Source organism: Crocuta crocuta, unplaced genomic scaffold (genome assembly GCF_008692635.1).
Source record: "Crocuta crocuta isolate KB4526 unplaced genomic scaffold, BGI_CrCroc_1.0 scaffold10, whole genome shotgun sequence".
Taxonomy (NCBI): domain Eukaryota; kingdom Metazoa; phylum Chordata; class Mammalia; order Carnivora; family Hyaenidae; genus Crocuta; species Crocuta crocuta.
The window spans coordinates 2,966,514-3,110,692 of record NW_027527551.1 but is presented as its reverse complement, the minus strand read 5'-3'; the positions used below and the strand labels follow the sequence as shown (position 1 = coordinate 3,110,692).

Here is a 144,179-nt window from a genome sequence, read left to right as displayed (position 1 = left end):
CCAACTTTCAACTGTCAAGCAATTCATTCAAGTTTTGTGTTTTTGTTTTTGTTTTGTTTTGTTTTTTTAACACAGCGTGGGCCCACCAGAACTGTTTTTCTCCATTGGACTCAAGGTCTTCAAATTTATATTCTCTGATTTCAAGGAAATTAATAAAGGTAAAGGAACACTTTTTTTTTTTTAATCTTTATTTTTGAGAGAAAGAGACAGAGTGAGCAGGGGAGGAACAGAGAGAGGGAGACACTGAATCTGAAGCAGGCTCCAACCTGTCAGCACAGAGCTCCATGCGGGACTTGACGTGGGGTTAGATGTAGGGCTGGAACTCACAAACCACGGGATTGTGACTTGAGCCGAAATCGAATGCTTAACTGACTGAGCCACCCAGGCACCCAGGTAAAGAAACACTTTTAAGTGGCATCAAATGGCAGGGGTGGGAGGGGAGCAGAGCAGCAGGGCATAAATTTAACCTTTTCAGAGAGTTGGTGATGTATGTCCCTTTGCAAGGCAGCTTGCACCTTTCTCTGCCCCCCTCTTTTTTAGAGTTTTCTGCTCACAACTTAAGCCCATTAGAACATTACCCCTACCATCCCTCGCTAATATTAGGAATCTGATTGTAGCATAAATTTATCTCTTCTTGAATGTAATTGTTTTAGTTTGTAGCTTCAGGCTGGTGCGACAATCTGGCTGTGCCATCTGCCAACCCACTGAAAGCCACGGTGGGTCTGACCGACCTAGCGGCCAGGGCAGACCCGCCCATCCCCTCCCTGCTCACCATTCCATTTATGTCTCTCCTAAATTACTCTCCTAAAGAGGATGACCCACCCACTGCATCCCAGAGGGAGTTGATGCGATTTCTTGGGCTACGAAAGGCCATATGTTTACTACACAAATAAATCATGTAAGGCTTTCGCTTGATTTCTCTCCCTGTGATGTCTACCTCTCTTAAGTTAGAATGAAAACATTTGGTGAATAAGTTTGCTTGTCTTAACCATACCTTGAATAAAGCCAATCAAAAACCTTCCAGTATTTCTAGAAGAAGGAGTCCAATTTTTGATCACTCTATATTCTACCTTACCTGTTCAGGTTTGCAGACTTAGAGTAAAAGGATACTTTAGTCTTGTTTTGTTTTAGTCATCCATAATCTCATTACCCAGAAACAGCCTTGTATAACATTTTTGGTGGATTTCCTTCATCTTTTTTTATTTTAACTTTTTTGACGTAGTAGTGATAACATAATTTGTAATCACCCTTTATACAGCTTGTTACCCTCCCCTTTTTTCACCTAATATTATATCGTGAGCGGTTTTCTCTTGTCAGTAAACTCTATAAACATTTTTGTTGTTTTATCATATATGTCAGCCTCTATTAACCATTCCTCTCTCCTGGAACATTGGGAAGATTTCTAAATTTTGGTCTTATAAATAATAAACATATTTGCATTTGTTATTACTGCATGAGAACAGACTCCTACAAGTAAAATATTACATCAAAGGGTATAAACACTTTTAAGACCCTTTGATGCATATTTCCAAAGTGTTCTCCAAAACGGTTATGCCTGCCAATTTACACTGTAACTAGCAGTAAATGAGAGCCTGCCTCAGGGAACTCTCACCAGCATTTAAAACCCTCGCTAATGTGACAGGTGATAATTTTTTATTTGCATTTCTTTGATTGCTATTGTGAGGTGTACTCACTTTTTTTTTTTTATCATGCTAAAAAATGCATAACATGAGATCTGCCCTCCACAGATTTTTTTTTAGAGTACTATATGGTATAGTTAACTCTAAACATAGTATTGTCCAGCAGCTCTGGCCAACTTTTTCATCTTGCATGACTGAAACTTTATACTCATTGGACAGCGACTCCTCATTTCTCTTCCCTCGCAGCCCCTGGCAACTACCATTACACTTTCTACTTCCGTTGAGTTTGACGATTTTAGATACCTCACATAAGTAGAATCGTGGCATTATTTCTCCTGTGCTGGCTTGGTTTTTAGCAAGCTGTCCTCAAGGTTTACCTATGACAAGGCGTATAATAGGATTTCCCTCTTGTTATGGCTGAGTAATTTTCATTTCATGTATACACTACAGTTTTTGTTTTTTTTTATAGGTTCATCTGCCAGTGGACATTTTGGTTGTCCTCACTACTTGACTACTGTGAATAATGTTGCAATGAACACTGAAGTGCAAATCTCTTTGGGGTCCTGATGTCGGCTATTTTGAGTAAATACCCAGAAGTTGAACTGCTAGGTCATATAGTTAGTTCTATTTTTAAATTTTTGAGGACACTCCTTTTGCTTTACATAAATGCAGCACCATTTTATATTCCCACAAGCAGGCACAAAGGTCCTGATTTCTCTAGATTCCTATCAACATTTGCTATTTCCTGGGTTGTTTTGTTTTGTTTATCGTGAACATCCTAAAGGGTGTGAGATATCTCATTGTGGTTTTGATCTGCATTTCTTTAATAATTGGTGATGGTGAACACTTTTTCATGTACCTGTTGTTTATCTTCGTTGGAGAAATATCTATTCAGTTCCTTTGCCCATTTTTAAATGGAGTTATTTCTTTTTTTTGCTATTGAATGATCTGAGTTTCTTATGTTTTTTGGATATTAACTCTTTATCAGATACATGGTTTGCAAATATTTTCTTCCATTCTATACATTGCATTTCCATACCGTTGGTTATTTCCTTTGCTGTGCAAAAGCTTTTTAGTTTGATGTCATCCATTTGTCTATTTTTGCTTTTGTTGCTGGTGCTTTTTGGTGTCAAATCCAAGAAATTATTGCCAAGACCAATATCACAAACATTTTCCCTTTGTTTTCTTCTAAGAATTTTACAATTTCAGATCTTATGTTCAAGTCTTTGATCAATTTACATTTATTTTTTTTTGGTATGGTATATGATAAGAGTCCAATTTCATTCTTTTACATGTGGATATTCACGTTTCCCAGCACCATTTATTGAAGGGACTCTCCTTTTCCATTGTATATTCTTAGCATGCTTGTTAAATGTAGGTTGATTGTATGCGTGTATGATTGTTTCCAGACTCTGTCACATTGGTCTATAAGTCTAGCTTTATGCCAGTACCCAACTGTTTTGATTACTGTAGCTTTGTAATATATTTTGAAATTAGGAAGTGTGAGACCTCCTATTTGTTCTTTTTAAGATTGTTTGGGTTTTTTGGGGTTCTCTGTGGTTCCATGAATTTTAAAATTGTTTTTTCTATTCTCTTCTATTAAAAAATTGAAATTTTGTTAGATTGTATTAACTCTGTAGGTTTTAGGTAGTATGAACATTTTAAGAACATGAAGTCTTCCAAACCATGAACAAGGGATGTCTTCCCATTTATTTGCGCCTTCTCTCATTTCCTTCATTGATGTTTTATAGTTCTTAGTGTAAAACTCTTGTTTTCTTGGTTTAGTCCTAAGTATTTTATTCTTTCTGATGATATTGTAAATGGCATTGTTTACTCAGCGACCTTGTCTGATAGATCATTGTTGGGGAATCAAAACACATCTATTTTTGGTATATTGATTTTGTGTCCTGCAACTTTACTGAATTCTTTTATTACCTCTAATGGCTTTTTTGGTAGAATTTTTAGGCATGTCTACATATAAGATTGTGTCATCTGTGAGCAAAGGTAATTTTACTTTTTTTCCCATAAGGATGGTTTTGATTTCTTTTTCTTGTCTAACTGCTCTGGCTAGAACTTGCAGTACTATATTGAATAGAGGAGGCAAGAATGGGCATCCTTGCCTTGTTCCTGATCTTAGAGGAAACACTTTCAGTTTCCCACCATTGAGTTTGATGTTAGCTGTAGGCTTTTCATACATGGTCTTTCTGATGTTGACACAATTTCCTTTTATTGCTGGCTTGAGGTTTTTTTTCTTTCTTTCTTTCTTTTTTTTTTTGTTTCGTTTTGTTTCAATCAAGAAAGTGTGTCAGATTTTGTCAAATGCTTTTTCTGCCATGTATTAGCAGCATCATGAGATTTCTATCCTTTGTTCTGCTAATATGTGTTGAGCCATCCTCATATACCAGGGATAAATCTCATGTGGTCATGGTGTATGATCCTTTTAATATGCTGTTGAACTTAGTTTGCTAGTATTTTGTTGAGAATTTCTTCATCTATATCCATCAGGGATACTGGCCTGTTTTTCTTTTTCTAGCTTTGTATCAGGGTAATACTGGCTTCATAAAATGAGTTTGGAAGTGTTTCCTCTTCTTCAGTTTTTTGAAGAGTTTGAGAAGAAGTGGTATTAATTCTTCTTTAAATGTTTAGTGGAATTGCTCTTTCCCAGGTTGCAAGATGGCAGGTGAAATGCTGAGAAGCTCAAGATTAAAGAGTAGAAACACCAGGGCACCTGGGTGGCTCAGTCGGTTAAGTGTCCAACTTCGGCTCAGGTCATGATCTCGTGATTCGTGTGTTCAAGCCCTGCATGGGGCTCTGTGCTGACAGCTAGGAGCCTGGAACCTGCTTCGGATTCTGTGTCTACATCTCTCTGCCTCTCCCCTGCTCGCGCTCTGTCTTTCTCCTCTCAAAAATAAAGAAGAAGAAGAAGAAGAAGAGGAGGAGGAGGAGGAGGAGGAGGAGGAGGAGGAGAAGAAGAAAACTGAAGCCCAGAAGGGTGATGCTGGTGGTAAGGTTAGGAAGGGTAACCTCAAGGGGCACCTGGGTGGCTCAGTCAGTTAAGCGTCTGACTTCTGTTCAGGTTATGATCTCAGTGTTCATGGGTTCAAGCCCCGCATCAGGCTCTGTGCTGATATCTCAGAGCCTGGAGTCTGCTTCAGATTCTGTGTCTCCTTCTCTCTCTGCTCCTCCCCCACTCACATTCTGTCTCTTCCTCAAAAATAAATAAACATTAAAAAAAATAAAAGGGTAACGTCAAGACTAAAACATCTATGAAGGGAAAGCCCTACTGCAGCAGAAATCCTGTCCTAGTCAGAGGAATTGGCAGATATCCCTGATCAGCTATGTATTCCAGAAAGGCCATGTGCATGAGGAAGTATTCAACAGCTAAATATAGGGTTGAAAAGAAAAAGAAGGGGAGGGTTCTTGCTACTGTCACAAAACTAGTTGGTAGCGACAAGAATGGGGGTACCAGGGTGGTTAAGTTTCACAGAATGCCTAGGTGTTATCCTGCTGAAGATGTGTCTCAAAAGCTGTTGAGCCAAGGCAAGAAACCTTTCAGTCAGCATGTGAGGAAGCTACGAGCTAGTATCACCCCTGGGACCATTCTGATCAACCTCATTGGGTGCCACCGGAGCAAGAGGGTGGTTTTCCTGCAGCAGCTGAGCAGTGGCTTGCTACTTGTGACCTGACCGCCAGCCTTCAATCGAGGTCCTCTGTGTAGAACACATTAGAAATTTGTCATTGGCACCTCCACCATTGAGATCAGCAGCATGAAAACTCCCCGACTATCTCACTGATGCTTGCTTCAAGAAGCAGCTGTGTAAACCCAGGCACCAGGAAGGTGAGATCTTCCCCACAGAGAAAGAGAAACATGAGATTATAGAGCACCATAAGGTTGATCAGAAAGCTGGGGACCCGCAAAGCTGTTCCTCAACTTCAGGGCTACCGCCAGTCCGTATTTTCTCTCACAAATGGAGTTCACTCTCACAAATTGGTGTTCTAGATTTCTTACAAAAACCTAATTAAATAACTGATAGACAGACAGACAGATAGATAGATAGGCAGATAGACAGATAGATAAATAAATAGTGGAAGTCACCAGTGAAGCCACTAACTCAATCTCCTTACTAGTCATAGGTCTGTTCAGATTTTCTATTTCTTCACAATTCAATCTTGGTAAGTTACATGCTTCTAGCAATTCATCTCTTTCTTTTAGGTTATCCTGTTGGTTGGTGTACAATTATTCTTCGTACTCTCATAATCCTTTTTATTTCTGAAGAAGTGGTAATAATGTCCTCTCTTTTATTTCTGATTTTATTTATTTCAGTCTCTTTTATGCTTAGCTAGTTTAGCTAAAGACTTGTCAATTTCACTGATGTTTTCCAAAACACAACTCTTAGTTTTGTTGATTTTTTCCCCATTCTCTATTTTTATTTCTGCTCTAATCTCTATTGCCTTTCTCCTGCTGACTGCCGGCTTAGTTTGTTCTTCTTTTTCTAGTTCATCGAGGTATAAAATTAGGTTGTTTATTTAAGATTCTATGTCTTTTGTAGTGTAGGCATTTATCATTATAAAGTTCCCTCGTAGTACTGTTTGCTGCATCCCATAAGTTTGGTATGGGGTACTTCTATTTTCATTTGTCTCAAGATACTTTGTAGCTTCCTTTCAATTTCTTCTTTGCTCCACTGATTATTCAAGAATATGTTGTTTAATTTCCAAATATTTGTGAATTCTTTAATTTTCTTTGCTATCAATTTCTAGATTAATTCCATTGTGGTCAGAAAAAAATATGAGTATGATTTCACTCTCCTTAAATTTGTTAACATTTGTTTTGTTATCTAACACGTGATCTATCCTGGAGAAAAATATACTTTCTGCTGTTGTTAGGTGGAGGTAGTCACTTTTTAAACAGACACACGCTTGGGTCATGTTGAGCATGTGGTCAATAAAATTTTAACTTTTTATCAGGTAAACTGCTTTTAAGCAGGACGTATCTCACCAGGACCTGTACAACTGAATTACTGAATCTAAGTGAAATATTAAATATTTATTTCTATCATATTTCTAATTCATTAGGTTTAGGCAATCATATGGGTCCTCTTTTCCCCTCATTCTTTAAAGGAGGCTTTAATTATTGTAATAAGTAATATATACAGGTAGTAAACAATTCAAATAATACAAAAGAGTGAAAAATGTTTTACTCCCATTTTCATCCTACCATTCTTCTCCCTAGTGGAAACCACTGTTATCAATTTCTTGTGTATCTTTCCATTGCTATTCCTTCTACATATTTGGGTAAATAATATTTAAGAAAACACACATAAATGGAGGCACACTAAACACACTCTTCTATACCCACCTCCTTCCACTTAACAAAGAGACCAGTAAAGGCCTCTTTAAGGAGGCCTTTGAGCAGATAGCTGAATTATGACAAGACAGAGTCATCTGTGCAAGATCTGTGGATGACCCGAGGGAACAATGCTGTTCCATCTAGAAGATACAGCAAGTTCAAATGCCCTAAGATAGAAATGAGCCTGGCCTATATTAGCAGCAGAATGAACTTCATGTTGTCTGAACTTACTCAATGAGCAGGCAAGTATCATAAAATAAGTTGGAGACATAGGTAGAAACCAGATGATCAGGATAATCATGTGAACATTTGATCTGCTTCTCTTTGATACTATAAATTACTAGAGAGTTGGAGATGGTTGCTGAAACAATAAAAACAAAATCACCTAACAATATTATCTATCTAGATATCACGAGACCATAAAATGCAAAATCAAGATACACACTTTAGAAGCTCCATGATAGATGATTAAAGAGTTCATTTTTCCATTCTTAGCCCAAGGTCAGAGTTATTGTGAACAGCGAAGTATAATTTTAACATTGAGATAGCCCTGGAAGAGAGCCTTCCTACTGTCAATCACCACCGAGACAGAGACACAAGGAAAAAGGTTAAACTGAGGCAGAAGAAAGGCATCCTAAACGAGTAAAGAAAGGCTAGTTTAGGAGACAAAGACCTCAGTTCCATATCACTTAATCCCTTTATTCCTATCTTACTTATCCCATCTGTTAAATAGGAATGATAATTTCCTGCCTATATATCTCACAAAGTTTTTAAGAAAAATCAGATGAGATAATGCATGTGACAGTAATTTGTGTGCTGCAGATAAAACATGTATTGAGTTGTCATTTTCTGAATAAAGCTACAGGAAGAATTTTGTGGGCCGGAGGAGTGAAAATATTAAATAAAAATGAATCAATAAATGTGTTAAAAAAAAAAACCTTCCTGTACTTGTTCTGTGGAGGCATGTAATAATAAGTCAATTTGATAAGTATTTACTTGGGACCTATTATTTTATGGCACCAAGATAGATAAAGCAAATGATAGACCTGCATGAAAGATAGCAGGAAACCGGGAGTCATAGGGCCTCACATTTTGGAAGTAAACACCTAATCCCAAAACAAGAGACAGAGGGAGGGTATGGGACTCTGGGTGGCACAGTCTGAACAGTCTGTGGCTTTCCTGCTAGTTGTGATTTGTTCCAGTGGTAGCAACTAGAACCTTAGAATCGAAGCAAGAAACGAATCCAAATGAGAATGCTCTCTACACTGTAAGTTGTTCTTACAGCAGCATGGCTATGAGGGAGTACTAAAAGATCGGCAGATATCAGAAAGCTAAATCTAAAATTTTGATCTAATGTTTTATCCCTTTCCAACTCGCTTATGAATGTCCATCCGACCTTGAATCACATGGATGCATTTGTTTTATTCTTCCCTTTTAATGATCTTTTAAATTCTGCCATTACAATTGCTTATGTCAAGTGATTGGATGTGTTTAGCTGCAGAATCAACACATGAGACAGAGTGACCTAATCTCCACTGCCACGTGCCAGTTCACATGAAAAATCCAAGGGCACCCTGCTACAGACAGCCCAGCACAGACGAGACTAATCCCCACAAGTCAACAACGAAAGTCGGAACAAGCACCAGATAACAGGTAGAAGTTATAACTATTTCCCTAAGCTAAATAAGGCAAAATGACATTTTCCATTCCTTTTGAAAGACTTTAAACCAAGGCTGCAGCTAATTCATGGTACAGGGGAAGTTAAACATGGTAAGACCCACAAAATCAAAAATATCAGTTCACAAAAATCCAGATGTCTGGTAAATTTAAGTTCCTATTAAGCTTTCTCTTTGCTTGGTCACCAGTTTTATGAGGGGTCTTTCTCCTCTTGTACTCAATCCTTAGGTTATGATTAGCTAAAGTCAATATGCAAAGATGTACAGTTCACCAAAAACAAGCCCTAAATACATAAAAGGGAAGCAAAGAGTCTGAACGGAACTAACCACATTTACTTCTTCTATGAAATAATGAAAATTTAATACATGCTAAGCATTTTATTAATTGTGTCCTCATCCATGTTCAGACCAACAGATGCTGAAAGCTAGTAAAAATAGAAAAACAAAAAACAACCCTTAAAAAATCAAATCCCTTGCCCTCTCCTCCTTCTCTAGGTATTTTAAAATTCATAATCTTTCTGGCATTTATCACAGACTCACCATATGTTTGCTACTATACATCATATTCAATACAGAATTTCCTTGCACTCTATAATCTTTTTATAATAAAATCATATGGAGTTTAAGTTGAAGTGTCGAGGGCCCTAAGCATAGTTTTTCATTCACAATTAGAGATTTTATTCAGCAACTTTTGAGGATAATGATATACCAGCTATTTATTACTGCAAAACAAAACACCCCAAAAGCCTCCCTTGGTCCCATCAGCTTAGGTTAAAGGGTGGGGGCCATGAAGTTCTAACACGGCTGCTATGGGAGCAAGTGAGGAGGCAGGATGTGAGCTGAGAAAACACCTCCCATTGTTTCCTGCAACTCTAATTCCAATGGAAAGAGAGCAGAAACATCTGAGTGTAAACAAAATGTTAAAGTATGAAGGAATTATATTTAGTACTACGTGTGGGATAAAAATGAGTAAGAACATAGCCAAAGAAGACACATTAAGCGAAGTAGGCAAGGAGTAGTGAAAGAGGCCAACTACATAAAAGGAAAGAAGGAAGTTCATCCCAGGTGAGATATCGGAAAGATTTGAAATACAGGATGAATAATTCAAACTTAAAAAAAATCTTGTTGAAGATTTTGAGACAGGAGGCGATGAGGTCAAAACAGCAGGAGAGATATTGACATTCAATCACTTAAAATAAGTGAATAGACAGTGAGTGTCTACTATGTGCCAGACCTTGGGCTGAGCCCTGGGATTGTTTGAGTGGTGTGGTTCTAGAGCATCTGAAGGGTATACCCTGCCTGGAGGGCTGCCAAAGGATTCTACTCTTGCATGTCATTACAGAGAGAATGATGGTAAAGTCAGGACAGCTCAATGACACACACACACACACACACACACACACACACACAGAAGCAAATTAGAAAGGAACATCACCTTTAGTCTAAAATTTTACTTTTCATTCTTTAGTTTTCTCCACCTATAATTAAAGATAAATATGGGTAATGTTATACTTCTACCATAGGGTCATGAGAAATGTAAAGCTCGATTTTATTTTAGAGTGTTAACAAAAAACCCAGCATCAAACAGGAACTTTGTGGCTGATCATCACACGGCCTTGAATAAGTCTCTACCTCTCTAAGCCTTAGTCTTGATGTAGGTAATAATAATCAATAACACAGACTAAGTGTTTATTATTGCCAAGCACAGTTGTACAGGCTTTATACAAATTAACATATTTAATCCTTACAATAATAACCAGATGAGGTAAATCATTATCCTTTATACAGACGAAGAAACTGAGGTATACAGAATTTAAGTGTCTTGACCACAGTTATACAGGTAGTAAGCAGCAGAACTGTGCTTTAGATTCAAAATATCTGGTTCCAGAATCCATGTGATATGCTATGGTGCCTTGTAATTACTTTTTAAATTAAAAAATATTTTAATTTATACTTCTTGGAAATATTGGCTGAATGTCCTTTTATATGTCCACAGTCATCAACAGTTGGTGTCATACATACACTTCTAGCATGTAGGACCATTTAACCAACTGGATATACTTCCTTGTCCTAAAGTGACCAAAAGCACAAGGTCAAAGATGCCTATTCATAACATACTGTGGGGAAGGATTAGGGGAAGGGGGACTCATAACTTGTCCTGGTCAACACTCCAGTAAGACCTTGGAGTTCTAAGCTATTTGCGGCCCCTAATACTCCCCCTTAGCTTGAAAGAGAGCTCTTTCTCTCCTGGTGGATGCCAGTTACTCCACGCTCGATCTTTGCTTACCACGACTACCTCGGCACCGCACATGTGTGCACACACGCGGATGCGCGCACAGACTCACACGCTCTCCGCTGAGGGTGGGCACTCTCCTCTCTATTACAGAAGGCTTGCAATCTTTCTCCCAGATCACTTCTGCCCTAGCTGCCAGAAGGACTACACCAGTCAGCTGGTAAGTTTGCCTGCATCAGCATAGGTGAGGGAGAGGTCCACACTTGTTGCTCTGGGAAAGCAGGCCAACATTAAAATGCTTTGCATGGCTGCTAACCCCCAATTTTCTCAAATTTCATTATTGAAAGGATCAATGTCAGTGTAATAAATATCATATTATCAAGTTTCACGGTCTAATGTAAGTTGGCAGCCCTTGGCCTTTTTACATAAACCTAGGATAAGATGATGTTGAAGTTTGGCCTTTTGAGTTACAAGAAACAGAGCCACTTACGATTCTCTAAGAAAAAAAAAAAGGAGGTTTTGCTGTCAGTCTCCACAGGGATTAAAAACAGAATTGGGGCAGCTCTAGGGTAGATCCTTCAGAAGATGCCTGATCTCTAATGTGTTATTGCTTTTCTCTTTCTCGTTTCCTCTGCCAACTCCTATTTGTTTCCACTTGGACTTTTGCAGAACACGTTGGAAATCACGTCTCTCCATGTTATAATGATTGAGCTTCTGCTCCTACTAATACTTCCTGAATTCCTTTTCTTGGCATTCCTTAGTTTACATTCCTGAGAGAGGGAATATGATTGCAGGTCAGCCTTAGGCTGGGTGGTCTCTCCTGGTCCTGTCAGCTGTGGTGATGAGGAAGAGTCAAATGATAGAGAACATGACTTGCCAACAGCTCTTGCTCTCTCCCTCTCTCAAGTAGAGTTTGCCTCACTAGAAGCAACTAGTTACCATAAACATACCAAATGTAGGTGGGATATTTGGGGCTGAATGGAAGCAAGCTCTTGGTAACAAGGCATTAAAATTATAATTTTATCTTCTTAAGCTTCAAGTGTCCCCAGCTTTTTCAATCCTTTCCCTAGAGTTTGATTTCCATTGTCTTCCACTTTAATTCAGGCCAAATGATCATTACAAATGAAACTGCCAGAAGGAACAAGAAATGTTCGAAGGATCTATCTTTGTTATTTGGGTTCTAACTTAGGACCTACAAGGCCAGGGTTCACAAAATTATCCTCTAAAGATAATTTGTGGGAGAAAAATAGAAGATTCAGAGATGAAGATGTATTTTAGCAATAAAAAGTGAAGTGGTATTAGGTACAAATAATGAGAATGAATTTTCATCATTTTTATTTTAAATGTTCTCATGACAGTTCATCTAAACAGTATCAGTTAATCTAAGCAGTATCTCCTTCGTCTAAAGACACATTTTCAGAGCAATTTTTGAAGGTTCTTGATCTAGATACATCCATCATTTTCTCTTGCCCACACCCCCTTTTGGAGAACTTTCCCTGCTAACAACCCTAAAGGAGTAGGACTCATCCCCTTGTCAGTTGGACCAAGAGTGGTCACGTGACTCAAGCTAAATTGTTCAAATTAACTCTCTTAGAAATTTTGGATATTGAAAGAGAGACCAAATCATCTACATTTTAGGCTCCAGAGCCATACAGTCAAATAGACTTCATAATAGAATTGATTCTTGGCCAAATTAAAAACATAGCTAAGTTCAAAGTTAAATGCAGCCGAGGTTATGGGAAAGCAGACCTCAAAAGGCCGTAGAAGAGGCTGATTTCCACAGGGAAGATGGAACTGATGTACAAAAGAAGTAAAGACAAGACTCTGAGAAAGACCCAGAAAACTGATCTTCCTGCAGACATCTGAGTTCTCACAAGTCTCCAGCTATATCATCAGATTCAAAGGATTTCATCAGACCCTTACAACAAAGTCCTCGTTACTTATACTAGCTCTAGTGTATTTCTTTTTCTTGTAATGAGAAGAAGATAATTGTGTCTTGTGTGCATGCTTTCAATCCGGAAGAAGACTGCATTTAATATGCCTCAAAAGACAAAAAGGGATGGCCTCTACCCCTTCAGGTGCTCTGTGAAAACAAAACAAAACAAAACAAAACAAAACAAAATGCAAACACCAAAGCATGGCTATCTTAAGTATTCGCAAAGGACAGCAGTTTCATCCAAAATGGGATTTGATGAGTAACTTCTGTGACTGAGATGGACCTCAATAGAAAAGCTTTTCCTAAAAGATGGATGACTCAGTCATTCTGCAAATTATATTGAGTGTCCACTATATGTGCTAAGTACTGCGAACAGTCTGGAGCCCTCAAGGAGATTAGGTGAGCTATAAATAAGGTTTCCAGCTGTACTACGAGTAAATCACAATTATTATATAACATACCTTAGTCCATTCTATGCTAAAGTGATTTCAAATGGAGAGCACTGAGGTGGAGAGTAGGGGGGTGGGGTTGCGCCACATGTAAAAAAAATCCAGCTCTTTCTTGCTTGAGTTTCTCTGGCAAGGGATTCCGAATTTAAACAAAGTCCTGTGAGCAAGTGTCTGAGAGTTCTGAACAAGTCAACAGACATCAATTAAAAATGTACTATGTGCCAGGCACTAACCAAACAGTAAGATGAAAAAGGCTTGGCTCCTTGTCAAAGAGCTTTTGTACTAGAAAGTGAACTAAAATAAATACATCCAAATGGATTTTATATCCTTTTATATGACATAAGAGAGATCATTCACTCATTAGCTTCCTGTTTGTTTTGATGCTTGAATGTTGTGTTAGTGAATTCTGTGTAAGAACTTTGTGACTTCTCCTTGATCTCTTGTCATTGGTTTAAATTCTAACCCATTAGGAACAGATGTGATTCCAAATAATGTCATTATAACTTGGTAACAGCATTATAGTTGAAACCCCTCAACTTGCTTTGTGGATAAAGCCGAGGATAGTCTGCTGAGTCCTAGACCTGGAAAACACAGTGTCAGTCTTTCAGTCATGATATATTTCATGCCATTTTTGTGGTCGAAGAAAAGGGCAAACAGTATAACCCTCTGAATCTACGAGTGCGTTAAAACATCAGCTGTCAGCACAGGAAGCAAGTCAAAAGAGAGCAATCTGGCACAAGAGCTGAAGCTGTCAGTCACATTAATAGAATAAAGTAGATGTACAACTATCTATGGATTCCAAAATCAAATTGCCTCTCTCTTCCATGGCAGCTCAAGAATCTCTCCTAGAATCACTTAAGGGCCCTGGCACAGTTAGGATTGGAGACTTGGAGGGTAGAAGCACAAGCCGAGAAAATATTTAGAAAGCATCTTGCATATCCACAGTTCTCCTCCTAAGTGCTTCATAATCATAATGTTATGGTTGAGTGCCTATCAAATTATAGCTAAAGACCAAGTAAAACACAGGCCTTTTCAGAGCACTTACTGCTCACTTAATGGTCTGATAGGGCAAAGGATAAATTCTTGAAAATGTCAGGTATTCAATAAGTCATATTCTTAGAGAAAAAAAAATCCTTCCAGAATTCAGGCTTATTATCTAAGATAGAAGTCATGGTTCATGTCCAGCAGGAATTTATAAAGATAAACACAAATGTGGCAGTATTGGTCCCCAAAGCTCCATAATCAAACTAAAAGATTTTTTGCTGCTCTGAATTGTTCAGCTGTGTCGTCCAAATGCCATTCCACTGAGAAGCAAAACACTCCATAGTGAATTTTTCAGCTAGGATTCAAATGCACCCCGACACCAAAACCTTTCAGAGGAGGTAGACTGTAGCTCTAGAAAGATGGAAAGAGCAGATACATTGAGTAAATCAAGTAATAAATCTGAATTCCTGGGCCACCATTTGCTGGCTCTGTGACTAGGGGCAGGTCACTTCACACCTCTGCACCTCCATTCACTCTTCTGTAAGATGGTGGTAGTAATACCTGCCTCACAGGGTTATTTTGAGAATTAAAAGGGGGTGATATGGGGGGCATAATACCTGGCAGGTGGTGAGGAATCCATAAATTCTTGGTCCCTATTCCCTAGCATGGCCTAGCAATAAATGTCAATTCACAGTTTGCTTTTCATTTTAATTCACTTATTTCTCCCACTGGGTTGGAGAGGGAGCACAGTTGAGTGGTAAGAGCAGGCAGCAAGGGGCACGGAGCCGCCGGGGCTCAAGGCCTGCTTTCACTGCTTTCTAGCTGTGTGACTCTGGGCTCGTAACTTAACCTCTTGGCAACCCACTTTCCACTGAGGATGAACTGAATTAATATAGACACTTGGAAAAATGTCTGGTACACAGTGAACCCTTTAAGATTTAGTTACTGTCATTATGACCATTGTTGTTAACTGTGTCCTGGATAAAACGTATATTCCTTCAAGGAGCTTATTCTGGCTCAATTTTTTTCCCTCTAGTCCTCAACTCATAGGTAACATGCATCTTAAACCACTGTGGCATTTTCTATTCTGATAGCAGATTGTATTTTTCCAAAGACAACTGCAAAAATAACTCCCATTTCATGTGCTCCCCTTGAATCTGGGTGAGCCTTTTACTGCTTTGGCCAAGAGACTGTGGTCAGAGTGATGGTATAGGTCCCGTCAGGTGATTCGGCTTCTGCTTTGTTTGCTGGAACATTTTTTTAAATATAGTTTGTCAAGTTGGTTTCCATATAACACCCAGTGCTCATTACAACAAGTGCCCTCCTCCATGCCCATCACCCATTTTCCCCTCTCCCCCAACCCCCATCAACCCTCAGTTTGTTTTCAGTATTTAAGAGTCTCTCATGGTTTGCCTCCTTCCTTCTTTGTAACTATTTTTCCCCTTCCCCTTCCCCATGGTCTTCTGTTAAGTTTCTCCTGATCCACATATGAGTGAAAACATATGGTATCTCTCCTTCTCTGCCTTATTTCACTTAGCATAACACCCTCGAGTTCCATCCATGTTGCTACACATGGCCAGATTTCATTCTTTCTCACTGCCAAGTAATAGTTCATTATATAGATAAACCACATCTTCTTGATCCATTCGTCCGTTGATGGACACTTAGGCTCTTCCCATGTTTTGGCTATTGTTGAGAGTGCTGCTGTGACCATTGGGGTACATGTGCCCCTATGCATCAGCACTCCTGTATCCCCTGGGTGAATCCCTAGCAGTGCTATTGCTGGGTCCTAGGGGAGTTCTAGTGTTAACTTTTTGAGGAACCTTCACACTGTTTTCCAGAGGGGCTGCACCAGTTTGCATTCCCACCAACAGTGTGGGAGGGTGCCCGTTTCTCCACAACCTTGACACTTGCATTTGAATCCCTGAGGCTGCCATGCTGAGAGGAAGCCAGACCAGATGCAGAGGACAGATACAGGGGCTCCGGTCAGTGCTCATCAAGGCATCTTAGCCCAGGTGCCAGATGCGGGAGCAAAGCCGCCCTGGAGGATCCCAGCCTCCAGCTTGTGCAGCACCCTCAAGTGTGAGGCCTTCTCAGCTGAGATCACGGAGCAGAGTCAACACATCCCTTTTGTGCCCTCTCTAAATTCCTGATCCACAGACTCTGTGGCCATAGTAAAAATGACTGTTGTTTTAAGCTGCTATATTTTCAGATAGTTTATTATGCAGTTATCTGGAACACTTTCTTTCAAGGAGAAAGTCCTATTATTTTAAACCTCTTCTGGAGTGAACATGTGAGAAAAATTATTTTTTGATGAATATAAAATATGGCCTTCTTCACAGTAATTTACGGGAGTAACTTGAAAATAGACATTTCGAATTATATGTATTTTTGTGGGTTGATGGGCAAGGCCTGGAACTGGCGTTTCTACATTATGGGTCAAAAAGGTTCGCGTGGTTTTCCTCCCCGAACACGTGTACGATTATTCTTCTAGAACTAAAGTTCACAAGAAGAAATTCCTTTTTTTTCACTGGAGTAACAAAATCTTTCTGGTGCTTCCTAACTCTGAACTAGAATCATTGAGAAACGTTCAAACAGCTGTATTCAATTATTGCTGAGCACGTTAACTAGAGAGTGGCCTCAGAATCAGGGTTATTCACAGCACCTTGTGAAAGTGGCAAAAGGGTCTCCATCAAATGTCACTGACTCACATGTCTGAACTGCTTGGTGCAGCACCACTGTGCGGAGACCAGTCTCCTATTTTAAAAGTTGTTACAACACACATAAGACACTCAAAGATAGGGTTTGTGCTGTGTTAAATAAGGACACAGAATCCCGTTTCTTCAAGGAAGCTTTCCTAGGAACAACCATCTGTCCCGTTGTGTGTGTGTGTGTGTGTGTGTGTGTGCGCGCGCGCGCCCGCACGCACGTGCTTGTGTGTCTTTCCTGAGCTATCCTGATTTCAAAACAGAAGTGCTAGTAAGAGCTGACCTGAAACATTTCCATGCTGCCAGCTTCTGCCCCTCAGTGTTTGAGAGAGGCTGTGTGCTGACAGCGAAGGACACAGGAGGCAAGGGTGCTGAGCAGTAACAGGTCTGTACCTGCCACATGGTCTGAAAATTCTCTCGTTTCATTTCTTAGGTCTCTGAGTCCTTCTTCCTTGTAAGAAGCTTCGTTTTGCCTGGCCCCCTCCCTACTTTCTACTGTGTAAATGGCTTTCCCCTGTAACCTCTGAGGCTGTTTCTGACATGAACTTTGCTATTAGAAACATCTGGATTTTATTTCTGGCTCCTCCACCTACTAGCTGTGTGACTTTGGGCAAGTTACTTAAGTTCTCTGGCCATCAATCTCTTAACCTTGAAAGTGGAGGCAATAAGGTACCTACCTTGCAAGATTCTTAAGAGGGTTCAAAAAATAATGCATCATGAGCATGTAGAACAGTGCTTAGAGCATAACTGAACATTCCCTCCATATTAGCTGTTACTTAGAATAAATGAATGTATATCACAAATATCAGAACAAAGAAGAACTTCAGAGTACATATCCCTCTTTTTTTTTTAAAGTTTATTTGTATATTTTGAGAGAGAGAGAGAACAGCATAGGAGAGGTAAGAGAGAATCCCAAGCACGCTTCACACTGTCAGTGCAGAGCCTGACGTGAGGCTCAAACTCACAAAACGTGAGATCATGACCTGAGCCGAAATCAAGAGTCAGAGGCTTAACCAACTGAGCCACCCAGGTGCCCCTGGATCCCTCTTTGTAAGATGTCCTTTGGATTTCCGTTGTTACAGGAATGCTAGGAATAGGCACAGCTTTCCAATAAAAGTCAAGTCAATAAAAGTACTCCCAGAGATTGCCTAAGAACCAGGTGATGGACTTTGCCAAGGTCAGGCCCCTACCTGGGTCACACATTATTAGTTGAAGAGGTGCAGCTTCCAGTAGGATTAGGCAGTGAGAATGGATGGACTAACAGAGAGCATCCTGGTACAGGCTCAGGAATCCAGATACCCCCTCACTTCTGTCCACCATAGCGAGGAACTCTCCTAACAGTCTGTTAGTTGCATGCACATATGACATCCTCCCCCCCCACCCCCCCATCCCAGGGGCTGGACACCTGATACCAAGGTGTGCTTGTTCTTCAGGGAAAACAGCGCATCTCATTTCACATTCATGTAACAGGCCAGACCTAAGACCTGGGTGGCACGAGTGTACCAAAGCAGCACGGAAGTGATTTTCTGGGCCCCACTCAGCAGTAACCACCATGGCCCTGGGAATAAAAGTAAGGCACATGAGGTCTTTCACTTCTCATTCTGTTTTTCTTCCCCTGAACCCCCTCCCTCAGTGCCAAGACAGGGTATCACAACCTCTATCAGGATCCTCAATGTCTCCCCCAGTGGTATGCCACTCTCATCTTCCCTCCCCCCAAAAAATCCCAAGCTCCAAGAGGCCCTCTCTCAGTCTATAGCAGAGCAACACTCATTGTTCTTTACATAAATTTGTTTTCTGGTTAGACTAATTCACGGTAAGCTATGAATGACCAAGAAGTCTTGGGACTCAGAAATTTAGGGCAGTAGGCTTGATTATGGTCCACCCCCCAAAAATATGTTCAGTTCCTAACCCCCCACTACTTGTATGTGTGACCTTATTTGGAAAGAGGGTCTTTGCAGATAAAAGTGAGAGAGCTGGAGATGAGATCCCCCTGGATTAACTGAATGAGCCCTGAATCAAATGATAAGGATCCTTAAAAGGAGGTAAGGAAAATGGGAGTCAGAGATTTGAGTGATGCAGCCACAAGCCAAAGAACCTGTGGATCCACCAGAAGCTGAAAGAAACAAGGTAAGACGGTCCCCTAGAGCCTTCCAAGGGAACGTGGCCTGCTGCCACCTTGATCTTTGACTTCTGGCCTTTAGAACTGTACATAAATACATTTCTGTTGTTCAAAGCTGCCCAGTTTGTGATCACTTTTTAATGGCAGCCCCCGGAAATGAGTATACCCAGTAACCCCACCCAACCACCACAATCCCGAGGCCCACTGAGCAGGGGGTTCTTTCTTGTAGGTGATTTCAAAGACTCTTCCCAGGGAGAGCAAAAAGACACCTGGGTTTACCTTGACAGATGAAGAACCTGAAGTTAAGGAAGGTTCAGTAACCTGCACTTGTCCCAGAGCTAGGACTCTGACAGTTGCGTCTGTGCCTTTCTACACGATCGGTTTCCAGACTGCTGTTGGTTTTATTTTGAAAAGGAAGCCTATGGTTCCAAATGCATTTATGATGGCAGAAACTTTTCACTGGTTCCTTCGACTTGCCTGGCTGTGCCACTGTGTCTGCAGAGCACAAGGCATCTGAGCCCTAGCGTTCACACTGCTGCTGACTCAGACAGAAGACGGGAGGAAGCAAGACTGCTGAAGCCACAAAAACATCATCTTTGTGGTTTTTCGCCTTCTCTTTCCATGCATGCTCCTTTGTCCAGGCTTGACCAATACTGTAGCCCGTCTCTAATTTGTGAGTGAGCCCTTGGGCAGCACTGTCCATTTCACTATTGTCATCTCTACACACATAGGTTTTTTTTAAAATTAAATGATATTATCAAAATTTTAGTCACAGTTCCCCATCCTCTCATTTACAACAGCAGTTACGCTTACAGTTGTACAGTTCAGCCTGTTTCAGAAATGTTTTCTTCCTGATGCATTTACTGGGATCTCCCTGACATTTTCCATAGTAATCAGTAGATGACATCAGCTCACACACTCATGACTTAACAGGGGGCTCCAGGCACCTAAACTATCAGCGGCAATGTATCGCTTTTGCCTTCTTGCGCTTGCCATTCTCATCTACCTTTCTTTGGAACTGCTCAAATGTTTCAGAATCTTTGTAAGGCTGAGAGGTGCTGAAATTGGCACATATTTATGGAGTGGCTCCCCTGTATCTTGTGCTGTATTCCAGTTGCTATAGAAATAAGCCAGAAAATCTAACTCTGGGTTCTCATGTCTCACATATTCAAATTTAGATGGACTGTGACATGGCTACAAAAAAAAATTATGCCACCTGAAAAATTATGCCAAATGAAACTAGGTTTGCGACAGAAACGCAAACCCGCAGCTTCATTTGGCTCTTTCAATGGACAAAGCCATCATGTAAAGACAGAAGTTATTTGTCTGCTCCCTTTTATTTTCTCTGGACTAGAGGTAGTTTTGTTTATAGTAAAAACTTAGTTCTGGGTATTCTAGCTGCTCTGAAACTTAATGGAGTAGGAGAGAAAGACAGGACAGAGAGGGTTACAAGAAAGTGAAACGGCACACTTTTCTAGTGCTTGAAATGACAAGCTACTTTTGTTTTCCTAATATTATATGACAGTAATAGAATTCACTTGGAGACTGGCCAAGACTGACTGCTAAGCCCAAGGAGGCATAGTACAGGTGAGGCTGTCGTCTGAAATGTGTACTAAGAGTCAAAGATGAAAAAAATAAATAAATAAGGAACCAAAACCAAGCACTGAGTGTTGAGAAATAGCTAGAATGCTCTATTTCTGATTGCTCTTCTTTTGAGCTAAGCTTTCTTAGTTTTTCTTGAAAAGAAATTGAAAATCAATCCAGTGTACACACCACTCTTTAGCTTTTGTTACTACATAGCATGCATTCAATTTAAAAGTGGTCTTGCTTAGAATAAAGCTATTAAGAAATGCTAAATGGGATGGGGTGTTGGGAGAGAGAAGAGAAACAGGGGAGCAAAAAAGTCTTAGATCCCCTAAAAGTTAAGTCTTTAAAATAGCCTTTTTTCTTTAAACCATCAGGACTAGGAAAACCTGCACTTGACAAAAACACTTAAATAAATCCTTTCTCAGTTGAATTATAAATCCCACGTTGCAATATTTGAAAAGAAAATTGATTTACATGAGGATATCGAGAAAGGACTTACACATATTTCTTCTACATGATTTACACTTTAGAATTTAAAATCACTTGGTTGATGGGTCCAGGTTTTTGACCATGAGTTCTATAACTCAACCAGAAGGGTGCTTAAATGTTACAATGTAAAGGAGTTCACTGACTGTTGAATGGGAGCTTGGAGATGTTAACTAAGGAGGTAGGGAGACTGTAACAGTTTCTTTGAAGAAGGAAGAGGGTCACATTGTGCAGCGGGAAGGACAGGACAGCTAAGAGTTTGAAAGGACAGTATGAGGAATTTAAATTGGTTGTTAAATAAAGATAAAGTTTCTTACAAGAAGCTGGAGTTGTTATTAAAAAGACCTTCAAATGACTGACGAAAGCCTTGCCCATAGTGGCAATCTTGGTTCTCCCAGGCATGTGAATCTATAAAATAGGGCAGCAGTGTTCTGTACAGAGGCAGTAAAAGATAGTGACTGTGTGCTTATACTTTGGAAGCAAATAGATGGGGGTTCAACTGTCACATCTACTACTTGACAGATGATTAAGCCAAGCAAGCTACTTAGCCTTGCTGAGTTTTAGTTTCTTCAACTGTAAAAGGGGGCCATTAATAAAGTGTGTACCACCTAGGAGTCCACTGAGAACTAAGTCAAGTAATGTGCAATCAGTACTAAGCCTCGTGTCTGGAATACAGCAAATATTTAATAAATATTGGCTATTATTGTTGCTACCATTATTATTACTTCAACAGAAGCAAGATAATAGGTGTGGTTTTTAAAATTTTAGATCTTGTGCCAGTAGGATATAGTAAACTAATGATTAGAACTAGTATCATTAAATAGTCTCTGTCCTGTCACTACTTCAAGTCCTTCACGAACTGCGAACAAATGTCTCCTAAAGCTGTCCGCACATTTCATGTCCAGGCTGACCTGTAGCCCCGTGCTACAATATTAACCTACACTTGCTGCATTCTACAACATTCCAGTGGGCCAACATCAGCTTGGGCTCCACATCACCAGGAACACACTACCTTTTCATCGCTAATTTGCAATTTGTCTCTGGTCTTAGGGCTTTCGAAATTGGATATGGCCAATTTCATTACTAGTGGTCTGTAGAGTCAATTTTAAAATCATTAATCTTTGTAAACTCAAAGGTGTGCCCATCAGCAAAGGTCCTTGCAGAGTTTTCATTTTTCTGAGCTACAGAGTGGATGGATATGCAGGCAAAATCCTTCTCATAGCAATGAGATCATAATGACTTAATTAACAGAGAAATGGTTATCTGCAGCAAGTGGCATACAATTCTTGCATTCTTACTGGATTTTTTTTTAACTTGCTGAAAATGAGTTGCTAGGAGTTATTAGAAGCATCCAGTAATGAAAGCTATGCATAAAAGCTCCAAGAAAAGCCAAGAAGAGATTAGGTGACACAGAACATTTGAAAAAAGAGGGGAGGGGTGTGTGGATATATCTTTGCCCAGTCCTTTAGGAAAAGGAAGAAAAAGTAAAAAATGTCTGTACCTTTGCTTACTTCCTTAGTTTTCGAATCCATGTATGGGATCAGAGAAAAGCCACACACTGTTTTTGTTTTCTTGTGTTTGCTTTTCTGTTTATTTACTTTGTTCTGGTTTTTATTTATTTATTTTGAGAGAGAAAGGAGTGCAAGCAAGGGAGAGGCAGAGAGAGAACTCCAAGCAGTCTCCACACTGTCAGCACAGAGCCCAATGCAAGGCTTGATCTCACTAACTAGGAGATCATGACCTGAGCCCAGATCAAGAGTGGGATGCTTAATGGACTGAGCCACCCAGGCGCCCCTGTTCTGGTTTTTAATCCCAGGTAAATATGATCCAATAAGAAAACATGTGCAATTACTGCCTGACTAAAAATGCAAGCAGGGGCACCTGGTGGCTCAGATGGCTAACCATGGACTTTGGCTCAAGTCATGATCTCAGAATTTGTGAGTTTGAGCCCTTTGTCGGTCTCTTGTGCTGACATCTCAGAGCTGGAGCCTGCTTCAGATTCTGCGACTCCCTCTCTCTCTCTGCTCCTCCCCCGCTCACTCTCTGTATGTCTGTCTGTCTCTCTCTCAAAAATAAATAAACATTAAGAAAAATTAAAAACAAGCAAGCAAATACACATAGAAACAAGATAAAATGAGTTTCCCAGTTCAAAAGCCACTGTAAGAACGGGGAGGATGTCCTGACATTTTCTTTGAGAAAATCAGCCCCCAGCAAATGAGCTTTTGGAGGTGTGGCTTCCCTACCACAGTAAAGGATGAACTGAGGTAGATAGAATAAAGGAAGCCACTAAACCCTAAAGGGCTAAGGTTAGGTCTCCTTTTCTCAGATACTTTCTGCAGAGTTCAGGGTTTGAGGGAGAACCACATTAACAAAGGAAACAGAGAACCCCTTCTCAAATCTGGGCAGGGGGCTCTTTAGCCAGCCTCAAGACAAAAACTTCACGGAGGAAACTCCCCTGCACATTAAACCAAAACCAAACAAACAACAACAACAACAAAAAAACCCCACTGCCATGATGAGAATAAAAATCTGCACAGTTACTTTACCTGTGAAAGACAAATAGGGGCTCCTCGTGAAAGAAAAGTCTTTCATAAAATTTGGTCATCATTATTTTCACAGCAGATGGGGCCAGAGTCAGCTCAGGCTTCCTGGCTTACAGGCACCAGCCAAATCTGCCACTAATTAGCAATGCACCACACTGCTAAATGGCCTTCTCCTTCCATTTGCAGCCAAAGCCACAGTGACCTGCAATACACCACCTGAGACCACGATTCAACAATCACTGCCTGGAGATCATCCTGCAGCGGCCACACCGACCATCACCGCGAGTGTGAGGGGTCACAAAAGAAGGCTTTGGTTTTTCCCTAGCATTCCATTTTAACTCCTCTGAAGGAAATTCCAGTTTCTCCAAAGATCATTGTCTGTGGAAATAAAGATATTTCTTGTCTCACTGCCTATTTTCCCCTAGTTAATATTTCATATGTCTCTTGCAGAAAGGAAATGCGAAGAATATTTTTTTCTCTTAAAAGAAGGGCAAGGGGAATCTTTTATTTATGTTTCTGTGCCTGGCTGTTAACTCTTAAGAGTGCATGTTTATTTATTTTGTAATTGTATGTATTTGTATGCATGTATGTATTTCATAATTGTATGTGATTGTATGTACGTATTTGTAATTGGTTTTACACCATTTGAAGGAGAGGATATCAGGTCAACCTTCTTGCCAGGCAAAACGAATGTGCGTGGCCTGCAGCAGCTGTCTGGCAATCTCGCCCTTGCCGTCTTGCTGGCTGCTGGTGCTGACCTACGATCTGTGGAAATTGGGGCCTTCAGGGTTTTATCTCAGCCACAGATCCCCCAGCCCCACCCTGTATCCTGGGGAGCCCATGGATAATGTAAACTTTTACATTTTTAAATCCCTTTATTAGATGCAACACCATTAAAAGAAACATTTCTGCAAATCCAGAAACCACACAAAGAGGTAGGGAGCTATTCTGGTCAGAGAAACACTTCAATTTTCGTGTGTGTGTGTGTGTGTATGTGTGTGTGTGAGAGAGAGAGGGAGAGAGATGACTGGGAAATTTTTATACTTCTACTTTATCTTCACAGCAGTGTCCAGCACTTTTTAGAAGGATTTTTTTTTTCTGCAACAGTACAAGTAAATAACTAATGATATGTTCCATGAGGATAATATGAGACTAAACATTATGTTAGCTCCCAAATTAAAATCCCTGACTCCTTCTATTTGGTTCTTGAGCTTAAAATCCTGCATTTCTAATAGGTTATATTTTTTAAGAGGAACAGATTGGTTATCTTCATCTCTGAAAACATGGAGACAAGCACCTCACAACATTATTACAGATTTGATCTGTCTTTATAGTTTTCAACCCACAAGAGCAACAGCAAGTATTTAAAATAACTCAGGTGGTAATAATAATAGTTAACATTTAGTGAGCACTTAATAGGGGTCTGAAATAATTCCAAGAACTTTACGCCCATTCTGTATTTCCCAAGACAATGCTGCATTGGATACTAGCACCATCCTCATGTTTGAGGTGGTAAAACTGAGGTCAGAGAGGACGTAGTAACTTGCACAAAGTCACACAGTGTAGGGCCATCTGATCCCAGCATCTGAGCTCATAACCATGGCTCTCGCCCGCCTGCCTTTGACAAAGGGCAAATGATTGTTACCCTGCAACTTTTTGAGAAAAAGCTTGCTTGGGATATGTTTGCCAAGCCCATTATAAGTAAATAAATAAAGGGCCGCCCTAGCATGCTGCAGCCTATCCCTTTCCACATGATGCAGGGGGACAGCCGTGGCCAGAGATGAGTCTCTTAGGGAGAACGGGTGTTTCTGTCTGCTGGAAACACTGAAATGCGCCTGAGGAGTTGCTTTTGAGACTTCACTGTTAGCCAAACTTTGTGGTAATTGTTTTGGTGACAAATACCCTGGGGTAAAATTTAGCAATCACAAAAACTGAAAAAAGAAATGTAGGCAGGCCAAGAGTTTGCAAGGAAAATCATGTGAACCTTAGTGTTCTTTATTCTTTTCTGTTCTTTACTCTTGCCTTCACACGAGGGATGCTTTAGCGTCACACTAAATCAAGAGGCATCACGAAGAAGGTAGGAAAAAGAGAGGATTGTTTTGACACCACAGACTTTGATTTCTATTTCCAGTACAAATTACTGTGAGAAAGACCCTGATTTGGCTAGCTGTTTTCACAGATGTGGGATTTCCCCAAGAATCTTCAGAAGCAACTTTCTTACTGTTTTCTCCTCCATGCTCAGAAAAATAAAGTCCCTGAAATGAGATAAAGGTCAGCCACCAACATAGACTTGTAATCTCTTTGCCATCTCCCCTCAGGCAGTTAAAAATTCCCTTCTTTATTGAAATGTTGTGCTCAGTAGAGGTATAAACAAATTGTAAGAGACCATTTATTTAACTGTCTGACAGCTTAACCAAATCCCCTCGTAGCCGGGCTTCCATTATAAGATTCCGTTCTCATATGCCACAGAGGGAAATTCATATTCATAGGAGAGAGTAATCTCCTGTGAAAACCTGTCACGTTGATGGTACATCCTGCGCAGTTACACTGTTCACGGGGTTGGTAGTGGTACAGCTACGTTACCATATTCATGCTGAGTATCTACCATCTCCTTCACCTTGGGAAATCCTGGCATTGAATAGAATCATAGAGCTGATCCTTTATGCAAACACTACCAGTGAATATGGGCTACTTAGCATAGATGCCTCCTCTTGCCATAAGGAGCATTAGTATTGGAAACACTGCTTTCTGCCAAGAACTCCGGAGTCATCCTGTCATGAACTATTAATTCAGAGATCAGTCTTCTTGTTGGCAGCTAACCACGAAACCCACAAAGTTGTGTTTAATTTGCTCTTGGAGGATAGACAGTTCTCTCCTTGGAACTGCACAAGAGCAGCGCCTAACCGTGGTGGCCCGGTATGCATCTGCACCCAGGCTTGTGAGCAGTACATACTTCTCATGGCTGCTAATGGCACGGCTGATCTGACCCAGGCAGCTTTACCTGAAAGCAAGGACAAGATAAACACAGCCGAGCGCACAGGCTCTTGGGGGAGATTTCGCTCTACTCTGCCAGCTCAGAGCTTTCTATTAACAAAAGTTAATATGGTCTTGCAACAGCCTGCTCGTTAGCACAGTAAAAGGATGTGCTGCTTTCTTGGCAACCAGAGAGTGTGTATAGTAGCCATGGCAAGAGTTGATGCCTACATTTTTCTTATGAGATGTACACATGTGGCCTGTGTCCTCAGCAATGACTCTTCTTTGGTCAATGGGCCAGTTTGGGGAGAAGAGCTACTTCTACTCACTCCTACTTCTGAAGAGCTGGACAGGGCTCCAGCCTGCCGTACAATAGAGCTTATCCTGAGGCCTAAACCAATCAACATACTGTATTTCTCCTGGCCACAGTAATTGGTACAGGAGACTGTATGTGACTTCCTGGATATTTGCTAATACTGGATGTACAAAGGCTTTGCTATTTCCTATTGTATTCAAACTTGGAAGGATGTCACCCTGAATTCTTCTGGAAGACACTTTATGACCAGAGAAGGCCTGTGAATACACCTGGTATGAAGGAAGCTAACGTGGACTAAGGAGAGTAATCAGTTTATGGTGACATCATGTAAGGCTAAATAAGCCACATCTGAAGCTGCTTTCCCCTGGACTCTCCAGTTTTTGTTCAAGTTTTTACATGTGCTGATTTAAGTTATGTTATTTATCATATATAGCTACAACAACAATAACTAATACAGCCTTACAAGTTACTTTACTTAAAAAATTCAAAGGATTAGGTGCTTGGGTAGCTCAGTCAGTTAAGCGTTCAACTCTTGATTTCAGCTCAGGTCATGATCTCTCCATTCGTGAATTCGAGTGGGGCCTGCTTAGGATTCTCTCTCTCCCTTTTTCTCTGTCACTACCCCACACTCTCTCTCTCTCTCTCTCTCACACACACACACAAACAAACAAACTTTAAAAAATTCAAAGGACAGGGGCGCCTGGGTGGCTCAGTCAATTAAGCATCTGGCTTCGGCTCAGGTCATGATCTCACGGTTTGTGGGTTCAAGCCCCGTGTCAAACAGCTCAGAGCCTGGAGCCTGTTTCAAATTCTGTGTCTGCCTCTCCCCTGCTCACACTCTGTCTCTCCCTGTCTCATTGTCAAAAATAAATAAAGATTAAGAAAAAAATTTTTTTAAAACAATTCAAAGGACAATTATCTAAGTACTGTATGTATTAGCATACTCAAATTTGCTCTTCACTAGAATTTTATCTATCTATATATATATATATACACACACACACAATGTGATATTACTTAGCCATAAAAGAGAATGAAAACTTGCCATTTGCAATGATGTGGATGGATCTACAGAGTATAATGGAAGTGAAATAAATCAGTCAGAGAAGGATAAATACCATAGTATTTCACTCATAGGTGGAATTTAAGAAACAAAACAAATGAGCAAAGGGAAAAAAAGAGAAAGAGAGGAAAATCAAGAAACCAAGTTCTCTCTTAACTACAGAGAACAAACTGATGATTAGCAGAGGGGAGGCGTGGGGAGATGGATGAAACAGGTGATGGGGATTAAGGATTGAACTTGTCGTGATGAGTACCGGGTGTTGTACAGAATTGTTGAATCACTATATTGTATACCTGAAACTAACATTACACTGTATATTAATTGGAATTTAAACAAAAGCTTAAAAAATATTTTGGGGACCATAACATACTTTAGTTTTGATTTATTTATTTTTTGAGACAGAGAGAGAGAGAGAGCATGAGTTGGGGAGAGGGGCTGAGGAGGTGACAGAGAGACAGAGGCAGAGAGAATCTTAAGGAGGCTCCATGCTCAGCACAGAGCCCAAGGACGGGCTCTATCCTATGACCCTGGAATCCTGACCTGAGCCGAAATCAAGAGTCAGAAGCTCAACCTACTGAGCCACCCAGGACCCCCAGGACCATAGCATTCTAAACACATTGTATCAAACTAATAGAGAATAATAATAAAAAGTGCTTTGCATTAGCAAGTGCTTTAGTTTACCAAGAGCTTTCAGAAACATGATCTCCGTTGACCCTAAGCAAAATATGGGCTATACAGGGCAATTTTTATTATACTATTTTACAGAAAACAGGTTTAGATGATATCATGTCAAAAGCATACAGGAGTAGAAACTGACCTTAGCGATCACTGGCATACCCTAGCACAATGCAGGTGCAGATACTCTATCTCCAAAAAGCCACGAGTCTTCCCTAAAATCACATAGCTAATCATGCAATTAATATTCTGGGGGGAAAACTTTTGAATTTCTTTGTAAGTTCATATGATGTATGCTACATCATATATATTATCTATAAATCCCTTACACATGGTGCTTGAAGTTTAGCTTTTTTGCTCAGAAAGAGAAGCCATGTCTCCCTCATAGAAAAGAAACATGAAATCTAGTTCACTGCATGTTTCTGAGCCCTGGAAATGGGACTGGGTCACATACTTGACAGAACAAACGTTCCCACTGTATCCACAACCATAACCAAGACCATAACACAGTGCCTTTACCTACTGCCCTAGTCATCCTATTACTTTGATATTATAAACCATTAAGGAGTAATGCTACTCTGCCCCAAATTCCTTGCTTGGTAAATGTGACCACGGTTATATTCTTAATGGTAAAGCCATAAATTGGTTCTTTACGGGCAGCAGGAGGCTCTCTGTCTGGAGGCCTACCATCAGTATGCAACTAAGAAAATACCACCCCTGATAACCTCATTCTTTACCATGGGTAAAGTTACTACTGGGTTATATCTCTGATATGAATTTAAAGGATCTGGATCACTAGAATCCTCCCACGTTTCCCCCAAAATATCTGTTTAAAAATTTGATGATAATTTCTTTGACTACTCAAATATACTTAATGAGGAAAATCCACGCATTCGATCTTTCAACAAATACTATGTGCCAGGCACTGTTCTAGGTGCTGGAATAAAGTTGTGAGCCAAACAAAACAGTGTCTGATTCAGTGGGACATTCATTCTAGTGAGGAAGACCATAAACAAGGTAAGTAAATAATATAGTTAGATAAAGTGTTGAGAGGGGACAAAGTGAAGCAGAAAAGGATAGGCTTTCCTGAAATGGTTATATTTGAATAAATAAGGAAGTGAGGGATCTGACCATAAGGCTGTCTGGGAGAGGAGCAATCCAGGTGGAAGGAACAGCAAATCCAAAGGCCTTGGGGAAGCAGCACGTCTCAGGCATGTCTGAGCAAGGAAACAGTGCGGCTTCACTGGGGTAACAGAGAGGGAGATCAGTAGAAAATGGGCTCCAGAGGTTAACAGGGCTTCCTTCATTGTGTAGACTTGGCTTTTCTTCTGGGTGAGATGGGAAGCTCTTGGAAGGTTTTAAGTGAGGAGTGTCATGATTAAGTTTTATGTTCTAATAGGATCACTGTGGCTAACGGAGTAAGGAGAATCTGCAGGGGGACAGGAGTAGAAGCAGGGACACTACTGCGATAGTGAGAGACAATGAGGAGCTGGACCAGTTCACCAGGAGGGTGAAGAGTGAATGCTGTATATACTCTGAAGGTAGAGCAGCAATGGCTGCAAGACCGTGTATAGAGTGTGTGAGAGAAGAAAGAGTCAAGGATGCCCTTGAGGTCTTTTGGCTGAAATAACTGGAAGACAGTAGCCCTAAACTGACTACAGGAGAAGTTGGCTTCAGGGAGAGTGACACATTAAGTGTGAGGTGCCAATTTGACCTCCTATTGGAGATGTCAAGTGGGCTTTTGTGAATTTAAGAGAAAGCTCTCGAGAGAAGATATGATTTGGGAGTCATCAGTACAGAGATACATTTAAAGCCATAAGACTGGAAACATTCCCCAAGAGAGCAAACATAATTCAAAAAGTAAACAATCCCACAGCTCAACTCTGGCAAAGTCAAAGATTTAGAGTCTGGAAAGATGAAGAAAAGCCTGACCAATCAGGATTATCTGTTTGTTATGTTATCAGGTAGGAGTAAAACCAGGAGAATCGGGAAGCCAAGAGAAGAAAGTGTTCCAAGGAAGAAAAGAGCATTCATTGACTTGGTCCAAGGCTCCTCATAGGTCAGTTAAGATGAGCTCTGAAATTTTACATTAGATTTAGCAATATTATAAGTCATTGGTGACCTTGAGCAAAGTCAGCAGAGGAATGGGATTTCAGATCTGCCTGGAGTGGGGATTCAGGGAGAGGGAGAGAGAGGTGATTGGAGGTTGCAAGAATAGATGCCTCTTTCAAGGGGCTTTACTCTAATGGAAAGGAGAAAAATGGGGTAATACTAAAAGAGGAAGAGGGGTCAGAGAGGGATATTCTTAAGGTGACAGGCATTACAGCATGTTTGCAGCTTGATGGGAAGGGTCCTGCAGAGATGGAAGACCTGATGGTGAAGAGAAAGAGGAGAGAATTGCTGGAGCAAACATCTTTGGGCAGGACTGAGGGACAGCATAGTTCCCAGCTGGGGACATTGGTCACAGGCAGGAGCAAGGCTTGGTCATCGCAGTGACCAGAGAGAAGGCAGAGACTCAGAGGCAGGTGAGTTCGTAGATATAAGGTAGAACCTTGTGACGGTTCTCTGATCACTCCCATTTTCTTGCTAAAGCAGTGTGTACTTCATGCAAAGAGGTTACCATTCCACGTTTTTACAAAGCTAAGGAATGTCAATGTCAAGAATTTTGTGAGTGGGAACCTAACAAGAGCTATGTTGCTATTACTAGTTTCGCACCTAACTTATCATACTCTGAAGAGTAGACGCCTCTACCACCCTAGGACTAGGCTTGTATTTCTAGAAACAAATTCCTGACATCTAGATTAAGTGGTTCTGAGGAAGTTGCTCGTACCTGATTCTATCACTCCTGAGAGAAGAGGCACCAAACCTTCCATTATCTTAATTTTACCAGTGCCTGCCTTTTCTCTCTTCTGCAAGGTTCCCCCACTCTGTCACATCTTTTCCGATGTCTAGGAGAGCATGGGTGGAGACAGTAGTAGTGACTAGCAGACCTAAAAGAGACTCTAGGAAATTCCTGGCAGGTGCCTGCCTCTCAGTGGTTTTCCTAGATTTATACTGGACTTGTTCCTGAACATTTTTCTCTGCTCAATAAAAGTAAAATAATCCCTNAAAAAAAAAAAAAAAGACATGCTTAAGTCTCTGAAAGAACACTCCCTACAATTCTGATGGACGTAATATATACACTCTTTCCTCAATTTAGAATTTGAGATTTTCGGTGTCTAAGATGGGCAGGGAAAGGAAAGGAAAGATTTGTTATCTCATCCAATTCTGACAGCTCTATGTGGTAGGTATCATTATCTCCACTTTATAGATGAGGTTCGAAGAGAGTAAGTAACTTGCCCAAAGCTACCCACTAGTTAGTAGAGGGCACAGGCTTGAACCCTGGACTCTCAGAGCTCAGGGCCATGTTCTTTTAATTATACTTTGTTCTACAATCAACTAGGGAAGGCAAATGCTGTACCAGTAAGTGACAAAGGATTTTCCTGCCCTTCCCCTAAGCTGGCTCTCTAGGCAGCCCAGAAACCTCCCCACTTCTGTTCTGGTTCTGTAGGGTCTATTCCACAAAGAACATTTTGTTATACCATGGGTATTCAGAACATTGCTTTCTGACAAGGTGACTTTTAATTTATCAGAGGTCTTTCTGGTTATGGAGATGCCCAAACTATTTGGTTACTGCTTTCTTAGCCAAAAAATAAGTAAGTAAACTTCTTAGTTTAGGCACTCAGCTGGAATGTGAATCTGCTTTTTTTGTCTTTGGGATTACTTACTTTCAAAAACAACTTCCATCTTACCCCATGGCTGTGTTGTTTTCCTGCTCTGCATTCTGTGTCCCAAATATACTTCTTCAGCATTCCAAGTGGACGTATCCTACTTGTTACAGATCAGCTTTTCCAAGCATGTGATCTACACTGGCCACTCTATTTTCTATTNTTACTGCTTTCTTAGCCAAAAAATAAGTAAGTAAACTTCTTAGTTTAGGCACTCAGCTGGAATGTGAATCTGCTTTTTTTGTCTTTGGGATTACTTACTTTCAAAAACAACTTCCATCTTACCCCATGGCTGTGTTGTTTTCCTGCTCTGCATTCTGTGTCCCAAATATACTTCTTCAGCATTCCAAGTGGACGTATCCTACTTGTTACAGATCAGCTTTTCCAAGCACGTGATCTACACTGGCCACTCTATTTTCTATTGAGGGTTCCCCACCCCTTTCATTAGCAATCTTTAGTGAGCAGATCGAGGCCAGGCTGTCCTGAATGAATTTTCCTAACTCCTCCACCATTCGCAGTAGATCTGCCTGCCACTCACCCTGTCCTCTGGTCTCTTATCTCACCATTTCCCTGGTCATCTTCTTACTTGTGTCCTTGATCTCACTTCCTCCCACCTCTTTGGTAATCTCCTCTCACATTTTCAAGTTCATGGTCAACCTAATGTCTAAGTATCTCCTCTTTTTAAAAAGTCTATTTTTTAAAGCTACCACTCCATTTCTTAAATTTTATTGCCAAACTTTTTGGAAGAGATGCCGAACTCAATACCTTTACTTCCTATTACTTCAACCCTTTCTAACCATTTTACCAAAATCTCTCATTTGGGATGTGGCTAGTGGGTTCCTAATCACCATGGCAAATGACATGCTCAAGGTCTTCATTTTTTTTGTCTTGAGAGAGAGGGGGAAAAGAGAGAGGAAAAAAAAGAGTGAGAGAGAGAGAGAGCGTGCACACACACACACACACACACACACACACACACAGAGCGGGGGATGGGCAGCGGGAAAGGAAGAGGGGGAGAGAGAATCTCAAGCAGGCTCAATCATTACTGTCAGCACAGGGCTCGAACTCACAAATCCTGAGATCATGACCGGAGCTGAAATAAAATGTCAATAGCTTAACGGACTGAGCCACCCAGCTGCCTCTCTAGGGTCTTCATTCTGCTGAGCATCTGCAAAGCGAAGGGTGTTGGCATCCATCAGGCCTGGGTACAAGTCCTAGCGCTGTCCCCTTTTAGCTTTGCTAGGAGCTTTAATATCATGCCTGGCACACAGTAAATAGTCTACAAATGTTTGTTGTTATTCTCCTCATAACTATTATTAGCTGTCTTTCCTTCGGAAATTCCTTCATCCCTTAGCTTCTCTGCCACTGACCTGCTGTTCTCTTCAACGTTCTGATGGTTTCCTCTAAGGCCCCTCACTGGCCTCTCTCCCTTCAGTGTAGGCAGTGGCCAAGCTTCTGCCTTTCCTCTTTTCCCTTTCCCGCTGTGTTCTTTCCCACAAGGATTTGACTCGTTCCCACATCCTGGCCTCTCCCCCGGGGAGAAGTCCATCACCAGACCCCAACAGTGACTGTTCACATTGGCTGGATGTCTCTCTGCTCTCCCCCTTCTAATGGAGGCTTGTCCTTAGTGCCACTTCCTTCTTGAAGCCTTCCATTGTCATCCATATTTGGCCAGAATTCAGCTCTTCCTTGGGAGCCCTCTCTTTACACGTGTTACTACTTTGAACCATAGTTGAGTGTGTGCATTTCTGACTCCCTCATTAGACCACAAGCTCCTTAGGGCAGGAACCATATTTTAATCCCCTTTTACCCTCACATGCTGAGTGTGGCAGGCTGAGCTCACTGGAATAGACAGGCAGAGCAAGTGGGGTCTGGTGAGTATTCAGATACCCAAGCACCTCTCAAACTTGACACCAAGTTATGGGTAGGCTCAGGAGAGGCAGGAAACATGACTGTTCAAGAGAAATTAAAAGAGCAAAGTATAAAGATTAATTAAGCAGAAGGGGCATGGGGGCTGAAGAATCCAAGAGAGTATGGAGAGAGAGAGAGAGATTTTATTGTTTCATATGTGTTCTTTAAATAGTAAAGTGAGACAGATGTCTTTAAATACAATTAGAAAATGTAGGGGTGCCTGGGTGGCTCAGTCAGATGGGTGTCCAACTTTTGCTCAGGTCATGATCTTGCAGTTGGTGGGTTCAAGCCCTGCACCAGGCTCTGTGCTGATAGCTCAGAGCCTGGAGCCTGCTGTGGATTCTTGTTTCCTTCTCTCTCTGCCCTTTCCCTCTTCATGCTCTGCTTCTCTCTCTCTAAAATAAACATTAAAAAAATTTAACAAAAGAAAGAAAATGTACCATAAGACATGCCTTTTGTTTTCTCGATGAAACACAGTAAATAAGATACACCGAACCATACTAACTCTAAGTATCTATTGAAAAAAATGTTAAACGACCATGTGAGAAATAGTGATAAATTTATCTAGAATACACATTTGCACCTCTTTGCTTTACTTGCCATGGTACCAAAGGGGGAAGGGGAAGCAAAACATTAAATTCACTTTTTATATCAGTTTTCCTGTCTTTCTCCCATTTCTTTTGGCATTAACAGTATAAGTTATAGGCAACTTAGTTGATATCCCAGTCTGCTTTCCTCATGTGATCGTTTAAATACAGGCCAGATGCTAATATAAACCCTACTTAGAAAAGACCCTCTCGACTCTTGAGAGCCCTCCTAGAATGTTCCATGGACAGTTTTAGAACTTTTATTTTTGAAAACTGGCATACAAAACATTTTCCACAACAGAAAAGAAACCGACGACATCTTAACTTGCAGCAGAAGGAAACACCCTCGGAAGACATCTCAATAACACATTTGGGTGATGGCAGATCACAAGACCCTTGGCTTCAGAGTCAAGATATCAGGTTTCAATCAAAAATATATAGACTGGATATGAATAAACCACAGTGAAAGCTCACGCTTCTCCACTGGCTGGGGATTCAGATGGGAGGATCAGTAACATTTGCAGATGACTTCAGAAAAACAAGGATTTCCATCTGCAGACAGATGAAGAGAAGGAGGAAATTTTCCTTGGATGCTTTGCCTGAAAAGCGCTAGAAACAAAACAGTCTATCACATCTTTCTAACAACATCAGCTGGTGCTCTCTTGCCAACAGCTCAATTGGTTTAAAATGTTAAACTTGGAGAGAACTGCACAGCCCATCTCAGAGGTCTGCAGGCTCACTCCCACTTAACAAAGTGGGGAAAATGAAGACAGGAACTTAAAGTGACATCCTAGCAGGCCCTTCTGTTCTGTTTTTGCACCCACATGCAGAAGACAGTACAATAAAGTAGCCATAAATGGCAACATGTTTTCAATCCTAAATATTCCATCCTTGCATCCAGACCTGCTCTCCACTCTGCTCTGCCCTGCTCTGCGCAACAGGGGCTACCCAGCACAGACTGCACCAATTAGGCTGGAGTAGGGCAACTCACTGGCAGGAGACTGGACAGGGAGAACAGAGCAAGGCCCGGGTATTTCCTGCCCCAGTCCCCGTCCCTGCCGGAATGCAATGCCTTGCTGCTTCACTACTAAAGGCCACAACTCCTGTTAGATGTCCTTTCCATGCAACCACTCCTTCTGGATTCTCCAAACCCCTTGTACCTTCAGGTCTAGGAGTGGCAAGAATTAGCAAGACTCTCTGTATTAAACACCCCTAAAGTCCCAGTTTGAGAGTACCATCTGCTTCCTGCTGAGTCCCTTACTGAAAGGTGGGCCAACAGTGATGGATTATTGGTGGCTTCCCCCAGGAGTGTTGTATCGATGCTTTGAAGACTTGCACGCAGATCACAATGAGTGCCGTGATTCTTTGTTGTTGTTGACCTTGGGCATGGCAGGAAGAGAAAAACTAGCAAAAATCCCATCTATTTCCTATCCTTAGATCTTTATCAGAGTGAATCATGACTGAGCCAGAAGTAACTTCATTCTAGAGTCTAGTCTTTGATCTTATAATTTAGTCAAGGCTTATTGATGGTTTTCATTTTCATGTTGCAGATATTCAAATGTTCATGCCAATATCAAGAAAGGGAATTATTTATAACTATGGTGATATTTTAAACTTTAAAATTATATTGTCCTTTAGAACTAACAGCCAGCAGATGAGACTTAAAAACAAAATTCCAGTTCGATTCACGTTTTATTCTACTATCTATCCTAGGTTCTGTGCTTTAGTTCTTCTCCGTAAGTCTTCCCCCTTATAGAGCAAGAAGATCCTAATTTCTTTAGTTCTCTTCATTTCCCACTTGAAGTTATTTAAGAAGGCAAGTGAGTCTTAGAAACTAGAGCAAGGAATAGGAGCACGCTGATCAAATTCTTTTAAGTTAAACTTGACTTGTTCATGTGTGTGCCTTAGTATGTCTTTTGGCAAAGTGAGAGATAATGAGAGTTAATGCCTCTGCACTTTAATGGACCAAGTCACACACAAAGCTGACAATGCCTCTGGGTTCAGGGTGATCCCAGAGGTACTACAAAAAGACTTCATTGTTATATATCATGTAGCACTGTGCCTTCTAACAGACAGGTACAGCAGAAGGTAGTGTCAAAAATAATTCTTTAATTTTAAAATACATTTGATTGTAAATGAAATAAGAGGAAATGTATTCATCTGTACATGAGACGTAAATACAGATTTTTTTTTAAAAGGCAATGTGTTCTTGAACTGTATCTTTCAGCCAATTTTTTGATGAGCTTATGGTCCTAACTGTCAAGACTCTGCTCAGATGATTTATTACTATTATTTTTAACACTGAAACACAATTTTTACTGCTTCTGAGACAGAACAGGGGTTTGGATCATGAATAAAGATCAGAACTGCAGAGCTAGGTGGATATGATCCATCTGCCTTTCCCATTCACTATACATCTATAATTCATTCATTCAAAAACATTTATTAATAAGTGTTTAACACAGTGTAGGTAGTATTATTGAGGTCTGGACACAAGCTGTTTGCAGCAGTTAGTTCTGGTGCTGGGGATAAGTAATAAAGAGAGACTTGCACTTACATTGGGCATTGAAAGATGAGTTCATCAGTTAGACAGGTGGGTGAAGAAGCAACACTAAGCAGAAAGAACAGCACGTGTAAATGTCCAGGAGGGGGAGAATGTCTGAAGTCATCAGGGGATAGAGACTGGGCCAGGTGGTCAAAAAGCCCTGTGTGCCATGCTAAGGAGCCTGGACTTTGTCCTAGGAACAAGGGGGAACCTTTAAAAGTTACCCAGGAAACGGGCATAATCACATTTGTATCTTTGAAAGGTTATGTTGATTGAAATTTGAATGGAAGAGAGGGGCTTGGAAACTAGATAGGAGGTCACTATAAAAGTCAGGGTCAGAGACAGTATGGGTTTGGATTAGGGATATAGCACTGGGAGGGAGAGAGAAGAGATGTATCTGATGTGTATTTTTTTATGTTTTTTAATTTATTTTTGAGAGTCGGAGACAGTGGGAGCAGGGGAGGGTCAGAGAGAGAGGGGGAGATACAGAATCCAAAGACAGGCTCCAGGCTCTGAGCTAGCTGTCAGCACAGAGCCTGACGTGGGGCTCGAATCCATGAACTGTGAGATCATGACTTGAGCCGACGTTGGACGCTTCACTGACTGAGCCACCCAGGTGCCCCTGATGCATATTTTAGAGGCAGAAATTAGTCTAGTACTTGGGTTTGCTGGCCAGTTGTGTGTGTGTGTAGGTGTATGTGGGAGGGAGTGAAGGAAAATGAAATGAGTCAGAGATGATTTTGAAGTTTCTAAGTAGTGAACCAGAAAAATATGCTTAATATGGAGGGAAAAGGAATTCAGTTGAGGGTATGCAGTTTGTGGTTGCTGGGGCCATCCAGGTAGAGATGGACAACTGACAGATGAAAGATGAGGTCAGAGCTCAGAAGCCAAGTCAGGGTTGAAGGTGTAGATTCTGGAAATCATTATTTCATCCACATTGATGTCATGGGGATGAATGAGATCACACAGAGAAAAGACACAGAATGAAAAGAAGAAAGGAGAAAGGGAACTAGGTACTTATCCAAGGGATACGGGGATGCTGTTTTGAAGGGGCACATGCACCCCAATGTTTCTAGCAGCAATTGACAACAGCCAAAGTATGGAAAGAGCCCAAATGTCCATCGATGGACGAATAGATAAAGAAGATGCGGTGTATATATATATACACATACACACTAGAGTTTACTACTCAGCAATCAAAAAGAATGAAATCTTGCCATCTGCAACTACATGGATGGAACTAGAGGGTATTATGCTAAGCAAAATTAGTCAGAGAAGACTATCCTATGACTTCACTCATATGAAGACTTTAAGATACAAAACAGATGAACATAAGGGAAGGGAAGCAAAAAATAATATAAAAGAGGGAGGGGACAAAACATAAAAGACTCTTAACTGTGAGCAAACAGGGTTAGTGGAGGGGTTATGGGCTAAATGGGTCAGGGGCATTAAGGAACCTACTCCTGAAATTACTGTTGCACTATATGCTACCTAACTTGGATGTAAATTAAAAAATACATAAATTACTTTTTAAAAAAGGAGAAAGGGAAAAATCAGAGCCCACTGGCCCATATGCTGTGCTATGTACGAGGATCTCTTGAATAAGGCTTTGCATCCCTGGACTTTGGAATTAGTGGCCTGGATCTCCTCTCCCTTTCTCCTTTGCCTTGGCCTCTTAGGGCATAGCTCTTTGTGCTCGGCTCTGGCTCCTGGAACCTGGCACTCCTTGGCTTTCTCTCTGACACAGGTCTCTGGCAGTGGCCTTGCTCCATGGAGCCTCAGCCTATGGCCTAGCACCCCCCTCTGCTTTCTTTGGAGCATACAATATCCTGGCCCAATTGGCACACTTACTTTTTCTTCTTCTAGTTTTGTCTCTAATATAACCCTGAGGTGGGGTTGGGGTGGTGGGTTTGGTAAGAGGAGAGCAAAGTAGATAAATGTGAAGGTGGAGGTACAGGAAGGGGTCCACTCCTGTGACATCCTTGGCTGAATCTGAATCCTCGCCCATGACACCATATCCATACCAAGATTCCCAGGCCCCTGAGAGCTGCCGACCCAAGAATTCTTAAGACCTCAGATCCATTTCCCAACTTCCTTATAGCTTCTGATAAAGTGTGTATTTAAACGGCCTCTGCTACATCAAAAATAAAACATTTCTACAAATTAAATACTTTCAGGATTCCTCGCCTTGTCTCTGAGTTTGCTCTTGAAATACTAATTAGCCAGCGAAATATGTGCTTTGTGTTTCCAAAAAAAGAAAAAGGGGAGACCTCTTTAAAAATAGCTAACTCTGGAGGGAAGCTGCAACTAAATGTCTGGGTAGTCCAACAACATTTAGCAAAAGCTAGCTCCCGTCCTCAAAAGATGGGAAGTGTTGCATGAGAAGTCTCTCTCATAGGGCAGGTGACAGAGAAAGGCTCTGGACTTTTATTTTTTAAAGTTTTATTAAAAAAATTTTTTTAGTGTTTATTTTTGAGAGGGAGAAAGACAGAGTGTGCGCAGGGGAAGGGCAGAAAGAGGAGACAGAATCTGACAGAATCTGACAGGCTCCAAGCCGTCAGTACAGAGCCCGATGTATGGCTCAAACTCACAAACTGTGAAATCATAACCTGACCCAAAGTTGGATGCTCAACCGACTGAGCGACCCAGGGTCCCCAGCACTGAACTTTTAGAACTAGAGACTGGATTCCATGAAATAGTCCTCAGTGCGGGAGGAGAAGCTCAGTCGAATGACTCTGAGCAATGCCTAGACCCCGAATTTCATAGGGTAAGCATGGCTGTACGTGCCGTTTTATCTGAGCTAACACTAAAGCTCTCCATCTCATCCTAATGGATGGCAAAGGTTGCTCTCTCTTTCCATTTGATGAATGACTGTGGCACCGCCACATTTGTCTTCTAACTGGCAGCAATTCTCAAGTTAGTGATAATGAGGGTCTTCCTAACCAGGAAGTCAAACGCTCTAGTGAATTAGTCGAAGGCCATTGCAGCTGCCCGGCTATTTCACATACAGTTTACAGCCAAAGGAGAATCCTGCTGGCCAGGGGCACACAGCAATAGGATTTAATGCAGTAGTATTTCCAGAGATAGCAATCTGTAAATAATAACCACAAAACCCCACCATCTTCTTTTCTTTATTAATGCATAGAATAACACCATACGGAGTGTGGAACTGAACAAAGCAAATAAAGTCAAATCTGCCTCCTCATTTGGAAGAACTCTAGAAAGTTGGAGTTGTTGCCCACCCCTCCCCCACCCCCCACTACATACCATTTGGGGGGAAAGTTCTGCAGCACCACCAGACAGTTGCATGGGTAGGTTAGTATCGTCTAGTGGCTATTTACAAATTAGGGTAGTGGATGGGGAATAACAACACATATTCAAAAAGAAAAGAAATACAGGTTTCAAGATGAGGAACCAGGTTACTAAGGAAGAATGTCAGGCATTTGATCCCAGAAGATAGAAAACACAATAAACCTAATAAAGCCGAAAGCCAAAATTATGGTTTTGTTCTATTAAATATCATGAGACTTTTAAGTCCATGACCTCCAAACCTGGAATATATTTCAAATAGGAATTAGAATTACCACTCACTGGCAGGAAAACACAGTTTCTAGGAGCAGTGATGCCTATGCCTGTATTTCTTACAGAATATTCACAGCAAACCAGTAGCTATACCAAAGATGGAGCCCTGATTCTACATAATAAACTTCAGGGACAAAGCAGCATAGATGGCCTCCTGCATCTCTTCGCCCCTCCATCTGCTTCACAGAATGGCTGAAGGATAAATGGGCTTACAGGTTCCGTTTTTTTAGCTTCACAATAGTTTTCACTACGAATCGGTGCCACAATTGTCATTTTCTTTAAATGTAAGAAGTTATAGGTGTATTTTTTCTTTTCACCAATTCATTCATTCATGCTTTGATTACTTAAGCTTTTTAAAAAATCCACAAATATATTAGGTACACTCTGCATGCTAAATACTGTGCTAGATGCTAAAGAGTCCAAAATGAAACCAGCAATACAAACACATGGTACCAGCCCTAAAAAACTGCATCTTTGTTTTCATTAATCCCTTCCCCCCAACTAATGTTTTTGTATTTCCTTTAAGCATGCAGGCAGTACACTACAGTGGTATCAGCAGTACCTCTGATTTATGTCACCAAAAGAAAACACAGATATATTCATAACATTTTTCAATTATTGCAGTCATCTTGACATATTGTTTACACGTACCACTTCTTCAAAATGATAGTAGTTATTTAGACCTACTGCTAAATATTATTACTTAATACTAGCAAAAAAAGCATACATTCTGCTTAGCACATTTGTTTTTAACATTTTAATGACTGTATTTTGATACGACTTGTTTCATTTGTAATCCCGTTCATTTTATGTTAAGTATTTAAAAACACGAAGAAAGGAGTTTATGGGCTTCAGCCATAAACTGCCAAATATATCCATGGACCAAAGAAAGGTCAAGAATCTCTGGTCCAGAGCATCATGGCTTTGGGACTGGTCAATAATTCACAGACTTCTGCTGGGCTAGACATGCTGAGAAGGATATGACCTATTCCAGGGACTCCATAAATAGGCGAGGACTAAAAGGAAATGGTTGACTGCAAAAGAAAGCAGAGTTTGTGCTTGTTTGGTTAGGAAGCCTCTGGCCTCCTTCCTGAAATAGTTGGCCTTTATAGATCCACTCCCTCACTCAAAATGTGCTCTGGGCTGGTTTCATTTACTGCTGTTGGGGAAATCGTACAGATGAGAATGAGCAGCCATGGTGATGATGGTGTAGACCGACCCCAGGGTAGGGCGGTCTTCAGATGAACATTTCTGAGCAGGCAGTTTAAATTGCTTGTGAAAATCAGTTATGATGAGAGGAATGTAAAGTGAATGGCCAAACTGCAGTATTGTCTCTGGGAAGATCTTCTCCATTCCTGAATCCAGATCCTGCATCTAGATGTGACCACAGGCTTTGTCCTTTCTCTGGAGTCACAGAGCCTCTCTCTATTTGTGGAAGCATTTCTTTTCTCAGCCTCCTATGGCTGAAAAGGACAAACGATGGAAATGGACATTCAGCCTTCCCGCTCATCCTCTCTCATTCTTTAGTTCTACATTCTTGTAGCTGTTCTTCGACGGCAAAGAACAAAAACTACTATGTTAATTTCCATCCATAAAAAGTAGATAAGAAGTAGATAAGAGTCTACTTTGGAAGGTCAAACCCTTGCAAATTCACTTCAAGAAATCTATCCTACCGAAATCTCACTCCTGTGCACAAAATTGTCCATTGACCATTGCCAATGATACTGAAAATTGATAACCACCTTAAAGTCTATCAAGAGGCAACTGGTTTAATTAATTATGGTTCACCCATACTTAAGGAGTACTTCCAAGTGGTTGAAAAGAATGTGCCAGTATGTACAGATAATCATACTACATTTCGCTGCAGTGAAAACAAGAATTGCAGAATAGTGCATACAGCAGGATTACACTTCTCTTTAAAGTATTTATGAAATCTTCACAGATGTTTGAAAGTGTCCAGATGAAGACCTAAAAGATGATCCCTGAACTTAGTGCTTATTGTGAAGGCTGAGAATGGAATTTGGTGGTTCAGAAAGGAGGAGGATGAGAGTGTCAAAGAGAAATTTTCACTCTTTACTGTAGTCTCTCCATATTGTTTGAAGTGCAGAACTGCTTTTGAGATTCCAAGTATCACTGAAAGAAAGATCGCATCAGCTCTCCTCACGTCTAATGGTAATCACCTGGTAATCGAATTAAAAAATTTCGTTAAGAAAACCATGCTGTATCAGAATCGTAGGGTACCCAAAATAACAATGTCTTAGACAAGCAAGGGCTCTAGTTCTTTAGAGGTAGACAGTGTAGGGCTAATTTCGTGGCTCTGATTCCCAGTAACTTCTCCCTCCTGTGTGTATGTGTGGGTAGACTCAGACCCACTATCTACATGTGTTTTCCTAAATCACTGGCCTCTATGTCCTAAAAGAGTGTAATACACAGTGAAAGACCACATTCTCTAACAGGAGAGAGTAATACACAGAAGACATCCCGAGGCACCCTGCTGCTGATTCTAGACCCTCTTCTCAGGGACTTTCCTTTTCTTCCTTCCCTCCACCTCCCTCGTCCTGCATTCCCTTTCCTCCTTCTCCCCACCTGCGCCCCTCTTTGCATACCCACGCAGGCACTGCTCACATCACAAGAGTTTGCTGATGCTGAGGTTGCTTTCGGGGCTGCTATATCCCATCATCAGAGAACAGGGGTCATAAATGAAGGCTTCTTGTCTGAGCAGCATTTGGAATCAGCTCTCAGAGAATGAAACAGAAAGATACAAAGGATGAAAGCTGCAGCCATTTGGCCAGCTACAGGATCTGCTCCTGGCTGCACCAGCCGCTGAGCTGGTTTACATGTGCGCATGCGTGTGCGCATTTGCGCATGCACATGCGTGTATGTATGTATGTTGTTTATGTGAAATTTTAGCTACTTCATCTCTCAACAGCGCTCTCTCAACCAAACCCCTGAAGTGTTTTATTACCAACACCTCTCATAACATTTTACTTTCTCTTTTCTCCCCCGCCTTTATTAAGATAGAATTGACATACGACCTTGTATTAGTTTCAGGTGTACAACACAATTATTTGACATACGTATGTATCGCAGTATGATTACCATAATGAGTTTAATTAACATCTATCGCCTCACATAGTCACATTTTTTTCCNGAGAGAGTAATACACAGAAGACATCCCGAGGCACCCTGCTGCTGATTCTAGACCCTCTTCTCAGGGACTTTCCTTTTCTTCCTTCCCTCCACCTCCCTCGTCCTGCATTCCCTTTCCTCCTTCTCCCCACCTGCGCCCCTCTTTGCATACCCACGCAGGCACTGCTCACATCACAAGAGTTTGCTGATGCTGAGGTTGCTTTCGGGGCTGCTATATCCCATCATCAGAGAACAGGGGTCATAAATGAAGGCTTCTTGTCTGAGCAGCATTTGGAATCAGCTCTCAGAGAATGAAACAGAAAGATACAAAGGATGAAAGCTGCAGCCATTTGGCCAGCTACAGGATCTGCTCCTGGCTGCACCAGCCGCTGAGCTGGTTTACATGTGCGCATGCGTGTGCGCATTTGCGCATGCACATGCGTGTATGTATGTATGTTGTTTATGTGAAATTTTAGCTACTTCATCTCTCAACAGCGCTCTCTCAACCAAACCCCTGAAGTGTTTTATTACCAACACCTCTCATAACATTTTACTTTCTCTTTTCTCCCCCGCCTTTATTAAGATAGAATTGACATACGACCTTGTATTAGTTTCAGGTGTACAACACAATTATTTGACATACGTATGTATCGCAGTATGATTACCATAATGAGTTTAATTAACATCTATCGCCTCACATAGTCACATTTTTTTCCTGTGATGAGAACTTTTTAAGATCTACTCTCTTAGCAACTTTCAAATATACAGTACATATTGTTAACTAGGGTCACCATTCCCCACCCATTCTGCACCTCCTGCCACTAGCAATCACCAATTTGTTCTCTGTATTTATGAGTTCAGCTGTTTTTATATTCCACCATAGGTCACATCATATAGTGTATGTCTTCCTCTGTCTGGCTTAATTTCACTTAGCATAATGCCCTCCAGGTTTGTCCATGTTGCTGCCAAAGCAGGATTTTCTTCTTTTTTATGGCTGAATAATATTCCACCATGCATGCGTGCGTGCGTGCGTGCAATGTCTTTATTCATCCATCAGTGAACACTTAGGTTCTTTCTATGTCTTGGCTATTGTGAATAATGCTGCAATAAACACATGGGTGCAGATATGTCTTTGAGATAGTGATTTACTTCCTTAGATATATATTCAGAAGTGGAGTTATTGGATTTTACTTTCTCTTGTTGTAGTTCTTTGTGCAACTGTTTCACCTCTCCCTGTAGACTACAAACTTCTTGAAGGTGGAGACTATTTTGATGCATTGATGTATCTTTGACATCTAGAAAAGTGCCTGACATAGACCAGAGCTGAAAGAATGAGTGCAGCAAACATTACTAAAATCTAAAGTAATGTACATGTGGCTAACCTCCAAAAAAAAGGCAGGTTGCAGCTGGACAAAGATATTGTGATGTCTTTTTGAATGAAAAAGAAAAAAAGGAAGAGGATTTTAAACAGGAGCAAAATGTGAAGAAATAAGGTCACATTCTGGCACATGCTTCCATTTCTTGCCTGGGGTCTTCTTTCATTACGAGAGTTGGTGCATTTCTCCTCCTTTCTCAAGCTTCTATTACACTGATGGTCTGTCCCAGGGCAGTAGTGTGTACTCTCTGGATCAGTGTGGCTTCCAATCATAGTGTAAACTCTTTCGAGGGGCACCTGGGTGGCTCAGTTGGTTAAGTGTCTGACTTCAGCTCAGGTCATGATCTCATGGTTCATGGGCTTGAGCCCCACATGAGGCTCTGTGCTGACAGCTCAGAGCCTGGAGCCTCCTTCTGATTCTGTGTCTCCCTCTCTCTCTGCCCCTCCCCTGCTCACGCTCTGTCTCTCTCTCCCCTCTTCACCCCCCTCTCAAAAATAGATAAACATTTAAACTTTTTCGAGTTGTATGTGCCTTATACTTCTGTATCTCTTTTCATACATAGTAGATGCCTGATAAATAAACTTTCCTTTGATGATTAAATCATCTCTTGATAAGTTAAATATAAATATGGTTAGAAAAAGATAAAGAGGAACATAGCAATGAACCCAGTCTTTGAAGATAACTCTTCCTTTCTTTTTTATTTTTCCAGAGCACCTACCACCCTCTAACATACTATATAATTTAACTTATTATATTTTGAGCCTGTCCATCTTTCTGCTAGAAACTGGAGTCTCACACATTGCTGGCGGGTGTGTAAACTGTAACAGCCACTTTGGAAAACTGTTTGGCAGTACCTACCAAGGTTACTAAAACTACATAATACTGATAATTCCACTCCTAAATATATATACACATGGGAAATGAGTGCATAAGTGAAACCAAGACAGATTTAAGAATTTTCTTGTCAGTTTTACTTATAAAAGCTGAAAATGGAAATAAACCAAATATCTGTCAACAGAATTCATAAATAAATACTGGCATATTCATGCAATGAAATATTACACAGCCATAAAAGGAACAAAATAGTGATGCATGCAACAACATGGGTGATTCTTACAGACTTTTTTTAGTAAAAGAAGCCAACTACAAAAGAGCAGCACAAAAGAATATATACTATATGATTTCATCTGTGTGAATTCAAGAGACAAAACTAGTCTATCATAATTGAAGTCAGAACAGTGTACTTCTGAGTGGGAGTGATTGCTAATTGGTAGAAGCATAAAAAACCTTTTGAAATGTGGAGAATGCTCTATTTCTTTATCTGGGTGGTGGTTACACTGGTGTATACACATGCAACCACACAAGCTATATCCTGAGTATTTGTGCACCTTTCTGCATATATGCTGTACTATTTTCTAAAAGTTAGGAAAAAGAACATAAGCTCCATAGGGCCTTGTTTCATGCAGGACCTGACCTGGAGGAGGTGCTCACTAGATAGTCATTGAATGAGCAAAGGCACGTTTGGCCTTGCATCCCTTTTAATCATACTTATTTCCATCCATGTTTTGTTTGATGCTCTTGGAGGAGTCATGTGAAGGAAGAGTATGTGAAAACCAAGGCTCAGAGAAATTAAGTAGCTTGCTGAAAATAAGCCAGCTAGTAAGCTTCCCAGGTCTGTGCTCTTAAACCACTGATCTACTGCTTCACATTCTGGTTTATGAAGAGATGGGTGACAAATATGGGAGTGTAGGCAAGACCGGGGAAGAGGAAGACCATATTCATGGCTCTTAAGTCATGTAGGTGATAGACAAGGCAGCCAGGGAAAGGAAAGGGTGAGCTTCCAGATTCAAAGGAGCTGCTGTTGGATGGAAACTGTCCTGTGAGAGTTCTCTGATCCTGGGGTCAGCGACAGTGGCCATAAGCACCATACACACACAGCGAGGGAATCTTTGCTGGGCCTAGAGCTTGCTGTCTTAGCACGGGAAGTCAAAAACACTGATTATCCTAGTGGGGGCCAGCCTTGCCCACACCTCACCTTGTGCCAAGGGGGACTGCAGTACAGATGATGAGAAAGCAAACAGGTTCTGAGCAACTGAGAAGAATTCAGAAATCTGTTTACTGGGCTCTCCTTCCTTTTACTTTTGCCCAGTTTCTTTTTCTAACACGACTTGAGTAAAATGAAGAGATCCCCTGCAGTTTGTAAGACACAGCAAGGGCTGTTGGGATTTTTGGATCTTGCAGTCCCAGGGACGTGCACTTGCCAATTCTGAGGATGGACTCTTGTGCCCCTGCAGTGTTCCTACACCCACTGGGACAGATCCAGATGGGAGAAGGAAGGGGCAGGTGTGAGCTCCTGGGGAGGTGTTCAGTAGAGAAGCCGTGGTATTCCCTGTTGGTCTCTGCCTGGGTTGGGTGACCACAGGCTCTGAGTATATGTGTTTTCTGTCTCAGAATCTAGAAGCTGCAGGTGGGAAAGAAGACAAATCAGAAGGTGTTCTCCTTGATGGATCATTTCCCCTCATGCTCCACATTCAGTTATTCACCAATTCCTATCAATGACACCCTCCAAAATGTATTTTGAATCTCCATTTCTCTGCACACCCACTTAAGTCTTTTTTTTTTTAATGTTTTTTTTTTTAATTTATTTCTAGGAGGAGAGAGAGAGAGAGAGAGAGACGGCGTGAGCAGGGGAGGGTCAGAGAGAGAGGGAGTCACAGACTGAAACAGGCTCCAGGCTCTGAGCTGGCAGTCAGCACAGAGCCCGACGCGGGGCCCGAACCCACGAACCGCGAGATCATGACCTAAGCGAAAGTCGGACGCTTAACCGACTAAGCCACCCAGGCGCCCCAGACCCACTTAAGTCTTAATCATCATTTCCCACCTAGATTATTGCAATGTTTTTGTAAGTGCTCTCTCCTTTCACCCTTACCTTCTCCTTCCACCCCAAATCCATAGACAACCAATGTGATGACTTCTCTTGTATCTAGAATAAAATCCAACCTCGTTACCAGGGCCCATAGGTCCCATCTGATGTGAGCCTGCCTGAGAAATTTTTTTAATGTTTATTTATTTATTTTGAGAGGGGATAGGGGCATGGAGATAGAGAGAGAGAATCCCAAGCAGGCTCCAGAGTACACCATCAATGCAGAGCCCAATGTGGGACTCAATCCAAAATCAAGCCAACTGGGCCACCCAGGCGTCTCCTGAGGAGTTTTTTACTTTATCTCATTCACTTCACTACTCTCACTCATTAGGCTGCAAAAATTCAGGTTACAAGAAAATAACAACTTGTGGGGCACAAGCATCTGACTCTTGATATTGGCTCAGGTCACCATCTCATGGTTTGTGAGTATGAGGCCCATGTCCGGCTCTGCAATGACAGCGCGGAACCTGCTTGGGATTCTGTCTCTGCCTGTTCCGCATGGACACTCTCTCTCTCAAAATAAATAAATAAAACTTAACAAAAATAATAGCTTGATTATAATTCATATATCATGTACCTCACCAATTTAAAGTACACAATTTAATGTTTTTTAGTAGAGTTATAGAATTGTGCAATCATCACCACAATCAAGTTTGTAATATTTTATCACCTCCTCTCCCCAAATCCTGTACCTACTAGCAATCACTCCCCATTTCCCCTCAACTTTCTCCAGCCTAAGGCAACTACTAGTCTACTTTCTGTCTTTCCAGATTTGTCTGGTCTTATTTTTAACTTTTGAACACACCAAGCTTTTTCCTCCATTAGGTCCTTGCATATGTGATTTCCTCTGCCTAGAAATCTCTCAGCCTACTCTTTAGGGTTCCACATTCTTTTCACCCCACATCTTGCATGGCTGGTTCCTCCACTTTCATGCATATAATGAAATGTAATCAATTCAGAACTTTCCAGAATACCCTATCAAAGACTAGGTTTCCAACATTTTCTGTTATCATACCTCCTTGTTTTCTTCTTAGCACCTCCAGTTGGTAATCATTGGTTTATTAACTTTTCATTCCCTTATCCTTTCCAACTTTTAAGCATAGCATAATGAGGGGGTGAATATAGTTCTTTTGTTCTCTGTTGTAGCTCTAGTCCCTACTAGAGAGCCTGGCACTCGAAGACCCTCAAAAAACATTGAAAGGAAAGAAAGAAGGAAGGGAGGGATGGAGGGAGGGAGGGAAGGAGGAAGAAAGAAAAAAAGAAAGTAAGAGGAAAGGAAAGGAGAAGAAAGGAGGGGAGGGGAGGGGAGAGGAAAGGAGAGGAGAAAGAAAGAAAGAAAGAAAGAAAGAAAGAAAGAAAGAAAGAAAGAAAGAAAGAAAGAAAGAAAGAAAGAAAGAAAGAAAGAAAAAGAAAGAGGGAGAGAGAGAATACACAGTTCAGTTGTCTGGCACTGTCTGGAAATAAGACTTCTTGCCTATTTGAGCAGTAGATATTACAGTGCACCATCATTTACACCATTTAGCTTTTCTACTGATTCAAGACAGAAGTTTTAGACCAAGCTTCTCTTCAAATCATCTTTAACAGTTTGCCTGAAGTGTTTTTCTCCCCAAAAACAAGGATAGTTGTCCTAAAGAAGTTTGAACAGAATAATCAATTGCAATATGGTGGCAGTACGCTTCTGTATGAATGGTGGCATGCCATTTGAGAGGTTCTACTTTTCCTCCTCTTAAGATTATTGATTGTTGCTTCTTTCCCATAAACATTAACAGCAAGACAATCACTTGCTGTTAATGGTTGTTTACTCATTAGACAAAGACAGCAGCCCTGTCCACCAAGTCTCCCTACTAAAGGATCCATTTAGTGTTTCTTCAGTATAAAAAGCTGGGTGAGGACCCCCTTCCACTACCATCAGCACTCTCTGCAGTTCAGTAGTTAGCTCTGGGAAAAAACAGATTGTAAACCAATGGAAGAGAAGAATATATTCTATTCCCACCTGTATGGATTGCTATCATACCCTCATAACACACATGTCCAAGAAGCTCACAAACAATAGCTACTTATGAACAATTATTGAATAAGTGACAACTAATTAGGTAATATCTTCCATCTTTCCTTCCTGCTTTCATCCTGACCTCCCCATCCCCTTGGTTTACCTACCCCTCTTGTCATTCCAGAGCTTTTAGTCTGCTCAGATGTTTCAATCATGGAGAAAGTCAAACTGATCAATTAATTCACGCTATGCTGTTTTATGGACATAAGCATTGGTGTGCTGGGGCACTTCATAACTGTTTATAAGAGTTAACTGTGTGTATCTGTTTCCAACTCTACATTTGTTGACATCAGGTTGGAAGCTTGATATCAGCAGCGGTAGGTATAGTTACACCAGAGAAATTGGCAAATGCTACAAATCAGAGTATTATTATTATTAAAATTATTATTATTATTGAGAGCCAGTTGTCAAACATTTGCCAGTATACTACTGACTTAATGTATTCACATTATTCCCTACCTGTCCCTCCACCTCCTTTTTCTAAGAAAATCCTTGACCAGGCTTAAAGAATGACTCACCAAAAAAGTCTTTGAGGCCATATATTTATAAAGCAAGTACTTTGCCCCACTCTCCTGCCTGGGCTCTTTCATAGCTTTCACTGTTGAGTACATCCTACACTTAGCTCTGCTCTTAACAGTGAACTTCCTAGTTTGCCAAAACAGGGTAAAAACTATAACACTGTAGAGATTTTAGCAAACTTCTTTAGATCAGTTTAGAGAGAATGAAAAGACTACCTTATGTAGGTATCTTCCAGTCCTCAAATTGAACCAGACTTAGTGGTGCTTAAAACTGACATTGGTTCAGGGGCACCTGGGTGGCTCAGTCAATGAAGCATCTGAGTCTCGATCTCAGCTCAGGTCATGGTCTCTGGGTCTGTGAGTCCATGTCCCATGTCTGGCTCTGTACTATGTGGAGCTTGCTTGGGATTCTCTCTCTGTCTCTCTTCACACCCTCCCCCCCCCCACTTGCACATGTGTTCACTCTTGCACGTGCTCTCTCTCAAAATAAATACATAAGCTTAAAAAAATTGACATTGGTTCATATATCTAGACCTAGTTTCAGCCTTCTGCACTTCTGGCTTCCAAGACTATAAAAAATTACCTGTCTCATTGCTTAGTGGCAGAAGCACTGACTCAGAATTTTAGGTTTGCCAGAAAAATAAGATTCTATTAGTATCTTAGTATTAGTGGTCCTCAACCTGACTGCACATGAGCATCACATGAACAACTTTTAAAAAATTATGAAGATCTAAGCCTTACTCTAGACCAGTTTAACCCAAATCTCCAGGGCTGGGATGGGGCATTCCTAGTTTTAGTAGCTCCCCAGGTGATTCTAAGGCATCACCAGAGAGAACCACTGATCTAATCACACCTCAAATTTTCAGATGAGGAACCTGATCACCAGTTCCAAGAGCCTTGCTCAAAGCCCCAGGGTAGCTGAGTGAAGGCAGAACTAGTCTAAGACTCAGATCTCTTTGATTCTCAGATCACAGATCTTCCACAACTATGCTCCAAACCTCCAGACTTCCTCATTACCGTTTCATAAAGCCCCTAAACATGAGTCATAGTTCCAACAGAGGTTTCTGTATGGCAGGGATCCCACAAGGGGCAGAAGTTTTTATAAGACCTGAGTCCATTCATAAATTTGATCTCTAGCAAATTATTTACCATTTTCCCATTTTTTCAGTATTTCTAAAACTAAAGGGAGAACTTTAGTGATAAGATATAATAATATAATTTATGTAAAGACAGGGACTACTGAGTCTAATCTTTACTATGTCAGGCTTAGGGTGTGATCAAGGATCACATGCTCATAATCCATCTCTAACAACAGTTGACCCTTGATCATCACAGATTGGAACTATGAGGGTCCACTTAACAGATTTTTTTTTTTATAAATAAAACACTGTAAAGGTATTTTCCCTTNATAAATTTGATCTCTAGCAAATTATTTACCATTTTCCCATTTTTTCAGTATTTCTAAAACTAAAGGGAGAACTTTAGTGATAAGATATAATAATATAATTTATGTAAAGACAGGGACTACTGAGTCTAATCTTTACTATGTCAGGCTTAGGGTGTGATCAAGGATCACATGCTCATAATCCATCTCTAACAACAGTTGACCCTTGATCATCACAGATTGGAACTATGAGGGTCTACTTAACAGATTTTTTTTTATAAATAAAACACTGTAAAGGTATTTTCCCTCCCTTACAATTTTCTTAATAACTTTTTCTTTTCTCATGCTCAATTGTAAGAATACATTATATATACAATACCTGTAATATACAAAATATTTGTTAATAGACTATGTTATCGATAAGACTTCAGGTCAACAGTAGACTATTAGTAGTTAAGTTTGGGGGGAGTTAAAAGTTATACATGGATTTTTGATTATGTGGGGGCTGGTGTTATTCAAGGGTCAATTGTATTTGATTTGTTAAGTGTCTTGGCTAGATGTTTGGAGTCATTTGATAATTTTTTTTTTTTTAATGTCTATTTTTGAGAGACAGAGAGTGTGAGCAGGGGAANTAATCTTTACTATGTCAGGCTTAGGGTGTGATCAAGGATCACATGCTCATAATCCATCTCTAACAACAGTTGACCCTTGATCATCACAGATTGGAACTATGAGGGTCTACTTAACAGATTTTTTTTTATAAATAAAACACTGTAAAGGTATTTTCCCTTCCTTACAATTTTCTTAATAACTTTTTCTTTTCTCATGCTCAATTGTAAGAATACATTATATATACAATACCTGTAATATACAAAATATTTGTTAATAGACTATGTTATCGATAAGACTTCAGGTCAACAGTAGACTATTAGTAGTTAAGTTTGGGGGGAGTTAAAAGTTATACATGGATTTTTGATTATGTGGGGGCTGGTGTTATTCAAGGGTCAATTGTATTTGATTTGTTAAGTGTCTTGGCTAGATGTTTGGAGTCATTTGATAATTTTTTTTTTTTTAATGTCTATTTTTGAGAGACAGAGAGTGTGAGCAGGGGAAGGGCAGAGAGAGGGAGACACAGAACTGGAAGTGGGCTCCAGGCTTCACGCTGTCAGCACAGAGTCCAACATGGGACTCGAACCCATGAAGTGTGAGATCATGACCTGAGCCAAAGTCAGAGGCCCAACCAACTGAGCCACTCAGGTGCCCCAATAATATGGTTTTAAGGTATGGACTTTGAAGTCCTATAGCCTGGGTTCAAATTCTGGTCCACTATTGGCCTGAGACTTTGACTAAGTTATTTAGCCACTCTGTGCTTCAGTTTAAAAGAATTAAAGATTAAAAAGGCAGTGTATAGAGAGCACTTAGCACATTGCCCAGGTGAGAACTTCAACAAATACTAATTATTATCATTTGGTTGAATCAACCTATCTCCACCTCTTCACTTGAATGCTGCTGGGTGAGGCGAGGAGAAATTTAATAGTGATGAAGGGTAAGAAGCAATATCTTTTGAGCATCTTGAACTGAAATCTCTGCCTTGGCCTTGAGGGTTGCTGGTAGCTAAGATGAAGCTACACTGCACCCTCAAGGGCACAAGAGGAAGCCTGGACTGGTAGATGCTGGACTGTCCCCTTCTTCCTCTCTCAGTGAATGGCACTGATTCTTTTTAAAATTTTTATTTTTGAAGACTATTTTATTAACACTGAACTACTTTTTAAAAAAAATACCTGGTTCTAACATAATCACTAGAAAACATATTACCTCATGAAAATGTGATCTATACAAAACTCTTCAGGGATAATAGTATTACCCATATTACTGTTATAAAAAATTTGAGATATAATTCACATATTATATTCGTTTCAGGTGTACAGCATAATGATTTGTATTTGGATGTGTTGCAAAATGATCACTACAATAAGTCTAGTTAACATCTGTCAACACACACAGTTACAAATATTTCTCTTGTCATGAGAACTTCTATGATCTACTCTCTCAGCATCTCTCACAAATACACAATCCAGTATCATTAGCTATAGTCACTGTGCTGTATATTGATTCTTAAGGGCAGCCCCAGTGGACCTCCTGTTCTCTCCTCTAACTGAGCCCTGGCCTCCAGGCCCGACGTGTCAGACCTGCAGAGTGCTGGTACAACGGTAGCTCAGCAGCCACTCCCCACATCCTGATCCTCCCAGGGCTGTTTCTCAGCCTGAGTTTGCTTCTCACCCAGCATCCAAGTTCAGCAGACATCTCCTTCCAGACTGATAGGAGATGATATCAGAAACCTGTCCCCATTCATAACACTGACATGGCTTCTGCTCTTCAGATCAGTTTTTAATGAAAACTCCCATAAGATTAAAGTAGAGCAGAGGAAGGAACAGAATGATAAATGTCCTAAAGCAAAATGAGATACAGTTCAGAGATGGTTGGGTTGCGGTTGTTCAAGACAAACATTTTATGAAAGACATTGGCAAAAGTGCCAAAAGCCTTGTGTCTCATTTTCAAATATTAGCACAGGATATTTCCTTCTGGTTATTATAAGATGTAGAATCCGTTCCCATATAGGGCCCAGTGTGGAGCTCAGTCTCCCCCTTCAACCAGAGTATCTTTCTAAAAGCTGGTTGTAATGTTGTAGAATGAGGAATCTGATGCAAAGAAGCATGCAGATATATAAAAATGTGGTTGGACAGGGCTTTCAGAATTTCATTAGATGGAAAACTGCATTTACAAAATAGCATACAAATATTCACTTTTCAAAAAGATTCACCACCATCCATTCAAGTAGGATGAATACATGTAAATGTAAGTGTTTTCTTATTTCCCTACCAGTTTTCCCTGTAACAATCTTTTCTATTTTCTTTAATAGATATTCTGACCCCTAACCTCACTCTTGTTCTCAGCAATTTATCTGAGTTTGAATTTACTAAAAACCAAAAACCTAAGGAATTCAGAAAATCTACCAATATTTCAAAATAAGCATTCTCCCCCAGCTCAGAATGACCAGTCTGCCTATCCTGATAATATGCCTGTACTGGTGAGATGGCATTTTACCCTCACCTATCATTAAGAATCTGCTATAGAATTTTTCTTAAAGATCATTTCTGGACCATGAAATATGGGGAATTTTCCAAGATATTAGCCAGCCCCAAATATTCACTTTATAGATGAAGAAATCAAGATCAACAAGATGAAGACAATTTTTCCAAGATCACAAGAAAATTCCTCCAAGGTCAGAAGCAAGGTTAGGATTAGAACCCAGGACTCCTGACTCATAATTGATTGTTAATTAATTAATCAGTTTTTGCATGATTACTATCTGCCCAAACTGTGTAAAATACTAGAACAAACAAACCAAAAAGATATACTCCTGCCCTCATGTGTAGTGGGAAAGCTGACCTACTGGTACAAACTCAAGTGTTATGTAAAGATGGTAACAGGGGACTTCACCTGGGGTAGGGCACCAGGCACAGCTTTCCTGATGAAATGACCTTTGGGCTGAAATCTAAGAACCAGATGAATAGGAAGGAACTAGACTAAGAAGTGTGGTCTTGGGGAGGAGGAAGAGAAGACTCCAGGCAAAGATCCGAAATGTTTTCCAATATATATCACAATTTCTTGACCATTGAGTCACACAGAATGCAGCTGTGGCTGTATTTTTCTTTTTAGCCACCTTATTTTTAGCTTTCCTTTGATTTAGGTAGGTATAATTTAAGAATGCAATCTCCAATCATCAATCCCTGTTGATGACATGAATCAGCAAGCCCTAGCTTAGGAGAAAGGTAAGACTGGGAGTTTGGGGTGACTTGTTTGGTATGATTTAAAAAATCATAATAGTGAAGAATTGGTTGGCATTCATTCTAAACTCATTCAAAGCATTGGTTTTCAGTCTACTTTCATATTATTCCAGAACTGGAAAAGATCTGCTTCACTCCCAAGTCTTTTGATTTTCACCTCTCATTAAACTCAATCCATATATACTTTCCTAGTTTCTTTGTCTGAAATATTGGGAAAAGAGCATAAATTTGGAAGCATAGAGAGATCATGATGCCAGACAGGAATTAAGAGCTTTAGAATTACCAGAGAGACTTCAATATCTGGCTTTCATCTTAAAAGCAAGGAAATTTGAAACGCATATGTAAGCTTTGCATATAAAAGGAGGTGGGAAAGAGTGATCAGGAAAGGAGACACCAGGAAAGAAATGCTGTAGGACTTGTCATGGTTTTCAGTCCATTCTTCTAGATATGAACTGCTACAAACTGATTCAAGCACCTCTCTTCTTTGGTCTTTTCTTATTCTCTTAATAACCTAACCCACTGCACTTTCTAAGTTGCAAGGTCTAGAGTAGTTAGAAGTTGTAGGAGATATAAGATGCAAATGAGCAGTGCACATATCAACTGGATGCATGGATATGGAATTCCAGTCTACCCCAAATGGGGAGAATGAAGGACACTGAAGCTATGACAGATAGTTGACACTTTCTCAGCATGGACCATCAATGCCATATAGATTTACTATCCAAGGTTTATCTGTGCTTCTGTGCTTGCATTATAAATATGCTCCTGATTTTTTTAACATGCTGAATCTTAGTGGGAAATTGTGATTCATGTGGGTACTAAGTGTTACAATTTTAAAGAAATAAAGCATTCTTCAAGGTTCTTTCTAGTTTGAGTCTTCAAAATGCATGTAAAAATAAATATTAAAAGAGTGAAGGATGCAGGCTACCAGGCTAAATGAGAACACTGGTTTAGGAAATTCAACCCACAAGAGTATCAGACCACCAGTGACAATATATAGAAGAGCTACAAAAGACAATAGCGTAATTATGTAATTTGTCTTACAAATAATCTCAAATAACAGGACTAACTGAAGGGATTATCTTCATCATGGCCAGTAACTCCAAGAATGATTAAGTCATATGACCCATTAATATGACTTCACAACCATTCTTCAGTTCCTTCTTTTCTCAGTTCTTATATCTGCCAGTAGTACCAACCTCTCTTCATCTCCTCTAGGACAGAAGCCTGGCATCAGCTTTCTCCATTCCCCATTGTTAATCATCTGCACATAATCTGTCACCAAATCTGTTTGTTTCTTCTTTCACTAATCTCTTGGGTTAGTTCTTTGGGCTTCTTTTTTCTTTCTCACCAACCTACTCCAAAGCCCTCGTAACCCCGGCTAGAATATTGCAATCATCTAACTAGTCCATGATTAACCAACCTTTCTTCTATGTTTAGAGAATTCTCCATTGTGTGAATCTTGACAGGAGGCTGTTATTGTGATTTACAATAAGATGTATAGATTTGGTCTTTGTCTCATTTTCTGGCACAGAGCTTCTAAAGCCCTTGGAACTTCTTAAGTGATGAGAGTATAAAGGTATTTTTGTTATGTTAATGAGATGATTTTTGGAAAGCCCCTAGGGAACCAAAGGATGGGGGGATGGTTGCCAGGGGCTCAACCACATGATTAGAAGCTTGGAACTTTCATTCCCATCCCAACCTCCAAGAAGAGGAGAAGGGCTGGAGGTTGAATCAATCACCAATGGCCAATGATTTATCCATGATTTATCCAATCAAGGCTCCATAAAAACTCAAGAAGGATGGGAGCTTCCTGAATGGTGAACAAGTGGAGATTCAGGGAGAGTTCTATGTCTTTTTCCCCATATCTTGCCCTATCTATCTCTACCATCTGGCGATTTCTGAGTTATGTCCTTTTTATAACTAACAAACCAGTAACAAAGTATTTGAGTTCTGTGAGTCCCTCTAGCAAATTAACTGAACTCAAGGCGGGGGTTGAAAGAACTTCTGATTTAAAGCCAGCTAGTGAGAAGCACAGGTTAACAACCTGGACTTGCAGTTGGCCTCTGAGGCGGAGGGCAATCTGCAAGACTAAGCCCTTAACCTGTGGAATCTGTTGCAATCTCTGAACAGATAGGGTCAGCATTGAGTTGAATTGTAGGACACCCAGCTGGTGTCTGAAAACTGCCTGGTGGTGTAGGAACCAGCACCACACATTAGAATGTGTTCAAAAATCATTAGAGGCAGAGCCAACTTCCTTCTGCAGAAGCCAGAAAAGGCAGATGATTTTTCCTAGCGTCTCCTGCAGCTAGAGCTGAGATGTCTGCCCCTGGGCTTAGCCAATCAGAAGTACTCATACTAAATCTGAGACTATGATGCATAGGATGGAAACAGTTGAGAATTTTTTACAGCAGTCACAGTGGCAGCAATGCCCATGGATGTCTTCAGTGCTGCATATGACCTTAGCAAGCCAGGTCAGCTCAGCTTTGATGCCCAGTACTCAGCTGCTGTGCAGACCATGTCCTCTGTGGGGGTGATTTCAAAAGCAGCTCTGGCTGTGTAGTCCCCTTCAGTTCTGCTCATTCCCTCAGCCTGGTTCTCTAAACTTCCCAGCATTTCTGTGAGCTATCCAATATCCATTTGAAAAATTCCTTTCATGCTCAAGACAGCAAGAATTGGTGTTTGTTCTGAGGACCTTCAGTGATAGTTCAGTCACTATATCTGTTCCTGCTCTCAAGCTATCACTCTCACCCCTGCCAAACTTTTTCAAAAACTTCACCTTTATTGGGGCACCTGGGTGGCTCAGTTGGTTAAGTGTCTGACTTTGGCTCAGGTCATGATCTCAGGTTGTGTGAGTTTGAGTGCCATGTCAGGTTCTGTGCTGACAGCTTACAGCCTGGAGCCCGCTTCGGTTTCTGTGTCTCCCTCTCTCTCTGCCCCTCCTCTGCTTGTACTCTGTCTGTCTGTCTCTCTCAAAAATAAATAAACATTAAAAAGAATTAAAAATAAAAACAAAAACAAATCTTCACCTTTACCCTATCATTTCTTAATATATGCTAAGAAGACACAATGGATTCCACATAAAGTTAAGCTCCTTAGTTTCCTTTTCAACATTCTGAAAAATCCAGTCTCTTTCAATCTAATGGGAGCTGCTATTTTCTCTGCTGTCTGACCAGTAATTAAAAAAAAATGAGACTCACAGAGATAAACATATTAAAAGCCAATATACACAACTAAAGCAAATACTTCATGAAAAAAATACTTAAATTATATGTGATAAACTCTAAACTCTGATATTTTCTATTCCATTCTTTTTTTTTTTTTCACTTTCACCTATCAAATTGGTTTGTAAAACACAGGTTTTCAGACCACCCATATTCTATTGCTGGCTTATGACATGGGCAGGAAGTACATAAAGGAATTAACCCAAGCCTTCAATTGATCTCACTTTTCCTATTAGGGTTTGTTATATACACATAAATGTTGCTGGAAAAAAATACAAAATTGGCATCATGACAAAGAAGGCCTATGAAAAAGGTCATTCTCAGGACTGCTGAACAATTCTTGAATATGTAATTAAATCAAACACAGAAAATACTTTTCTTTCCAAACTTCGATTTGATTTTGCATATTCCTGTAGAAGAACAGTTTGGTCCCACATATTCACAAAGACTCTCTGGCCCAATTAGTCTCTTGCAGGAAGTCCTCTTTGGTTCAAGGGTTTGGGCTCTGGCTCCTTTGATTTGACCCAGGATGTTTCTCTACAGAAACGCAAACCATACACACGTGTCACAAGTCATTGCTGACATTTTCCAAATGAATGAGGTAGAAACAGATTAGTAAGAGGACTACTCTAAAATCATTAGCAAAAGTCAAATCTACAAGGCTGGGCATCAATAGCTTCAATAAGCTACTGAAACTGCCAGTATCTTGCTTTACTAAAATCCAAACGTTGATTTAGGAGATGAAAATGGGGCTGAGAATGGGGGTGGGAGTCTAGAAAGAGTCAGGTGCACACTGAAAAGACTACAACACAGGGTTGCTAGCAGCATATCTGAGTTCCTGCCCTGGGGACTCTCTCACCAGCTGCTGCTCACCCCTCCTGTCTGCGAGATTTCTGAGGTCAATGTATTTAGGCCTTAGGTTTGGTGGCCTGGAGCCCTTGTACTTTGCAACCTGTTATAACAATATGTCTACCTTTGTGAATATCTAATAGATACTAGATGCACTCCTTCGAGACTAGAATACATACTAGGCTAAGAAAGACAAAATTCTTCTTTCCATTAAGTCTACCATGGTTCATATTCAACACATCACTGTATTCATCTGTCTTTGTGGGATGGAAAGCCAGCCATATGGAATCAGATACACAGAGCAGAATCTCCCCCCATGCCCCAAGAGCTTGGGAGAGCATAAATAATGACTCCCTCTCCTTTCCTCATATTGGCTGAAATCTCTTAGACTCCCAGCTATTTCCAATCACGTTGGAGTTTTCTGAAGCTCTGCTCCACATCTTTTCTCTACAATGAAAGAAGCACAGAAGAGCTGCCCTAATAAAACCAAGCCAGAAATTCCCTGGAAAACAGAAAAATGCATTCTGTGTCTTGCATTCTGATTGTCCCATTTCTCTTCCTTTTCCCCACCCCTTCCAGGCCATCCTCATATTCCTTTTCAGAGCTTCTGGCTTTTGTTGCTGTGAAAAGCTGCTGGTTGTAGGGAGACTGGCATTTGTTTTTTCTTTGTCTAATCCACAGGGACCTCTTTGCCTTTCTCTGAAACGCCATTTGAGGGTGGGCGTAAAGTAGATGAAGGTGACTAAGGATCATTGAAAAGAACTCTCAAAATTGGAAACAATCAATAACAAGTATTCCTAGTGCCCCCAATTCTGCCCTCCACCCCATACAGTGGGAGGTAATGAAGAATAGGGGTTAAGAACCTGTCATCAGATGACTTGATTTCTTTCTTCACTCCCTAGTTATTATTATCCACTGCAGGATCAGAGGTGTGGGCTCTACTCCTCTAGGAGCTTGCACTGAAATGCAATAAGTATTCAAGCCACATGGTCTACATCACTGCCATCCCAGTGATTCCCCAACTGTGGAACTCACCATGGCCATTAAGTCCCTGGTGAAAATGTGAGAATGTAGGTCAAGTACTTTTCTTAACATAAGTTAGTGTTGTAGGCCAGGGAACTCACCTTTCCCTCCATGGTTCATCTAGTCTTTCAAGACAAATGACACCCTGGGCCTTCCAGGTTGGTTGATTTCCTGGTGATGTGACACCAACCTGAGGTTTCAAAGCAGTCTTTTCTTGTCAACGGCATATGTGGCACACAGCTGGTACCCTATTCAGAAGCAGTGACCCATGTGCTGAAAACGGATGCTTCTGGTGGCAGATGAATAGATTTCATTCTCTAGCAAAATTTCTCTTTCCTAAGTGAGAAAGAGCTCCTACCCTTCCTCCTTTTCTCTCTTCCATCCCTTCTTTCCTTCCTTCCTTCTTTCTTTCCTCCTTTCCTTCCTTCCTTTTTTTTTCTTTTCCTGTTTGGTGCCCCAAATCATTGAATTATTTGGAACATCTTTATTTTTATTCTAGATAAGGTGGATGATATTAACTGGATATTACAGCTTCTTGCAAAATATCTAGATAGTGTGTCTAGTTAGATCCTGGCATTGTTAACAACTCATGGGTCCCATTATTTCTTTTCTTTTGTTTTCTTTTTTCTTTTCCTTCCTTCCTTCCTTCCTTCCTTCCTTCCTTCCTTCCTTCCTCCCTCCCTCCCTCCCTTCCTTCCTTTTACAAATCTGGAGGACATCAGAGTGGACAAAAATAATTTGCAAAAGATTTCACAGACAAAGAGTAGTTAAGCTGAGAAATCCCTTGATAAATTTGCCAGTAGACCAATTCTCTTCACTGGTATGAAGGAGGTGTTGTAACAGGAATTCTTTGTGCATTGTGGAAGGCACATACACATGTATTTTACATGAGCAAATTCTAAATCACTCAGCCATGATTTTTAAAATTACGCTTTCCCCAAAATAACCCCCTTTAGATCAAGTTCTCAAGGCTTTCCCTCCATGATTGTAAGCTGCTCTTGGAGCCCAGGAAAGGATGGAAAGAGAAACTGAGAGTCAAAGGTTTCCATGTAACCACAGCTATTTCTTGCATTGGAAGCTGCCTATTTTTGTTCTCTCTAGAGAGAGAATTGCAGATTTTTATGTCTGTCTCAAAATTGATTATGGGTTGTTAGCTTTACCAAGTTCATACTTAAAAAAAAATACCAACAAAAGAAATACAAAAATAACACTTATCATTCTCTTCTGCACATGTCAGCGAGTTTATTCTTCACTTGTGCGTGTCTGGGGCTAACATTACATGTTGGTATTTGCTACCAAACGCTACAAACTTAAAAGTAGCAGCAGGAGAACACCATGAGGACAGCTTGTGTTCTTTGTGCGAATTGATTCAAGGCTCTCATTCATAAATTACCTAGACCTTTTGATTAGTTTTTGTTTTTTTCCAGGTGATATAACTCAGTAAAATCTGGATCCAACCTATTCCAATTAGTGCTACCATGTAAACAAACTGTTTGAACTCTAGATTTCACTTTTGGAGGGGAAAAATTATAAGTATTGTAAAACCAATCTTAACTTCATTTTTTCTCTTGTATAATTAGTGGTCCTTTTACCCAGGGGAAATGCTTCACACAAAATAATAGTGAAGTCAATAAAGGTAGAAAAGTTAAAAGAAGTATAAAATAAGAGGAAGGAAGTAAATAGGAGATGCAACAGAAAGAAAGGAAGGGGTAAGAAGAGGTGGGAAGAGAGGATATGCTTGTGTGAGTCTTTACAAAGAGTAAGAAAAAAAGAATTTAATGACTAGACTGAGGTCACCACTGGATCATACTGGTGAGTATAACATAACAGACACTGAGAGTTTAGCCAAAAAATTCTTCAGGCTCTGATACAAAGTTTTCAAATACTTATCCAAATTCAGCAAGCCACATCAGACTGGCCTAGGTGAGGGGTACCTGAAGTCGGTTAAGCATCCAACCCTTGACGTTGGCTCATGTCATGATCTCACAGTCCAAGAGTTCAAGCTTCCTATTGGGCTCTGTGCCGACAGCATGAAGCCTGCTTGGGATTCTCTCTCTCCTTCTCTCTGCCCCTCCCCCACTCGTGTGCACGTGTGGGTGCTCTCTCTTTCTCTCACTCTCAAAAATAAAAATAAACTTAAAGAAAAAGAAAGAATGCCAAGGTGAAGCCTCTTCTTTTTTTTGTTTTTAAATATTTTTATTTATTTCTAGGAGAGAGAGAGAGAGAGAGAGAGACAGCATGAGCAGGGGAGGGTCAGAGAGAGAGGGAGTCACAGACTGAAACAGGCTCCAGGCTCTGAGCTGGGAGTCAGCACAGAGCCCGACGCGGGGCTCGAACCCACGAACTGCGAGATCATGACCTAAGCGAAAGTCGGACGCTTAACCGACTAAGCCACCCAGGCGCCCCAGGTGAAGCCTATTCTTAATACAGCCCACATGGTAGCAGGAATCACTCTATCCCCTTGAGATCTGGACAAGTTTGGCTTGAGTTTTGTGTCTCATATAGGTTCAGCTCTCTGGACCCACTCTGTAGCTTGTCTATTCATTTCTTAATGTAATCATTTGATGAACAAAAGCTAATTCTTATGAAGTCAAACATATCAGTTTTTCATTTGTGGTTCATACACTTTAAGTCCTATCTTACAAACTTTTGTTTACTACAAAGAGGAGGGTATATTTAACATGGGATTTCAAGCAATTTTAAATTGAACATTAGACAACCCTGTTGGCCTTCCCTCCACCAAGATTTTACACTAGCCATTCTGGGCAGAGATGCTTCAGGCTGACACCACCCTGTTAGCCCCTCACTTCCACACACCCCAGATGATCCCTCATGGCAAGTCCCAAACTCCAAATTCCTCCCCCTCTAGTACAGAGCCATTTGAACATCTAAAGCTCCAGGGTTTGCTTTGTATTAGTAAAACCTACAAGCTGTCCTGCAAATCAAGAGTTCTTAAGGACACAGTCATTGTAATAGCAATTTCCCTCTTCTTCACATTACTGAATCAACTCAAACTTCTGACCTAAGTTTTCCATCAAAATTTTGGGATTTTAGCTAAACTCGGTGTTTTACTGAAATAATACACAAAACCTTCAACATCCAGAGACCTCAGACACTTGTTCCCTCTTTATCCACTGTGTCCATACTGATGAATATGATATGATGTGGCCAAATAAGAAATGAATAAGCTACTTTTCTCCATGGTAACATCTTTGTCTTAATGACATTCAACAGAATCATCCCACAGTCAGAATATTATCCTGATGACTGTTCCTCTTTCTTCTAATTCCTGAGACCATTTCACCCATTTCTTCATGTGGAAAACCCATGGCATTTCAGTTACTTTATAATATAGGGACTCAATCTTAAATTGTTCTTCTTGGGGCAACTGGGTGGCTCAGTTAGTTGGGCGTCCGACTTCAGCTCAGGTCATAATCTCATGGTTCGTGGGTTTGAGCCCCACGTCAGGGTCTTTGCAGACAGCTAGCTCGGAACCTGGAGCCTCCTTCGGATTCTGTGTCTCCCTCTCTTTCTGACCCTCCCCTGCTCACGCTGTCTCTCTCTCTCTCTCAGAAATAAATAAAACATTTAAAAAAATTTTAATAAATTGTTCTTCTCAAAAGTTGAACTCCAACTTTGTAATTAATTGATATTCTTAAAAATTATCTGTTTCTGGATTTCAAACTGTTGCATCACCTCAAGCTCAACATGTCCCAAAGAGAATTTGTCTTCCCCAAAATGGTATCCCTTTTCCACACCTCCCATCTTTAGCAGGGTTCAACTCCTAGGCAGCTTGGACTCTTACATCCTCATGGTCCTGTGTCTGTTTTTATGGGCTTTCTTTTGAAATGCCTAAAATTTGTCCTTTTCCTCCATTCTCACCTCAGAACACATTTTTCTTAAGTTTCCGTGATAACTTCTCATCTATTTTCCCTCAATTCTTTCCCTTCTCTCACTCTCTTAACCTGTCATCAACCCTACATCATTTTTAGACTAGGTAGTTCTTTCTGTGTTTGCTCACTAACTAACATTTGCATCCCCCTGGCTCCACACAGGCCTCACCCCACCAATCTGAGTTATTTCCCAACACTAGCTCTGTTCCAGAAGGCCAGTCTCCTCATTCTCTTCCAACGTGTACCACCACTCATTCTTTCTGAGTTCTTCGCTTTGGCTACTACTGACTCTCCTGCAAAGCCTCACAACCTAAAAGGTCACTTTTCACAGTCACTTTTTAATTCTTCTCTTTCAGAATTGGTTCATCTTACCTTCTTCAACTAATTTCTCTCTTCCCTAAACTGTTGCTTTGCTTATAATTCAGTGAACCTAGTTTGAAATATCTGGAAACATCATCTGGCTCACAGAGTTCATGTGATAATCAAAGGGAAATACATGAAAAAAAAAAAGTCAATATGCTTACAATACAGAGCCTCTATTAGACAGGAGCTGAGCCCTTGAGGCCCTGGGTAAGTAGATTTGGACTCTACTCCTCCCTTTGACATTTCCTTTTATAGCTACTAATTTACACAGGGCCGAAAGCCTCCAGGGGAAAACAAAAGACTTGAATGTTGCCCACTATTGGGAATCACACACAGCCATGTCTGATGGACTGGGTTAGCCCCAGTGGGAGCCAGAAGGACAACAGAGTCTTTAGAGAGAAGTTATCACAGAGAAGGGGGAGTGTGGATCAGTGAGCCAGAATGGAGAGGTGATTTTAGGAATGGCCCAACAGCTGATACCAGAAACTTCCTGACCCAGTCCTGGTGCCAGCACTTGTCATTGTAGAAAAAGGGCTTAGTTGGATAAAATGGAATGAGCTGTATATTAAGCACCGTAGCACACTGGGGCTCAATAAACCTTACTGACAACCCTTCCTTCTCTTTCCCCACCCCCCTGGCTGGGCTGAATACAGAAGAGCATTTTTCTCTCTTTGCCAACATAGTGACAACATCTCTGGCCTCAAGGTACAGTGGCATTATTCCAATGTCCCAAACAATGGGTGCAGTGGATTCATATCTCCACAGGTGGCTAGGGGGACAAGAGCCAAGTTCTACCCCTCAGGGGTACCTCTGAGAACCTGCCAGGGCCCCAGGCTTCAGATTCCTGGCTTGGCTTGACACTGATCACAGAGGCTGGAATGAGAAGCTGCATCACATTTTCTGGCTGACTGGTCACTGCTGTGGGGGGGAGGGGGGAGAGGGGGGCTGGACCCAGTTAAATCTATCAGGGTGGTTAAGATCCATTTTCTAGTCCTGGAAATGAAGTGTGATCTTCTTCCTCTACACAAAAGCAGACACTTAGAGTATACACCCAAAACAAGCACACCTTAATGCCATCTGCTGCTCTCCCATGACTGAGTTGGGGGGAAAGAAGAAGATTCATATAAAATAAAAGGGCAAAACTTTCTCACCACTTCAGGCAGGCTCAGTGTAATCTGATGGTGAAGAGGGAGTTATTCTGGTAGCTTATGGGTTACTAGGAAGTTGGGTCCCTCTTCATTCACTTGAGGGAAGACATAGCCTGAGTGTTAGGTCTCAGAAGCTGCAATGGCAGTAGCACAGACCAGGTGACTGTCCTAACTACTCAGGCTGTTCTGGGGCCCTTCCTATCAGAGGCCAGCTAATGTGGACCTGTTTTTGAAAATGAGTAGCCAGACCCGAAGGCTGGGCTGTCGTGTCACATCATAGATCAGAAGAAAGTAACTGACCCTTTAATCATGGTTACAGCCGTTCCTATACTTACATTTCCAATGTAGCATTATCACAAACATTCAAAATACTGTATTATAGCCAATTTGCAGCAGCCATATACATATATGTCCCATAAACTTGACAATCTGATGCCCAAAGAAAGAAAGTTTCATCACAAGGTGACCTCTGCTTAGGGAGACCAAAGTCAAAAAAATGGAGGGGAGAGGGGCGCCTGGGTGGCTCAGTCGGTTAAGCCTCCAACTTTGGCTCAGGTCATGATCTCGTGGTTCGTGGGTTCGAGCCCTGCGTCAGACTCTGTGCTGACTGCCAGCTCAGAGCCTGGAGCCTGTTTCAGATTCTGTGTCTCCCTCTCTCTCTAACCCTCCCCTGCTCACGCTGGTTGTTCATCTCTCTCTCTCTCTCTCTCCCCCAGAAATAAATAAAACATTTTAAAAAAAATGGAGGGGAAGGATGGTAGGGTTTTTATCTACCGACACATTGTGCACAACCACAGGGAGATTCTACTTCATTTAGTGAAGCATTAGTGAGGCTCTCTGGCTTCAAGACCCAGTGGCAACATCGCCATTTTGGCATTGAGCACTGTTATTATTATGGAAGTTGAACTGAGTAATAGGTTGTATCTGGGTATTAATCTCCTTTTGTATTTGTTTTTTATAAGCTTATAATATATCTTAGTTATCAGAATCCTATAAAACATTGTGCACACATCCAAAAAGGAACAAATGGTTCTGTTTTAGGGTTTACCTCCAGGGTTTTTTAAAAATATAAACACAGTAGGATATCATGATTTAAGTGGATGTCTGCGTTTCCCTCTCCAGCACTATTTCCCTTGTCTCCCTTCCTACAATCAGCTTCTCCTCCGTGTCTGTGTTTTCAATCTTAAAAAAAAAAAATCTTCTATCTATTCACATCCATGGAGAATGTATAGTACTGCTCTGCATTTTTAAACTTTTACATCAAAGTTATCATACTGTATGAATCTTTTGGTAACTCGCTATTCTTTTTTTTCTTTTCTTTTTTTTTTTTTTTGACTGGTCCATGTTGATAGAAACATATCTAGTTCACACATGCAGTATTGTTTTACTACACACAATACCAAGGACCAGAAGCACCAGCATCACCAGGAGGTTTCTTAAAAGAGGCAGAGCTCCAAGTCCCACCCCAGACTGAAAGATCCCCAGATGATTACTTTGCACATGAAAATCAGAAAAAAAAATTTGCTGTATCCCATTTCATCATATGACAGCACCACGGTTTACCTATGCTTTATGGTATACAAATATGCTATAATATACACGTAAACATACTTACATTTACTGTTTCTCTACTGACGAACATTCAAATTGTTTCCAGTTTTTTCCTATTAGAAACAATGCTGCACTGAATACACTTATCCATGTCTTAAGCTGCATACATGTAATTTTTTTCTAGGGTCATTACCTGGAAGTAGAAATGCAAAGTAGAAGGTATATTCAGCTGTCCATCTTCAGCTTGGAATTGCCAAATTCTTTCCAAAGAGGCTATGTAAAATTAATACTTCCTTTTGCAGTATACAATCATATCCTAGACAGTACTTGACATTGTAAGAACTTTTTGAATTCTGCAAGTCTGATGAGTGTGAAATTGTATCTCATGTGTTTTCTTCTTCTTGTTACAGCTTTACTGAAGTATAATTGACATATGTCAAAGTTGCACAAAAGTATAAAATTTGATGTTTTGACATTTGTATACTTGTATGAAATTATCACCATAGTCAAGATAGTGAACATGGCTGTCATTCCCGCCCTCCCCCAAATTTTCTCATGTCTTTCTATAATCTCTCCTTCCTGCTTCTCTTCCTGCCCATTCTATCTTCAACTGACACTGTACACACATATCACATATAGCATAAGAATCTGATACATAAGAATCTTATATAAATATTCTTCCATTTCCCTCTTTCAGGCCTTGTGTATTATTTATTCTCATACATTTTACTTCTACATATGTTCTAAACCTCACAACGCATTGTTATGATTTTGGTTTTACATTGTCAGTTATCTTTTAAAATAATTAGAAATAAGAAAAAAATGATTGTATTTACAGGTGTGCCTCATACCTGTGTAGATTCAGATTTCCATCTGGTATTCATTTCCTTCTGCCAGAAGGACTTCCTTTAACATCTCCAGATATGCAGGCTTGCTGGTGAGAAATTCTCAGGTTTTGTATGTTTGAAAGTCTCTATTTTGCCTTTGTTTTTGATACATATTTTTGCTAACTATGGATATCCAGGCATCTGGGTGGCTCAGTTGGTTAAGCATCTGACTTCGGCTCAGGTCATGATATCACGGCTCGTGAGTTTGAACCCTGCATCAGGCTCTGTGCTGACAGCTCAGAGCCTGGAGCCTGCTTTGGATTCTGTGTCTCCCTCTCTTTCTGCCCCTCTGCCGCTCATGCTCTCTCTCTGAAAAATAAATAAACATTAAAAAAAATAATTCTAGAGTCTGTGTTTTTACCTTGGTGTTTCAATGATGTTTCTCCACTGGCATGCACTGCTTCTGGTGATTAAATCTGCTATAATTTCTAGTCTTTGCTTTAAATATTTTTGCTCTAATTGCTTTTGGGGCATTTTCAGTATCTCTTAATTTTTAAAAACATTTTTTTAACATTTATTTATTTTTGAAAGAAAGAGACAGAGCATGAGTGGGAGGGGCACAGAGAGAGAGGGAGACACAGAATCCGAAGCAGGCTCCAGGCTTGGAGCTGTCAGCACAGAGCCCAACATGGGGCTACAGCTCAGGGGAGGTGAGATCATGTCCTGAGCTGAAGTTGGAGGCTTAACCAACTGAGCCACCCAGGTGCCTCTCATTATCACTAATTGTAAGCAATTTGATTATGATGTCCTCAGTGCATTTTTAAAATATTTGTGTTTGGGCTTATTGAGCTTCTTGAAACTGTAGGACTATAGTTTGCACCAAATTTGGAAAAGTTTTACTTCCTTTGTTCAAATATATACATATTTTTTATTCACTCCTCCTCCTTGGACTCAACATGTACTATGAAGCCACCTGAGTTAGTCCCACAGTTGATGGATGCTCTGTGTTTTTTTTTTTTTTCAGTCTTTTTCTCTTGGGTGCTTCATTTTAGTTTCAATTGCTATATTTTTAAATGTACTAATCTTTCCTTTCTCAGTGTCTAATTTGCAGTTAATCTCACTCTGTACATTTCATCTCAGACTTAATAGTCTGCATCTCTGGATGTTCTATGTGGGTGCTGTTCTATTTGGGTGCTTTCCTTTTCCTTTTTTTTTTTTTTTAATATCTGCAATGACTCTACTTAACATGCTCAATCTTTTTTCTATATTCTTGATCATATGTATGTAGTTTAGGTAATGATTTTAATGTCCTCACCTACTACTTCTATTATCTGTGTCATTTCTGGGTTGGTTTTGGTTGGTTGACTTTTCTCCTCATTATGGGTCATATTTTTGTGTGTCTTTGCAGGCCTGATAATTTTTTATTGGGTCCTAAAACATTGTGAATTTTACTTTATTGAGTGCCAATATTTTTGTATTCCTGTACCTGGTTTTGAACTTGTTCTGGGACACACTTAAGTTTACTGGAAACAGTTTGATCCTCTCAAGACCTGCTTTTAAGCTTTGTTAGGCAGGCTAGCAGTCTTGTCTAGAGATGATTTCCCTTGCTACGGAGGCAATACTCTTCTGAGGACACTAATGTTTGATGAGTTATATAAATTATGAGGTTTTTCCACTCTGGCTGGCAAAATCCCAAACTCTTTCCAGCAGCACATGAGCCCTGAAAACTGTTTTCTGTCATCCTTCTGGTGGCTCTTTCTCCAGCCTTTGGTACTTTCTTCACATACTAATCAGCTCCTTGGTGAAGGCTTGACAGGTCTGTCTTCAGATCTTCAGAGCTCTTACTCTCTGCAACACCTTCCTCCCTGGGGTTCTCCCTGCAGACGTTAGCTGTCTTGACCTCCCCCAGACTGTGAGTTCTGTCTCCTCAACTTGGGGAGACCTGGGATCTCCCTCCAGAACCCTGGAAACTCTCTAGGAAGAAAGCTAGGCATATCATAGGGTTCACTCCCTTGTCTCAGGGATTATTCGGCTTTATGTTCAATTAATAGTATAAGTATTAGGTGTAAATATTAATGAGGTTACCTCTGTACTCAATGACTTGTAACCTAGAGCTACCTGAATTACAAATGCATTAACAGTATTATCACAATCTCACACAATTTGGCATTATAACTATCTTTGAAATTTTTTGCTTGCCCACCTGGACAAAATTACTAAATAGTGAGATTAGTTAGTACAAAATAAATAAGGAAAACATATTTTACTCTTCATAATATCTAGAACCATAGTCTTAATACCCTGATTGTAGCTCAGAATTACCTGTGACGTTTCTTCAACATACTGATGCCTGTCTTCCACCCAGGTCTCTTCAGTCGGAATCTCTAGCAATGATCGTAGCTCACTCAGGATAGGTTTAAACAATCTGCTGAGAATAATTTCAATCATAACTATATGCTCATGAATATTACTATTCATTTAGAAACCATTAATTAAGCAACTATTATCATTTATTAAGTGACAGATAATAGATGTAATTAAGGTATAAATCTTGTCTGTTAGGAGTTCACAGTTTAATGAAGGATGCTGACCCAGAAACAGAAAATTTTGTAAACATATAAATACAGTGTCACAAGTGCAGTATGGAGGTCTGCACAAGGGCTATGCCAGCACAGAGGAGAGGCTCTTCACTCTAAGTCACATGTGGGCAGAAGTCACTCTGCTAGAAGTGATACAGGGACTTCGTAGAGAGAATGAGTATTACACGTCTGGTGAAAGGAGGAAGGACAAATACATTGCAGGCAGGGAAAGCAACATGCAGAAACATGGAAAATAAAGTCCAGGGAGACAAAACTTGCTTAGTGATCCTGCATCTTAAAGTCCAGGAAAGAATGGAGCATGTTAATACCGGAGAGGTACGGCAAGTGTCAGGTGAAAGAAGACCTCAAATACTTCAAGGATATCAGAGTTTGACCTACAAGTCAGTGCTTCTCAAATATTAGCGTGCGCAGGAATCATGTGGATCTTGTTAGGAAGTGGATTCTGAATCAGAAGGACTGGAGTGGGGCCAGAGATTCTCTAACACGCTTCTGGGTGATGATGCCTGTACTGATGCTCTGTGGACTATACTTTGGGTAGCAAGGCCATGTTAAGTAGTTCACCACATAACAAGACAATATGACAAGTATTACAAGCATGCTATGTAAGTAGTTCACCACATAACAAGACAATATGAGATTGTCACAATGAAAAAGCCATATGTAGGCACTCTGGCTGATGGTGCCAGGGAAGCCTAGTCTTTCCGACTTCAGTGATACCATCTTGGGCCCTCCAGACCAGCTCATCTGTCATTTAAATACCAACAAGTAACCCCAGCAGATGTAGAGCAGGGGACTGCCCAGGTGAGCCCCCTCTGAATTCGTGATCCATGAAATTGTGAGATATAATAAAACAAGTGGTTGTTTTATACCACCAAGTTGTTGGGCAATAAGTTTTGTTGTGTAGCAATAGATAGCCAGAATAAAACTTAGAACCAATTAGAGGGCTTTTAAGAAATATTGATTCCAGGGTGCCTGGGTGGCTTGTCAGTTAAACGTCTGACTCTTGATTTTGGCTCAGGTCATGATCTCATGACCTAGGTAGGGTGGTCTGGGAGGCTTTTGGGTGTATATATTTGAATTGCAGAGAAGAGGTGTTAGCTGCAGATATTGACTGGAGTGGCAACATTATTTAGATAGTAGTTGAAACCAAGAGAATGAATGAGTTCAATCTCTGAGGGACGGCTGTAAGGGATACTTTGATTTTCTAGCTCGACCCCATTCCACCTTTCTTTTATGGTGTCTTCCTATTCAGCAAAGGTGAAAAGGCCTCAAATGACACTTGTCTGAGATCTGGAAAAGCAGATGTGAAGCAGAGGCAATCTCTTCCAGCAATTTCTGCTGGCGAGTAAGGTCGTGCATTCATGAGCGGAGACGTAACTGCAGAGCCGGAGTGAGATGGCCAGAGGATGGCCCCTTGGCTCCTGTACCTCCAACTCCATTCCACCCGTGTATACCCACACCTATTCTTTCTAGGGTCCCACAGACCATTAGGATCTTCTATCTTCTCGTTACAACTCTGTACCCATAATCTTAATTTTTTTTTTGCTAAGTCAACAGTTAACACATTAAAAATCATCTAAGCTATTTGAGAATATCCAGTCCAGATATTCTCATTTAGCAACTCCAGGGTGTGGTCATGGAATCTTTGTTTTTGAATACATTCCAGGTGGTTCTAATAGACAGTGAGACTTAACTAATATGCATGTTAATCTTGATAATTTTGGTACAGAAGTCTTTGGTACAAAGACTTATTTGTCTGTTGCATCTTCTCTGTGTGGATCATGAAGTACAGTTGTTACCCGGTTTTCACAGAAGACACTCAGGGACTGTGATTTATCTTGATTGATACTCTATTGAAGTGAAATGTAGGCCAACCAATGATTCTTGAATTCAACAGCCTTATTATTCGTGTTTATGTACCTATGAAGAACTTTCTTGCACCAAGTAGATGAATAATAAATAATTACAGAAAGAATATTATCAACCAATGTATTTTGTAGAAGACTGGCCAATAAATCTTTTTAACCTCCATAAAGCATTTTCATCAGTATCCATTTATTTGGATTTGGGTTTGATCTGGACTTTAGGTGTAACACAGCACATGAATGAGGTAAACCAGGAGTTGAATCTTTTTTTCATGCCAACAGCATCTAATCAGGCTAAAGTCCTTCAAGTCAGTATTCTGATTAAATGCCCCAATTACCAGGTAATTGCTAGAGAATAGAGGCAACTGACTCATTTATCTTACAAATTCAAAGTTGGAAACTCAAACGAACAAGAATAATTCTAGCTTCACAGTTAGTTAAATGCCAGGCTAAACCTGGTCAATGTCACTGTAAAATATGCCCTCAGCACCACAACCTAAGCATATAGCACCAAAGAGATTTCACATTTACAGAGTATTTTGAAAGGGCACAATCACAGCAGAGAGCTAAAATCCAATAGTGCAAACCACATGGATATACATTTTTCAAGATAAACAGTTCACATGCCTCCTTAATTAAAGTCACTAATGATAATTAACCTCATGGGAAAAATGATTCATCTGATAGGTAAAAATATACTTGGTTTCTTTTTGGTCTAATGTCTTCTTTCTAAAGTTACAGATGAACTGTCTTTCCTTGTACACACATGTACTCAAGAAAGAAAACAGAAAGCTCAGGATAACCCTTCTGTTGAGTTTGGAAAGATTCAGAGTAAAGATCTGATGCTGTATCCTGATCTCCCCTAAATAAGCCTACTACTCTCCCTGAGGAAACACAGAAAGCAAGGCAGTTCTGTTGACTTAAACATTATGTTGGATGACCAGTGATAAATAATGCAAGGTCTACTTACTTTATTGGCTTGCTCAGAGAAATCAATCCAGGGACTCAAATTTATTCACTGAAATGCATGGATCAATTAATATGCATTGTTTACTCCTGGGTTTTAATCACATTTAAAATAAATGCACTGTATTATGACACCATGACGGAGTAAGGTGTGTACAAGTTACCATCAGAGGAACTTTCATTTTCTCATTTTCAGTACAGAAGCAGAATCTCCCATTTTCTCATTTTCAGTATAGATTTGATAGTGAGGAAGAATATTCTATGAATTTCATCATCCATGTAATTGCCAGATTGACCCTCCCCACCCCTTTTGGCCAATAGAAAATCAACGTAAATTCAATAGGAAAGGGATGGATGAGATGTTCTTTTGGCCCTAAGACAAAAATCACAAGGCTTTGGGAGCATGTTTAACTAAAGCAGTATAAGCTTTAATAAGGGGCTGTGTATGAATGTTCCATCTAAGGCAGATTTGGGTGACTCTTTTCATCCAGGATCCATCTTGGCCACTCCTCATATTGCATCTCCAATTTCAACATAAAAACCCTGGGTAAGGAAGATGCAGGTAACTTGTTCAGCACTGAAATTCAGGTCCACTAGTAGGGTCCATGTCACCTCCTTCATGAGCTTTAAAAGCAAGTCATATGAATTGGTGTCTCTCTGGTGTGGCATAATAGATGCTGTGATGTGACACCTAGGTCCTGTTTTTGGCATCTGGACAATTCTTTCCTTCAGTTTTCTGGAGTGTTGGCTGATGCAGACTCCCAGCGAAGTTACCCTTCATGAAATGCCAACAAATGACAGAAGCTATACTGCACGGTGTTACAGTCTCTTCCTTTCCCATGTGTATACATGCATGCTGGTAGTGACAGTCATAAAGAAGCCTAGATCCTTGCCTCAATTTTGGGTAATCATGAAGGGCCATTCTAGCTCCAGAGCTCCCTCTGAGATCAAAAGAGATCTTTGTGGCAAATTCATCAAAATGCATCTTCCTCCTCTGCCCAACTCAGCTCCCCTCACTTCCTTGCTGGTATTGTTCCTTGGAGCACTCCCCACTAAACCTCCTGCAAGCAAATCTCCATCTCAGCGTTTGTTTCCAAGGAGCCTCAACCTAAACTACATCAATACCATCTTTTGAAAATTGGGTCTAATTCAGTTCCTAGAAACATTCCAGGCCATTTGTATTTGGTATGCTTAGATAAATGATCACAAAGTTGAAAAACCTCATTGATTAGGACAAATTAGTGTTTGTCATCCATCGGACATTACTTAACTGGGCTCATTTAAAATAATATGGTAACTTCCTTTTTTAAGATATAGAACCACACCTTTATTTATTTGGTTTATAAAATGTGCATATATCTAGCATACATTACTTAAAGCTGTTAAATCTCTCGAGTGCTGGACAGGGCAAATTATTTTCAACACTTAGACATTCTAGAAGCACTCTTTGCAAAAACTGATATGCTAACTACAGATAATTTTCTTCTTTAAAGCAGATCATCAAAGGTCCTTGTTGAGGGAACATTTTATCGGTTTCTGATTACTGTGTATGTTGAATCAGTGACTTGTTTTAAACATCCATTTTTATGATTATATATCTTTATCTTTCATTTACTTCAAGTTATTATCATATTACTATTGTGATAGAGATTTCTAAATTAACACTGAAACACTATGAACCAAATCAGCATATATTAATGGCTAAGGTATACTGAATGCCTACTCGTTCCCAAGTGCTTTCTGTGTATAAACTCACATTAATTCTTAACAGGAGATAGATACTATTATGATCATTATTTTCCAAATGAGGAAACTTGCTCAAAGTCACAAACCTAGGAAGCAACACAGCCAAATGATTGAACCCAAGTGATTTGGCTCAAGAATCCATGCTCTTAGCCACCCCACACACTACTTTCTCAATATCTAGAAATCTAGGCCTAGGAAAGGAGAGAAAGGGTTAAAATATTCTGTGAATGTATAGAAAAGAAAGATTACTCTTCTTTAGAGAACTCAGGTAAGGTGATATTTGAATGAGGTTCTAAAATATGAATAGCATTTAGAGGTTATAGAGAATATCTTTCACCTTTAAAAAAGGCCCTACAAGAAAGTCTGACTTACTAGCAGTTTCAGCAAAGAGAAAATAAATAGAAAAAAACCCACCTAGCCAACTGTGTTTCTCCATCTATTAATAAAAATAAATCATTGTATGCCTGGCACTGTAAAGAATATAAAGACTTTTTATGTATGGTCAATGTCTGGAGAAATGTATAAACTAGTTGGGTGGGTGAGACACTGAACTTGAAAAAAGTAACAAGCAGGGTGCCTGGGTGGCTAAGTCGGTTAAGCTTCTGACTTCGTCTCTGGTCATGATCTCACAGCTCATTGGTTGAAGGACTGTATTGAGCTCTGTGGTGACACCTCAGAGCCTGGAACCTGTATTGGATTCTGTGTCATCCTCTCTCTCTGCCCCTCCCCTGCTCACACTCTATCCCTCTCTCCTTCAAAAATAAATAAATGTTAAAAAATGTTTTTTTAAAGAAAAAGGGAACAAGTAATAACTATAAAGCTTTATAGGGTGAATGTCAAATGAGAGTATAATTGGGTGAATAGGTAAGAGAGAGCTGACTGGCGTCAGCAATCCTGCCCCCCCACCCCATCCTCAGGATGTATTTTCAAAGGCTCATTGAAAGGCAGGTACGTGGGATTTGCCAGGGGATAGGAGTGGAGTTTACTAGGAAATATTTGGGGGGGTAGAGGTGAAATGAGACCAGGATCCAGGGTGCAAGAAACTCCCTGAGAGTAGATTGGGACTGAGCTTTTCAAATCCTAGGGTTTTCAAGACTTAACCTTTTTAGCATCTTATGGAGGTGGACAAAGCTAAGAGGAAAATGGTAGAGTGGTGTTTTTAAGGGAAGGCTATGCCCTGTGCCCTAGTCCCCCAGCCTTTCCAGAGGCCTCCATGCCCCAAGTGGCATGGAAGGCAGAACCGACTGGGACAAGGAGCATCCCAGGAGTACCAAATAAGGACAAAAGACAGATTATGCTAGATTCTGTAAGACCCCTGGGGCCTTTGAGTAATGGGGTAGGGTGGCAAATCCCAATAAGAACTGAGACTCATTCTTTCTTTTTTTTTTTTTTTTTGTCATCTTGCCCAGTGGAATCTCACGTCATCTAATTTAAGGTTTGGGATGAATTCATTACTCAGATGTTTTTTGGTCAACCAAGTATGGTAGTGAAGCAAAATTCATACCAGCTGTGGGCAATATATATATATACTAAGTTTTCTGGGATTACATTAAAAGCATCATTGCCTGGACATGTCAAGAAATTTCATGGGAAAAAGATGAGATTTGTTAGAATCCTTGAAGACTGAATAAAATTAAGGAAAGTGAAAGTAGGGAGTGGAGAACGTTCCAATGGTGTGTGCAAAAACATAAAGAAGAGATGTGCCATTCCTAGGGGACGGGATACTTTAGGTACTTCTCAAAAAAAAAAAAGCATTAAGGGCACAATTTTTAATAAACGTATCTTTGAGATGACTCTAAGCAAAAACTGTCCATATCTGTTTCTAAAGAGTCTCTGACACTTCTCAGTATGTACTAGACTCATTTAAACTGCAGGTTTAATTTATCGTCATCATCATCACGCATCAACCCCTCATCTCCCCGAGCTGTACTCTGAAGAGTGTCAGTGATGGGACACTCCATTGCCCTATTCTTCAGGAGTTCGGTTGAACATGGGCTCCTCCAGTATTTCTCTGCCCTGTCATAGTCCACTATGGCCAAAGCCCAAAGACGCCTCACATGGGTCAGAAATTAACTGTGTATCCATCCTTTATTAACAACTGTGGACTGAGTCCCTGTGCATGCATTCTTTTTGCTATGAAAGTTAAACAACTTTCCCTCCTCACCAGTTAGTGAAAACTGCTGAATCTGCTCTTCTCCAAACCATCTGTTGTTTCCATTAGAGACAATGTTAACCTGTGTCAGCCAGGTGCATAACCTGCAAAACCCAAATTCTTCTATGTAAAGTGGTTTTCTTATTTGCAGAAGGATAAAGAACCATGGGCCTATATTCTATATAAATGCTATTTTAAAATACCATTGTCTAGTATTTAGCTATAGAAATTGGTGACTATTTAGAAAAGTCCTGGTATTTAATTTTATCTGTGCATATTCAATCAGGGAAAATATATGCAGACACAATTTCCTCTACTTCTTTTTCTTTGTGTCTCCACACTTTGCTAGCATCCACTCTTTATCTCCTTCTTCCTCTCCCCATGCCCCCATACTCCCCCAGACTCACTGCATGGCTGGGCTCTGGTCCATAGCTTCAAGGAAAAGGAAAGGAGGCTCTCTTAACTCCTTACACCATCTCTTCTATTCGCTTTAATAACAATGAATTTGTTCCCTTGCTCTACATCTTTCTTCTCTTCCTTCCTCTTGCTCTTTGTTTCTAATGACAATTGACATTACTTTCTACACGATTCATTTCCTGTATCACAGACCTACCAGACCCTGACCCTGCTGAGTAGAAAAACTCTTTCACCCTGATAAATTACCCAAGGTAAATATTTTGGGAGATGTATTCAAGACTGATAAATGATTTTTAACAATGAACAATGACATATATCCCAAGATACTCATCCTTGCTCCTTAAAGATGCTAAATTTAAAGCTATAGACTTCAGAATGGGGGCAGCATGGGTCAGATGCGATGTTCCTTAAAGAAAAGTGCATTGGAAATGATCTAGACATGGTCAGAGAATGATTTTCTATAGGCTCTTTGAAACATCATCAACAGTTACAGAGGAATGCTATCTGGCAAGTTTCCTCATTTGGGGGCTATGTCAGATGTCCATAAATGACATGAACATAAAATTCTAACTTGAATCCAGTGTAACTGAATGTTGTAATTACTACTATTTGTGTTTTTTCTAACAGTTCCAATTTAGAGGGAGGCACATCCATATGCAAACAATCAGGATGAGTATCGATAGCCCAATTCTACTCCTTAGAAGAGGCAAGGACCCCCAACAAGCTAATATTTACATCAAGTAAATTCTAAGGAGTTTATTCAGGGTACTATAGTCCTGACAAGAGTATTCTCACAGGGGACTAAGACAACAGATTTGAAACTACTAATTCTGTCACTGCAGTTGTTAGTAGAAGGCCAGCTTGAGCATGAGACTGACCTGGAACTTGTTATGCTTTTCCTTGAATGCTGCACAAGTAAAGCCCCAGAGGAAGGTGATCCCCCAACCACAGGGAGTGTGCAGCCTGGCTTGGGCAGTTTGCTGCAAGGCAGTAGAGTAAACAAAAGACGAGGCTGAGTTTGAGAACTTGACAGTCACAGAGAGAGCAAGGCACAATAGGCTAGACCACACAAGTAGTGACCCGTGTCCCAATGTCAGTGATCTGATGAGCTACTCCCACTCACAGAAGGGGAGAGAGGAAAAGGGATTCCTCCAAGCAGCTCCCACCTGGAGAGAAAGTAGAAGTCCTTCTCTTTTAGGGGACTCAAATTCCCTAAAAAGAAACCCCCAAAGAGCATTGTGTATGATTTCATTCTATATTAGTTTGCTAAGGCTGCTGTAACAAACTATCATAGACCAGGTGGCTTAAGCAACAGGAATTCATTATCAGAAGTCCTAAATCAAGATATTGGCAGGGTTGGCTCCTTCTAAGAGCTGTGAGGGCAAATGCTGTTCTAGGCCTTTTTTCTTGGTTTGTAGATGGCAATCTTCTATGTGCCTTCACATTGTCTTCCCTCTATGCTTGTCTCTGTGTCCAAACTTCCTCTTTTTTATAAGGATGCCAGTCATACTGGATTAGCCCTCTACCCCATGACCTCATTGACTTGATTATCTTTGTAAAGACTCTCTGTCCAAATAAAGTCACATTAAGTATAGTATTTTTCTTGAATCATGTGTTCCAGAAAAGGCTAGTTTAATAAATATCGCAGTTTGTCAACATATACAACACGAGCCAGACAGCAGAATGTCTTACTCCAAAGTATGCGTGTGCTTTTGGAAAGCACTGCTCCCACCGCAGAGCCCAGCCATGCCGCTCCAATAGCTGTCAATTCTGAACAAGGCTTCTGGGAATGGCATACCTGGCTTCATGAAGGCTTCCGGGCCTTCCACCTCAAACAGAGTCTCTGTCAGGAACACGCATAACCAGCTCGTTTGTACATGTTCCCTGTCAGAACTGTTCAGCGATCCTGAGATGCCGTCTCTAAATATTTACAAAGTACTATTTATAAGAATGAAAGAGAATGTTCTTGCTCCACAATGTCGGGCATATGGTAGCAGCATGAAATAGAAGATAAATCGTGCTGGGTGATTCCAACTGGATTTAATACCAGCAATAATTATTTTTAATCAGATGGAAAGTTCCCTCGGTGATACCAGACCATCTAACATTGGAAAATAATTTTGTCAGTTCTCATTGTTGGATGCTATTTCTGTAAATAATCTCCCAGGGTCTTTGAAGCCTAACTTCTTTTCCTTTTATCTTTTCTCATTCTTTCTTTCCCAGTTCTCTAAATCCTGGCTGTTGTTTACAGAATGCCTTTACTGAATTGTATAAAGCATCTGGGGCTTAGCAAATTCTCTCATAACCATATGGAATTTCAACAAATGTCTTGATTCTCCATGTACTTCTTTCCTCTTGGAACCCCCAAAAAGAGGAAAGCAAAATATACTAACCTGAGAGCAGCCCAGATCAGGTGATATGCCACTGGTGTTTGGCGTGTGCTGGTGGTGTGGGGCTGGGAGACGATCAGAGATGCTGCTGGGTCACCTTCAAATGGGCACCTTACAGCACGGACTGTGTGTGCACGCATACCACCACATCCACCTACACCTCAGGAAAACACAGAGAAGCATTTCCTAGCCAGCTATGATCTGGAATTTTTTAAATAACTGGCAATGTAAAAAATAACTGATTATTTCACTGCATTCACTTGTAGGTGTAAAAATCATGTGTAGGAAAATAGTAAAAATCCTATTTCCAAGCAATACAAAGAGGAGGTTCACAATCTGTATCAATAGGTGAACAGGGGAAAGTCATGTCTCTGATGCAAACCCACACATCAGTTCAGGCTACAGAATCCTCCGTCACAGTGGGGATTTTTTTTTTTTTTCTGGGCTTTGTACCATCCTGGGAGGTGGCACTGGAAACCTAAGTGCCTCACGGAGAGAGCACAGTCCAATGTTAGGCCCACCAAGTTGCCCTCTCCAAGTTCCCATGTTTATTGACTGCCAGGGGGCTCTAGCCTGTGAGCTGAGGACTTTGCCGAACTTTCAATCCTAGAGCAAGCAGCATTTTTGCTAACAAACAAAACTCGATTTCCTACAGGTAAGAGAAAGAACATGAGGAAAAAAAATCCCCTTACAAGAAAGTATTGAGGGCCTTTGATTGGCTCTGGCTGAGGAGGGAAGTCTCAGCAATTCCTGCTTCTGGATCCTTTTGCCCACGTATCTCCCTGTTTCTGGAAAAAGTGGCTTTGTGTTTGGGCTCCTCCTGCCAAACTGTAGGCCAACTGTTGCATCTAAACTCTCCAGGCCACTGAGAAACCACGTTATTCCTACTGCTTTCCTTTGGGCAGAATGAACCGGGCCCCAGGCCACTGCCCACCACTCCTGGGTCTGCTACTCCGCAGGAGCCCTCCAGGAGGGCAGCAGGTGCCGGGGTCACAAGACTGTCCACGGCACACTGGCAACTTGAAGCCCTGGAAGTTTTGGGTGCACTCCTATCTATGACTGAGCTTGGGATCTTGCCTTCAGACAAGTAATCCATTTCCCAGCCTGCCTCTGAGACTGGAAGAAAGAGGCCTTATCGATTTTCCATTTACAACTTTCATATGATGCCCAGAGGTATACAATCCTTGGGGTCACCAAGCAAAGGAAAGTTAGACACATTAGCGCATACACTAAAAAAGTAAATGATTCAGGGGACTGAGTAACAATGCCTTCCTCAAGTCCGGTAATTTCCATTCTTTCCTCTTACAGAAATGAAGAAGGAATTGTCACCTGATATATTATTAGAAATAATTTTGGAAAATAGATCATCATGTGATTTTTTTTTTTTATTGCAAATAGCTCAGAGGAATGAACGCAATTGGTAACTATGCTATAGCAAAACTCCTTCTATTTCATCTACTTACATAGCATTTTGCTAAAATACTTAAAGATATTTATTAATTGTGAGGGATGGGTTTATGCACTTTACACACAGTTACTCATTCAATACTCACAACAACCCTATAAGGTAAGTTTTACTATTATAGCTAATTTACAGATGAAAAAGGAAGCTCAGAGAGGTTGACTACTGTCGAAGTTCACAGAGCAGTAAGTCAGAGAACTGGGACCTACAATCAGGTAGATGCCCCAGAGTCTATGCCATGCTAATATAATTTTCTTCAGCTTATAGTAATAAAAGCAATAATGACAATGAAACTGATGCTGAACCCTAACTTAATTTTAGCAGTAAATATATCCATCCACTGATAGATCAATGAATTGAAAAATTTAAAAATCCCTATCCATATTGAGATAAATTTCCAATAAAATTTTACTTTTTAATTTGATTAAACTCTGTAACACATTCTTGTTATTTTTTTATTAGCTTGACAGTTCTAATATTTATAACCAAACCAGAAAATATTTTATCATTTAAAGGCTTGGTCACTGTGAATTAAAACATTAAATTTCAATGTATACGTATTTTTTTGTTGCAAGTATAATGGAGTAATAAAGATTTTTAAGCAAAAATACCACATTAAGATAAATTTCAGCAGTGGGACACTGAAAGAGAAAAAGAAATGATATAAAATTACCAATTTTTAAAAACTGGGCTTATGTATTTTTCTCATTCTTGTATTTATCTTTGCTATGTATCTGAAATACTAGAAATTTTTTTATACCTACACACCCATGAATTTTTTAAGTGGATAATGTTGAATATCAGACCACTATGGTGTTTAGATTCCTTTGGGTTTCTTAGTTTCACTTTATTAAGGTATGATTGACATTTAAAAAGTTGTATATATTTACGAAGAGAAGTATACACCCATGAGATCATCACCACAATTGGTCATAAACATTACCCATCATCTTCCAAAATTTTCCTTTGTATATTTCTAAAAGACCAATGCAAGGGTTTATTTTTAAATGCCAATATTTACAGTTGCTGGAAATTACACCTTTTCTAACTACTTAGGCTTAGGATAAAAAATATTTGAGTGTCAATTTAGAAATGTACAATCAGGGTGCCTGAGTGGCTTGGTTAAGCATCTGACTCTTGATTTCGGCTCAGGTCATGATCATGTGGTTTGTGAGTTCGAGCCCCACTTTGAGCTCCATGCTGACAAAGGGGAGCCTACTTGGTATTCCCTCTCTCTCCCTCTCTCAAAATAAGTAAACTTTAAAAAAATTAAAAATAAATAAATAAAAACGTGCAAAGGGTTACATAGTTTTGCCAAAGTATTTTCAGTATTGTATGAACAAAAATGTTCTACTGCTCTAGTAGAACTAGACTGCTCTAGTCTGTGGGCATCTGCCCTCCACTCCTGTGTGTTAGTTCTCTTACACCTAACATAGTCTCACTTAATTTATTAATGAGTATTTACTAAGCACAAGCTATATGCTAGGAAGGGCAGCAACATACCAATGAACAAGACAAAAATATTACTGATATTATGAAATTGTGTGATGCTAATTCCTTCTGTATAACTTTTTCTTATGACTCCTCTGTAGCTCCTGGGTTTCCTTTCCATATATTATTTTCAGCTATGTCCTGGTTCCCATGAGTATAGAAAGCATTAAAATTATTTAAGTTATGGGGCCCCTAGGGAGCTCAGTCGGTTAAGCATCTGACTCTTGATTTAAGCTTCGGTCATGATCTTATGGTCTCTGAGTTTGAGCCCTGCATTGGACTTTGTATTGACAGTCTGGAGCCTGCTTGGGATTCTCTCTCTCCCTCTCTCTCTGCCCCTCCCCTGCATGCACATGCTCTTTCTCTCTCTCTCTCTCAAAATAAACAAAAAATTTTTTAAAAAATTTAAATTATGAAATATTTAAAACATACATAGGCGTATAAGAAACAATAAAACTGGTGTTTCTTGTTTAAAATTGGGTATTCTTACTACCCAAGTTTAACAAATCTTAACATTTTGCTCAAAATGTTTTTATATTAAACAGTGAAGCAAAATAAGAAAATATTACATACATAGTTGAAGCTACCTGAGTACTCCTCCCTTCGATAGGGTTTCCTCCCTTCTCAGAGTTAATTTATACTCCCAACTGTACTTATAATTCTTAAGAAACCTTTATACTTTTACTACATATAAACATCATAGAGGTGTATTGTTTTATGTTTTCAGACTGGATGAAAAGAGTAAAATTTTGTACATATTCTACAACTTGTTTTTGCTTTTAGTTTATTTATTTAGTTTGAGAGAGAGGGAGTGCATGCCTGTGAACAGGGGAGGGGCAGAGAGAGCCAAAGAGAGAGAGAGAGAATCGCAGGCAGACTCTGCGCTATCAGCACAGAGGCCGACAGGCTCAATTTCGTGAACCATGAGATCACGACTTGAGCTGAAATCAAGAGTTGGATGTTTAACCGACTGAGCCACCCAGGTGCCCATCTGCAACTTGTTTTTGTACTCACCTCTCTTTTTTTTTTTTTTTGAGATTTATACAGTCTGTACATGTGATTCTAGTCACATCCATTCATTTTTCTTTGCTATATAATATTTCATTGTATGAATAAAACCACATTTGCTTAACCATTCTTATTTGATGGACATTTGGGTTGCTCCTCATTTCCCATATTATAAACAACATGGCAATGAACATTCCTGCACACATTTCCAGCATATGTTTTTGAGAGTTTCCCTGTGTTCTACATCAAGAGGTGAAACTGTTGGGTTGTGGAGTTTTAGTTTCAACTTTCTTAGGTACTGTTAACCTGCTTTTCAAAATTGTTGCAGAAACTTGCACTCTAGCAGGATACAAGCATTACTTCTTCTATTATTTTCGTGAGTACTCTTGAATTTTTAAAATGTATACACCTATGTTAGTGTTTGGAAGATTGTCTTTGGTTCTTCCTCTCTTCCCAGACCTGTACCTCTACAAACTCTTCGATCCTTCTTTCTCTCACCCATCAGACATCCAGTCAAACAGCCCCCAGAGCAGCTCTGGTCTCTTTGCTTTTAGGCTTCTTTCATTTTGCGATAGACATAAGCTCCTGTCTTGTTCAAGCCACTGTTACTGCTGCTTTCTCTGTTCTTTGGAATCAATTCATTGTGCCTGCAAATTGTTCCATCCCTAATATAAATTATGTATCATGACACGTTCATTTTCATGATAAGGTTTGGCACTTAGTATTTTCATGACAAAGTGGAAAGGCAGAGAGATTTGTCATTTGATTCATTCCACTCTAGTTTCAAATGCTTGAAAAACTGTTGGGCTTCCCTCAAGTTTGCTCAGTCAGGCAGCAATTTCCAATGACTTTAGCCAGCATGTTTGAAAACTGTGGTTTTCATGTCATAACTATCTGAGCCTCCACAGTAAAATAAATCTTTTATTTTCAACTGTCAAATTCTCTATGAAAAAGAACTAATACTTTTGGGGGGGGGAGTGTGCATGCAAATGGGGGAGGGGCAGAAAGAGAAAGAGAATCTTAAGCAGGCTCCATTCCCAGTGCTCAGCACAGAGCCCAACACAGGGCTTGATCTCACAGCCATGAGATAATGACCTGAGCCAAAATCAAGAGCCAGATGCTTAACCGACTGAGCCACCCAGGTGCCCAAAGAAATATGTTTAAAGCCAGACCCCATTAATTGCTGTGAAACTGCCTTCTGTGTTACTTACAAGTGTGTTCTCCGTTTACTGGATATATGGACACTCATGACTTGCCTTCCTCATAATTTTCACTGTGTCCACACTAAATCCTCATCATCCTAAAGACAAGGTGGATACTTGTCAGGAATGTTTTGATTTAAAACGAGAGAAATTTCATACACACGAACTTAACAAAAGCATCATTTCTTTGTTCGTGCCAGTAGTAGTTCATGGGACCTAGATCTGTCGACTTCTGGCATGGCTGAGCCAAGTGGTGTCATCAGAAATCTGTTTCTTTACATTTTAAGGCCTGCCCTCCTCTGTGGTGGCAGGATTTCTCTGTATTGTGGAGAAAATAGTCCTCAGCAGTCTTTAATGTTAACATTACCATCCCCAAATGGGCTGCCTCTGACTTTCCTGGCTTAGGACATATGCTCACCTATGAACGAATCCATAGCTGGGGACAAAGTGTTCTGATTAGAAAGGACCCCATGCCACCCTTGTAGCCCAGGCTACTGCACGGGCAGTGTGTAAGAAGAGAAGGAAAAAAAAGAGGGATTTTATCACTAGAAAAGAGCATACTTTGAAAGAAAAGACAGCAGATGTCTACTACTTGGGCAGTTCAACAACTTTAAGAGTAAGAAGGTCAAAAAATGTGTTACTTTCAACATCTTTGGATGCTGTCTGGGTCTCACCCTTTTCATCTTACTATATTTTACAGCTGACTATATTTTACGACTAACCTGTACAACTAAAACTTATTTTTTTTTGTATACAGGTTTCTCGCCCTCTAACGGCTCTTCCAGACTTCTGGCTTTTCACCCTATAGGTGCATGACTGAGAAGTTTGAGGCTGTGTAGGCATGGGGACTTTATAATTCTTTGCTTTAAAATATGGAAGAGTTGAGTTTAAATGCTTTAGGGGATAATGAGGTACAGAGGGAAGCAGCCCTGACTTAAGAAGTGTTTTGAGAGATCAGGACCCTGGATGCTATCGTTGTGTGAAAGGAATAGTTCTGACAACTACCATCTGGTAGAGGTTGTCTCTCATAGATTTTTCTGTCTCTGGAGTTTCAGCTCCAGTTCATACAGGGACCTTACCACGAGCCAGGCAGACAGAGGAGGCCAGGACATGATAGAAGCAGGGGTGGACCAAAGGCTGTTGGCCAGTCATCCAAATGGAAATGGTGCCCTCAGCCTTGACCCAATGGCATCAATAGCCATGTGTTCCTGATGTAGTAAGCAGCATAAGACAACAAACAGTATGCAAGTCAAGGGGTGACCATGTCCGAGTACCAAGTGTGGGACAGGGGTCCACAAAGCAAAAGTGGGTATTGAGAGATCAGTGTTCTTCCCTCAAGAATAGGTGAACTTGGGGTGCCTGAGTGGCTCAGTTAGTTAAGTGCCTGACTTCAGCTCAGGTCATGATCTCACATTTCATGAGTTCGAGCCCTGCATCAGGCTCTGTGTTAACAGCTCTGTCCTTGGAGCCTGCTTCAGATTTTGTGTCTCCCTCTCTCTCTGCTCCTCCCCTGCTCATGAGCGCTCTCTCTCTTTCTCTCTCTCAAAAATAAACAATAAAAAAAGAATAGGTGAACTCACCAAACCTCAGATAAGTGGTTTAACATTAAAAAACAAAAAACTTCACACCCAGCAGGGAACCTCAGGTATAACTCAAGAAACAAATGCAATAATAGCACAATTACAGAGACTAGGAGGTGGAGGCTTTGACCCTGGGCATGCAGCTGCCAGGTGATTCCCAGATCACAATGACTGGAGGGTGTGTGAGAGCTTATACCTTGGACTTGAGTCACAAGGGCTGAGAAACCTGGAGCTGAGTTTTCCGGTTAAGTTATCAGCTGCCACAGCCTAACAATGAAGAGGAAGAAGATAAATATGAGGCAATTCTCAACTAGTTTATAAACTTGCACTTATATCTGTATCTTGAAGCACCTACTACAGTGCTAGGCATTGTATTCAATACAGACTTATTGAATTAAAGGAGGAATGACATAAACACACACTCATCTGTGAATGAGACCATACATCAAATGGGGGGGGTAGGTGGATGACAAGCATGGCCACAAATGGTAAGAATGCTGGCTGGGCCATCCGGTATGTGAACTTGGTCAGCTTGTTGCAGTGCTCTACCAAACAAGCCAACCAGCTTCCGCCAACACCTGCAGGAGCCACCAAAACTCCTGTTAATATCAGTCTGCCCTTCTACATCCAGGGTTGATGCGAGTACCTAGGTCTATACTTGCTGAACTCTGGAGTTATTGGAGAGATAACAGTAAGAGCTATTAGAATTAGAAATATGGGGTTTTCACCCCCATAATAATGACATCTGCAGGCCCAGTACTATCTAGGAAAGGATTTTTGTCCTTTTTAAATTTGTGTACTGGTCTGGTCTGGTGCAATACTATAGGGCATTCTCACCCATTGTGTCTTTCTGGCTCCAATATAAGGAAAAGCCTCTTGCTCCTTATTTGCTCATTTCCTTCTCAAAAGGCAAGTAAACTTAAGTTTTAGAGGAAATCCTTTTGTGGCTTCTGTGACCACTAGTCATATGAGATTGCAAAATAGTTTTTGGAACCTCTTGGGAATCAAAAATTGTAGGTGTTGCCAGATTATCTTGGCCATCATTGGGCTGACAGCTGTCAAATCCAGGTTGTTCTCATGCCCAAGTGATTATTGGGAGCCAGGCCAGACCTCCAAGCTGGTGTCCGAGGGCACACACAGTCAGAGTGGGCAGTGGGCACGAGGCATGGTCAAATCTGAGCTATACTCGGGTCAAGACAGGCAGCTAGCCTGCAAAGTAAGTTATCAGAGTTAAATAAGGCAAGGTTCCCTGTGGGGATAGAAATAGAGTCTGTAGCCCTTGTACCAAAGAACATTTAGGTGGGGGGAAAAAAAGAAAAATGCATCGAATAGCTCTGTATGCCCAAAGTGTCCTTGACGTTAGGGGAAGCTTGGTGAGAAGACATTATGGATCTCTCACATCACAGTCTGAGATCTTCTTCATTGGTCACTAACTCCTTCATTCTCAGAGCTCTATCTGTGAAAGGGAATCCGTTCCTACTGTGTGAGTCTTCGCTTATATGGACTCATCTCCAAACACTCCCTCTGTACACACTTAGGAGTTTGTAAGCCTTATTTCATGGGAGGCTCAGGTCTTCTCATTTGAATTAGGGTTGGGAGCAGGTATAGGGACCGCCATCTATGGGAAGGCGGTGGTGCTGGGGAGGAGGCCTCCCCACTGTCCTCCTGACCATCTTCCCCCAGAGGCAGGGCAGGGGCAGTCCTCTGCTGAGATCTGCTGCCACAAGCCTGGGCACGAGCGCAGGGTGAGCACTGCGGATTCCACCCTTGCCCGTGGGGCTTGGCATCTGTGTGCCAAGTCCGGGGCTTCTGCATTGTGCACGAACACTGGGGAGAAGGTGGCAGCTCTGGACAGACATTCTCTCCTCACCCACATAAATCCTCAGAGGGTTTCCCTCTGTGGGTTTATAAAAGCCCATTATCTAATTCATGACTCAGAGAATTGAGCTCTCCAGCAAGAGGCTTTTTAAGTCACATTTGGAATAATTTCTCAGCAATTCATTACATAGGAAAACAGGTCCTTTTTGTTCTAAATCTTAGCTCAGGAATGCAGTGCCTCTCTGCCAGATTCATTAACAAAACCTGGGAATGGAGGCTGAGCCTCTAGCCAGTTTCTTAAATGTACCGAAACTTGCTGATCATTGAAATGTACATTTTTACTTTTGGCTGGAAATGATTCATGGGCCTCAGCTTGCAGGAAATGGCGATGTCACTTTCAAATGCCCAGGACAGTGCCAGACCAAGTGCCCATTGTGAGATGGGGCTTAATGTGTGGCGACAAGGACACGGCCACATGTCATTTTTCCGAATGGCAGCAGAAGGGAGGGCCAGGAATGAACGTGGTCACAGCTTGAGGGGGAAAAAAGCTCCCCTTGTTGGCAAGACAGTGACCCACAGCCCAGCAGAGCCCCGCCACAGGACCAGACTGTTCAAACTCCTGGTCACACCGATTATGATCCCTGTGGAAACAGTCTGGGTTTGCCACCCCAGGCCGCTCTGTACAGAGTGCCGGGCAGGGTTCTCTACCCAGAGGGAGAAGAGCCATGGCCAACGCGCCACAGATCGATGAAGCTGGCAAAGTGGGGAGGGGCATGAGGAGCTGGATATACTGATTTCTAAATACTTATTTTTATTTATACCATGTGTGACAGATTATATATAAGAATATGCAATTTGTTACTCATATGTTTAAAATATTTAATATGTTTAAAAGAGAATCTTAAAATAATTTGAAACGTATATACCTTTTAAACCTTTTTGATGGTGGTACAATACACATGACATAAAATTTAGTATCTTAACCATTTTGAAGCAAGCAGTTTAGTGGTATTAATGACATCCAAATTGCTGTGTAACCGTAACCACCATGCATCTCCAGAGCTCTTTTTGTCTTGCAAAACTGAAACTGTATGCATTACACTAACTCCCCATTCCCCCCTCCCTCAGCCCCTGGAAGCCACCTTTGTTTCCTGTCCTTATGACTTTGACTTCTCTATCCCATACACATGAAATCACAATACTTGTCTTTTTGTGACTGGCTTATTTCACCTACCATGACATCCTCAAACTTTAGTCATGTCATAGCATATGTCAGAATATCCTTCCTTTTTTTCTTTTCTTAATATGTATTTATTTTTGAGAGAGAGAGAGACCAAGACAGAGCGCAAGTGGGGAAGGAGCAGAGACAGACACAGAATCTGAAGCAGGCTCCAGGCTCTAAGCTGTCAGCACAGACATGGGGCCAAAACTCAGGAACGGCGAAATCATGACCTGACTCAAAGTCAGCTGCTTACCGACTGAGCCATCCAAGTACCCCAGACTATCTTTCCTTTTAAGCAATATTTTATTGTATGTACATACTACCTCATCTGTCGATGGACACTTGAGTTGCTTATGCTGCTATGGACATGGCTTTACGTCAGCTGGGATTGCCTTAACAAATTACCATAGAGTGGGTGGCTTACATAAGAGAAATTTATTTTCTTACAGTTCTGGATGTTGAAAGTCCAAGATCAGGGTGCCAGCATGGTCAGGTTCTAATGAAAGAGCTCTTCTGGATTGTACAGGGCCTCACATGGGAAAGAAGAGAGAGGGAGAGAGAGAGAGTGCGTAAAAAGAGAGAGAGCAAACTCTCTAATGTCTCTTACAAGGGTACTAATGCCATTATGAGGCTTCCTTCATGACCTCAACTAAACCTTATTACCTCCCAAATGCCCCATTTCTAAACACCATGATATTGGGGGGTTAAAGTTTCAACATATGAGGGGACACAATTCAGCCCATTATCAGTATGCAAATATCTCTTCAAGACCCAGCTTTCAATTCTTTTGGGGTATATACCCAGAAATGGAATTGCTGTATCAAGTTTTTGAGGAACTGTGATACTTCCTTCCATAGCAGCTGCACCATTTTACAGTCCCACCAACAGCTCTTGGGTTCCAATTTCTCCATATCCTCACCAACACTTGTGATTTTCTGCGTTTTTGAGAAGAGCCATCCTAATGGGTATGAAGTGATATCTCATTGTGATTTCGATTTGTATTTCCTTAATGATTAGTGATGTTGGGCATCTTTTCATGTGTTTACTGGCCACTTGAAAACATGTAATATTTACTTTTAATTAATATATACTTATATATTATATAATATATACTTTATATATATTAATTAAAAGTACATGTTAATATAAATCCTGGGGAAAAAACCTAAAAGAAACTATACTGTAAGGTTATTGATTATGCTGACCAAATTAAGGGTGGTTTTTTCCCTTATATTTTGTTATACGTTCTGAATTTCTTTTAATAAGGAGGGTTTTCTCTTATAATTACAGTTGTTGTATCATTAGCATCACCATCTAACATTTATTGTTAAATAATTTTGTTGCTGGCACTATAATAAGCATTTAACATGTATTATTCCAAATAAACTTTACGATCACCATTGGTAACTGGCAGCACAATTATTTGCATATATGTTATTCTGCTTAAAAGAAAAAAAAAAGTCCTGTTCAACAATCTCAGGACTATCAAGGGGACCTACCACCAACTTCATTAAAATCTTTTATTGGNCACGAACCGTGAGATCATGACCTAAGCGAAAGTCGGACGCTTAACCGACTAAGCCACCCAGGCGCCCCTTTTATTGGTCACTTCTATAGCACATTCTGTCCCTGAGATCTAAGTTAGCCCAGTAGATAAAACAAACTCTTTGCACTGTTGTTTTCAGCAGCACTCTGTAGAGGGAATAATTACCTCTACACTTGGGCACTTAGGTGGCTCAGTCAGTTAAGCCTCTGACCTTGGCTCAGGTCATGATCTCATGGTCCATGAATTTGAGCCCCACATCTGGTTCTGTGCTGAAAGCTCAGAGCCTGGAGCCTGCTTCTGCTTCTGTGTCTCCCTCTCTCTCTGCCCTTCCCCAGCTTGTGCTCCCTTTCTCTCACTCTCTCTCACTCAAAAATAAATAAGCATTTAAAAAATTTAAAAAAAACAATGTAAAAAATAATTAATGAGCACCTACTATGCAGCAGGCACACAGACACTGGGTTACAGACAAGATGTTAACAGAAAAGACAGTCCCCATCCCCACCCTCCAGGCTTTGGCAGAGGTAGGCATGTGACAAGCTTCTGTAGCATCGTATAAATGCTCTACAGGGAAGTCACGGTAGTGGTGCAAAGAAGAAAGGACCCTACCTCTGGCAGTACATCAAAATTATCTGGAGTGCTCCGTAAGATTATACTCTCTGGAACACCATCCCAGACTTACTGAATTAGAAAATCTGTGACTGAGCCCTGGGAATCTGTATTTTTAAAACAGTTGCCCAGGGGATTATGATTTGCAGCCAGGATCAGGAATCTCTAGTAGATCTGTCTCCTTGACTTTGCACGGTACATCGAAGTAACTCTGGTTAACTGACAGAGTAAACTCTCTTTAGATAAAAGAGGAAAAGAGAAGTTTTCTAGAACAAGAGGCACTTAAGATGAGTGAAGAAGGATGCTTATGAATCTTGGGTTTTCTTCCTGCAGTCAGGTACCATCCTATGGGTAACACATCTTGCAGAAGTGTTAAAAAAGATATATCTCCTTGGTATAGACATAATGGCAAACAGTATGGAGGTTTCTTAAAAAAATTAAAAATAGAACTACCATATGATCCAGCAATCCCACTCCTGGGTATATAGCTGAAGGAAATAAAATCAGCATCTGCAAGTGATATCTGTGCACCCATGTTCACTACAGTATTATTCACAAAAGCCAAGATGCACAAACAACCTAAATGTCCTCTGTCCCTTGAGGGATGAATGGATAAAGTCAATGTGGTATATACATCAATGGAATATTATTCAGCCATAAAAAAAGAAGGAAATCTTGCCATTTGTGACAACACGGACAGAACCTGAGGGAGCTATGCTAAGTGAAACAAGCCAGATAACAGACCGAGCCATCCAGAGAAGCTCTTGGCCTCTCTGATTTGTTGAGGTTTATAAAAGCAGTCTTGACATTTATGAATTCTGTATAATCCCTGGTTATGTCAAAAAGAGACTGCATTGCCGCCAGACTTGTGGAATCTGGGGAGAGATTTTGCTGTCATGGAAGACTGAGTGGAAGGACAGGCTCCTTCTTCTCTCGGAAAATCTGCTTCTACCCTGGAGCCTGCGATTCCATTTCCTTTACTTTGATAAACGACAAGTGGTTTTAAATTGAGTCATAAATTTCTCCAGGCCTTTTAAAAACCACCCCCCTGCCTTTGATTCCCTCACCTCCTGTGACAGTGAAATCTGGCTGGAGACACATACATACCGCTTTGCACACATTGAGGCTGGGAGTTTGAAATTTACAGGCCATGCCTTGCTGAGTGACCTCGACTTCTTAATAGATGGAACCGGAGAGACTGCAAGTGAGGATTCAGCAGTGCTGCGGGTCTCTGGGACAGACTCAAGCTGTGTCTAAGAAAATACCCCAACACCATATGCTGGAGGTGAAGAATTTATTGGTGGCTCCAATAAATTCCTTGAAGTGACTATACTGACGACTGGCTTTGGAATCGTGGTCTCAAATGAGCTCTCCCTTTCTAAATCATGGTTTTAACATATACAAGTTGCTTTGATTCACTACGTCAAAGCCACAGAGACTGAATAACATTTTAAATGTAAAGCCACGGTTTTCAGTGAGTGCCAATTAGTAATGCCTTTTTTATAATTAAGGCTTTGTACATCCCCTTGGCAGGCTGTAAACAGAGACCCTGGTGGTCTGTGGGTCCCTTTCCCAGTCTATCAGGTGAGAGATGGCAAAGTGGGCTTTGCTGGATGGAGTGCTTCTGTCTAAACAGGTGGGATTCCCACAGCCTGAAAATAGGAGCAACCATCCCCCTCTTACCTTCCCCTGCAGCCTGTACTCTTCCAGGGGCTCAAACCATGCACTGGGTGCAGCTGCACATTTCCGAGTTGTGGCAACTCCAGTCTGTTCTCTGAGTAGGCCTGACTTAAAGGAAAAGAAGATTCCAACTTTGAAGTTTTGCCTGAAGTCTGACCTGTCCCCAGCTCTCCCTGCAGGCCAAAGACTCACTACTTTTGCTTCTCAGCCCTGGCTTACCTTAACCACACACAGCCTCACTCTCCCCAATTCTCCTTTTCTCTCCTTCAATTTTAGGAGTTAGAGTTTTAGATCAATTCTTCTTCCAACTAGCTGTAGAGTGTGATAGAAGCCACTCTGCGAGGCCTTCAAGAGTTCACCTATATTTTCACTCATTCATGCCAATTTTAACCATGCACCTGTACAGCAGGTATGTATGTAAGTATGTATGTATGTATGTATTTATTTATAAATTGTATTTACTTATTTTGAGAGAGACCGGGGAAGAGAGAATGAGCAGGGGAGGGGCAGAAAGAAAGGGAGACAGGGGATCCAAAGCAAGCTCTGTGCTGTCAGCAGAGAGCCCAATGCAAGGCTCAAACTCACAAACCATGAGATCATGACCTAAGCTGAAGTCAGACCCTCAACCTGGCTGAGCCACCCAGGTGCCCCTATAGCATGCTATTTAAGGTCTCCAATCCCAGCCTTGAAACCAACAAGCTGCATAAGTCTGGGCCGGTTGTTCAACCTCTCTATGCCAGTCTTGGCATCTTTGAGATGGAGAGGAGTACCTACCTCAAAGCATTGTTTATTTGTTTAACAAATACTTTTATAGTCCTTAGGACATGCCCCTCCTATCCTAAACATTTTTACAAATACTGTAGGTCTTCATACATGCAAACATATGATACATATATAATATACATTATATAGTGTGTATAAACACACACTTATGTACAAATATGCATGAATACATAAAATAACTAGTTAATCCTCATGCTATGAATAGGTATGAGGTAGGTACTATTATTAGACCCAAAGTATGTATGAGGAAGCAGAGGCACAAAATGTTAAAAATAACTTCCCTAAACTTATACAGCTAGAGAGTGTTGTAAGGATTAATTGAATTTATGCGTAAAGCACTTGAACAGAGCCTGGCACATAGCAAGCACTCTGTAACTGTTAATTATGATTATGATAATGATTATTATCACAACATTCCAGGCAATATACTAGTACTAAAAATAAAATGATTAATAAAGCACAGCACCTGTCCTTTAAGAATTCACTATGTGGTGGGGAACGGAGACATGCAAACTGATAATTATGCTATAAGGTAAATGTTTAAGGTATGAATAAGGGACTGTGGGAGGGTATGGAGGAAGCACTTGGCTCAGTCTGGAACTATTATAGAGCAGCACTGTCCCCCAAAAAAATGTAGTACAGCCAGATATGCAATTTTAGAGTTTCTTGAATCTACATTCAACATGTAAAAAAAAAAGGAGAAATTAATTTCATAATATATATCAAAACATCATCATTTCAATGTATAATATTTTAAAAATCTTTGCTGTAAAAATATTTTACATTCTTTTTTTTGTACTGTATCTTCAAAATCTGGTATTTATTTTATATGTAGAACACATCTCAATTCAGACCAGTCAAGTACCTTTCACGTCTAGTGTCTCCTATATTGGTCCACAGATACAGAGGGCTTCCTGGAGGACAACTAATGTGAGCTGCATGACGAGTTGGGCCTGATTCTAATTATTCTTGAGGAAGAGGAGATTCTGATTCATGGGTGCCTTTGATTCCAGGCTCTACTCCTCCAGAATAATGCCCTAAAATAATGACCCCAAAAATGTTCATGTCATAATCTCCAGACCTGTGAATATGTCATTTTACCTGGCAAGGGGGACCTAAGGCTGCAGACGGAATAAGATCACTAATCAGCTGATCTTGAAATGGGGGAGATTAACTGGCTTACCCACATGGACCTAATTTAATTACAAAAGTCCTTATCAACGAAAGAGGGAGGTAGGGGAGTCAGTGTCATGAGAAAGAATCAACCAATCACTGCTGACTTTAAAGGTGGAGGAAAGGGTCAGGAGCCAATGAGTATGGGCAGTCTTGAGAAAATGGTAAAAGCAAGGAAACAGATTCTCTGCTAAAGCAAACAGAAGGAACACAACTGCACTGACACCTTCATTTTAGTCCAGTGAGACCATTTCTGACTTCTGACTATCAGAACTGTGATATAAAAATTAGTATTGTTTTGAGCCATCAAATTTGTTGAACCATTCAGAGGAAACAGTCCCATTTTCCCTTCTGGGCACTGGGAAACCCTACTTGATCCCCACTCCTTGTACCCTCCTAACTGTGGGTTAGACCACTGAGAACTCAAGCATGCAGACTTTCCCAGCTGCCCCCACACCCTCACTACCCACACTCATGCCCTACAGCTACTATGTCCACAGTCAGCAAACATGTGGCACTCTTGTTTCCTAAACAGTCTCTGTTAAATGAGATACTATAGGTAAAGGTAATTATCTTCACAAAAAACACCCTTGTCTGGCACTGATATTCATAATGTTAATAAAAATTAAAGGGCATTATAATGGAAAACTGGGAGACTGAGGGACTGTTTGGGAACTCTGTACTTTCTGCTCATTTTTCTATAAACCTAAAACTGCTCTAGAAAATGAAGTCTGTTAGGGTGTTTGGGTGGCTCAGTCATGCTGAGCATCTGACTCTTGATTTTGGCCCAGGTCATGATTCCTGGGTAGTACTGGGATTGAGCCCCATGTCAGGCTTCATGCTGAGCATGGAGCCTGCTTGAGATTTATTCTCTCTCTCTCTCTCTGCCCCTCCCCTTGCTCAGATGCTCTCTAAAATAAAAAATATAAATAAATAAAATCTATTAACTTAAAAAAATTAAATACAAATACAAGAAAAAAGTAGAGAAAAAATGGCTCATAACCCAATACCTGCAAATATGCAGATATAAAGGAAAGATAGGATTAGAAGAGTAATAAGGATGCTTTTCAAAGCACAAAGTAAAGACTATACTGTGTAGTTAAATGAGGAACCAAGACAGGATGACTCAATTCCATCAGTACACAGGAAATGGGGATGATGGCACTTCTGACCTTTGGGAATATAGGATCTCTGGTGTCCCAGATCCTTACCCTGAGTACATCATACAAGGAAAACAAACCAGGGTCCCTGCCACATAATTTTAAAAATTCTTCTCCACCATACCGAGCCACACCCTACTGGGAACCATTTGGGTGTGCTCTTGATTTTTTTCCCTTTTTAAAAACTGACGTATAATTAACATGCAGTGGTATATTAATTTCAGGTATGTAATAATTCAACAATTCTATACATTTCTCACTATTCAACAGGTTAAGTGTACTCTTAATCCCCTTTATCAATTTCACCTCTTCTCTGTTCTCTGTATTTAAGAGTCTGGTTTTTCATTCGTCTCTTTTTTTCTTTGTTTCTTAAATTCCACATATGAGTGAGATCATATGGTATTTGTCTTTCTCTGATTGACTTATTTTACTTAGCATTTCACCCTCTAGGTCCATCCATATTGTTGCAAATCATAAGAACTCAACCTTTTTTATGGGGTTGAGTAATATATTCCATTGTTTGTTGGTATGTGTGTGTGTGTGTGTGTCTATACATATATACATACACACATATATATATACATACTTACATACATATTTATATATGTACACACACACACACACACATACCACACCTTCTTTCTCCTTTCATCTATAAATGGACCCTTGGGTTGCTTTAATATCTTGGGCATTGTAAATAATGCTGCAACAAACATAGGGGTATATATTATCTTCTTGAATTAATGTTTTCATTTCTTTCAGTAAATACCCAGTAGTGGAATTATTGGATCATATGGTATTTCTATGTTTAATTTTTTGAGGAAACTGCATACTATTTTCCACAGTGGCTGTACCAGTTTACATTCCCACCAACAGTGCATGGGGGTTTCTTTTGCCCCTCCAAAATTAAACATCTGAGTGTGTTCTTCACCATCCTTCATGTTCAGAAAAGGCATCACTACTTCAGAGCGTGCAGATCATCTCATTTCTCCAGAGGTATTTGTCAAGACTCTTGTGAATGCTGAAACTCATAAGGGCTGGGCAGGGGCAGGAGAGCACAGGCTTATTCTTCACGGCTCCCTGGGGCACCGTGGTTCGCATTCTTACCATGACTCCTGGGAAAAGCAAAATAGTGCCTGACCTCTGATTTTGTGTGAATAGTTACTCCTCACTAGCACCATGGGAGGAAAAGACTGAGTGGTGGCGAGATGGACACACCCCTCAAGTACTATTCCTAATGTGTTTCTCAGAGCTTAGGATGAAAAACAAAGCTCATATCAGCAGGCTTCACTTTCTGCAACCAGCCAGCCAGGAAAAGACAACTAAGTGGGTTTTTTTTTTTTCTGTTTTTGAAAAATGGTGCATTATAAGAGGGTTTAAGATGTGAGAGAGAGGTGGCTGCAAGAATGCTGGCGGGGGCGGGGGGAAGAGCAGGAAGGAAAGGGTGCCCTGAGAATAGCAGTGTTCTCTGTGCACCAAAGGCCCACCATGCAAATGGACAGGGAGATTTATTACTCACCGGGTGTTCAAGAACAGACACTTGATATTCCAGAGATTTGGTACTCTGGAATTTATAGACTTAATATAGTTTATGCTTTTGTGGTCTCATTGTTTAGGAAACTGCAAGGTTCCTTGTTAACAAAATTCAAAGCAGGGGTGATAAACCACATCCCACAGGGAATGTGTTTGCACGGGTCCCACCAAACCCTCCACGTGGGACAAGGGGATGGGGGTTGCCCCAGGCAGCTCTAGGCATGTCTTACTCCCATCCCCCACCCTTCCATCAGGGACACAGCAAGTGGCTCCCAGAAAGGAAACTCAGAGACTGAAATGAGGTAAAGATGAGCAACTTCAGGCCCAACCAGACAGGACTCTTAGGTCTCCTCAGAAATGCACAGAGAAAGGTGTAGCTCTGTAGTGGGGACCTACACTGACATGTCATCTTGCTGTCAGCTGAAATAGAGGCCAAGAGGAACAAACATTTGTTTCAGCTTCTGGACACTGCCTCACAGAGATACGGGAAAGAATTTGGTAAATAATTGGGTTATTTGAAATCAGTGTTTTCATTTTCTTGGTGACATCCTCAAGTACTCATTACCTGGTAAGCAAATGTTACTGTTCAGCTGGAAGCTTAACGTACCCAGAAATGGACTTGATTGAAGAGCATCATTGAAGTACATCTCTAAGCACCTAGTTATTAGAGAAGGAAAGGGAATATGTCTGTGAGTCAGAAGCTGAGAGCATTCCTAAGAAAATACAAGTTTTTATTACCCTTGTGATATATTTTTTAGAAGTTTATTTATTTTGAGAGAGAGAGAGAGAGAGAGAGAGCGAGCACATGTAGACATGTTAGCAAGGGAGAGGGGCAGTGAGAGAGAGAGGGAGAGAGAGAATTTCAAGCAGGCTCCACACCGTCAGCACAGAGCCTGACATGGGGCTCGATCTCACAAACCATGAGATCATGACCTGAGCTATCAAGAGTCTGATGCTTAACCAACTCAGCAACCCAGGAACCCCTACCCTTGTGACATTTCAAGGCAGAGGCAGGCAGACCTGGGAAGCAGGAGATGAGGACCCAGGGACTTGTGGTTCCCAGGCTTCCAAGTAGCACAAGACTCCTTAAATACAATACACAGTTGAGGGGCAAACAAAGGGGAAAATACAGAGGAAGAGGCTGCAAGTCTGCTATTTTTAAACTGCCAATTAGAATGTCTAAAATTATGTGGCTAGAACTACCACATCCAATCCAAGTTAATCATACTCTTCTGAGCTGAAGTTTTAAATCTTGTTTTCAAAGCCCCTGATCGGAATATTCAAAAAAGATTGTTTCTTGCATTAGGCCCAAAGCCAAGTTGTGTGTGGTTCAGTATGGTTTCTCCTTGGGAATGATTTTTCTTGGTTAGAGTTCTTAAAACCTGTCTTCTAAATCTTTTTGTTTATTTGTTTCTGGGGGAAAAATAAAGAAAAGAAATAGAGATTAAAAATCCAAAGAGAAAGCAGAAAGAAAAAATCAGAACAACAATAACAAAAAAGGACTTGTATGGGGATTGAAAAAAAAGTGACATAATGATGCTGTGATTCTGTTTGACTAAAATATCATGATTAACATCAGCCTACTCACTACTTGCCCTTGGCCTTCTGTTTGCCCTCTTTTCCCTCCAGGCCCCACTAGCCAAGCAGTTAGACTACAAGCCTTTGCCCAGGGCGAATGACTACAGTTTTTTCCATTGACACCAGACCCCAGAGAGCTCAATTCCAATGAAATGGGAGAGACATTGCATATTAAAATCCCAATCACTTCAAGACCTGATACAGGGTCTTGTGTGGAATCTCTAGTAATTCCTGTACTGCCCACACTATACTAAGCAGTGTGTGCCTAGTAATTAGACTCACAAAGCTATGTGAGATAAGAGAACAACTCTGAAGGCTAATACAGACTGAAAGAGAAAATTGCAAGCAAATGAACAAACATACATACATAGGTTTCCGGGTACCATCTAAGTGAAATTAGCTTTATTGAATGGAGGTGTTAGGTTTTAGCCCATGCCTCTGTATGTTTTGAGGAAAGCACATGCCACGTGGTTATTTATACGTTGCATCCTATTTGCCACGCTTATGCATATATTCCTTTAAATTCTGTCAGTCAGGAGGAGAATGCTGATTTGGTTTCCCCAGAAAAGAATATGAAAGATTCTTGAAAACAAATACAGTGTTTTCCAAATAATGGGGTGCTTTAGCGACACCTCCGGAGAAACAGAAAGGGAATGTGTGGTGCCCATGCACATGCTCGTTCTAAGTGGTGGTGGTTGGGGAGAAGGCTGGCTGTCCCCTTGCAGGCTCCCACCTCTGTGCTCACTTAGCTCTGGAAGACTCCTCCTCAACAGGTGACAAAAAGAAGTTGGAAATGATATGAAAGAAGGGCTGCTGCCACCATCAGCATCTCTGTCTCGATTAGTCTTTGACATATTTTCCAATGATTACATTTCCCAGCACAGTGCTCCATCCTCCATAATCTCACATTTAACAAAAGGCCGCCTACACCATTTAAAAAAAAAGGCAAATAGCGGTGAACAAAAATTACTTTTTAAATCTGTGCTTATGGCTTCTAACCATTAAAAAAAAGTATCTGTGTGCTCAGTGGAATCTCCATGATGGCATACGTACTGCAGCTAAAACCACCTGAAAATGAGGATCTTTCAATAACTACAAACATTTGGACGAATGTAAGATGATGCAGACAGTACTGTCCCAGGTTCCATAAGAGATCTTAAAGATACAAAAAAAAAAAAAAAAAGGCAGTGCTTCTATTTTATGGTGAGGAAATTGAGTTACACAGTAATTACATAATTGTTTCAAAATTAAACTGAAAAAAGAAATCAAGAACAGAGTTCAAATGGAATCTTAGTCTCTAAACTCTTCCATCTATGTCCTTTTCTCATTGAAATACTACAGTATATCTTCCTCCTGTCACAATAAATAACATAAGCTCTCTTTCCTCCTGAAAAGACTTCAGTCTGGAGATCAGACAAGGTGCCTATTTCTTAATACTGCCCCTCAGTCCTGTGAGCTCTGATTAAATGATTTCACATGCTGAGTTCAATTTTTGGAGTTGCTTAGTTCCCGACCATTTGTTTGCCAGCTATAATGAGTGTCACTGTTTTTAGGGAATGACTGATGCACTAAAGGAGGAAGAAAGGGCTGTGAGGACTAGCAAACAAGGAATCCTATTCAGAAGATGGGAGGCGCTAAAGGTCAGCACTGCGCGGCCTCCCAGGCACATCCCGCACCCCCCCCCACCCCATACCTACTGCCTTGTAAACTGCAAATCCACATCTAGGGCTCAACACTTTAACCTTGCAAGTGCACCAAAAATTCAAATGCTAGTTAATATCAAGACCCAGTGCCCAGCCCTTGTTCTGTTTTGGTCATGTACCAGTTGAGTCCTCAGGAAAGCTGCCTTGTCTTTCTGACACTGCAGTTTCCTCATCTGTTGGGAAAAACAAAAACAAAAACAAAAACCTACCTGTGGTTCCCATTAGACAAGCTGGTTAGAGCTACCCTAATGAAAGCCCACCACAAACACCCAGAGGCCCAGGGGGAGAATCCATGAGCTGTAGAGTGTTATTCTATGTAGAAGGATGGAGAAGGTCTATCCTAAAAAATAGACTCTATGTCTGCTCTTACCAACTTAAAATTTAATAGTGGCAACAGCTCATGAAATTAAGAAAAGGAAATCTATAAAAGAGTGTATATACAACACTTAACAGTTTTATGAAGTATGTAAAATGGGTCTTGATGTTTGAGAATTCATCAAAATGTCTACAGAGCATCTGCTCTGTGCTCCACTCTGTAGTGGATGCTTGAAAAGGACAAGACACACCATGAACGTGCCCCAGGTTCGCCAGGGGTCATCGAGTGCCATGCTGGATTCTGCCTAGGGGCATGTGGTCAAAAAAGGTGATGCGGAGGTGAGATGTGGGCCAAACATTAAGAGCAAGCAGGAGTTAGCCAGATTAGAAAGGAGATTAAGAATCCAGACCCGGGAAAATACAAAGGGCCAAGGAGCACAGCTGGAAAGATCAGCTGCAAGGAATCTGGAGCAGTTATTGGAAGTAGGAAGGGGCAAGGGAGGAGGCTGGTGAGGAGGAAGGAGAGGGGTCCTCAGGAGCAGGGGCAGCCAGACCCAGGAGGCTGGGGTCTACCCCACAGCACACCTGGGAGGCAGCTGGAGGGCAGTTGTGAGCAGAGGAGAACACAGTCCATCTTGCTTACACTGTAGGAAGATTCTTCTTTTTTTTTCTTAAATAGTTTATTGTCAAGTTGGTTTCCATATAACACCCAGTGCTCATCCCCACAAGTGCCCTCCTCCATGCCCATCACCCCCTTCCCCTCTCCGCCACCCCCATCAGCCCTCAGTTTGTTCTCAGCGTTCAAGAGTCTCTCATGGTTTGCCTCCTTCCCTCTCCTCAACTATTTTTCCCCTTCTTCTCCCCCATGGTCCTCCATTAAGTTCCTCCTAATACACCTATATGTGCAAACATACAGTATTTGTCCTTCTCTGCCTGACTTATGTCGCTCAGCATTAACACCCTCAAGGCCCATCCATGTTGCTACACATGGCCAGATTTCATTGTTTCTCATTGCCATGTAATATTCCATTGTATAGATAAACCACATCTTCTTGATCCATTTGTCCGTTGATGGACACTTAGGCTCTTTCCATGTTTTGGCTATTGTTAAAAGTGCTGCTGTGAACATTGGGGTACATGTGCCCCTATGCATCAGCACTCCTGTATCCCTTGGATAAATTCCTAGCAGTGCTATTGCTGGGTCATAGGGGAGTTCTTTGGTTAATTTTTTGAGGAACCTCCACACTGTTTTCCAGAGGGGCTACACCAGTTTACATTCCCACCAGTAGTGTAGGAGGGTGCCCATTTCTCCACATCCTCACCAGCATCTAGAGTCTCCTGATTTGTTCATTTTCACCATTCTGACTGGCGTGAGGTGGTATTTCAGTGTGATTTTGATTTGTATTTAGGAAGATTATTCTGATAGCAAAGATGGGAGGACTGGGGTGAGTGTATGCACGGTAGAGGAAGGACATGACATAGAAGAGGTGAGCAGGAGAAAACAGTGGTGACTCGAACTTTGTTCATACATTATGAAGGGACAGCCTCAGGTGTCGGTGGGCAAGCCGTGGTCAGTGGGCCAAATCCTAACCCCTTACCTGGTTTTGTGCAGCCCCAAGCTAAGAATAAGTTTTACATTTTTACGTGATTTAAAAAAAAAACAAAAGAATATTTCATGGCACATAAAAACTACATGAAATTCTAATTTCTGTGTTCATACATAAAGTTATTAAAGCGTAGCCATGCCCATTTGTTTAATATTGTTTATGCCTATTTAATGGTGGCAACAGATCAAATGGCTTCCAAAACCAAAAATATTTACTACCTGACCGTTTATAGAAAATGTTTGCAGACCCCTGTCCCAAGGATTGAAGATGAGAAGAGAGAGTATTGGCTCCTTGAGGGCACGGATGGTGTTTTCTCATCTCTGAATGCCCAGTTTATGCCTCCCTCATAAGAAATTCTCAGCTTGGGGAATGGAGAAATGAGTGAGGAACAGAGGGAGACAGTTATCAAACTACAGTGATGACAAGGCTGCCCCACAGGGTGTAGACGTTCGTTTTTATCTTGGCAGGATGATTTTTGCATCTGGGAAGGACCCAGGACCCCATGTCCCCCAAGATAATCAACCATCTTTGGTGAGGCACGAAAGGAGGGAAAGACACCAAAAAGCAAGATGTGGTGACACAAAAAGACTCAGGGGCACCTGGTGACTCAGTAGGTTAAGTGTCTGCCTCTTGATTTTGTCTCAGGTCATGATCCCAGAGTCCTGGGATCAAGCTCTGCACTGAGTGTGGGGCCTGTTTCAGCTTCTCTCTGTCTGGGCGGCTTAGTCAGTTGAGCATCTGATTTCAGCTCAGGTCATGGTCTCATGGTTCCTGAATTCAAGCACCATGGTCGGGTTCTCTGCTCTCAGCGCACAGCCCGCCTAGGATCCTCTGTCTCCCTCTCTCTCTGCCCCTCCCGCACTAGCTCTCTCTCTCAAAAATAAACATTTAAAAAAAAAAAAAAGATATCCTTTCCCTCTGTCCCTCTCCCTTCTTTGCATGCACTCTCTCTCTCTCTTAAAAAAGAAAAACTCACTCATTATTTTCATTCTTTGATATAAAATAATTCTGAGGCACCTACAATATGAGTAAGAACTGGACACGTCGTGGGGACAGATCTGGAGTATAGCCTCCCCTCCAATTGGTTTCCTAGGCAAACACTAGGGTAATTTTTCTGAAATACAGAAGAGAGCGCTTCATGCCCCATATTTTAGCCTCTCCTACAAAAACATCCAACCCCTTGACCATGCCCTAAAGGCCCCACGGGGTCTTGTCCTTCCCCAGCCATCTCTTACCAAGCTCTCCTCTCAGTGCCATACTCTAAGATGTCTAACTACCTGCAGTTTCCCAAATGGGCCAAGCTATTTTGGGTCTCCAAGCCTTTATTCTGCTGGTCCCTCCACCTGGAATGTGAACTCCCCTCCCCACAGTATCTACTCATTCAATACAACTCAGCTTCAGAGTCACTCTGTNTTACCAAGCTCTCCTCTCAGTGCCATACTCTAAGATGTCTAACTACCTGCAGTTTCCCAAATGGGCCAGAGTGGAGCTGGCAAATGTGTGGATAGTACATGGCAACAGTAGGTAGTGGCCTATTAGTGGCAGAGACGTGGGAAACCTGCCTGCCAGACACAGAAAAGATTGAATCACAAAGATCCTATTTATGAGGGAAGAGCACAGGGTTAAGAGTGGTGGTAGGCTCAGAGCTGAGGCTGGGACTCAGGGCTCAAGTTGCTTTTAAGTTTTCAGGAGTTACTGACTATGAGAGGTGGGCTTCTTAAACTTAGGTGCACATCAGAATTACCTAGGCGCTTATTACAAAATCCTAAGTATCTAGCCAGAGTGGCTAAAATCGAAAACGCTTACAAACCCAAGTGTTGGTGACGATGTAAAAGAACTGGAGCTTTCAAACAGGGCTGGTGGGAATCTAAAAATGGTGCAACCATTTTGGAGAACAATCTAGCAGTTTCTTATAAACATACACTTATATGACCCAGCAATTCCACACAAAAACTTTTACGTGATTATTATAAGCAGTTTTATTCTTATTAAGTCACAATAACCATCAAAAAGTGAATGGATAGGGGCACCTGGAGGGCTCAGTCAGTTGAACTTCTGACTGAACTTCAGGTCACGATCTCACAGTTCCTGAGTTTGAGCCCTGTGTCGGGCTCTGTGCTGACAGCTTAGAGCCTGGAGCCTGCTTCAGATTCTGTATCTCCCTCTCTCTCCCTGCTCCTGCCCCACTTATGCTCTCTCTCTCAGAAATGAATAAACATTAAAATTTTATGGTATATCATGCAATGGAATGCTAATTACCAATTAAAAGAAATGAGTCAATGATATAGACAACAAGATGGGTGAATCTCAAAACATTATGATGTAAGAAATAAGCCACGTACAAAATCATACACGACTGATGATAATGTATGATTCCACTTTTATGAAATTCTAGAAAAGGCACTAATTATGGTAACAGTAGATCAATAAATGCCCAAGGCCAGGAGTTTGGTGGGTAGGGGCAGAGAATTCAAATGGCAGGAAAAAATGATTTTGGTGATGGAAATGTTGTATACCTTGATTTTGCTGGTGATTACAGTTGTACACTTTCATCAAAACTGATGGAACTTTGTACTTAAAATGAATCTACTTTATTGTTTGTAAATTATACTTCAGTAAAGATGACAAAACATAAGTGATCCAGGCCCCATGACAAAACCCCTAACTCAAATTCTCTGCAAGCTGGGCCCAGGGAATCAGTGTGTTTAGCAGGCCCAACAGGTGATTCCAAAATGCACTACGTTTGTGAACTATCTGGCCACCATTTTACTGAGCTGGCTGCAAATACCATAGCCATGGCTCCCTCCAGCTATCTCTTCATCAACCTTGGCTGTCTCTCAGAAGTGACTTCATTAAACTAGTGGGATCCTTGTAAGTTCACACAAGCCAATCCCCTGCACCTGGGCAATTCTAGGTACAAATCTGCTTCCTGGTTTCTGTCTAGCCTGACTTCATGCAAGAGAGGATTCCAGAGTCTCTTTGAAATGGGCTTCACACTCAAAGTCCTTAATAGAGAACACCTCCAAACAGCAACCTACAGTCAGATTTACCCACAGGGAGTGAATAAGCTCCTCTTCCCTCAACATTCCTGAGAGAAGCAAGTAATACTTCAGTCAGGTCTGTGTTCCAAAGCAGTGCAGACTTCCTGAAGTCAGGGTACCCATGCATCCACTCATCTACGGAAACTGAGACAGCCATGCATTATCCATGCTTACATGCAACTGTGTGGGATTTTTAAAAGCCTCAACAAAGTTTAGATTTAAAAAATCTAACAGACTGTACAAAGTTACAATTTTTAGCTAAAATACATATGCCACTCTGGGAAAGGATGAGTAATTCTGTGTCTTTGAGGTTGCTCGGGAGGGGTTCAGGAGCTTAGGTGTAACGCGACACATGACATCATCTGTGATAAATGCTTCTCTATGTCCGCAACTAGCACTGCAGGGTTACTTCCACCTGTCTCATTGTGTAAGACAGCTTAGTACATGTGTAGCATGCTGTCATTTGGAGAGCAGTGCATTATGGGTTAAGTGAAATTAACACCCAAATACTACTAATAAATTATGGCTAAGCGTCGTAATGGATATTATATTGTCTTCAGTGGTAGAAATTTTACCTTCCTGGAAGCTGACTGCCTTGTCTTGATCACAAATGCTGCTCCTCGGACACCTGCATTAATACAACAAATCACTGAGAAAATAGAGCTAGTGTCACAGAGCAATTGCTGCATAAAGAACAGCCTGAGCAGCTTGAATCTCCCGACAACGTCAAAGAAAATTCAATACCTAAGTCAGGGACTTTTACCGGGTTATTGGGAAGATTATTTTTGTCACTGCTGCTGTTATTTTTGTTAATGACTTTAAAATTTTTGGTTTGGTTTTAAAGCTGCACGAGCCTATAGAAAAATTCTTGATCTGGATTTTGTTTCATTAAACCTGGAGGAGAGCAGATCAACACTCCTAAATAATGCAAGACAAAATTACATGTACTACACACTTGTCAGAAAAATGAATGATGTTAGAAAGTATCGTTATATCACTGCATCTCGGATATATCTAGCATTAGAACAGAAAGGGAAAGGCCTTGGTGCGTCAAGAAAGCAAGGGAGAATATCTGTCAATTCCTAGCAACAATATCTAAGACTGGGGATTAGTTTCTTTTCTGGAAAAACAGTGACAGTGACACTTGTAGTGGACATCATGGTAATACCACTTAGAGAGCACTATCTGTTGTGATAGTATATGCCCCAGAGTTGTGAAAATGCTTGAAAGAATGTACATGAAGCACTTGCAACAGTTCTCAGGGCCCATAAGTGCTTCATTAAGGGGAATTCCCATCAGTGTCTTATTTTTCAACATCAACCCTATTTTAGAAATAAGGAAACTGAGAGGGCGCCTGGGTGGCCCAACTCTCGGTTTCAGCTCAGCTCATGATCTCATTGTTTATGTGTTTGAGCTCTGTATGGGGCTCTGCACTGACAGCATGGAGCCTGCTTGGGATTCTTTCTCTCCCTTTCTCTCCGGCCCTCTGCCGGGTGTTCTTTCTCCCTCCTTCCTGCCCTCCTTCACCCCCCCAAATAAATAAACAAACATTTTATTTTTAAAGGGAAATAATGAAACTGAGGACCACAGAGACTCTGCAGCTTGCTCAGGGTCATAAAGTAGGTGTCGCAACAGGATTCTATTCTAACATACATCTAAGTGATTCTAAATACATAGTTTTAACCAATCTCTAGCACCTTCTTGGATGTAGCTGCATTGGCCACCTGAGAAAATTATTTTCCCCAATATGGAATCACTCTCCTTGGTCCAGGTAAATGACTAAAACTTTGGAAACAACTCAGAGGTCTATACTTACCTATTGCTGCATCTCTATTAGGGCATCTGAGCTGACTGAAGGAGGCTCACAGGCTGACAGGCACATGGGGAAGGGCCAGGACCATGTCAGGCTAGGGATGGCTTTGTGGACAATCTTACAGAAGTACCTGGCTCCTGCATCTTCTCCAAGCTTCCTGTTCTAAATCAGAGGTAGCTTTCACAGGTGTGCGGAACACACTGCCATCTGTGTTGCTGGAATTTGTCCTAAAGATCTATTGATTTTAGGATTCATGTTCAAGTTTTTTAAGGACTTGTTTCACAGTTTCTCCCAAGAAAACACATAAGGTGTCTAAAGTCAAGTATAGTTACCATTCTCTTTTCATAAGGAAAAACATTTCTGCCCTGAGTGATGAAAATCACTTAGTTCGTCTATAGTTGAGGGCACAAATACATCTGTGCTGAAAAAGTATTGCAGAAACCAGAAACTGAAAATGCCCATGGGCAGCACTGTGATAGGGTCTGTTGCTAGGATATGTCTGTTGATGCATAAATAGATAAGGACTCTAGAAAATCTTATTAATAAAGTTGATGTGTCTCTGGTTGACTGGCCAACTATGGCTGCCTTCAAAATCATTAAACTTCAGACCAGGCTTAAGATTTATTAAGAGATCTTGCTGCCTGATAATCTGTGTAGGGCTATTCTTATAACAATTGCTGCTCTCAGGTTCAGCCACTGGGTCCATTTCCAGCAACCAAAGTTTTGAGAGAAACTGAAATCAAGTTTAGTATAACTCAACTGCAACAAGAATATACTAGGAATTATAATAGAAAACTCCAGGGCACCGGGGTGGCTCAGTCGGTTAAGCATCCGACTTCGGCTCAGGTTATGATCTCACAGTTTGAGGGTTCGAGCCCCACGTCGGGCTCTGTGCTGACAGCAAGCTCAGAGCCTGGAGCCTATTTCAGATTCTGTGTCTCCCTCTCTCTCTGCCCCTCCCCTACTCGTGCTCTGTCTCTCTCTCAGAAATAAACAAACATTAAAAAAATAATAATAGAAAACTCCAGATCCTAATGACTTCCTCCTAGACCATTTAGATCACTGACATTATAGAAGAATTGCCTTAGGAACACGGGAACCCAGGGAAGAACATTTTTGTTCTACAAGGAAGCACTGTTGATTCTTCACCGCTGTCATCATCATCTCAGCTAACATTTACTGATCACTTACTACACATGAGGCACTGTGCTTAAGCACTTTATATCTCACTTAGTCCTACCAAAACTTTATAAAATAAGTACAACTACTGTATTTCATTTTAGAGTGAGGCTCCTGAGGTTTAAAGCAAGGAAACTGACTATGTTTATGTAGTTAGCAAGTGGCAAAGCCGATAATCAACTCAAGTCATCTCTTTCAGAGTCCATGTGCTCACTGTAATGGCAGACATTATACTCCATACTTCTCATGAATTCAGTTCTGACAGAATCCAATCAGGTAAGTACTAGCATATATTGGATACAAACTTTATGCAGTTTCCCAATTCCTTTGACCACCTGCTTCTTTCCAAAGGCATATCTCAGACTCTACCACTGTTGGTACTTTTGCTGGTATCCTTGCTTAGCACTGCTGGTAGACTGGAGTCCACATCATGCACGCTGAGCCTCACTATCTCTTATTCCCTTCTACTTCCACATGGGGATAAAATGCCACATTGCAGACCACACGATTTGGCTTCTCTCACCAAAGGGCAGGATAACGAAACTCTGAAGTTGGGGAGAAGCTGTTGCCAATGAAGTAAACGTTGACCAACAGAAAACATGAAATAGGAAGGAACTGAATGAATAGGTCCCCCTCCTTTCTCCATGAGCAGCTCTGAGACATGGTTTCTGATCATAAACTCTGTGGTGAATATGCCTCTTGAACAACTTGTAAAGTGGTGGCCAGTAGAGCAGCACATTGTAGCACATTTTCTTACCTTTACCTTTCTTGCCTCACTCCCATTTTTCCTTTTACCTGCATGGCTCTGGGTCTGTGCTTTTCAAATAAAATGTTAGCACTTTAATCTGTGTCTTGGGTTCTGCTTTCTAGAGGTCTAGGGCTAAGGGATAGTATTATTCCAATTATACATTTACAAAAACTGGGTTTTAGAGAAATGACTTATCCTAGGGAACACAGACATTAAGGCAGAACCAGTGGTTAAACCCAGTACCATCAAATACATAAACCTAGTGTTGAGGGAACTTAACCTGACCAGACACCAAGTGGTTGTATTCTCCAAAGCACATAAGAGTCTAGTAAGGTGATAAGGTGATATGAGATTTACATATATTCACACAGCTCTGAATCACACATGTGCACAAGCACCACACCCTCACACACACACACACACACACACACACCCTCAAATAGCAAATTCAAGTTGGAGGGACAATACTCCTTCTTTTATTTCACTCATAACTTTTTAATTGCTCTTGATGTTAACTATAAATTTTTTATGATACATTTCTAGCTTTATTAAATATTCCGTGGAGATTATCAACATGCAATCTACTGGGCAAGCCACTTGAATAGTTTTCTGAATACGATGCCACTTACATTTAAACTGGGCAGAGGAGAGCCCACAGTCTGATTAGACTTGAGCTTGTCCCACCCTTGGAGCTCCAAATGACTAGACAGGGGTCTTTCTCAAGATTACCTAGAGTACCCACCCTCAGCCTTAATTGGGACACATAAAAGAGTGTCTGCTATTATCTCAAGGCATGCCTAAATCTGGAAATGGTGGGGATTATGCCTTTAAAGTATTTAGGAAGTCACCAAAATTGTGTATCTAGCCAGTGAATATAAAAATGGATTAAATTAGTTCCTTGGGGAAACTTATTACAACCAACACTCAAGAATTGGGCTTCAAAAGGTCAGTTCACTGAGGATACAAAAAGGTGCCTGTGTTACCTTCTATCATCAAAGCCTTTTGAAATATCGTGAAACAAGGAGCATGAGCTTATCTTTGAATAAGGTCAGTGCATGAAATGAAGGAAGGACCAAACCAGTCCGCAGAACAAAGAAGGAATCCCCCTGTGCTTCTCATCCCTCCTCCCCTCATCCAGAGGCAGTAGGATGTGCAGATCTACTTTAAACCTTGGAGATAGGTCTAAGTACCTACTTAGGTGCAGCTCTCAAGGTATTACAAATCACGTATTAAAGACTTCTTTTTTAACTTTGCTTACAGCTTTTACCACTGAGAAAGTCATCTTTATAAACATCCCTTTTCATATTTTTATACTCTTCTCTCTAAGAGAGTAAAGCAGAATTCCTATAGTACTACCCTTATAAATGGAACATTCTAGGCTCAGGGTTATCTCAATATGTCTCCTCTAAACTAGTGTCTTAGTTTGGATTCCTCCCAAAAGAGCTCCTGAGACAAAGATTTGAGTACTGTACAAGTAATTTATTTGGGCGGTGACCCTTGGGAGTAGAACTGAGGAGTGGGAGCGTGAAATGGGAGAGGCAGAAAGCCAGTAACTTGTGCATCAATGAGGGGTTAGTACTGTGGGCACCTGAGGCACAACTGCCCTGGGGACCTTCCTAGAAATCATGTGGAACACACAGCAGAAGTATACCAAAGGAGATCAGAGAGACTGGGCATTGTCTACCAACTCCCATCCCCCCATTGATGGAGGGCTGCTCCATCAGTACGAGTTCCCCTGCACTTCTATGAGTACCAGTGTGCTCTTAGAGGGTGGGCAGTGAGCAGGAGAAAGGAGCAAAGCTGTTGGTTTGCTGGAGACAGTCTTCCCCTTTAGCTTCAGGAGGATTTGAGCTAGCCGGGGGATATGGGATAGAGTAACTACTTATCACTTCTTCTGCTGCTCTCTTCTAAAATATGCTTCAGAAGTTCTTGACCAATTGATGGTTTACAAGCAAGGAAGTGATAGGGTTAAAGCAGAGGTTTAGGAAGAATTATTCAGAAATACATATGGATGAGTTAAAGCAGGAAAAGATGGGAAGGTGAGGGCCTTTATAGAGTCCATTGCAATGGTGTTTATGTAGTACAAAGCCACAAAGTCTATATTTGAGGTATTAATGGAAATAAAAAGAAAATGCACATTGGAAATGAAGTGGTTGGGGAAGGCAGAGAAGGATGAGTTCAGTAAGAAAAGTGTCGACAGTCACTCTGAAGACTGGAGTCTGGAAGACTGGGGAATGGTGCCCTAAGACATAAGAAGTAAGAAGCCCTGGAGGAAAGACCCCTGACTGGGAGGTCAGGGGCAGGATGGGAACTGGAGCAGGAAATAAATTGTTGTAGATGTCCTGTTTGTGATGTTGGAAAGATACGCAGGTGGAAATCTTCAAAGAGCAGTTGAAATTTTAGTGCAGGGTCAGGGAAGAGAAGCTCAACAGAAGACAGTGAATACAGGCAACTTCCTAGGGGTATGAGCAGATGACATCAATGCCACTTGCTTGTCAAAACAATAGAGCAGTGGAGAAAAAAACCCAAACCTTTTGGCTCTTGCACTGGCTGGTGAGTGACCTATGGCCTTGGCCCCCTCATTCACACACTGGAGATACTAATAATAAAAGTAGCACTGACTGTGGGCATCCAGTCCACACAGCTGGCTCTCTTCTCTTACACATCCTATAACAAGATGTGGCTTTCTGATCAATCATTCTGAGTTACATTAATGCCTGGATATAATTTTGTACCATCAGCTACCTGGCCCCAAGTGTGCCTCAGTATCTCCATGGGACATGCCCAGGCCTGTATTAAGCCCCATTTTTAATTCCATAAATATGACTTATATATAACATACTTCACATATTATCTAAACATTGTTTGATAATTTTCTACCCCAGACACTCATTGCTTACTACCCCTGCCTCAGGGTAAGAACCTTTGAAAAGAACTTTATTCTTCCACCTCACCAAATTTCTACTGAATTACTTTTTGAACCACATTTTAGTGGTTCAAATAGAATATTCAATTCTTCTGTTCTCTATCTTAAAATCCTCAGCGCGCATGTCTTATCCATTGTTTCCGCCCAGAAGAAGGACAATGAATGTCCATTGTCCCCTTTATCATTAAGACAGAGTATCTATTTGACAGTCCTTTCTCACATTAGAATTTGAAACCAAGAGATAAGCTATTTGGACAGAAACATTTCCCCTTGCTGCATAGCAATGGACTAGTATCTAAGCAGGGCCTAAGGGCACATCTCTAAAAGGCCAATGGCAAATAACTGGCTTTGTATAAGTAGCTCAACCTGATATGACATCTAATAATTCCAGGCCTGATCCTGTACTCTGCCAGTGAACACTCCTACCGTTATTTCTCATTATAAAGCACCCTCGACAGGAAGTACACTTCTATTTTAAAAATTATGTTTGTGTACATGTGTATGTGTGTATGTAGAGGTTCAAGTGTGCTGTGCTGTCCCACACAAGCTAGCATTAACTCTTGCTGGTTCATAAATCATTATTACTATATTTATATACATCCAGCCTCTGAGCCAAACTATATTTCTTAGAAGGTAAGAAACACCTACTTATATAAAGCAGTATCACTATCATAAGTAATCCCATGAGGGTGTATTAATAATTTCACATTATAAGTGAGGAGAGCTAGGTAATAAGCCCAATGCTATCAGTTAGCAAAGGTGTGCAGGGAATTTGAATTTGAGTATTCTTGAGCAGGGTCTCTTTCTATCCTGATTATCATTAGGAATTGTAAATATTTGCTAAATGGCTGAATGAGTGAATAGGTCATACTGGACCAATTTATAGCCATAATCATAAGCCCAATGCCTCAGACATTGCAGTTGTTCCCGAGACGTAGACAGTTGGCAATTATATAGAATCAGAAGTTTTCTTCAAAAAAAAAAAAATGTAGCAGAGTAGATAAATGGACTGTGGTATATCCAAACAATGAAATATTATTTAGTTCTTAAAAAAAGCTATTAAGCTATGAAAAGAAGGGGAGGAAACTTTAATGCATATTCCTAAATAAAAGAAGCCAATCTGAAAAAGTTACATACTGTATGATTCCAACTATGTGACATTCTGGTAAAGGCTAAACTGTGAAAACGGTAAAAAAGATGAGTGGTCATGGTGGGGCGCGGAGGAAGGATGAATAGGCAAGCCACAGAAAATTTTTAGGACAGTGAAAACATTCTGGATAATACTTTAATGATGGACAAATATCATTATAAGTTTGTCCAAACACATAGAATGTACGACACCCAGAGTGAAGCCCAAGTAAATAATGTACTTTGGGTGATGATGATATCCATGTAGGTTCATCTTCTGACCACTATGATGCTAGTAATAGGACAGGCTACGCACATGCTCTGGCAGTAGTATACAGGAAATACCTATACCTTCCTCTCAATTTTGCTGTGAACCTAAAATTATTCTTAAAAAAAAAAAGCTTCTTCTAAATTATAGCTGAAAACCAAGGAATACATTACTACCTGAATCAACTGATGAACTTTTAGCTGAAGCAATATTATAGAATACCTGGATTTCCATTACAAGAGCCAAGCTTTTGTGGGATACTGGGTTTCTTTTTTTTTTTCATTTTCTTTTCTTCTTTTTTGAGGTGTATAAATTAATTCAGTGGATTAAGTAGGAAATAGTATAGTACATGCAAAGAGGGACGATCAAGTACAAAAACAAAAACAAAAAAATATATACCAGAATGTGACCATATGGAAAGAGCTAGACATTTCCTCTTTTGTCTTTGGCATAGCACAAAAGAAGGGCTCAAGTTATACTTATTCATATATTTTTAAATTTTACCTCTTCTTTTTTTTTTTACCACTACTCATCATCTATTTGTTTATTTGCCCAATCCCAGTATATGTGTGTAGTGGTGTCAGAATTGTTAACCTGTGTTCCTGTGGGAAACAACTTTATTCACTGTAGTACAGTGCTTCTGTATAGTTTCTTTAGTCCTTAGTCTTACAGTCTCTACTCATTTGCTAAATTATTTGGGTAAAATTTCCTCCACTCCTCTCAATGATAATCATATCCATTATGCAGATTTTTAAAGAATAAATTTATACCCCCTTCACCCATTCAAATTTTTTTTTAAATTAAGTCTTAAAATAAAAGATACCAAAGAACAAAATCCACAAAGTTAAACAAATAGACCAAGGTGATCTATGCATGCAGAATACCTGTGCTGTGCTCTGGTCATCCTTATAATCACCATTATAAATGGCTGACCACCACCACCATTCCTCAAGTCAAAATCTGAATTCACATAGCCCACACTTACCAGGAACTGGCCAAAAGATATATAGATCAGCTTGGCTCTGGACCATTAACTTCACATATTAGGATCTTTAGAGGACATACCTGATCAGGGCATGGTGCTAGGTCCTAGGGTTGAGTTCCAACCTTCCCATCTACAGTCTAGGTTCTGGGCTATATTCCTATAGTATATAGGATCATTGCTGCTATTTATCTTCCCTGGGGTTTAACTGATGGTCCAGTAAGCTGTTGAACACATAATATCCACACATCATATTCCCTGACATAAAGCTGCAGAAGCAGCCTATCACTGATACTTGGCTTGTGGCTATTGCTGTCTGCTACCCAAATGTATGCCAATATTTCTCCATAGTTAAATTAAACAGCTACAAGGAATGAAAGTCCATTCACGTTTGGCTCTTCCCTGCCTGTTTTTAAATAGTTACCTCTTTTTTTTTTTTTTTTTTTTTTAACTCATCTCTCTTTCTACCAAGTGAAATTTTCTATTAGAGGTTATCTCTTGAGTTCACTGTCGAGTCCATTTTAATTCTGGCATTCCCTTATGAGATATTCATTCGAAATGAATTGTTATCCTGTCAGTTACATAGCTCTGCTCCTGGCATGGGAATTGTATTTCTTTAATGGCTTTATTCCTCTAAACATATTCTTTGTAGAGGTCTCCATTATCTTCCAGTCCTTAGAGGAAACCACTGGCAATCGCAGAATAGGGCTCTTTGCTGCCTAGAGGCTTGAGAAACAAATCTGAAATATTTTAAAACTAAAAAGAGTTCCTGAACTGATGTGTGTCCTGGATTGACTGTTACTGGGCACTGAGCACCAAACACAACACAGAATGGCAATTATGCTTCCCGGCAGTTTGGGTGCCAAATGAATTTTTTCTGCTCTTAAAAATGGACAGAGATTTTCAATAATTGAATGAAATAATGTCCAATAATTTAAAATATTGTTCATTCAGTGAGAGATTAGGCTTTAATTAAGTAGCGTCATTTAATATATACTGTCCAGCAGATACTATAATTGGTTTCGTTAGCAGGGAACACAGTAATATCTAAGCTTTACTGAAATGATAATGGTACTAATTTAGCCCAGTGGATACATAAACAGCTTGGCTGCTTCTGACACCCCCGGTGAACAAGAAGTAAGCTTTGATCACGACATCTGCACAACTCTTAATCAGTCATTTCTTTCTGAAATAAAAGTATTAATCACCCAGACTAAACAAGCCCTGTTTACATTAAACACGTATGTTATCTGGGACTTTCAGGGGTATTAAGCTGTTCACTTCTATGGATACAAAAAGGATTCTCTTCAAAGCAGTGATGAAATTACATTTCATTTGAGCTAGGAGAATGACATTTATTATTTTTAAAACCTGGTATAAATGAAAACCAGCACCCCCCAGTTTGTTCAGAGAGGGCAGACAATTTTCTGGCACAACAACAGTTGTGTATTTTAACTCCTATCTTCTGCTGGTCATTTACAAGGACGTTTTCATTTCCAGGCTTGGCTCCTGTTTCCTTGTGGCTCATTCTAGAAATGTGATACAATAAGGTCCTATTCTCTTCAAGCCATTCTGCTTGATAATTCTGAACAAAGCCAGAAGGGGATGGGGGTGGGGTGGGGGGAAATTTAACTGAATCAAAAAGAGAAAAAAAATTGCTTTCTAAGGTCTAATGCTCCCAGACAAATTAAAAAGTAACCAGAGATTAGATTAAATTCCTTTGCTAAATTCTTTGTTTTCAAAAATATATACGCTGCACCTAGGGATGGAAAACTTTCATTTCCCTGTTTGCAAATGGCTGTCAACATGTTTATTTTGGAAAAGAATGGAAACATTGATTATAGCAAAGAGCTAGCTGGGTCACAATGTCAGCAAAACCGGCTGGCTCTATCACTGGGTGGGGAAACAGAATTGGCAATCACAGGATAGGGTTCTGGGGTATAACTACCTTTATGGACATCCCAGTGGATTATCAGGGACCCAGTACGGCACAGAAGTCCTCCCTGCCCACTTAGAACTCAGGGAGGGTGTTCCTGGGTTTGTCCTCAGAAGAGGAAAAATGTAACTGGGGACACAGGAATGACTTGTAAATGGCATTCTGGAAACTCTCAAGTCAGGATTCTCCCCGCAAGCTCAAGGAGAGCCGGCAACCTGAGGTAAAGAATCCAGAGTTGAACAAAAGTTGCTCTGGAGTCTGCTTGGGTCTCACGGTTAAAGAACAAACCTCACGCCAACACAACTATACATCCAAACACAACTCTCAGAGACCAACACAGCCACCGGAGACTATGAGGACTCCTGTCGTCATGCCTGGGTTTTCTTCCTTTCAAAGGAAGCCACACTCACTGGACAGAGCAACAACCATGAGAGAGAAACTGTGCTCTGGACAATTACAGCCTCTGCTTGCTTCCCTGTAAATTATTCTTTAAACCAGGGCCATCCACCCAGCTGCACCCAGAGCACCATTCTGGTGCCAAATCCAGTGACCTGTTTTTAGTCATCGCCCTTCTTGACCTTTCTGGGGCAATCCAAATGGTTAAATACCACCTCCGTGGCTGCTCCCCTTACTGGCTGCAATAATCATATGTAAGACCCCCCCACCTTCTCTCCGACTGCTAGAGTAATTGTTCTAGAATGTGGATATGCTCAAGTTTTCCCCCATTTAAAAATAAAAGATAAAAAGCAAACTAACAGCAAGGCATACAATAATATTTAAAGATGGCTTCAAATATCCTGACTTTTCTTCCCTTTTTTCCTGAAACCTCACAGATAATTTTCTATCTGTTCACTCTCTTTTTCCTGCCCCCATTTAGACCTCCTCCTTCTCTAATTCTCTCTCTCTCTGATACACACACACACACAAATACACACACACACACACACAAATACACACACACACACAATTTCTTGTCACTATCTTAGCACTCTTTGCTTTTCAAGTCTCAGTGTCTTTGCCCATTTACTTTCCTTTTCCCTTTGTCTTCCTTCTTCACCTAGAAGTTAGATGGGCCTAACTCATCTCCAAAAGCCGTCCTGTCCCACTAGACTGAAAACGCCATGACAGGAAAGACTTGTCTTGTTCATCGGAGGTTCCTAGCATGGAGCCAGGCACATTACAGGCATGCACTATGTGTTTGCTACAGTGACTTAAGTCAACCTTCCCAAACATTTAGTCATACTGTCCTTCATGTTCCCACTGCATTTTCTACCTATCTTACACATCACAATTTTTATTTGATGCCTTAACGATCCAGATGGGACCTTTACTTAGTCGTTTCCTTGGCACATAGTAGGCACCCAAGAACATTTTATTGGATGAGGGAAGACAGCGTGGAAAGTGGCCCTGTGTGCATCAAGAGGTGCATTTTCATCAGAACACCTATGCTCTCCCCTTTCTCAGGGTGGCATTTCCATAACTTTACCAGCCCCAAAAGGGCGTCCTTTAAATTCTGTCTCCTGGATTCTTGCTGTGACCCAGTAGTCACAAAACAGGCAAGGATTGACTTGGCACTTCACCCATAGCCCAACTCACAGCCTGACCAAGGATAAAAGAGTCTGTTCTAATCTAATAAAGGGCTGCTTCATGAGGCTTCATTTGCCCAGATTCTCTGCATTCTCCTGCCTACTCCCTTAGACACCCACCAGGAAATAACTGCACCCTCCCAAGCCTTCAAGATAAACCCACTGGGATTATGACCATTCCCCACAACTGAGCAAACCACCTCTCACCATGCCCATACATTTTGCACTAAACACAGTGTATCAAATTAAAAATAAAACTCAAGTTGTTTGGTTAATGGTTTTCCCAGGCCTGAGGTTGAGACCAGACCACTGATCCGTCTCTTCAAGAATGCTGGCTGGTTTTGCTGCTTGCCACAGACACTGTTTAGCTATTATGTGGCACACGAAGCTCTTTTATTCATTCTTAAACCTAATGTCCAATTAACTGAGAAAGGGGACTCATTAAATAATTCAAACTAGATCCAAATTAAAGGGCAGTTTTCTCCATCGTACTTGCAAAGAAGTTCAATTTGGCTGAAGGGGGTAATCATTTTAAGCCTGTGTTGGTTTGGGACACTCTCTAATGGGGTAATCTTGAATCAGTTCCATTTCTATCTTCTTTTCATAGGTAGCATACGGGAATCTTGCCTGTGACACCCATCGACAACATTTTCTCCCTGACAATGTGTTTAAGCTTAATTCTTTGAAAAATTGTGTGAAAGAGTTTTGGTCATAATTACATGTTCAGCTTTTACTGGAGAGGACCTGTTAGACTAGATGATGAATCATATTCGCTGCCAAGATGCTAGAAAAAATCCTGAGTACCATCTGGAAAGCCGGTCGGTTGTAGACATCATTCATGTCAGTTTATTCTTAGCAGAGCTGGGAATAGAACTCACAACATTTGACTTCTGTTCCAGTCCTTTCCACCTCACTGCTTACTAATGCGCCAAGAAGACCCACAGTGCAGAGCCTCGTCATGGGGAAAGAAGTTCAGGGGGTTCTGGTTCATTCACCGGGTATTCACAGAAGGCACAGTGCTACGGAATGCAAGAGGACCGAGTAGATCTGTTCCTGAACACGGGTTTCTCTACGTTTGCCTGCAGTTCTTAATGCCAATAAAAAACAAATAAAGGTTATAGAAACCCTGCAAGTATTTCTCTCAAGTCCAGGGCTTGACTCAGTCCTCCAGGGCTTCTAGAATAACTCCTACCCTGACAGTCTACTATTCCTTTTTCAAAACAATGGGTCCAAAGCAAAGTACATGAGAACAGTCCCTTCGGCGGGCCTTCCTCAAATGACCACCTGCAAAACACTCCACTCCCTGGGCCAAGGAGCTGTTCTTACAGGCCGTCCTTCTTCTGCGTGCCCTTTCCTAATCGGCCTTCTAGGCCTTGAATTGTGTCTTTGACCCTCTTCGGTCATGGTAATAATGAGAATTAATAATAAGAGTTATCATTATTTGCATCAAAACACTTATTTCTAATTGTCCTCTTGGTAACGAGCAGAAAATTAGTCCAGCTCTTCTCTCCCTTCACAGTGCATGAGGCTAGGGAGATAGGGTAGGCTGAGGCCTTCAGGCAACCTGGTTCCTTCTTCATGATGCTCCCTGCCTCTCCCTGGGCTGTTATTCCCCTGCGCTTCCTCACAGGAGCTGCTGGTGGTGTCCTTTGGCAGCTGCTCCTGGTGGGGGGGGTCTTCCGTCAACCTTAGTACCTCCTACGCGTGTCTTGTCCCCCACCCCTGTGTGTCACACGGGCAATTTCCAGCTGCTCCAGTCCATGGCTTCTCTTGCCTCCAGAAACAGGTCTGTAGCTTCCTAGTAGCTTGAAAACCTCATTTATAGTCTCAGCACCACCTTTAGGGAATGGCTCCTTAGAGGGTCCACTCAGGGTCTTTAGCTACAAGCTAAACAGCCCCTTTAACAAACATGAAGAGAGCGAAAAGCCCATAACAACATTTACAAAGAGGTTTGGGCTACACAGCATTTCTGCATACGTTGTTTATTTTCATTTTTACAAAAGTCATATGGCACAGGCAGTATTATTTTACAGATGAAGATCTTGGTAAAAAGCCCTGAATACCTCTTGTGTTCCTCTGCTCTCACTCTCACTGCTGGAAGGCATAAGGGAACCTAATTACGCTGCTCTGGTCACATCTGTGCCCATCTACGATTCTTTATGGCCTGCGGAATAAAATCCTAACACCTTAACTTAGGACACAGGCCATATTCAATATGATTATGGTCTTCTTATCCCATTTTGCCTCCTACTCCCCTTTCATGTGCATGCTATGATCCAGAAGAATGACTCACTGTGTGCCTCATACTCGCCCATCTATGAGGGACACCATGACGTTCTGAGAAAAGCATTAGATTTGAATACAGACTGATTTTTTTCCCTATCTCCAGCTCTGCCATTAACCAGCTATTTGACCTTGAGAAAGTAACCTAAACCCTTTGTGCCAGTTTTAAAAAATCAATTTATTCATTGAAATATATTTATTGGTGAACAGACATGGCCCCTGCTTTTCTGGAGCTCACACCCCCTGGGTTATAATGGAGGGATAAGAGATGCAAACTTAATCTTGATGCTCATCAAGGGAGTAGGCAGGAATGGTCAAAGGGAAATGTAGAACAGGGACCTGAAAAAATCTGAAATGGAATGACTGGAAGATGGATGTGGGATGGGAGAATGGTCCAAGATGACGCTGAGGAGGCAGAGGCCAGATCAAGTAGTCTCTTTAAGCTTACTGAAAAAATCCTGTATTCTAAGGGAAATGAAAAGTATTCACAGAGTTTTAATCAAGGGAAGAATATGACCAGAACTGCATGCAACAGTGATCTCTCTGACTGTGTGGAGGATAGACTGAATGAGGACGGGATGAGAGGGCAAGACTAGAAGCTGCAAGAATCACTAGCAGAAGGTGGTTGCAATGGTGCATGAGAGATGGTGGTGGCCTGGACCAAAGCAGTGGCAGTGAGGGCCCAGGAAAGTGGTGGATTCCAGAGATGTTTAGAGGGTGGAATCAATAGGGCTCTATTAAGGTGAAGGGTAGAGAGGAAGGAGTCAAGAATTATGAGTCTGGGTAGCTCAGTCGATTAAGCATCTGACTTTTGATTTAGACTCAGGTCATGATCTCATGATTGTGGGACTGAGCCTCACATAGGGCTCTGTGCTGAGCATGGGGTCTGCTTGGGATTCCCTCTCTCTCTGTCCCTCCCCCTGTGCTCTCTTGTGTTCTCGCTCTCTCAAAATAAATAAACTTAAAAAAAAGAATTATGAGCAGGAGTCAGGCCTGTGCAACAGAAATGGATTGTGATGTTACTTGCCTCAAGAGACATACAGGAAGTAAGGGAGCAGGGTGGAGGAGAGAGAAGTGTTGAGTTCGGCTTAAAAATTTAGCGTCTTACGTGCTTGTGGGACAAATAGCAGTATCATCCAATAGAGTTCTTATAAGAATTAAATGAAATGATATATGCAATATTCCTTGTACCTAGAGAATGCCCACTGTTTGTGTCCTCTGCAAATTCATATTTTAAATGCTAGCACCTAATACAATGGTATTTGGAGGTAGGGTCTTCAGGAGGTTTAGACTGCCCTTACAAGAAGAGGAAGAGATACCAGAGTTCTCTCTCATTCTCTCTCTCTCTCTCTCTCTCTGCATGCACTGAGGAAATGCTACATGAGCACACAGGAAGAAGGCATCTGTCTACAAGCCAGGAAGAGTCTCACCTAGTTCAGAATTTGCTAACGCCACGATCTTGGACTTCCCAGCCTCCAGAATTGGGAGAAATAAATGTCCGTTGTTTAAATCATCCTGTCGATGGTATTTTGTTACAGCAAACTGAGCTGACCACGATACCTACTAAAGTGTAGTTTTAGTTTCTATTTCTCAGACCACTCCCTTTGCTTGGAATGCCCTCTCCTTCATTTCTACAAGTTCAGGTCCAACTCACACTGCAAAGCCTATTTCAAAAGTCACCTTCTCCCTGAAGTCTTCTCTGATCTTCCTAAGTAGAGGAAGATCCATGCTCAGACCTCCCAGAGCACACACACATTCTACCTTGAGCTGTGGTTATGTACACAAGTATCACATTGTTCGTACAGTTACGGACACTTCATTAATGATAGAACCCTGCCTGATTGACCTTTGACCCTAAAATTAGTACCCAGTAAAAAATAATTATTTACTTAATAATAAACAACAAAGCAATTATTTAATTTATATAGTATAGTATACACAGTGTATATTATAATAAAATTACAACAGTATTAATATAATAATCCTGGGAGCCAATGCATTCATTACTGAATGAATGTACACATTCTGCCAGCCCATTTCTCTCCTGAAGGCAGCAAAGAGAAACTGGGGAAAGAGCACAGGTTTCTGAATAAAATGGAAATTGAAAAAATAGTTCTTTCACTTCTTTATTGTGTGATTTTAAATAAGTTACTTAATATCTCTGAACCTCAGTTTCTCACTCTGGGAAATGGTGACGATAACAACAACAAAAACCCTGACATTTGACATAATCATTAAAACAGACTAAATCTTAGTATAGTATCTGGCACTTGATCAATAAATTATGGCTCCTCCCCATTCCCACTCTTGGCATTTACTAAAGATCAAGGAGGAATGGAGAACCAGAAAACAGCAAGAAGATAGTATTTATATATTCTAATTTTTTCAGACACCATATCCATTTGGTATTCTCATTTCTAATATAAATTTCCAGTATGCCTACTGCTGTTACAGAGGCTGTAAAGTTTCAATCCATAGTCTGTTTTCATGTCTCATTACATTAGATGCCTTGCTTCCTACACTCTGCCCTCTCTGCAAATCTGTATAATACTAACAGTAAACAAGAGCCTTTGCTTTGATCAGAGTCAGACAGACATCACTGATAAAATGCTGAACTTCCCATTGTCTGAAGAGTCTTATGAGAAGAGGAGATAATGAAGTAGAAAACAGGAAAAATATCGACTGAACACAACCATAGAAGTCAGAATGCCATCTTATCTAATCAGGACTTAAAAGAAACAGCAAAATGTTTAAAATCAGAAGTTTAAAGATGCAAAGACTCAGAGATGAAGAGTAATTCCTGACAACCTTTTACATTTGAGGATAAAAGGGTTCAGCTTCTTGTCATTAATATCCAATTTGGCTTTATATATTTTAGGATCAATCACACAATTAAAAACATATCTGGTAACAGATGCCAGCAGAAAAGCACTTTTTAATATTATACTGTGTTTAGAGGTGTTAAAAAAAAAAGCTCAGAATAAAAACAAGAATTACGGCCATGAAAAAAAAACAGACACATCATTTATGAGTTTCCCGTGTGTGCTCTGAAAAAGCAAGATAATTCATTTTCCATGTAAAACATCCTTGAGATTGAGAAGCAAGTTAGTTCCAGTATTTTCTGAATCTTCTCTAGGTAATCAATCAAGGAATAGAATTTAGAACTAGGCAGCTCCCTCCCCAAAGGACCAATGTCCATCTATATGTGCTCTTGTCAAAATAGATCCAATAGCAAACCAGAAGGCAAAATCAGGCATTCTTACAAGGTAGCAGGGTGAAGTCCTGTGCACTGAGAAGCCTCAGCTCTGCCCTTACTGTGTAAAATGGAAAGAATCAGATCTCTTCTCCACCTGTGTGCATTACACAAACTAATATATGTCCTAGAATTCCTCTTGCACAAATGATGGCTTTCATAGAGATAGCAGAACTTTAAAATTGCTGAAATGATCAGGGAACCCTCCCTGAAAAGAAAAGCCCTAGCATCTGTCTTTAGTGCCAGGGAAGCCCATTCCAGGGTCATTCCTCTGTCTGCTCCCCTTTAAGGCCCCAGCATGCTCTGGGGCTGAGCCCACATGGGTCATGACTCTGCAGTGTATTTTCTAAAGAAGGTCTGGAGTTTTAATGCTGTTGCTTTCTTCTAAGGCAACCTTAGAACAATATTATAATGACATAGTACTCATCAGTTCTCTTTCCTAGCTGATGTTTTCTTTTGGGATTTTTATGGTCTTAGCATGGTCTATGTCCATCTCACCTACCAAGCATCCATCAGTGCTAGTTGATAATGATAACAGTTTTAAAACTCACATCTGTTCCTAGGGTTAAGATTAATTTTCAAGAATTTGGGGGGAAAAAGGTACTTGAGCTTCTATTAGCAATCGTCTTTTATATTCTCAGTGGGTGGCAAAGGTGGTTTAGGGAGCTGTTAGGGAGAGGGGGAGCTCCTCTCATTCACTACGTCTGTCTTCCCTCCAGGGTTCTGGGAAAAGAAGCTGGAGGATCAGTCCTATCTAGGTGACAACTCCCGGTAGCAGAAAGCTCACGGGGGCTTGGGCTTGCAAGCACTATGTGGGAAAGGAAGAGTGAGATGAGCAGGTGAGCACCTCCACCTTGGATATTGTCATTGTGGGAGGCCAGCTGAACCTGGGGGCTCTTGGACAGCCATTCCTGAAACTAAATTAATTCTGAATCCAGTGACAGGTTATCAGTTTACATACATCTTTAAGCCTGGCTCAGAAATAAGAACTCGAATTTTCTTAACAAGAAGAAATCACAGGTTGGGAAAGGAGTACCAGAGGATACATGGCCCGACTGTCTGCTTTCTATTCCTAGATGATTAATATCTACCCTATAGTTAGAGATTGAGACAGCAGAAGATCTTTCAGGAATCCAGCACCACCAAAGTCCTTTATTCAACAACTGTTTATGGATCACCCACTATGCGCTCACAAAATAACAAATAAATGTCACTTCTACCATCTGTCTAAAATTTTTCACGAAGGAACTTCAACTTCTTGCTATCTGTTCTAGATTAACATAATAGAATTTTTAAATCAGAAAGATCCTAGAAACTGAATTCGATGCCTTCTTTTTTAGAGGTGAGAAAACAGAGTCTAGGAGACCAAGTGACTTTCCCAATGTTATAAAAGTAGATATGACAGAAGTTTCACCTTCAGGTCTCCTGGCTCACCACCAATGCTCTTTGCTGCTACATGAAACTTCTTGAAAGGTAGCATGAAGATAATCAAGCCCTCAAAGTAATACAGTGAAGGATTCAAACATTATTTTTCAGTTAATCAATAAGCATTTATAAAGAAAGTCCACTTACAACCACATTGTAACTTTTGTTAAGAACCCAAACAGTTCTCTCTGGGGGCCCACTCCTCCATAAAAAATTATTTAAAAATTATATTTAACAAGTGAATTGTTACAAAGATGAATATATTAGTATTATATACTAAAACATACTCTTTGACCCAACATTCATTATTTTTCTTCTGATTTTAAAAGAAATTAAGACATTTTGGGGAACCTGGGTGGCTCAGTTGATTGAACATCCAACTTTTGATTTTGGCTCAAGTCATGATGTTGCAGTTTGTGGGATTGAGCCCTGTGTCAGGCTCTGTGCTGACACACAGAATCGGCTTGGTATTCTCTCTCTGCTCCTCCCTTGTTCCTCCCTCTCTCTCTTTCTCTCTCTCTCTCTCTCAAAATAAAGAAATAAACATTAAAATTTTTTTAAATAAAAGAAATTAAGACATTTCCATGGACCTCTAAAAGTTTTATTGGCCCTGGATACTTCATCTCCCTGTGTTAGGGGATAAATTGGTCCACATGGACCAAACGCAAGGCATGGAATGGGGTCCTGGAAAAGAGACTAAAGGAGTATGGAGATGTATTCTCACCCTCAACCAGCATATACAATAGTTAGTGAGGTCAAAGAGGTGACCTTGGCTGCAGCAACTTCTTACTAGACATGTCTCTGGAGGCAAGGGAAACAAAAGCAAGAATGAACTATTGGGACCTCATCAAGATAAAAAGCTTCTGCACAGCAAAGGAAATGATCAACAAAACTAAAGCAACTGATGATGGGACACCTGGGTAGCTCAGTCACTTGAGTGTCAAACTTTGGCTCTGATAATGATCTCATGGTTTGTGGGTTTGAGCCCCACATGGGGCTCTGTGCCAACATCTCAGAGCTGAAGCCTGCTTCACATTCTATGTCTCCCTCTTTCTCTGCCCCTCCCCCATTCATGCTCGCTCTCTCTCTCTCAAAAAGAAGCGTTTAAAAAAAATTAAAAGGCAACCGACAGAACAGGAAAAGATATTTGCAAATGATATAGCAGATAAAGGGTTAATATCCAAATTTTATAAAGAACTTATCAAACTCAATACACAAAAACCAAATAATCCAGTGAAGGAATAGGCAAAAGACATGAAAAGACAGTTTTCCAAAGAAGACATCCAGAGGGCTAATAGGCACATGAAAAGATGCTCAACATCACTCATCATCAGAGAAATACAAATCAGAACCACTATGAAGTACCACCTTACACTTGTCAGAATGGCTAAAATGAACAACTCAGGAAACAATAGATGTTGGCAAGGGTGTGGAGAAAGGGGAACCCTTGTGCACAGTTGGAAATGCCAACTGGTACAGCCACTCTGAAGAACAGTATGGAGGTTCCTCAAATAATTAAAAATATAATTACCCTATGACCCAACAATTGCACTACTAGGTATTTATCCAAAAATACAACAATGTTGATTCAAAGGGGCACATGCAATCCAATGTTTATAGCAGTGCTATCAACAATAGTCAAATTGTGGAAAGAGCCCAAATGTCCATTGATTGATGAATGGATACAGAAGATGTGGTACATATACACATGGAATATTACTCAGCAACCAAAAAGAATGAAATCTTGCCACTTGCAACAACATGGATGGAACTAGAGTGTATTATGCTAAGTGAAATAAATCAGTCAGAGAAAGATAAATATCATTATGATTTCACTCATATATAGAATTTAAGAAACACAACAAATGAACATAAGGGAAGAGAAAGAAAAATATGATAAAAACAGAGAGGAGGCAAACCATAAGAGACTCTTAAAAACAAAGAACTGAGGGTTGCTGGAGGGGTGGTGGATGGGTGTATGGGCTAAATGGGTGATGGGCATTAAGGAGGGCACTTATTGGGATGAGCACTGTTATTACATAGAATGATGAATCACTGGAATCTACTTTTGAAACCAATACTACACTCTATGTTAACTAACTTCAATTTAAGTTAAAAAAAAAAGAAAAAGATAGTGAAAGAGGGTATAAAATACACTTTGTTCTATGAGTAGTTGATGCTCTTCAGACATAGTAAGATTAGAATTTACTAAAATAAAAACTGTGATAGTCACAGATCATTCCTTGCACCAATATCTCTCCACTAAGGAAACCCTGACACAAACATTTTGGTTGAGTTATGCCCATCACTTCTCCTGCCCTCTTTTTCCCAACCATTTCTAACAACAACAAACCCTTCCAGGGCTGAGATAACAACCCATCTTCAGCAGGGTAATATCTTCTCTCACTCCATCATCAGTAGATGATTAGTGTCATCCTTCTTAATAAAAAGCCATTGCTAGGAGCTATCTCCACTAAATACTCTTGACATTACTTCCTTTAATAGAGCTTAACAGTTATAAAATATTCAAGCAGCAAGGTGTGATGGAGCACTTATTACTCTGGACCATTCATTCAGCTCTTTCCTCTGGTGTGAGACAAGATGCTGAAGGGCAGTCTTTCCCTGGTTCCTCTGGAGCATGAGTGTGGATGCTGAATGCTGCCTCATCAGGAAAATGATTTTATTACCAATGTTTGTTCTAAAAATAATTATTAGACAAAAAGGCATCAGCACAGGTGATTACCATGAAAATAAACTGACACCCAACAGCTCCAAGATTCTGGCTGTCTATCCTCTGATTATTCTGTGGTGTTGTAGTCTATCTATAACAGTGAACAACTAAATTATTTGAGTGAGGCCCTCTTTTCTACTTTATTATTTTTTTTATCATGGTAAGTGTACTCTTTAGTCCCCATCCCCTATTTCACCCATCCCTCCACCCACCTCCCCTCTGGTAACCATCAGTTTGTTCTCTATTGATGAGTTAAGAGTTAACAGTTAAGAGTCTGTTTCTTGGTTCTCTCTCTCTCTCTTTCTCTTAAATGTTTATTTATTTTGAAAGAGAGAGAGCAAGAGAGTGAGAAAGTGCATGTGGGCTCATGAGCATGGGAAGGGCAGAAAGAGAGAGANGAGAGAGAGAGAGAGAGAGAGAGAGAGAGAGAGAGAGAGAGAGAGAGAGAGAGAGAGAGAGTAAGAGAGAGAGTCAGTCCCAAACAGGCTCCATGCTGTCAGCACAAAGCCAAACGTGAGTCCGATGCCATGAACCATGAGATCATGACCTGAGCCGAGAAAAAGAATCAGATACTTAACTGTCTGTCTGAGCCACTCAGGCACCCTCCTCTCTCTCTCTAGTTTTTCCTTCATTCATTTGTTTTATATATTAAATTCCACATGAGCAAAATCACATGGTATTTGACTGGCTTATTTCACTTAGCATTATACTCTCTAGCTCCATCCATGTTGTTGTAAATGGCAAAATTTCATTCTTTCCTATGGCTGAATAATATTTCATTGTGCGTGTGTCTGTGCACATGTATGTGCACAGACACACACACACACACATAGCCTTCCGAAGCCAGGCAAAAAAAATTGTGTGAGCTATTCATATCACCTGTTCCCTACTTTTCAGTGGAGAAAGAACTGGATGACCACAAGAGGTGGAGAGGAGCTAAACTGAAACCAAAAGACTACCTGTGCAGTATTCCTCACACACAAAAATAAAGTTTTAACAGAAGTAAAAGCTACAGATACAAGTTTATTAATACTAGAAGAAAAGCAATGAAAAACCACAGTCATATCAAAGCAACACTCTTCTGTACTGATAATGATGTATCCTTTCAAGAATCCCAACTCTTCAGGGTCATATGCCCAACAGGAGATTTACAAACTAATCAAGGCATTTTAATAGAATAAATATTATGCCTTAGTCAACTTTCATAATGTGTTAACTTAAAAATATCACATTTCAATTATCATTAATAATTCATGTTATAGATTACTAGACAGTGGCCATTATAAGTAAAAAGTGAAAATATAAAATGATACATCATTTGCATATCTGATCCAAAGGAAAGGCTTGTGCTTTGTGTTTGGTTTTTTTTTTAACATTTATTTATTTTTGAGACAGAGAGAGACAGAGCACGAGCTGGAGAGGGGCAGAGAGAGGGAGACACAGAATCTGAAACAGGCTCCAGGCTCTGAGCTGTCAGCACAGAGCCTGATGTGGGGCTCGAACCCACGGACCACAAGATCATGACCTGAGTCAAAGTCAGACACTTAACAAGCTGAGCCACCCAGGCACCTTAAAAGGCTTGTACTTTGAATTGGTTCTCACCTCACCCTTAAGTACTGTCACTCAAAACAAAACAAAACAAAAAAACAGTAAGTAGGTATTCAAGAAAACTTTGATCTAATAGTTCCCACCAATCCCCTTTCTCTTTAGTAGGATGATAAATCATTACCTTTCTAAGACACATTTTTTTCTTGGTAGGATATAGAGTCCAAGCACCAGAATATAGAGTCTACATACCTTACCCTTTAAAACTGTCTCCCAGAAACACCCACAACCCTATTATAGGTCAGATAAAATTAATGTTTTAAAAAATAAATTTAAAAAAAATGAGTGTTTGAAGGCTTTGAGAAATCAGACCAAAAATGGAAAATGCAGAGTAGAATGTGAGTAATTAGGTGGCAGCTCATGTCTTGACAGATGATTCCAGAGAAAAAGCCAAACAAAGCCTGCCATATGTTCAGCTTTCTGTGTAAACCACTATAGACAGAGAGAGCTTTATGGAATATTCTATAGCATATGTCTAGTCAGTATGTTTGTTCCACCCTACTTGTTGCCAAGTTCCAAATGCTTAAAATAATTAACCTTTGCCACCTCTTTGGAAAGCTCTGCAATGCAAGCCTTTGCTTTACTCTGTCGTCCTTACAAGCAGACCCCACCAAATTCACCAATGAAGGAGCCTTATTCCTCTCTGAAAGTTAATACTAACAAACATGATAAGAAATCTCTCTTTTCCAGAATACTTTTCAGGTGGTTGTACAAACAAATGCCAAACACTAGTTTTTCAACCATTAAGAAATGCACATGAGAAATAATATTAAGGAAGCAAGCATTTTATTCAAATTGTTAGGTGCAAGCATTTTTTTATTAGGTACTCTATTTTTTTTTATTAAACATTGATAATACCTACTACACGCTAGGTGCTTCAGCTATGAATATAAATCAAACATGTTCCTTGATCAAAATAATGTATACCTTGATGGTGGAAATGTATCTGCAAAGAGCTATTATTCTTATCAAAGGAAGGTATGGGGGGTGCAATAGATTTGTACAGTCAGCTGTACAAATCTATTTTTGTAGTTTAAAAAATCTAGTTTTGTTGGATCCATGTCCATGTCCTGAACCAGGGACATATCAAACATCATGACAAAGCGTAGCAGCTTCTCCTGTAGCGGACACCCACAGCATCAGAGGTAGAGGCCTCAAAGTGGCAGAAGACCAACCTAAGTTCCAGTTCATTCCCATTCAGGTTCCAATTTGTCCTTCTTCTCCATTCTGCCTTTCCAACTGCCTTACCTGAAGTCATATATGACAGCTTCCCATAGGATCTTTCCCCAACTAACTAGCTCCCATAATTGTGTAAAGTCAGATCCCTATAGTGATGTTCCTTAGATCCCTATAGTGATCCCTATAGAAATGTTCCTTAGTCAAGTGATATTTGAGTTGGAGGGTCTCCAAAGACGAGGAAGAATTCCTCAATACAGAAAGCAGGAGAAAGACCTTGCAGGCATGGAGAATCACACTTGCAAAGGACTGAAGTCATATGTTTAGGATAGACAGACCAGCAAGTTTGGGGAGAGGCTCCTGGGAGATGAAACTAAAAAGGTAGAGACAGGCAGGTCCTAAGGACCATGTGAGCTATGCTAAGAAGTCTGAATAAAATCCAGTAGACCATCAGGAACTATAGAAAAATTTTAAGCAGATAATGCATGGATGTGTGTGCCTGTGAATGTATAAAATGATCAGATTTGTATTTTAAAGAGAACTCTGGCAGCTGTGTGAAGGATGGATTAGAAGGGATAGGGCAAGCTTGGAGTCAGTTTGTTTAGGTGACTACTGCAATACCAATTAGCAAAAGATAAAAGATGGTGGAAGCTGGGGAGAGTCACCTGTCCTTCGGAGTCTATAATTTCATTGTGTATATACAATTATCTGAGGCATACATTCAATCACTATGGAGATGTTGAGGATCATCCCTTTAAAAATGTCCTTCATCATCAAGAATTGACTCTGAATACAAGTTAGGAACCTTCAAAGGGGGAAAAACATCAAGAAATCTAATTCCTAACTGGTTCAGAAGCTGGAAAGACTTCGAGACTGGTTTGACCCAGAGGCTCAACCATGTCACCAAAATTTGGTGACTTTTTGTCTCTGCTCTGCCTTCCAAAAAATAAATAAACGCGCACACACACACACACACACACACACACTACCGCCACAACCACTTCCAGCAGAAGCAGCAACAAAAACAACAAGAAACAATGTGTGTTCAGCATTTGCTTTGCTCCAGGAACTATGTAAAGCATTTTCAATATGTTTATCAGGTTTTATCCAAAAGTAAAGTGGCTACTGGCAAAAATCCGAAGCACACAATTACTTGACCTTGGGGAACAGGAAATGAAAGCATTGCTCCCTGCTACCACCAAACAGTAGTCACTCCAAACCCACTACTGTGGCAATGGCAATGAGAATAAATTCACTGACTAATCAAATCTCATTCCAAATCCAGGGGTGGTGTCAATGCCATCAGACCAAAAAAAAAAAAAAAGAAAGAAAGAAAAGGTGGAATTCCATTAGAAGTTAAAGGGGCAACAGGGAAGTCAACTCACAAGATCTGTTGTGTTCTGCTTTAATATTGGTATAGGATCCAAGTCCTAGATCTGCTTTCTTCCTTCCTGTGTTTTGCTGGTAATTGCTGTCACCTTCACAGAGGTGGCTATTTAGTCTCACACATCAATACTAAAGGAATAGAAGACAAAGTCTTCTAAGATTTCCTATTCTTCCATTGTATTATAAGCACAAATTTCACATCCCAGTAGAATTATAAACTCACTGAAGATATAGACCTTGTCACATTATTTTGTATCACATAAAGCCAATAGGTAGTAAATATTAATAAAAGCTTTTTAACCTGAATTGTAATTGTGGATTCTAAACCACATCTACATAATACTATAATGCTGACGTTTATCTAGTTAATTCTATCCCTTTTTGCTTCATATATTCTGAAGTTCTGTTACTTGGCAAAACATTCAGGATTATTATGTTTTCTTAGTGAACAGACCCTTTTGTCATTTGGAAATGTACCTTTTCATCTATTTTTTCTGATACTGATATAGCCACTCCAATCTTCTTATATTTTCTACTTGCATGATGTATCTGTTTTCCAGTTATTACCCTCAACATTTCCTCTTCTTATTTTTTAAGTGAAACTCTTACGGACAGCATGTAGTTGGGACTTGCTTTTAAAAATCTGTAATGACAATCTCTGCCTTTGAACTTGAATATTAATATGCATTAATATTTAACATAGATATTCATATGTTTTGATTTAGGCTTACCATTTTAATTCTTTATTATCTGCATGCCCCCTCTGTTTATTTTTGCTCCTCTGCTCTACCTTTCCTGACTTCTCTGGAATTATTTTAACATGTTTTAGAATTCCGTTTTAATTTATTTCTTGGCACTTGGGCTCTACTCTTTTGCATGATTTGTTAGTTTGCTATAGTGATTACAATACATATCTTTAACTTTTCATTCTAGTTAGAGTTATTGCTGTAACACTTTACATAAAACGTAGGAGCCTTACAACCATGTAGTTCTGTTTATTCAACTGCTCTCCTCAATCTCTTTCCCTTTATATTCTATTCCTTTATTCTAGAGTTGACATGTGAATTCCATCTACATATGTTATAAACCTTACAGTAAACACTGTAAATTTTGCTTTAAACAGTTCCCTTTATTTTTAGGAAATTAAGAGATAAATTAGTCTTTTGTATTTACCTATACATTTACTCTCTTAAGTCTTCATTCCTTCCTGAAGATCCAAATTTCCCTCCAGGGGTTTCCTTTAATCTTGGGGAGAACTTCTTCCAGCATTTCCTGTAGTGCAGGACTGTTGATGATAAATTCTCTTTAGTTTAGTTTTATTTTTTTTTATCTGAAAGTATCTTTAGTGTATATTTATTCTGGAAGAATATTTTTGATGGATGTAAAATTCAGTGTTGACAGAATTCTTTTAAAGTATGTTAACATTGTCTTCTGTCTCTGTAGTCTGCAGTCATTTAAATAATTGTTCCACTCTATGTAATCTATCACTTTTCCAGGCGGCTTTTAAGATTTTCTATTTATGTTCGGACTTCAATTGTTTGACTTAAGATGTGTCTAAGCATGGTTTTCTTCATTTCTGTCCTGCTTGGGGATCACTAAGTTTCATGAATCTGTAAATTTATGTTTTTTACCAATTTTGAGAAGTTTTTGGCTCTTATTTCATCAAACATTTTTTTCTGCCCCATTTTTCTCTCTTTTCTCTTTCTGGGAATCTGATTAAACATATGTTAGTCCCTTTGCTTTTGCTCTGCATTTCTGAGGTTTTATCAATCTCCTTTCTCTCTTCTTCTATCTTCAGGTTTATTGACCCTTATCCACCGTGTCTATTCTGCTATTAAATCCATTGAGTAAACTTTTTGGTCTTAATTATTTTAATATTAAGTTCTGAAAATGTCATTTGATTTTCAAAAATATTTTGGACCAAAGGCCAATGATTTAAACTGCCGTGCCTATGCAATGAGCCCTCCATAAAAACCCAGAGGACAGGTTTCAGAGTTTCCCAGTTTGTGTATATTCAGGGAGAATGTCGCATCTCAAGGACATCAAAGCTCCACATGCTTTCCTATACCTTGCCCTAGGCATCTCTTCCAGCGAGCTCTTCCTAAGTCATAGCCTTTTATAATAAACTGGTAGTCATTTAAATGGAAAATAAAATTGAAATTGAAAATTTTGTTTTTCTTTGCTGAGTTTTCCTATTTAATTTATTAGAAGCATATTTTCCATTACCCCATGGTGCATAGCTATGATACCTCCCTGTCTGAGAATTCAACATCTAGATCATCATGGGGTAAATTTTCATCGATTGCTTTTTTTTTTTCAAAGACTGGGTCACAATTTATAGGATACTCTAACCTTTGTAAATGTTATGTTGTAGAGGCTTTGGGCTTTTTGGTTAAATTTATTCTTAGTATTTTTGATACCATTTCAAACACAATTCTTTCTTTAATTTCATTTTCAGATTTTTCATTGAGAGTATATGAAAATATAACTAACTGATATTTTTGTATTAATCTCATATCTGGTAAACTTCCTAAACTCTTTTAATAGTTCTTTTAGTTGTGTAAAATGTTCAGGATTTTCTATATACAAGATTATGTTGTTTATGAATAAAAACAGTTTTGGAGTGCCTGGGTGGCTCAGTCGGTTGAGTGACTTCAGCTCTGTCATGATCCCACAGTTTGTGGGGTCAGGCTCTGCTTCGGGCTCTGTGCTGACAGCTCAGAGCCTGGAGTCTGCTTCGGACTCTGTGTCTCCCTCTCTCTCTGCTCCTCCCCTGCTTGCACTCAGTCTCCTTCATCTCTCAAAAATGAATAAACATTACAAAAGTTTTTTAAAGGACAGTTTTATTCTTCTCTTCTAATTTGTCACTAATTTCTTTTTCTTATTGTACTGACTTAAACCTCTAATACAACCTCCAATCTTGAATGGGAGTGATCAGAGTAGATGTCCTTGACTTGTTCCTGATCTATAGGAAAAGCATTCAGTCTTTCACTATTGGTATGGTTTGTAGATCTTTTTTGTTTGCTTGTTTGTTTCTTGTTATTTTATAGACTGAGGAAGTTAGAAATTCTTTAGGAACGAAGAAGTTCAGATATTGGGAAAGGACCAGGGTAAAAAATAAAACAAAGTGGGGTCTATAAGGAATCTATAAAATCATCTCTGGTAGGAGCTGGCAGAGACAGTAGCCAACGACTTTATGCAGTAAAATGAGACGGTACAAGGTATTGCTTCCTTTTTGCCTTCCATATCTAAGTAGGAAAAAGCTGTCAAAATGCTCCTATCCTGAAAGCCTTTCTGGGCCCATCGCTAGTGCTACTAGGGCTGATGCATCAACTAAGGAATGAATAAATGGCATGCATGGAGGAGGCAATCAACAGAGATGAAGGCTGGCTTATCAAGGTTAAATCTTCAGCAGTCATAAGTGGAATTTCTATGGAATGCAGGCTTGAGTTTGTCAATAACACCATACATTTTCAGATGCTATCCTACTGATTGCTTGACTATTGCAACGTGTCCTTCTGTAAGGCCACAAGTCTAAACGTCTAAACCAAACTGACTCCATGACAGGCTTTAAGTTTCCCTCTAAACTAGAAGGCCTGAGTTTCGGCTTCCCCGAAACTATCAGGTAGTTACATATTGCCCAAGGCAGGAGTAACCACCCTTGCAACACCCAATCAAGAAAGGCCAGCGACCACCCTCCACATTGTTAAGGGAGGGGCCTGGAGATAGAAACTATAGATAGGACCCTGTTACCTAATGTTAAAGTCAACCTGTTAGTCGTGAACAAGACCCTAGGCTCTCTCTGTGATTGGTTGAATTTAAAGGTACTCTAAATGTTGTAATTGGATCCCGCCAAAGGTAACGAATACTCTAGACAATGTGTATGGTCAAACCTGCTGTCAATGATGTTAAATAATTATGATTGGATCACTGTTCCCATGTCACAACTTCTGTAACTCCCCCATCTCAAACCCCATAAAAACCCTACTCTGCCCTTGTTCAGGGCTCTCAGCACGGGTCCATTGTGCTGGTGAGGTCTGGCAGCCCGAGCTTAAGCCCGTAATAAAGCCCTTTGCCTTTGCATGCGTGACTCGGTCTCCCTGGTGGTCTCTGGTCGGTGAGGATACTGCGATCTGGGTATAACACTTCATTAATTTTCTATATCTTCTCTATCCCCACCTCACTGTTCTATGAAATCCACCCCTGGAATCAGGCAGAATTCAGGAAAAATGCTTTGATCGTAGGAGATATTACCATGGAGAATTTGGAATAGGATGCTGGCATGTGAGGTTTTTCACTTCCTGAGTTGTGGGTTAGGCAACCCAATTTAGAGGCATAAGTCACACTAGAGATTAGTAATGTAATGAATAGAAAAAAGTATTACTAGTATTAGCTAGTGACTTGATTTCAAAAAGTGATCCCATCTTAGGGTTTTTTAAGAAAAGATTGTTTTCTACCTGGTTTATAATAGTGGTACAAGTCTGATAAAATTTTCACTTAAAATTTAGGGTTTGACTCATTCACAGAAAAAGGAGACACTTTCCAGATTTCTGGGATCAAGCTAAAGTCTTCTAAATTAATTTCCTCTGAAATGTAAATCACCCTTGGCAACAGGTTTCTGGATCCAGAGATGCAAAGTTACTAGATTAGATTTTCTTAAATGTCCCAGATTATGTGAGATTTGAGAGGGATCTGAGAGCTTAGGTGACACATCATTTCATAAATTACAGATTGGGAGAGCCCTCTGGTTCCTCAGTTTCAGTATTTCTGGATGCTGGTTGTTCATAGGTTTACATCAGAAAGGAAGAGAATGTTAGAAAGAATATGGGTCTTGGAATTAGGCATTCCTAGGATGGGGTTCCAACTACATGGCTTACTAACTAGATTTGGGGAAAGTTACTTTACCTTTATGAATATCAATTTTCTCACCAGGATTTTAGTGATGACTAAAATAGATGATGTTTTTAAAGCTTTCTCTTTGTCACCTCTCTACTGTGAGCTCTGTCATCTTTTGAATGCCACACATTTGGTGGCATCTGATGGTTCCAATGGACAATTATTATAAGCTGACCCATTCATATCCATGCCTGGATGCAATATCAACGAAATGGTGCTTTTAGGACTCTCATGTAACGTATATCCACTGGACACTTGCCTTTGACCTTTGTTACAATTTGAAGCAACTGTTAACTCATATTTTTAGTAACCTTTTCCTCTTCCCAATCCCCTCCTCTTCTGTACTACTACCTGTCCCCAGAACACCCAGAGAATATGCTTTTAGAAATGTCAGTCTCAGACCCCATAATTATCAATATAGTTAATGGTTTTAAATACTTTCTGAAAAGCTATGCTTCTAGCTTGGGTAGCTCAGTTGGTTAAGTGTCCGACTCTTGGTTTCAGCTCAGGTCATGATCTCACAGTTTGTGAGATGGAGCCCCACATCTTGCTCTGTGCTGACAGTGCAGGGCTTGCTTAGGATTCTCTGTCTCTCCTCTCTATGCGCCTCCCCTTTGTGTGTGCTCTCTGTGTGCTCTCTCTCTTTCTCAAAAATAAATAAACTAAAAAACTAAAGAAAGAAAAGAAAGAAAACTTGCCTAAGAGGGTTTGTGGAAGGCAAAACACTTCCACTGAGTCATAGGACCCAAGAGAGGCAGGTGGTGGAGGGGATCTTCAGGTCATTTAGTCCAACCTCCTACCTAAACCGTCTAGCGTATTCTTCACAGATAAGTAATAGGAGTGATAATAACAATGTCAAGCCCTTATGTGGAGTTTATTATGTGACTTATAATACTAATTTATTTCATCCTCATAATAACCTTATGAGGTAGGTAATATTATATCCCCATTTCACAGATGAGAAAAGTAAAAACAGACATAAATGACCATCAAACTCTGCCGTGTTCCATTATGGAAGGGTTATGCCTGTAGAAACTTCCCCTTATAAAAGTTCATCCCAATAACTCCACCTCATTTTTATTCAAGCTGAGCTATTTTCTCTTCCTCCCAGATGACAGGAATTCCCACCCCAAACTCAGCATGCACTTTCAGTCTACTGCCCTTCCTACATGAAGGAAGTGTTTTCCAGAAAGCATCCCTTGGCAGCACTCTAAAGGTTATTGTCTGAATTAGAAATTTACCTTTGCCCTTTGCTTCAGGGAAGGCCCCCACTACCACTCTGCTTCTTCCTATGGTCCTGGAGCTCTGGCCAGGCAATAATTCAGGCCTCCTTAACAAGCAGGCAGTGGTTTTGTTGTCCAGGGGACAGTGCTCAGTAAACAGGCTGTGCTCCAAACCTCTCCTACCTCCACTTACCTCTGAAACTAATTACCTTGCTAACTGCAGAGGCTGTCCAGCCATGCTAATGAGCTGCTGGACGGCAGCATTTTGTGTTCTCTGGGGAAAAGCCACAAAGCAGCAACAGGATTGGGAACCTCGGGAAGCTCAGGTCAGCTCTTCTCTGAGACTCAGCCTCAGAAATTCTCAAAATACCACTTAGCTGGGAGATGGACTTGGACACAAATTCCTCCTGGTGCTGAAGGCGTCCATTAATTAGCATTCAGGGAAATAAAGAAAAATGAAGATTTAAAGGTCACTGCATTAGAATCTCACCCCCATTCCTGAATAGTTATTTGTATATACTAATTTTCCATCCATTCCTTCTATTAATCACTGTCTCCGAGGAGAACCTGGCCAAAACACATTAACAGATATGCTTCCTGGTGGCAATATTCTCTTCTATAAATAATAATCTAAGAAATCATGGTTTATTTGCTCAACTTCATATTTTCCTGTAAAAGAGAGCCATGGAGGCAGTTAAACTTTTAGCTCCCACTGAGAAGAACTCAGAATTTCTTGTTTCTCTGAAAACCAGGATCAGTGTCAGGTTTGGGGTTCTTTTTAATACCAAAACCGGGCCAGCTATGACTGCTTTTGCAAGAAGGATCTCTCTTTACGAAAGACCCATTTGTGACAGCCTCTTTTCCTGTGTGACCTAAGAAGTCATCACAATCCTTCAACCGCAGAAAACACAATGTTATTTAGATTTTAAGCATGTCAGAGTCCAAACAATGTTTTGGTTGCATGAAGCATTTTGAAATTCAGCAGCTTCTGGTCACCATTCCTGTACTAACCCCAGGCCTCTGCCCCCACCATCTGCAATAGCCTGAAAGCTCTTACCTCAAAAGAGCTCCTTTCCTGTGATGATTTAGCATTATTTGGGGTTTTTCCCATATTACCCTGCTCCCCTAGAACCAAAGGGCAATAGCCCCAGAAGGGATGGGATGGAGAGCTAGTTCCACACCAGAACCCCCCAATTCCCACAAGCTCTGAGAAGCACAGGCAGTGGCAGGTCTCCTTCAGGACATCTTCCAATGGACTAGCACTTCTTTTTTAGTCCCTGCCTTTCTGGGGAAACATGTTACACCTTACTGTGGAAAGACATTCTCAGAAAAAAATCTATCCCAAGGGCTTTCTTTGCAGGGAGACTTCTTAGAATCTGCAGGGTTGGGGAGCTGGGGCACCAATCATTATGACCAGTGAGAGCAGCCTTGAGCCTGGCAGCCAACGAAGCATATTTGTTTTTATTACATATTCACAGTGTATTTCTTCAGTGGTACACACTCACATATATCAAGTACAGAATGTGCCTGAACTTGATGGGAAAAGGAGCTAATGTCCTGACCTGACAATTCATCTCTGAGAATTTTTTTCCTTTTCAGCAAGCAGCCAAAAGTCATTCCAAACCAGTAGCTGTAAAGGTCATATGAAAAATTTGTTGCCATCTTTGAATAATTTCTTATGCACAAGAAGGGAGTATGTTGGAACAGGGAAAGGCATTGATGCTTCTTCACATGTGTCGACCTGAGAGGTTTGAGTCCCTCCCATGTATGGTGATGGTACTTCCCCATTCCCTCCCTCCCCACTCACATGTTGGCATCGCCCATTTAATGTAAGGTTTATTATTATCCAGGTTGTAAGAGCATTATTGATGTACCAGCTTTCACTGAGCAGAGTGATACCCAATGAACTCTGTTATTATAAACATAATAAGAAACTGACCTCTCTCATTACATAACTCCAAGTTTCATTGATCCCATCACTTCTCTTTAATGAGACACATCCAGGAATGTAAATCTTAAAAAAAAAAAAAAGTATTGAAAGCAGAAATCAAATGCATGCTTTCTAGTATTCATAAGTTGATCAGGTCCTCTCCTCTGAGGAGGGTGTGACAAAAAACATTATATTTCTACTGTGTATCAATCAGGAGATGACCCCAGGTGGTACACAGCCCCTTTTTGCAGTTAAAAATAAAGGAGTTTAGGATTCAACCGAGAGGGAAGAACTCCACTGCAATGCACATAGAGTTTTGAGAACTTCTAAAAAAGGCTGTACAGTTTAATCAACGGCCATTAAGAACTGACAGAGCCATACACCCTTCCCTGACTCCAGCCCAGGCCAGTTCCCTGACACCCATACACCAGCAGGCAATGGAGCCCTTGCTTGGAACTGCAAAGACAGTACCTAGAGGGACATTTAAGGTCACCAGGATATAGTCAATCCACAGCAGAAAAAAGTGGAAGTGGCTGTGGCTCAATTTCCTTGGTCAAAAAGGCAAGCTTACCTAAGAAGGATACAACAGGGCAGCCTGGCATTTATTTGAGCCATACCTGCAAATAAATAGAATAGGATTAGCAAAGCATTTGAGCAAAAGAGTTGTGAGGGACGATGATACACTTAAGATCCTTGGCTGGCACTCTGAGCTTTTTCTTGTAGGAAGACCCATCACCAGATGCAAGCAGGGGGTGCTGTGAGTCCTCCTGTGATCCTACCTTCCCCAGACTCACCCTGCCTGAGAATAGAGCTGGGGCCGTAGTAACAGAGATACCTCACATACCATCAGCTCTATTCTACTCCCCTGCAAAGAGCTGCCAAGCTCTCCTGGGAGTCCCCAGGAATGTGCTATGTCACCAATGAGCCCCCTTCTGCTGACATTGCACATGCTTGCTCAGAGCTGGGACCCCCCTGGAGCCTGCTGCTGCCTTTCACTGCACCCCCACCAGCACCCAGCCTTCCACGATGCCTCAGCTCTTGGGTGGTTTATGGCAAAATGAGACAGAATTCTCTCCTCCCATTTCAATGGCACTCGCTTATGCCACACTTTTCGATATCCCAGTATTTACAGTTTTAGCAGTAAATCCCAGTATTTACAGTTTTAGCAGAACAGCTCTTCCAGTTCTTTCCAACTATTCCCTCTGTGTAGGTCCACGGGGTATCAGAATCCAGCAATGCACAAAAAAATAGACTGTCCTTAAAGTCACTACACTCCTCCGATGACTAAGGCTTTGTTACTGAGTCAGTTCACTATGGCTGGCTCCTTCTTGCCTTGGGAGGAGCTCTCTCCAGGGGGACTATTTAGCTTATACGCACAGAAGCTTCTGCCATATCATCCTGCACGTAGCCAGTCATGCCCAGATGCATCAGAGCAGCAGCATTGCACAGATAACAGGCTGGAGAAGGACTCCCTCTTATCTCCATACTGGAGAGCTGTATCACATGGTCACAGAAGATGTCCCACAAGGGCACAAAGCTCTGGGCAGGGAGCCAACACACAAAGTAGGATCATCATTCTAATGTTTATTTGCTTCCTCGGGTCTGCCATACCTACCACTATCAGAGAAGTGCTAATGGAAGCAATATGTTTTTAAATGTGTATTTACTTATTTTGAGAGAGAAAGAGGGAGTGGGGCAGGGAGAAGGAGAGCAAGAGCAAGAATGAGAGAGAAAGAGAGAGAAAGAGAGCACAAGCAAGGAAGGGGCAGAGAGAGAGAGAGAATCCCAACCAGGCTCCATACTGTGTCATCAGCACAAAGCCCAGCAC

The 144,179-nt window shown here is 40.7% G+C and overlaps 2 long non-coding RNA genes and 1 pseudogene across 2 annotated transcripts; 1 reads left to right on the top strand and 2 right to left on the bottom strand.

Annotated features, from left to right (window-relative positions):
- The first annotated feature begins 421 nt into the window (after positions 1 to 421).
- On the top strand, positions 422 to 5,640 carry LOC144235740 (large ribosomal subunit protein eL6-like; annotated as a pseudogene).
- A 36,258-nt stretch (positions 5,641 to 41,898) lies between these two features.
- LOC144235733 (uncharacterized) lies at positions 41,899 to 81,424 on the bottom strand. The gene is made up of 4 exons (XR_013336307.1): positions 81,373 to 81,424; positions 71,556 to 71,658; positions 68,471 to 68,599; positions 41,899 to 43,307 (listed from the first exon to the last, which is right to left on the bottom strand). It is a non-coding gene; the product is annotated as an uncharacterized LOC144235733 (long non-coding RNA).
- Positions 81,425 to 91,606: 10,182 nt separating this feature from the next.
- LOC144235736 (uncharacterized) lies at positions 91,607 to 100,292 on the bottom strand. Its single transcript, XR_013336310.1, has 3 exons — positions 100,241 to 100,292; positions 94,988 to 95,092; positions 91,607 to 91,681 (listed from the first exon to the last, which is right to left on the bottom strand). It is a non-coding gene; the product is annotated as an uncharacterized LOC144235736 (long non-coding RNA).
- Positions 100,293 to 144,179: the final 43,887 nt, after the last annotated feature.